Source organism: Chelon labrosus, assembly GCF_963514085.1.
Source record: "Chelon labrosus genome assembly, chromosome: 9".
Classification (NCBI taxonomy): Eukaryota; Metazoa; Chordata; class Actinopteri; order Mugiliformes; family Mugilidae; genus Chelon; species Chelon labrosus.
The window spans coordinates 24,656,046-24,794,732 of NC_140359.1; the positions used below are offsets into that span (position 1 = coordinate 24,656,046).

General features: G+C 41.7%; 4 protein-coding genes across 10 annotated transcripts; 3 read left to right on the plus strand and 1 right to left on the minus strand.

The window, feature by feature from the left end:
• The first annotated feature begins 259 nt into the window (after positions 1-259).
• mapk1 (mitogen-activated protein kinase 1) lies at positions 260-24,169 on the plus strand. Of its 2 annotated transcripts, none has more exons than XM_084551217.1 (9): positions 260-688; positions 17,661-17,843; positions 19,002-19,191; positions 19,303-19,419; positions 19,623-19,737; positions 20,309-20,440; positions 21,376-21,485; positions 21,627-21,755; positions 22,890-24,169. In XM_084551217.1, exons 1-8 carry the CDS (start codon positions 543-545, stop codon positions 21,741-21,743), a joined length of 1,110 nt encoding a protein of 369 aa, XP_084407343.1. In that variant the 5' UTR covers positions 260-542; the 3' UTR covers positions 21,744-21,755; positions 22,890-24,169. The 2 variants fall into 2 exon arrangements, with proteins under 2 accessions (XP_084407343.1, XP_084407344.1); XM_084551218.1 differs by having other exon boundaries at positions 22,993-24,169.
• Positions 24,170-29,307: 5,138 nt separating this feature from the next.
• Positions 29,308-33,345, plus strand: grsf1 (G-rich RNA sequence binding factor 1). The gene is made up of 10 exons (XM_084550793.1): positions 29,308-29,689; positions 30,042-30,180; positions 30,670-30,825; positions 31,168-31,302; positions 31,378-31,516; positions 31,636-31,754; positions 31,833-31,915; positions 32,007-32,142; positions 32,845-32,947; positions 33,231-33,345. Exons 1-9 carry the CDS (start codon positions 29,474-29,476, stop codon positions 32,898-32,900), a joined length of 1,179 nt encoding a protein of 392 aa, XP_084406919.1. The 5' UTR covers positions 29,308-29,473; the 3' UTR covers positions 32,901-32,947; positions 33,231-33,345.
• A 526-nt stretch (positions 33,346-33,871) lies between these two features.
• Positions 33,872-53,751, minus strand: rufy3 (RUN and FYVE domain containing 3). 4 transcript variants are annotated; one of them, XM_084551672.1, is made up of 18 exons: positions 52,918-53,751; positions 46,125-46,298; positions 45,513-45,630; positions 45,329-45,430; positions 45,113-45,236; positions 44,122-44,186; positions 43,543-43,608; positions 43,391-43,460; positions 43,208-43,297; positions 42,988-43,071; positions 41,476-41,643; positions 39,645-39,742; positions 38,487-38,606; positions 37,790-37,919; positions 36,710-36,783; positions 36,581-36,608; positions 36,386-36,463; positions 33,872-35,939 (listed from the first exon to the last, which is right to left on the minus strand). In XM_084551672.1, exons 1-18 carry the CDS (start codon positions 53,078-53,080, stop codon positions 35,796-35,798), a joined length of 1,896 nt encoding a protein of 631 aa, XP_084407798.1. In that variant the 5' UTR covers positions 53,081-53,751; the 3' UTR covers positions 33,872-35,795. The 4 variants fall into 4 exon arrangements, with proteins under 4 accessions (XP_084407798.1, XP_084407796.1, XP_084407795.1 ...); XM_084551670.1 differs by lacking the exon at positions 52,918-53,751 and adding an exon at positions 51,569-52,341 and having other exon boundaries at positions 36,710-36,780; XM_084551669.1 differs by lacking the exon at positions 52,918-53,751 and adding an exon at positions 51,569-52,341.
• A 7,469-nt stretch (positions 53,752-61,220) lies between these two features.
• On the plus strand, positions 61,221-107,513 carry slc4a4a (solute carrier family 4 member 4a; the record flags this gene model as incomplete). Of its 3 annotated transcripts, XM_084551666.1 has the most annotated exons (26): positions 61,221-61,286; positions 65,724-65,797; positions 70,678-70,851; positions 79,309-79,444; positions 81,256-81,416; positions 82,490-82,669; positions 85,617-85,693; positions 89,103-89,260; positions 90,519-90,606; positions 91,083-91,237; positions 92,140-92,250; positions 92,930-93,104; positions 93,196-93,329; positions 93,562-93,836; positions 95,240-95,310; positions 95,709-95,894; positions 96,005-96,118; positions 96,875-97,036; positions 97,484-97,662; positions 98,619-98,691; positions 98,842-98,910; positions 99,067-99,240; positions 100,160-100,321; positions 100,694-100,787; positions 101,579-101,658; positions 104,530-104,654. In XM_084551666.1, the coding sequence occupies 25 exons, from the start codon at positions 61,270-61,272 to the stop codon at positions 101,620-101,622; spliced, it is 3,243 nt and encodes a 1,080-aa protein (XP_084407792.1). In that variant the 3' UTR covers positions 101,623-101,658; positions 104,530-104,654. The 3 variants fall into 3 exon arrangements, with proteins under 3 accessions (XP_084407792.1, XP_084407793.1, XP_084407791.1); XM_084551667.1 differs by lacking the exon at positions 100,694-100,787 and having other exon boundaries at positions 104,530-107,513; XM_084551665.1 differs by lacking the exon at positions 61,221-61,286 and having other exon boundaries at positions 65,590-65,797.
• Positions 107,514-138,687: the final 31,174 nt, after the last annotated feature.

The following is a 138,687-nucleotide window of genomic DNA, read 5'->3' on the forward strand; positions in this document are numbered from 1 at the left end:
CGAACTGTAATGGAAATCTCTGTGATGAGCACAGGTAAATAAAAAATAAAAAAAAAAATAAAAAAAAATAAATAAAATAAAAGTGAAATAAAAACTGAATTAAAATAAAGTTACATTACATAATATAAAATAAAAATGAAAGAAAATGAAAAAAAAAAAAAAAAAAAAAAAAAGCAAAACATGGCATCACATGACCGCCTCCGCTATTTCCTGCAGCAGCAGCATCCTCCCTCTCCGCTGCTCGCTCGCGCCTGCCTGCCTGCCTGCCTGCGACAGCACAGCAACGGTGTGTGCTCGCGCTGAACACACGTTAACGGAAAGAAAAACACTCCACACGTAGTGAAGGCCTCCGCCACACTCGGAAACTCTGTAGCAGTTACAGCGGCGACGGATATAACCACACACTTTATAGATATTTTTTCTAATCGTAGTTGCTGGGTTTTTTATATATATATATATATATATATATATAAATATATATATATAGCTTTTGTTTAAAAAAAAAAAAAAAGAAAGAAAAAGAAAAGAAGCTAGTCTTCATAATGGCGACAGCTGCGGTGTCTGCCCCTGCTGGCTGCGGCCCCAGCCCCGGGCCGGGAACGGAGCTTGTCCGCGGGCAGGCCTTTGACGTCGGGCCTCGGTACAGCAATCTCTCCTACATCGGGGAGGGCGCCTACGGGATGGTGTGGTAAGTTACACCCGAAGTGTTTTTTTTTTATTTATTTCGCCCAGTGTTTTACCAACTGCTCTCCCTTTCTTCCTTTTTAACCCGACGTAACGTTAGCTAACTGACATCTTTTCCGTTTCAAACTACTAACTACTTGTCACGTACAGCTAGCGAGCAACAGTGTGTTTCCCAGAAAGAAACCAGAGCAGCAAAAAAAAAAAAAAAGATTAAATCACGGCTGAATAGCACAGCTCATGCTACTGGCCTGGAAACCCATTTGGTGTAGCTACTTTGAGTTTCAATCCCATTTCTACACAAGCTTTTTTTACTGATTTCTCTACTTCATCGATGCATTAAAATGTAAAAAGTAATATCTCCTCAACACGTACGCTGCTGTGTGTTTGTGTATTCTAATCAACTATATAAATATATATATATATGGCATTTGTATCCTTCACTGGCTTCTAGTTAACCATTGATTGTGACACTACTTTTTTTTTTTTTTTTTTTCATGCACCGTATCAACACCATAAGATTTCCATGAATGCTCACTCACGCTAGCTGTGCACTGTTGTTTGAGTTTCGGTGGTTATATTTGCCTAACATGCCTTGAAAATGCATTGCGATAGTGTTTCGGGAGTTTTTTTTTAATCCCCTGGCTATGTGATTTGCTGTTTGCACTATATGAAGGAGTTTTTTTTATAGGAAAGAAGCTGATTTCCTCTTTGTAGCATACATTCTTCTAGTTGAACTGTCTTTCAGGTAGCATTTAGTCAAATCCTATTCTCCCCTTTGCATAAGCACAGTATCCTTAGAGCTTGTGGTACTGTAGTTGACCTAAAATGTGCTCGCTGTACTGTATTACATAATATAATGTCCTTGTGTCAACCAGCAGCACTTGTAGTTCTTTCGTCTTGTGCGGAGAGAGGAGCTGAGGAGTTTTCTCAGAAACATGATTTGATGCACCGTTTGCCCAAACTGTAGAGGCACGGCAAGGTTTGTTTAGCGTCTTGCAAACTAGAGAAAAAACCCATCACACAAGCACACAGTTGGTTGGTCGTTGCACGGCCCCCTAAAGATGACTAATGCATGCTAAAGATATGGAGGCAAGCAGACCAAAAATGCAAATCGCATAAAAAAAAAAAAAAAAAAGCCCCCCCTGTGGCTTAGAAGTACGTTTGTTGAAGTGTTTAAATTGAGTGTTGGCTAAGAGCTGGGCCGCATAACTTGACATCAAGTTGAAATTCATGTTTTCTTAATATGAATCAATTTGAAAAGCATTATGTGTAATCATGACAGCCGATCAGTCATTTGTTTTCACTCTTTCACATCACTCTAAACGTAATAACTCTTGAGGTCTGACGTGCCAAATGATGATATCTTATCGCAATCTGGTTTTGAAATAATTGAAATGAAGGGTTATCCAACATTATATGCAATTTTGCCGAACTATTAATTTTAGAATTGGACGTAAGAAGAGTTTTGCATTGGGTTAAAAAATTAGCTGTTATGTGGCTCACTTTAAACACACAAATAAATACACAAACTACCTCACAGAACAGCTAGTCAGAAAGAATTTGTTCTAATTATCATCACGGCATAATAATTTGTTATGGTTACAAGATTATTTGGGGGGGGAAAAGTTGATGGAAACATACAAAATAACTGAAGGCTTCCAGGTAGTTGGATTTTTATGGGGAAAATTTATTACTCGGGAGCCAGAACGCCAAATCCTCATTTAGAAAATACTCACAGCAACCAATGAAGTATGGTTTTTAGGGCACACCTGAAGAGTGAACATTTATTATTTTTTTTTGTTCGAACACGTGTCCTTCCTGAAACTGTGCTCACACAAAGAGCAACAGTCTGCACGCCATCATCTTAGTCCACCAGTTAAAGTCGATATGAAGTGATAACTTGTGGGAATTTTTGGTTTTGGATCCGATCTCGTTCGTCCGACCTTACCTTACCTTGCCTTGCTGCTGCGCTCCTTTCAGAGATCCACCTGTCTGTTAAAGCTTTTGTAGGCTGCACTGGTACGTTTTATTTCTTGAGAATTTCCTCTAATGAACTTTCACTTTTGGTCAGACCCGCCGTCATTTCTCCTGATCGCTACTCAGAGCTTTATTCTTGTGGTCATTGCTGTTGCTGCTTTGACATTTGCCTTCATCTTGTTGTAGGTGAAGTAATTGCTGCGAGGTGCTGTACGTACGTACGTAGTATTAGCGCGGTATGATTTCTGAAGCTCAAATACTTCTCGTTTTAAGAGTACTTTCGCAAAAAAGCATGTTGTGATTCGCTTCTTTCGGCGTAGGAATGTATTAAATCCATTTGTAGGATGCTGCTGGGCAGGTGTGAACAAAGTCTTTGAGATCCTAAAACTAAAAGGAGGAATTGTGTTTATTTTATGTCCCTGTGACGCCAAAATCTCAAACCTGGCAGTGACATTTTAATGCAAACTACCTAGCCATTAAATGTCTTTATTTCAGTTTTATTCTCCCCATCTTTGTAATAACTTCAGTGACACATTATACTAGCAGGACGGCATCTTTTTAAAATTCAGATTTGCCACATAATTCACTCCCGTTCACGTTAAAGCCTCGTTTATCTACTTCGCTCTTGTTTCTGTGTTATCGCTGCTGGTAATAGGGGAGGGATGCATCTGCCGTACCCCTCCTTGCGCTTGGGTCTTTTTGAGGCCTGTGGTTCCCAGTCACTTGGTCATGTGTGTGTGTGTGTGTGTGTTTGATGTGCACCAGCCAATGAAAGTAGTGCAGCGTGCGCTTTGCAGACATCACCTGGTTTGCATCTTAACTATTTATAAAATCCCATCAGTACATTCTTTGTCGGCCTACTCTTCTATACACAGGGCTTACCATCTTGTAAATGCCTTCTCCTGTCCTGGACTACATCCAGCCAAGCATTATGAATCAGGGGAAGCTACCTGAACATTTGTCATATATATATATAGATATATATATATATCTATATATATATATATATTCTTTCTTGAAGTACATTTCACACAAGTAAAGTTTACAAATACCTGTCGCTGACGACTAAAAATCACACGTTTCAAATTTTTTTTGGCCCGAGAAGAAGCAGAAGGAACGCAGCATGGTAATTCTAGTACAAGTCCTAAAATCGAGTAGAATCCAAGTTCCTGAAGGACATTTACCTCAAAAGGTTCACGTTTATGCTTCGCGACAATCTTAACAAATCCCAATTGAATCCTCGAGCAGAGTGTGCCGTGTACGGTTACCATGACGGCAGCAGCAATGTGTGCGGTCCCAAAGTATTTGTATAACTTACTCGTATGACACACACACACAAAAAAAAAAAAAAAATAAAAATGTGCCAGGATATTGAGTGTTAAAGATGCAAACTAAATATTATTAAACCGACTGCTTTGTTGGGAAATTTAAGCCTCGCAGAGACTTGGGCTCGCGTTCAACGTTATTTATTTGTTGGCGGTAACGCGCGCCGCCAATTTGCTCTACAACCGTTTTGTCTTAACGGTCTTTTTCTAAATTTGATAATACACCAATCAACGTTTTAATAAGGTAATTATCACAGCTCCTGCTCTGCTTTTTGGGGTACAAGTTTGTGTAATTTCTTATAAAGTCTTTTTTTATTTGTCTTTCCGAGAAACAGAAACACAATGTCTTTGTTTGTTGGATTTTTATTTATTTATTTTTTGACTAAATTTGCTTGCCTGTTGACTTGTGAGGTATGTCTGTGTCGTTTTTCAAAGTAGGCCTATTTTGGTCTTCAATAGCCTCTTGTCGATGGTAAAGGCAGCTCGTGTCAGGGCTTTCCAGTGGGTGACGCTGCACAGAAATGGCACCGAGGCTCTTCAACACAAGGCTTCAGTTCGTGTGCGCGCTGTATCCTTTACACAACCACAAGAATACTGTATCACCCTCTGGGATGATATTCAGAAGCTGCCACGGCATACTCTGCCTTTTTCAACCGCCCACATGAACACTTAGATCATGGGGGAATGCTGGTGAAGTGGCCGGTGTTTATAAAAGGTTTTCCATCTAAATAGACGGGTGGTAGTTGGTCAGATTCCACCCTTTGTCCTTGTCAGATTGGAAGAAAGAAACTAAACAGTGGAAATGGAGTAATAGGTTTTCGGGGAATTGTGACAGGAATTTCCTTGGAGATGCCCACAAGTGTAAGCTCTTTGCCCATCAAACACACTTTTGAGTAATGGAAGCAGGAGCTGGTGTGGATGAAGCAAGATCGTAGAAACGCTGGCGATGTGGAACTGGTTTGACGTCAAGCAGGCTGCCTGCCACGCTGTGTAAAGTGAAAACTCTCAACTGAAAGTTTCTGTGTGACCAAATCAACACCTAAGATGAAAGCAGCAGTGAAATGGTTTGCCCCCTATCTCAGTTTTAAGATTCCAACAAACACTGGCCGCCTCAGTGAAATAGGATGGAAGGAAATTACATAAGCGTCTGTTTGGGAACCCACGGTACCCACCGTTATAGTGAGCGTCTTTTGTTATTGCAAAATTTCTTTACAGTGTTTTTACAGTACACAAAATGATTGAGTATTTCTCAATCATCATTGTCTCATCTTTTAGTTTATGTAAATAGAAAAGAAATATCGATTTAGCTCCAGGTTCTTGGGACTGAATTCTCATGGGCAGATGCTTATTTTCAGGGAATCTCTAAAATAATGTCAGATTATATCAAAAGACAGTAACAGCCAAGGTTAAATGGTGACTTGCTGTCTCTAACTAACGGTTAAAAACCTTGAAAGGTTGCAAATAATCACATTTTAGAAGCTATAACAGTGAAGGTTTAACCGTTATCTTTGATTAACTGTGTTTATATAATCATGTAACTGCCAGAGTCTTTCAGGCCTTCTCTAATGTAAGTATGTTATTGTAAAATTATGTAAGACGTAAGCTTTTATGCTATATTTCATTTTATTATATATAAATAAAAGGTTCTTTTAAAAAAACACTATAAGTCTAAGCCACAAAGTACCATAAAGCAGCAACAGTTTATGTCGGGTAAACGTTTAATTCCAAATTAAACGCATTTATCATCCACGTCCTTCTCCTGGTGATTATGACTCCTCCCTCTAATCTTCATCTCGAGTCCCTGACCTCCCCCTGCCTGAGTCTTCGCGAATCGTCCGCTGACGCGCCGCTCCGCTCCATTCCTGCCGTGAGGCCGTCCTCTCTTGAAATGCCACTGTGGCGCCCGTCTCCATGGCAACCCCTCTGCCTCTGACATCAGTGCCACCACTCCGCAGCCAATGGGAGAGGTGGAGAGAGAGAGAGAGGGAACGAGAGAGAGCCTTGACACGCCGAAAAAAATCCTGTTGTGAATTCAGAAGGAGATGTAATTTGTGTAATTTGGGCGGTCGCGCCTGCCGAGGGGAAGCGTGCACAATATGTCTTCTGGTTCAACGTGGACATGAAACGTTCACAACGTGTTCGTCGTCAGTGTCTAGTAAATGGCCTTGCACCATCTAACCCTCCTGTTTCACCATCCCTCCGTCTGGGTTTTATGACTGAAACACTAAAACACACACAAAAACAAAACTAGTAAACGTTATACTCGTAAAGAAATGCATTGGGGGCTGTCGTGTTCATTTGCATTTTACTTTGTTTAACAATTTCCTATAAAAAAATGGTCCTTTTTCAGCTCTTGTGTTAATTGGTTATCCTCATTCAGGGATACTAAGAGAGCGCTTCATTTAATTGGCAGAATTTTAATCTATGCAAAACGACACCATTTAGCGACACGGGCTCTGTTCAGGCCTTGCATTAACATCCAACCTGGGCAATCTCAAATGCAAGTGGCCAGCTTTAAGTACCTGAGTTCACACTGCCTTTTAAAATGCATCTCCCCCCCGAGCCAGCCGGCCAGCACTTGAGAACAGATCTTAGTTCTGCGTGCAGACGTCGTTTGTGGCACAGTGGAATATTATTACAGTTGCTGTCGCTAATGGATCGCCACCGCTGTATGCGTCAATACATGGGGGGGAAAATGATGCATATTCTGTTTCTCACTCACTGAAATCACCCCTGCAAGTTATTATTTATTTATTTATTTATTATCTCTGCCCAGACGTTATTATAAGATCCGCACAAAGCTCAGGTTATAACTCAAACCTTGAAAACTTCCATATTCCTGAAGCAGTGAAGGAAAAATCTCTGGTAACAGGCTTATGTCTCACTTCCTGCTTCCGGAACGCGGAGTAGGGAAATAGAACTTCCGGTCGTTGCTAGCGACGCTACTGTAACGATAACAACAATGGCAGCCTCCACCCGCAGTTGTTCTTGTAGTGTAATAATAATAATAATAATTCTCAACTAACGTACAACTAACTCAACTAACAACTAACGTAACAACTTCACGTAGTGACCTGGAGCTTCTCTGACATGCTAGCGACATTTACATGTACAGCTGCTACCTAACTATGCTACCAATCTTGGGGCTCGTCAGGCAAGGTTTCGGAGCCACTGAGAAACTAAATATATATGTATTCCCACCAATGATTGTAAATAAAACAAAATTCGATTAATTAAAAAGGATGTTTTATCTGACACATGTATAACACTTATCTCTGCTATATAAATACACCTGACTTTGACATTCAAGCTAGCTAACGTTAACGAAGGTGAGTCAGTGGAATTGAAAATGAATTTCTCCCAAAAGAACTTGTATCCCTTCCTAAGTTTGGACGTTTCTACTTGAGAGTGTTCATTTACAATCCGAACCTCCGCCATTGTAAAAAAGCTAACCGGAAGTGTCGTCTCCCCACTCAGAGACGTTCTTTGATATTCAATTGTTGCGTGACATAGGCCTATGCACTGGTCATTACAGACATCCTCTTGCACATCTTTTCTCAGGCTATTATCTATAATACTGGTTGCTTGTTTTGTTTTCTGAATGTGACCCAGGACGCGCTGTGTGCTTACTCTGTCAAGGGAATGAAGTCGGATACATCCCAGACCACCTTCAAAAGTGGTTTGCTGTGCCCCCCCCAGCTGGTGCTTTAAGCTGGCCTTTTGTGATCCGATCGGTCAGGACTCAGTGTTAATGTTAATGCAAGGTCTGAATGGGACCTCAGTCAGCAGTGGAATCTACAACCTTGCTGATAACGGAGATAACAAGGTTCAAGTGTAATGTCAGCACCTGGGATCAGAATATTATGGGCAGCAGTTACATGTGGGTGCAGCGACCTGCTTACAGAAAGAGAAATGCTTTGCTTTAAGCTATACATTACTGTATTTTCAGTATTTTTGTTTGTGTGGGTTATATTTGTGTGACTAAAAGACGTATTTTTTTAAAGCTGCAGGTTAAAGTCTTTATAAATGTTTATTTTGGTGGGTTTCTTTACATTCTGCATGTAGTTCACTCAACTGTGTCGCCAAGTTAAATGAATTGCATGCGTTTAATCCGATGTCACTCAAACTGCAGTGATTAAAGAAATTCTAATCTAAAAAAGGAAGAAGCGAGTCAAGAGCGCAAATGCATTTAGTCCGAATGAGCTTTTAATATAGTTTGTATTTTTTTGTGGATTGTGTGTAGATTCTGCCGAGTCTGTTGTGTAATCCAGTTGCTGTCTGAAGAAGTTTGAAGAATGCAAAGGCTTTAGTTTTAACGATGAGAATGATAAAATAACTTTTCATTTGGAAAGAAATCTTGCCTGTTGTTAAATGAGGATGTTACTGACTCGTACTTCCCACCTAGACCAGACCAGACACCCCCACCCCATAGCAATGACACTCCTTAATGACAGCAGCCATCCCCAGCAGGATGCAGCCTGACACAGACACACACACACACACACACACACACACAAAAACACTTTAGGAACAACTAAAAAAACCATAAAGAACAGCACAAGGTGTTGACCTAGCTTCCAAATTCACTAGATCCCAAACTCATCAAGTATCTGTGGGATGATCCACAGAGGTCCCTCCCCTCAACCCATAGAACCCAAAGGCCCCAACTATCAACGTTCTGTTGCCAGACACCACAGCACACCCTCAGAAGGCCCAGATCCTACGCAATAGTAGACATGAGGTCATAATGTTGTGCCTAATCAGTGTATATCTTGTGTATGCGTACTAAGGTGTGACACAGTAAAACGCCACTTGGCCTTTTTCCCAGCGCCGGGCCCTAGTTTTGGTGGTGTGTCACACCTTTGTCGCTAGTTGGACCCATAGACATATATAGATAGACGCGTCATTGAGCGCTGCCGTCTACTAGAGCGGCGTGCCAACAGGGCGGCCATCTTGGAACAGGGCCACTCGCTCCTACAGTGCATTACATCTATGGAGGAATGGGGTTTCTACACAATAAAAGTGATCATAAATCGCTCAGTTGAAGTCCGGCATCTTTTCTTTACAATCCTCTGTCAGAAGCTCGTCTGCTGATAACATTAAGTAAAAATTGTATTTGGGTAGTAAAACCATATTTTTATCATAGCTACATGTGTGACGTTTTTAACAGTTCAATACGTTTTGAAATCGGTCCAAAATTCAGCGAATAATTCTACTTTGAGATTGAGGAGTACCTCTTTCCTTCGTTTGTTCATGCACCGCTGCCTCTGCGAGCCCCGTACCAAGATGGCGGCGCTTTAGGCACGTCCCTCCACAGTCAATGACGCGCCTATCCATATATGTCTACGGTTGGACCCCTAGCAGCAGTTTTTAAGGTAATTCAGCAGGTTGTTTTAGCGGCGGTGTCCATTTTTGAGAGACAGATCACTCTTGAGTTTAGAGAACCAGTACAAGAGAAGAGAAATGAAAGTGACAAAAGTAAAGGAACCCAACAAAAGCTTGTCATCATCATCTTGTAGCTCTTCCTAGCTTCCTAGCGTTCCACCTAATAGTAGTTCTTCCAGTTTCCACTTTCACACAGGTGAAGAAGGTCTATGCCACCTGGTTGTTGGCTGTAGTCTTCGCTGTGTGGCAATGTCACAGTCAGGCCTTTGTAGTCAGCAGTTCTTAGATAGGTGTCGTCCATACCTTTTTAAATCTGTAAATGGTTAGATGAGGCTTACCCAAAAAAAATCATACACCTAAACTGTTAAAGCTACCTGGACCTTGTCATTTATGATCAATTTCATATCAGCTGGCAGCCTAAATGTCCATTAAATATATCCAATATTTAGTGTGAGGCAGCACTTCTGTTTTCTTTTTCTTTTATGGTTAATAATTTATTTCATAAAGGCATTAACTTTTTTTATATGATACCTGAAGAGGAGGTAGTTTTTATTACAGGTGTGGTTCATATCTGTAAGGGTAAACTAGGAAACGTAAAGCTGGACCGTAACCTGTTGCAAAACACTGCGCATGACAGTGAGGATCTATACTATCTATATAGATTAATATCAAATCTCAGTGTCTGCTGTGTGCACAGTGTAAAAGGAGGGGAAGGTTTCTTCCTCTGTGTCACTTCCTCAAAGTTTATGTTTTATATATATATGGAGTTAAAAACACGTCCATGTGTGGTGCGTTCGTCATTTTCCTCGTTTCTGCTAAAAAAGTAAAAAATAAAATGCTACTCAGCGAAGTGAGACAGTAAAGTGGTAGTTCGCATTTTTCTTTAGCAAAAAAACATTTATTTTTGCATTTCTGTGTTTTTATTTTGGCCTTTTTTATTTGGTCTGATGAGCTAGAGCGTATTAATATACATTGCAGAAGTTACAGAAGCATAGTCTATAACACAACTGGTTAATCACCTAGAGCTCGTTTTACCATACAGTCGTGCAAACTTGAATGGAAAAGTCTTGTCTTGCAAACACCTTACAGTCATTTTGCTATAAACCCGGTTATTGTGGTTGGTTACGCAGAGACAGGAAGTTTAGTTTGATAAGCAAAAAGACAGATGGACAAATTCGTGATCATTGTTGTGTGGGTTAATCCTCGAGTGACCAAAATGTAAAATACACACAAATATTTCTCTTTTCTGTTTTGTCTTTTCATGTTATAACCAAAAAGTAAGAAGGGACGTGGTGTTGTGTGTTGTTTTGGTGTGTGAGTGAATCGGGCTGTGAAGCCTGAAGATATGCTACTGAAACTACTGGCTCTGCAGGTGATGTACAGGCATGCCACTTCTCAGAAGAGGACTCATTGCTCCCTGCAGAAGTAAAATGTTTTTTTTTTTTTTGACACGAGGAATAATTAAAATATGGGCTCACACAACTCAAAAGTGGAATCATTTTAATTATGTTATTGGTATATCGTAATCTGATGCCATAAAAGTATATGAATATCCTATCTCTTAAAGAATAACTTATAATAATGCATTAAATATATTTGGAATTCATTTTGATAATTAGATCTCCTGGATAATCTATCCCATGCCATGCTGGTGATATAACCGTGTGACTTGACGTTGCTCTAGATGAGCAAACGTGGACCACTAGTGCAAATACCAAACACCAACTAATCCCACAGTAGTACCACTCCTTAATGCAACAGTCAGTCAGTGCACATTGTTGTGAGTGTTATTTGAAGCCCGGCCATTAAAGCCTTTCTTTGACTCTCTCTCTGTGATGTTTGCCTACTTCGTGCTGGAGGTTCATATCTGCGCTCGGCTTTTCTCCCCCCCCACCCCCACCCCCTTCTTCTTCTTCTTCTTCTTCTTCCTTCAAACCCTACCCCTCGAACATCGTCATGGTTACAGTCCTGTTGCATAACCCGGCAGCTGCAGTGAAAAGCCTTGTATTCCCGTCTCCGTGGAAACGGACCCCCCCCAACCGTACAACATGCAACACACACACACACACAGTGCTCCTTCCTTGTAAAACGGAGCATGCTCAGAGAAAAAAAAAAATAATTACAGAATAAGAAAGAAACAGGAAAGGCATGTCCAGAACAGAAGAGCCTCTTTTAATTCAGAGTGCAGGGTTACATGCATGTAGGATACAGCAGAGCAGCTCTTATCGTCTTGTCGGAGCGTTTTTTTATCAAGATAAGCAAAAGAAGTGTAGTTACGAGAAAATGCGTTACATTTATTATAGGTATTAAGGATCAGTATGCTGCTCAATGGGCTTACAAGCCAGCAGCTTTTACTTAGTTTATGTAGATTATAGGTTAATTGTCATATTATATGACCATAGGTTTTGTAGGGTCTCTTAGCTGAACAGGGCCTCTAAATGTGTTTTGCCTGGGATTTTGGCACAAGGGATTATAACATCTTATCCTGTGTATTACTGAATATTAATACGTTTTTGCAGAATTCAACAGAAAATATTCACAATTCATAAAGCGGATATTGATTTATCAGATCTGCCTCCAGACAGTCGTCGTTAATATACAAACCTTGAGCCAATCCCACAATCTCAACGTTAATGACGGTGGAATTAATTGTCAGCGTTAATCAAGGTCTGTTCTACACCCCCCAACCACCATATGTGGAAAATCAGTTGAAATCCAAAACATACACACACGGTTATTATTATTATAAGTTATTATAAAAGTCATGGCTGCCTTCTCACAATATGAAGTCCACAATCTGTTGAGCAGCTCAAGACTCCCTGAGACAGCCATATTGAAACTACACGCTCAACTCGGTGTACTTTGTACTTCCTCTTAAAGTTCCTTCTGCTGCTGCATGCCTGTACAAACTCTACAAGGAACTGAAGGGCTTGCCTCAGTAAACATGACGAAATGTGGTATGGACTAAGACTGAGCTCTCACAACAGCAGCAGCGTGCACTAAAAATGGCCGCTGTGTTGTGAATATATATCTGCCGTTATCCATTATATGTTCGTTGTTTGTCTTGGGATGCTTGTGTACGGCAGCGTATATATAGTCGGTCTCCAATTATAAAATAATTCCAGCACAGTTGACGATCAGATTTGGGCTTTTCAGAAATATCTAACGCAGCAAACAGTTGCCAAACTACACATATTTATCTTTGGTCTTCTGTGTTGGTTGGTGTTTGTACCATTGACGGTTTTAAATAATGAGTGCCAAAAAAAACAAAAAAAAAAGCTTTGCACCTTTTGATAGATCAGGTCTCGTAGCTTCCTGCGCCTCCGTACACGAGGATCTCTAGTGGCGTGGAACAGTTACATGGAGAACTATTTACTGTCTTCCCACACACACACACACACACACACACACACACACACACACACACATTCCTCTCAGAAGTGGAAAGGAAGGTCACTCATATTTCCCTCACAGAAGGCTGGCACATTTGTGTTTACATTTCAGTCCCTACACTCCCATCACTATAGCAACTCGTTTTCTTATTTTGTCCTACTACGTGGGTGTTTTTCAGTCGTTTTTTTTTTTTTTTTTTTTTTTGTTTGTATTGTGCGGAAATTAAAGCACTCTTGGCTAGATGTAACGACTAAGCTCAAAAAACAAACAAAAAACATAAGGAAACTGTGAATGTTGGACGTTTTCTCAATTTATCATTCTGAAGAACAGCTGTGTTGTGCAATTTTGGGTTTGTGGCGGCCTGAATGGCAGCAAGTTGCAACAGTTTGACATCAGATGAGTTGGCTGCAGTCATTTGCAGCATTTCTTGGCGATACTAGGTCAACGGGACTTGGTTTGAATGTGTGCAGCTGGGCATTTTGCATGCACAAACTTTAATAGTTATGAACCAAATTAAATTTAGGTTAAAAATAAGTAAAAACTGTCTGATTGAATGTTTGTAAGGGGGAGCACTTGAAGGCAACACCTACTCCCACCTACTTTTAAACCTGCTTATAAATACTGAGGTTTTTGTAGACATGCAAGCTTGGGAGTTTACACCCAAGCTTGGGAATTCAGACTAGCGCCGAGTGAGTGAACATGTAGAAGGTGAAGCCTCCATTACGCCAGCGAAACGAGTCAGATACTCAGCCGTGAACAAGTCTGTACCTGGGGTGATGTGGAGGAGGTGTCTCATCATCGCGCGGCAGGGGCCAAGACATTAAAACTGAACAATGGACTACACGTTGACTTGAAAGCACATGTATATTAAAGATGGCTTAAATTAATTACGTTTCCCAGAAACCCACGACAGTGAACCGCCATGTACACAACACTCCTCTATGTGGAATGCGGCCATCATTAATTAACCAAGTCAAAATGTCATGATGTAGGCACACTCAAATAAATAGCCACATTTTCGTTGATTTTCATTTAATTGAATTGCGAGTTAGCGCTACACCTGATCTTGCTCTTTCTGCACAATAATTAGGCGGAATAATTATTACCAGTATCTGGAAAGATACTAGGAATCTGGGAACGTGCTATTACTTGTTGGTGGAAATTAGTCAATAGTGAGAAAAGAGATGGGAGAAAAAAAAAAGCTGCAGGCAAAAATGCGAATTTAATTTCTCTTTACCGCTTTATGTCAAGTGTTAACCTTTGATCACAAACAAGTGTTCGGTCCGTATTCTTTTCATCACGTTGGCGAACATGAAAGGATTAGTGAGGAGTGTTGGCACATGTGTGTTTTTTTTCGTATCTGGATCTTGTTGGTAACTGATCCACTTTTTCCCCTTTTGTTTATCAGACGCATGTTTGCTTAACAAGCCAAGCCCTTTTTCTTTTTTTTTTTTTTGTGGCTGTTCATTTAACTTCAGCCTCAGCTTTGCAAAGCAGTGATTGACCTGCGCTGTGAATATGTGACATAGACGGCACATACTGTATAGCCTTAAAGCTTTATGGAGTAACTTATTGCCCCCTTCTCTGAATCTGGCTTTAACGTGAATGTTGGTTTCTTATAGCCTGACGAGCCAGACCCACATTAAATGTAGGGTCTGGGCACTCTCCATAGACAGGGCTCAACCGGAGGGGGTGGGATAAACAAACGGTTGTCTTTCAAACTCCCTCTCCACGCAATAGGATAGCGCTACAACCAATCAGAGCAACGAAGAAGGTGACGTAGTCAGAGCGACGAAAAAGAGAGTTCCTTTCTCAGAGAAAAGCTTAACTTCAAGTCTTTCAGAGTGGCGGCCAAAGCCGATTCGAAAGAAAGTTGTTCGCTAGCAGCAGCCATCGCTCTGGTAGTTCTAGCAGGATGGGGAACTCACGCGTAATTCACGGAACTTATAGCGAGCCGAAGTCCCGCCCCTCTACTTCCGGGCCATGGGACCTATCTTTCGAAAAAATATGAACGGCAGTCTATGGCGAAAGATAAATTATTTTCTGGTCCCGATCGACTTGTGCCTTGGATTATACATATGTTGTTTTTCAGAATAAAAAATGATTTTACATGTCAAGAATGTCACAGTTTGTCGCAAGGTAGTTAAAGGTGCAGTAGGCAAGTTTTATAAAACTAACTTTCTGTCATATTTGCTGAAACTGACCCTATGTTCAAGTATAATTGCATAAAGCAGGTCATTTAAAAAAAAAAATTCGTCTCCTCTGGCCCCTCCTAGAGTCTGTAGCGCGATTTGCAAGACATCCACCGCTCCACATCCAGATGCACCAATCAAGACCAGGGGTGTATCTAACAGAGTGTCAATCACTGCTCATGGACACGCGTTTCATAGTGACCTCCCCTCCCTCCACCACCTCGCACCACTTGTCCGTGGGCGTGTAGAAGGAGCCGGGACGTAATCCTCGTCTGAGGCCTGGGCCTCAGCTTCACTCTCAAACGTCTAACCACATCAACAGGTAGCGGTCATATATCTACCACATAGCAAACTGATAAGTCTAAACTGTGGAATAAAACGCCACAATGAATGCTTCTAACTGTTACTGATAGCAAACATCACCGATGTAGGCTACTTTCAGAAACATCCTAACCTTGGTTTTGTCCTAAAGTTGACTATTGCTAAATATTTTGACCTAAAATTATTTAACAATAACGAAGGGTATTATAAAAACTATTTTGTTGTTGTTACGTCGGTGTGTTCCATGCTAGTTTGTTTACTCGCTCTCTCTCGGTTCTCTGCTCGTGCACAGTATTCCAGGGCCAATATGCACGCGCTCTATCGTGCACAGCTCTCCCTTGTGGGGGGAGGGGCTTGGGAGACCTTTTTGGGCTTTAGCGGAAAGTGGGGGAGGGACTGAGAAGTTGTCGATGTTCAAATTTTTTGGCTAAGTCCTGGATCTTCGCAATCCTGCCTACTGCACCTTTAAGTAAAACGCTATGGAAAATACGTAATTAAACGAACTACAAGTCCAAGTCGCTTACCGCTTACCCGCATGCTGGCGCGTACAGAACCGACCAAAACTCCCTTCGTGTAACTACAGCTCTCGACATGACCCGATTTATAATGATTTTCACCTCGTTTGATGCTTCTGCCTTCGTCCTGGAAGAAGACGGTAAAGCTCAACAAGGAGACGGCCATAGTTCTCTCGCAGGTCAGTCGTCATCATGTTAAGCCCGCCCACCGACTCGTGATTGGCCCGGTACATCTTGGATTTTTTCGAAATCTCAAGTCAACGGAGAGTAACTAGACTGACCCTGGAAGCAAATGTAATCTGCTGCCGCTAGGGGCGCGTCTAGATTCTAGGCTAGGTTTCTTATGTACTGTACGCTCTCCTTCAAAAACATTAGGTAGGCTAGTTAAATCAAATGCATTATAATATAACTGTTCTGCATTAAATCTTGGCTTATATGACTTTTCTTATGTTCAAGTTTATGTTGAAACGGGACCAGAAAGGCGGTAATTGAACTGAATGACTGTTTTGGAGGATGTATGTAGTTTGTGGCGCTGTTGAATTATTGTTATGTAGCCCACCACGCTGACTAAAATGGGATTGGCAAAATAATTGGAAAGCATATGTTGGTACAACAGAATACGATTCAAGGAATAAAAACTAATGCTGGGTGCCATAACCTTCATGAAGGATGAGATTTAGTGCAGGACTCTGAATCTATTGGCGTACGACTGCATTTTGTGGTTTCTTTATATGAATTTCACATACGCCAAGATGGAGCTTAGTTGCTGCTGAGTCCATTACGTAAATGATTAAAACAGGGACATTGTTAAAAGGAGTATTTGTGAAGAAACTAATGTTTTTGAGGCAGCTGGATTATCAGACACAGTAGTCAGCGATTCAGGTTTCTGATTTACATTTCACTCTTTGCATTTTTTTTTTTTGGTGTATAAAGCAAATAAAGCATGTCGCCTTCTAAAAATAATGTCAAAGCCGATCTGAGCTCAAACAGGTGTCCGTGTCTCAGCTGTTTTTTGTTTTTTTTGTGTGACGTCGCTGCACAGTCATGAAACTTGTGAGAAGCAGCGCAGGCTGAGGTTAGCTTATCTTGATCAGGACGCACAGACGCCGCTGCTTGTTCCCCTTTGTGTTACACACTTGTGATGTAGTGTTTAGAGCAGGGACGTGGCATGAGCATATACCGCATCCTCTTAGCTGGGCATCACAACACCCACCTGCTGGATGAGTTTAATTACTGGATCAAACGGGGACAGCCTCTAAACTGAGCTTCTTGTCAGTGTTTTAGCTGCTGCTGCTGTGCGAAGTAAAATTTAGGGTTTTTGTTCCAATTCTTGCTCAGATGTTGTTAAAATTTTTGCTCCTCAATTTTGAGCTTAGCTTGATTACTATGTTAAGATAGTGACTGATGCTGAACCCAACATTTCCTGCTGTTACTACTTCACATCAAAAGTTTTCCACTGGCAAACCACGGAAAGGAAGTGGCATTTCTCACAGAGCTTAGTCGCCTGGCTGCGGCTGCGCGTAACGCACAGAAAGATATCGTTTAATTGTCCTCATCTTTTGTGTCGGTCGGTCATTTTTAAATGATTTCGAGGAGGAAAGGTGGACATTTGGACACTTGACATTAACTGCTGGTTTTGTATGTATTGGTGAGGTTGGTGCTTCATCGCTAGTAAGCTCTAAATGTTGGTGTGTGGCTAATGCTGTTCATGCTTCCTTAAATACACAAGAGTCTGTGCAAACGTGTGTTTATGCTTAATAACTTTCGCTGTGCCTTTTTGTTTCGTGGAGTTGTGTTTGTTTCTATAACTTAGTGTGAAAGTGTTGACTTAAGTGTTTTTTTTTTTTGTTTTTTTTTTAATAATGCAGCTCCGCTTACGACCGAGACAACAAGATCCGCGTGGCCATTAAGAAGATCAGCCCTTTTGAGCACCAGACGTACTGCCAACGCACCCTGAGAGAGATTAAAATCCTCCTGCGCTTCAAGCACGAGAACATTATTGGAATCAATGACATCATCCGCACGCCAACAATCGACCAGATGAAGGATGTGTATCCTGAATGAAGTGTTGTTTGTCTTTTGTGCGTCTGCTCTTTCCCTTAAAGCCCTTGCATTGAGGTTTAATGACATTAATAACTGTTGTTAGTATGTTAAGTAGTTAAAAGCTGTCTGCATTTGATGGTTTACCTTAGCTACTAGCGAGGCCGGTCTTAAACTCACAGCTTTAGTGGATGAGTAGTGGCTTTAATTTGTATTTTATTACATAATAGCCACCTGTCATGATACATTTGCCAGAGATGCTCTTCGCTGTAGTCAACAGTAGCAAACTGGATGAGTCCACAGTCACTGTGTGTCTTTGTTTTACACAGTTTCTTTACCCAAAAGAGCGCAAGAGCATTCACCCAAACTAAAACGATAAACTCTAGAGATTGAGGATCTCTCCTACTCCTAGAATTCAGTTTCTGTTATTCAACGCTGTTAAGGGACAGCAATAGCTGCTTACACCACGACACCTCAGGGACTTTGGTACACTGGGCAACGATTCTCAGCCAGGAGTTATTTAAGCACACGATAAATGTCTGTAATAAATGGTGTATGGTTTCACCGCCACCGAATGTTTGGATACTCAGAGGTTGGGCAGTATTATGATACGTCTTTATAAGGATTAATTATAAGTGCTGTGTAAAACTGCATCATTTCAGCGGATGACTGCATTATTATAAACCGTGTGCTTGAGGAGACCTTCCTGCAGCAAATGCTGTATTACATTACTGTTAATTTAATCTCTATAAACTGATATGTGGATATGCAGGAATCCAGAATGCAAAGTCATCATCCGATGCGGCGTGCAGCATAAAATCAGTTCACAGTTGCTCATAGAACGATGGCGAAAGACAAATTATTGTCTTAGCTCCTTTTATTAAAAGAATAATATCTGGTTGCCTGTAGTATTAATGTGCTACCAGGACTGAAATGTTCAAGATTGCCACTTTAAGTCTTTGTTGAAAAAAAAATAAACATATCGTGTTTCAGTTCATTAATGATGAGCATCCTGCACGAAAGAAGGAACATATTGAAACGACTGATTAGATTTCAGGTCATTGTCGCAGGTTGCAATAACAATTTGACTCATGGAGACGGGACAGGACACAAACGGTGTGTTTTCCAGAGTGTAAAAAGTGCATTGCCTTTAACCTGGAACTGTGCAGATATATTGTCCAGGATCTCATGGAGACGGACCTGTACAAGCTCCTGAAGACTCAACACCTGAGCAACGACCACATCTGCTACTTCCTCTACCAGATCCTACGAGGCCTCAAGTACATCCACTCTGCCAACGTCCTACACCGCGACCTGAAGCCTTCCAACCTCCTGCTCAACACCACCTGCGATCTTAAGGTAGTGTGTCTCAAACACAAGTTGACTAATTTGAACATGCTATAGGCTGCTTTTAACTGCTTCTATTCAGTCTGTTAATGTCTTTAAAACTGATTTATTATTTTGCTGCAGATCTGTGATTTTGGGTTGGCTCGTGTTGCTGATCCTGACCACGATCACACTGGTTTCCTCACAGAGTACGTAGCCACTCGCTGGTACCGAGCTCCCGAGATCATGCTCAACTCCAAGGTGAGTGTCCTCAAAGTTCCTGAATTTTATTTTGTGAAGATATAATTATGTTGGGAAAAGATATTGACTGGGTTCTCTAGTGCATTTCTTTCTTTTATTTATTTTTTTCCCAGGGTCTAGGTGCTAACTTTACACTCTCCACCTTTGTTGTTGCACAAAACGGATCATTTTATGCATTTGTGTCTGTCCACCTATTTTTTCAGGGATATACCAAGTCCATAGATATCTGGTCAGTTGGTTGCATCCTGGCTGAGATGCTGTCCAACAGGCCAATCTTTCCCGGGAAGCACTACTTGGATCAGCTCAACCACATTTTGGGTAACAAGTCCCTTTCATATGCCCTTTCTATGCTTTATGTGACTTTATAGAGTTAGAAGAATTAGTATTTCTATCAGCAAACCCAACAAATTCCTTCAATATTAATAATTTATGGCGTCAGTTTGATGAGGTACATAGGTTATTTATTTAGTTTGAAAGGTATTACAGTCAGGCTTCATAACGCCGGGAGCATTATATCAGTAACTTCTAAGCTTTCCTGTAAAGTGAGACAAAGTCTGAGCCTGTTATGAAATAAAATGTCAATTGAGTCTTTGACAACTTTAGACTTGAGCTAAACTTTCACACTCTGCCAGTAGCAACAGCTTCCTGGTGCCAGCCCCTAGATACTGTAGCTGTTAATATGCCTTTATCAAGTCACACGTTTTGTGTCTTGGAGCTAGACCACATATTGCTTCTCCCATCTGTCGGATTTGTTGTTCATTCAGACTTTTTTTTTTTTCTTTTCTTTTGGTCCAGAAAACTTTTAACCTTGTTTAACTGAAAACTTGATGATGACTGTCTCATAAAAGAACAAAAAGTGATTGTTTTTTTTATGATTTTTGTCCTTCAGGGATCCTGGGTTCTCCCTCCCAGGAGGATCTCAACTGCATCATCAACATTAAGGCCAGGAACTATCTTTTGTCACTGCCTTTGCGCTGCAAAGTCCCGTGGAACCGCCTCTTCCCCAACGCTGATCCAAAAGGTTAGAAGCCAGAGCCGGGACAGTCTCTGCATTAACAACTGTTTCCTCTGATCATAGAATTTTTCTTAAACGTTAGGAATATTTTTAAGGGTTGCGCTGAAGACACGGAAACAGAATATGATCTTTATGATTTTAAAAATGCACAACATTCGAGAAAAACGTTGCGGTACAGTTCTAAAGCTGAAACTGCACAGCTGGTTTTATCTGATAGTTTAAGTTAAATGTGAATATGTTGCATTTAATGGGCACATTTTGTCTATATTAGGTTTTATTTATTGGATTGTGATCAAGATTTTATTAGATCCATCTCACACATAGTTAACTTACGCTCTAACTTGTTGTCATGGAGGGCAGGGCAACTTGGAACGGAGGATTTCTGTCATTACTTTTATTTCAATTAGGGCTTTCAAAGTTGACTTAAATAAATAAATAAATAAATAAGAATTGTTAATAACGCATTACAAATTCTTTTTCACACTTATTTTTTGTCATACATGATAAATATGCACACGTTCTGTGATTTGACCTTCAAAATCAGGAAGTGATGCAGAAGCAGCGCCGTAGATGACAAGTAGAAAAACAAACTTCCTCAAGCCAAAATGATTCAACTCAAGGGTCCTCTGACTCGACAGCTATCACCACAAATCCACATGCATGTACTGTCAGTACAAACCAAGGCCCCACCACAGCACTTAAGTCCCAAACACCACTGACTAGCACACAACTGATTCAGAGAGCCCTCCTCTCAGACTACACCACCAGCCCACAACGCAGTAGCGGCATATTCCCTGAGCAAGCAGTACTTTTAAATGTTATCCTGGACAATAATCTGGACAGTATTTGTGTATTTTGTGTTTTCAGCATGTAAAACTACATCATATTAAGGTTTTAAACACACTTGGCAAATAGCAAATCTTTTCATCCTTGTGCTGCAGCACTGGACCTTCTGGACAAGATGCTGACCTTTAACCCTCACAAGAGGATCGAGGTGGAGCAGGCCCTGGCGCACCCCTACCTGGAACAATATTACGACCCTACAGATGAGGTGGGTCTTCTCGTGCTTTAAGATCCTGCTGTCATTAACTCAACCGTAACGTTTTCAACCAACACACTCCTCACATTTGAAGCTGCTCCGTTGGATGCTACACATTTCACTAAACACTTCCTCTCTGCTTGCCTCGTGTAGCCTGTTGCAGAGGCCCCGTTCAAATTTGAAATGGAGCTGGATGATCTACCCAAAGAGACACTGAAGGAGCTCATCTTTGAAGAAACTGCACGTTTCCAGACCATCTTTAGGTCCTAACATCTCACACAGGTACAACCACGGAAAATTAGCCCACAAGGGCTGTGTTTAGACCAAAAGACAAGTTGGTAGGTACTCTGAAGTCTTGAAATAGCCTTTAAATCAACTATATTTTGTACAAGTAGTGTCTTAAGAGCTGCACAGTAAGTTTAAATTTATCTTTTGTCGAGTATGAAGCAGGGATACTTTAAACACCATCAATCTGCACTGGCACCGGCAAAAAGCAGCTTTGTGATTTATCACTGTCAGTTTGCATACAAAGCTAAACCGCTCTGAATTTGTGCTTTATATTTATATATTATATAAGTTGTAGCTCAGCCTCTAGTGGATCTAAGTTTGAAATGAACATATTCAAACATTAACATAATAATTAGGTTACTGTCAGTCTTTCCGAAATTTAAAAAAAGGTATTATATGCCGTCTTTTCGAAGGAGTCCGTGTCGTTATTGTCACGTGATCAGTGACTAGTCGACATGATGCTTAGAGTTAAGTCGATAAACTGACTGTTTGACTAGTCTGTACAACCCTTACCATCGTTTAAAGTACGTACACAGAGAAACTCAACACTACGGCATCATTACAAAAACACAATGACGTAGGTCTCTTGCGTAGCCGTTAGCTCTGAGTAGATCTGATTCATTAACTGTAAGGTGACACAATTCATCAGGATCCTCTGACATTTACGTCATGTTGCACTTCTGTTGTATATTGTATCACCATATCGATGCCTTCGTGTTAAATGGCCTTTCAGAATTAAAAGGGGTATAAACCATTTTGGAAGCCAACTGCACCATAAAAAGGTCAAACAGCAAAGAGAGCTAGAAGATATTTTTATGGTTCCCCATACCAATGACACTCTTCTTATGAGGTGTCCTCTCCCCCCCGTGATCTCCTCTAACCACCAGCTGCTCCCCAGCAGGCCGCTTGTTGTGATAATAGCAATCCACGTTTTATAGCCTATCATCCGCTCCATGCATACGATGGGCTGCGTGTAATTACTGTGATCCCTCTGTGCAGCCGCTCCGAAGCGGAACACGTGTGCAGTGAAAAGAAACGGAGTGTGTCATATCCCCGGATTAGATCAGCATCTAAAAGCGGCTCTAACGTGTGTTTTCACATTTTACTTCCTTATTTCATTATCTGCAGAAACTACTGTTAATGTGTCTCTGCTCTGCGCTCGTCTCCCGGAGGTGAGCGCTGTTCACCACGTGACACCACCTCACGCTCTCACCGTCTCCTTCTCCTCCAGATGATTCTGTGGACTGGCTTCTGCGTTGCCACTGCTCCTCTCCGCCTCCACACTGTCGCTGTGATCATTTTGGTTTATTTTTTTTTTTATATATATCATCCTCTCCCGTGTCGACATCACCCGGATTCCTTGGGTCTCACTCGTCAAGTCCACTTTGCTCAGGAATGGCGTCAGGAATCACTCAATCAGTCATTCTCGGTTTCCTTTTTCTTTCTCTTGTTCTCTCTCTCTCTTTCTCTCTTTTTCTCTCTCTTGGAGATGAGGTGAGGAGGGAGGGGGTCCCATCACAGCTTACAGTTTGGGGGTGGGTTTGGGGTGTCTTTGTGTTTTAAGCCAAGATAAACAATTTTGTGTGCGTCTCAAAGGTGTTTGGCTCTGGCTATTAATATTCAAGACCTTCAGTGTCCAGTGGATTGACAGTGATAGACTAGCTGTTGTTGTTTTTTTTTGTTTTCTTTAGTTTTTTGTGCAGCTGTCGTGGTTCTAACTCTGCCTACATTGCACAAAACAACGGTAGATAACTCATAAAGAATCATCCGTCATTTAAAATAAAATTAAAAAAAAAAAGGTCTTTTGAATTTTCTAACCTTTGACACACACTGTTACAAGGGATGCAGTGATCGGTCTGTTTTTTTTTTTTGTTTTTTTGTTCTCTTTTGGAAAAAGCCCAAATTAAATCGCCTGATTTATGCAATGAAACCACAGAAGCAGCCAGAGACGATGTGCTAGCCGTCACTACTTGATGTGTTGGTCCGCATTTATATTTTATCAAACCTGTTTTAATTCTTTAACACACTCGCACGGAAGGCCCCACTGCAAATATATACATATAAATATTTATATATATTATATATAAAACCTAAAGAGTCTTAAGATGTTTTAATGGAAAGAGTGGCGACAGGTGAAATCTGATGAATTTCTAATAACCGATTTCTTTTTCTTAAAAACATTTAAAAAAAGAAGAAAATACGCCCGTTCTCATTTCGGCTTCATTTAAAAAAATAAAAATAAATAAAAAATAAAAAATACCTGAAATGTTTCATCATCAATTTCTGCCTTAGTCATGAGAAAGTAGTTTATTTCACACAAGTCTGTATGTACAGGATGATATTTTTCATAATTGCGGGGAAGTTTACTGCGTCAGGAAAAAAAATAAATAAATCATTATCACCGAGAACTTTTTTTTTTTTTTCCTGGAGGAGATTTGTTGTGTCTCCCTTTTCTTCCCGTTTTATGTTTCTGTTCTTCAGTCTGTGTTGATCTCTCTCTCTTTCTCTCTTTCTCTCTCTCTCTCGCCTTTGTAGAATAATACTGTGCCCTTTGCATGACTGTTATAAGCTCTGTATACAAAGATGACGATGTTAAGTGCCACACAAGCCGGGCAGATCCTTCCTGGAGAGCGCCCAGGCTCTATCTGTTCTACCGTTTCGTGGTATATCACTCTCTCCAAACACATGGTGCTTATTGTCTTTCTTTTGCTTTAGCCTCCGTCTCCGTCGTTCATTTCTACAGATTCTTTTTCATCTGCATGCTAACACATCTGGTCGTGCAAATAGGAGAATAACCATATATCTGTACTTAATACGAAAAAAAATATAAAATAAAACGCAAAACACTTTTCCTGACCCCTGAGAAACGGGATCGAGGCGAGATAAATAAAACTCCGATGTAAAAGATTTTTATTTTATTTTTTTTTTTGCTTTAAATTGCACATTTTAACGCTGATTAACGTCAGCACCAGCTGAAAACCACATTGCTGATTGAAGACTGTTGAATCCGATGTTCATATTTCAAAGTGAAATGAATTTAAAGATTATGTAGTTTGGATTTGGAAACAAGCAACCAAACATGTCCTTCTGTTTGTTTACAAGAGGGCCTCAAATATATTTAGTTTCATGGTACACCTTGGTTGGGTTGGGAGTACTGCATCTTCAAATTGTTTGCTGAAGTTTGCATCTGAGCGTAAACTGAAATCAAATTCCATTTCACCTGAGTGGATTCTTCAAGAATCCTGTTCTGTTGGCACTTAAAGTAATAAAGATGAAGACATTTAAATCTAAATTAAGACCGTTTCAGAGGTCTGGGTTTCTTTTTTCTTTTCTTTTCTTTTCGACGACAACATTGCTTGTGTTCTGTTCTCCCTAAAGTAAATTCATGAGTTTTGTGTAATGACGAGCAACGATCGAGTCTCGGGCTCTGGTCGATTTTTTTTTAAATCACAGAGCCAAAGACAAAAAAAAAAGACGGTTTTACTTTGTGTTTTTCTGACTTAAATGATCTTGGACTGAAACTAAGAGAGGACGCTAGAGCTCTGCTGAGATGCACTCAAGCCATAAACGGTCAGTCAGTCTTGTCTGTGGCACCTCTGACTGCGCCGCGCCCGACTGTGATGTCTCGGTGTACCGACACACACGAGTACACTTCTACATCACTGCAGCCACGTGAGGTCTTAGTTTTTTTGGGGGGGGTTTTGCGCTTTAAGATTAATGTGCTGATTGGAAAAACATGTGTCTGTCCAATCTTGAGATAATTAGGAAGTTCTTTAGAGGGAACATTTTATTTGAACTAATTATAGGTTAATAAGAGTCACAATGACAATGAAATTAACTTTCTAGTACTCAATTAATGTTCTTTAAACATAAACGGCCTGTATGAATAAAAACATACATCTATTTTTGTTGTTTTCTAGACATTTATGGCATTTAAAAGAAGAATGATCTTGTGATTTGGCTCTGGCTGTAGGTTAATTAGAGAGTTTTCCCTAAAAGCTATTTATCATTTGATCTGCAACTGGTGAAAAACACTTCCCAGATCTTTTAGATAACTTTTATTTCATGCCACCAGTCCAAACCTGCAACTTAACCCGAGATAACTGAGGCGACACCGAATGTAAAATGCAGCATGCAGGAAAAAAATAAAGCTTCAAATGATGAATAGTCTTCAGTTTAAATGATGGCTGAACTCTCTATTTTCCATATAATTAGTGCAAACATAATGTTCTTCCAAAAAGTAAATAGACCTGTAAAAGTAAAGACAAACCTGTATATCACAAATTTATATTTTAAAAGGAAACTCCCCCTTCGATGACATATTAAAAGTCGCGGTTCCATCTGAAGATTTAACTCGTCTGACGACGTTTATGACCAAAACTCTTTTGCATAAACAACCGTTTTCTTTTTGCACTCAAATTAAAAAGTCGGCGTTGGTCTGTGCCAGCGCTCCTCACGCTCGCTGAAACGCGCCCGTCTGTCACATTTATAAAATGCACTTGCTTCTACAGTAGTTGGGATTTGGATCTAGTAATCTGAGGTGCCTGCCGGGACTTGACTTGCCTGTAGATAATTTTTTTTTTTTTTTTTTGTGGGGAGGGAGGGAGGGCAGGGGGATCTAGTGAGAACATCATGGGCACTGGAAACTTTACTGGGATCCGTTGTATTAAAAAAAAAAAAAAAGATATATATAAATAATAAAAAAAAAAAGAAGCTTCTGCTGAGTTCTTTGTGCAACCTGTCTGTTTGTGCCTTTTTTGATAGTCTTGATATCCAAGATTTGATGTGCAGCTTTCGTTTAGTCGGGAATCCGTTGTAATCGCAGTATACGCTCTAAAATGAACACAATCATGTCTTAGGGGTGGGGGGCGGGGGGTGGGGGGTCGGGGATCACGGGTCGGGTATCCTTATAATTCAGTTATGTAAATTTTAAAGAGATTTGTTGCCACAGCTCTGTGATTTGTGACTCGTATTGAAAAGATGAAAAGCAAACATTTATATTTTTTGCGTTACCCTTTTTTCCTTGAGCCTCTTTTTTTTTTTTGTTGGGGATGTTTTTGTGCATATATTTTTATTGTAAAATGAATGTTATGTTTCTATCAGACACTAATCTTGTTTAAGTTGTCTCCAGTGGAACTTCTTCACTCTGTATGTTTTGATCAGTATAAACCTTTAATTGTGTAGTTAACATTTCAGAAAGAGGAAAAAAAAACAAAAAACAAAACCACAAAAACAAGATCCTTGGTTGTGTTTCAGAGGTTTCTGTTTGACCTGCCATTGCATTGAACACGTGTTGAATTGATTGGTCAGTTTTATTTCGCTGTCGTGTGAAGGATTTGACTTGAACGAAGCATTTGCTATTATTAAAGACTGGCTACTTTGAAAAAAAAACCCTGTTTTTAATTATTATTCTTTGCTTTTGCAGCTCATTACATTTAAATAGACGTTCATTAAAACACTGTACCTTCATTAACACGTCTGTGCAGTCTCTTTGTACGCAAGAAAACATGAAGGTGATCAGCCACAACATTAAAACCACTGACAAGAGAAGTGAATAACATTGACCGTCTTGTGACAATTCAGTGATCTGCTGGGAAACTTCTGGACCTGGCATTCATTGGTGTGGATGTTACTTAGACATGTAGCACCCACCTAGACCAGACCAGACACAGGATGCAGCCTGACACAGACACACACACCAAAACACTTTAGGAACAACTAAAAAAAACATGAAGAACAGCACAAGGTGTTGACCTGGCCTCCAAATTCACTAGATCCCAAACTGATCAAGTATCTGTGGGATGATCCGCAGAGGACCCTCCCCTAGAAGGCCCCCACTAACAACATGCAACATGTTGAAAAGGCCATCATTCAAATGGCGAATGAGATAATATATTTTGGAAAGAGACGTTCACAAGTCAGGTAATGTCCTTGGTGACTTCATATTATACTGTAAAACTGATTTCTTTCCAGCCACAGTCTAAAATATCACAGGATTTCCAGTGACTGGTTATAAACTCTTCAAAAGTGAGGAAAGTTTTCACTTTGTTTTGAACACGTTTTCCGAATAAGGGGCCCTGCACTTTTTCCCTCTGCATGTTTTAACCTCAAGAGTGTCAACTTTATGCAGTAGTGGAAAAATGTCACAGACATGATTTGGATTTTAAACATCTTATATTCCTAATCAAATTTCCATCCCCCCGAGAAATGAAGCCATAACTTAATAACATGATACTAAAGTTTACAGAGATACCAAATACGATGATGGAAAGTTTTGTCAAATATTTAAAACTACACAATAATAAAAGTGATAGGGCCTCTGGTTTAAATCCAAAAAGAAAACTGTGTTTCTGATAAAGTGCAGAAAATAGAAATCGGTTATCGTGTGATAAAACACTGGCACTCCCCTCGTGTTTGAGTGTTTCTCTCAGTGTAAATATTTATATTTAACAAATAGTTGGAACAAGAGATCACTGTCAGGCAGCAGGGAAACAACATATTTGATGATTTTGATGTCATCCACTCCTCTAGATGGCAGTGAGCGTTAACCTCAACAGGAGCAGAGTTGGATAAACGTTGTCAAGTACGCAGTTGTTCACAGAAACAGAACTTCCTTTACAGCTAAATCAGACTCAATTTTAAAAGTGTAATAAGAGAACTTCAAGGGGTAGATTAGCTTTGCTCAACTTTATGTTTACAGCACTTTATATACACAACTAAAAAGACTAAAGAGAACATATAAGTCTGCTTCTATAGTTTATTGTGTTTTATTTTTGTTAACATTTGGCTATTTGCCTGTAATTTATTCATATATTTGTGTGTATTTGTATATAGAGAGACAGCTGGGATAGGCTCCAGCAGACCCCCGTGACCCTTAACAGGACTAAACGGGTATAGAAGATGAATGAGTGAATGAATGAACGTATATAGACATATATTTTTTTTTTTTCTGATCTTAATTTTATTTATTTTAAGGTTTCCAATCTGTCTCCATGGCAGCTGAGCAACACAACAACCAAAACCGTGGAAATTGCACTTATTTTTTAATAGAAAATTCAGGTTGTTCATAAATTGCTTTGCAAAAGGATGGTTCATTAAATGTAAATATTTTTATAACACAACAGGAAAAATCCAACGTTGTCATTATTTATAGGTTATTCTAGTTATTCTTTTATGTTACTGATCCGGCCTGGTTTATATAAAGCTGGGCTGAACTAAAATAAATGGGACACACCTGCCATAATACTAAACCATGCAAAAGAAATGATAATTAAACATACTACCTGGTATCATGTGGTCAAAAGGCTGCAAAACTATACCCGCCCTCACCCCTTAGAAACTTAATTCAGAAAAGTTGTTAATGTAGAATGAATTAATTGTTGTAGCAGTTACATATTCTCCGAAAATAATAACACATTTATTCCGGATGCTAAATTAATGCGTCTGCTTTTATTATGAAAACCCAAACCGGATACAGGAAGTGTGCTGACTTCTTCACTTCAATCGCTCGAGCGTTCGCTGCCCTTGACTGTAACTGCCGCACGTGAACGCCTCAGCTTCTCAACGGCAACGGTGATGTTGAGCCGCTAGCTAGCTAGCTATACTAGCTACAGAGGAAAACAGCCTGAAACGGCTCAGACATCTATATATTTAGTAAAAACGGTCTATTAGTTATTATTATTTTTCTACTTCCGCCTCGTTTCGGGTTAAAAATGTCTTGTAAATCCCTGCTATGTTTAGCGCGGCGCTGTGTCGCAGTCGGACAGCTAACGTTACCAGCAGCTATCAAAACAAGAGGCGGCTCGTTGTCGGGCAGGTTCATTCAGCAGAGAGCTTGGACTTCAGCGACCAGGACGGTGTGTCTGCAGAGACTCAGTCCGCTCCAGGCCGCAGTGGGAAGCGGCCGGCACCGCTTCTTCTGTACCAAGGTTAGTTACACACCAGCAGCTGAGGTTTTAAGTGTTGGCATGCGGTAAGGCCACAGAGGCGTCTGGAGATGTTTGGGGGGGAAAACCCCTGTTGAGGTCATTTAAAACTGATGTGAAGGTTAATCCAGAATAGTTTACCCTCAGCTTTATTATTGATATGTGTCTGTGCTCTTATTCCACCATTAATCACACCTAAACAACTACACATTCAGTAAAGTTTTGTGGTACTTTAAAACTTGAGTGTTCCCACTGTTGTTCTGCTGCTTAACACTATAGTATCAGGAAATTTAAAGAGTAAAGTACCCTGAAGTTTATGATGTATAAAATATCTTGTCGTATCTTTGTCTTCCAGGAGGGAGCCTCTCATGAAGATGAATACCCACCACTGCCTCCCTATGAGCCCGAATCAGACTCCAAGGATGTCCACATCGTGCAGGTGAAAGGTTTCTCTTGGTCGTGCAAGGCTGAGGATCTCCTGCAGTTCTTCTCCGGTGAGTAGTCAAAGCGTGCAAGAGTAAATAAAAAAACATATAAACACACAGCTGACACAAAGGCAGTGAAGAGAAATAAACGTACTAGATTGAAACACAATTAAAAAGATCAGCTTTCTATCTGAATGTGCCTAATGTGCAGAGGTAAACTGTTCAAGAGCTTGGCAGCTGCAGCGGAGAAAGCACAATCTCCCTCTCTGTTTCAAACTTGCTCCAAGGACAACCAGAAGACAGGGGTCTGCACTAGTCCCTGAGGGACCTCAATGGGACTTGTTGGAGTATAGGGAGATGTTTAAGCAAACACTAAACTCTTAAAATCAATCCTAAAACTGTACCAGGAGGCTAGGATGAGGGAGATCTGCACAAGCTACAAGCGTGGCAGAGAGCCTTGACCAATAACACTACAGAGGAGGTTGCGATTAAAAACATGGATAACCCTTCTTAACCAATAAATCAATAATAATGATAAAAACACCACTTGTTCTTCAGATTGTAGGATTCACGGCGGGCTGAATGGGATCCACATGGAAACGGACAGGCAGGGGAGAGCTTCGGGACGAGCCTTCATCGAGATGGAGCACGAGGAGGATGTCCGCAAAGCTCTGGAGAAGCACCGGTGCTACCTGGGCCCGCGATACGTTGAAGGTTTGATGAAAACGTGTGCCGTTATGAGCTTTACTTATTGGGGAATATTTCTCTCTAGGCAGACGGGCGTAAAGTATGTCAGATGGAAGAATTAAAAAATGTTGTGTGTCGCAAATCTTGCTCCAGTTTTCAGGACTGAATGTTCTAATAGATTTAGGAATATCAGGGTTCAGGATTAAGGGAGATCTAATAAAGATGGCTATAGCAATTTTCAGATATTTTCTCATGTCGATTAAGACTAGTAATGCATTATAAACAAGCGTATGGAAGTTACTGATAAAAGGGAGAGAACTGAACAGTATTTAAATCCTAAAAACCAAAATGTCCATGTCCTGGTCTCAGTGTATGAAGTGACGAACAGCGATGCCGAAGCCGTCCTAAAGGAATCCGCCCAGCCTTCAGGCGATGACGGGGTGGTGATGCTCAGAGGGCTCCCCTTCAGCTGCACCGAGGACGACATCGCTCACTTCTTCTCAGGTAAACCGCCAAACTTGAGCGAAGCCGACCTCGGCCACCACGATTACCAGTGACTCACTGTCTGCGCTTTTGCAGGTTTGGATATAGCAGAGAATGGAATCACCATCGTCACCGACAGCAGAGGCAGGAGGTCAGGGAAGGGCTTCGTTCAGTTTTCCTCTCAGGAAGAGGCTGAAAAGGCTCTGCAGAGAGACAGAGAGCTCATAGGAAGCAGGTAGGAGGAGGAAGAGTTAGACCTGAACATCAACAACTCTTTGGAATACTTTCCCGCTCTCAGTCTCTTCTGTTTGTGATCGTGCCAGTGAGTTCTTGTGTTGTTTGTAATCTCTGTAGATACATCGAGGTGTTTCCCAGCAGAAGCGAAGATATTCATTCTACTTGGGGGAGGAGGGAGCGTTCAGATCCTTCTCAGAGCAGTCCTGTTTCAACCTCACGGTCCACTTACAGAAATGGTGAGTGGAATCATTAAATATTTATTATATATTTTCTAAAATATCTTAAACTGAAACAGTTCTGATCTGCTCCATCAGTTCCCCCACAGGGATCGTCCCTAAAACATTACGTCCATATGAGAGGACTTCCTTACCAGGTTTCTGTAGAAGACATCGTGACGGTGAGGAAAATAAAAAAAAAACAGAAACGGTACGAGACGCAGAAGCTGATGCAGTCGGGACCTGATGCCAGTGTTTGTTTGTCTCCTGCAGTTCTTCTCTCCTCTAGTCGTGTCTAAGATCGTGATCACTTGCAGTCCGAAAGGGAAGCTGAACGGAGAGGCGGACGTTTTCTTCCACTCTCACCGGGACGCGATGGCCGCCATGTCCAGAGACAGAATGAACATAGGTGAGAACTTTGGAAGCTTGAGCAGCTTCTAACAGCAGCCAGCAGGGGGCAGCAGCTTCACTGTGGTGTCTTAGACCAGTCTACGTTCTGCCTTTAGATTAAAACCTAAAGCGTCGCCGGTGGTACATATGTGCGCTTTGGATTACCGTAATTACGTCACAGTTCGCGCTATCAGAATAAATCAAACGGTTTTGTAAAAGCTGAGACATTAATTTCACTTGCGCCCCTCCCTGAAGGTTATTTGAGGAGCTACAGTTTATGGGTAGCCTCAGAGGTTGCTGCTTGGTTGGCAGCAGTTAAATTCTTCCCTACATCTGGAGTGAACACAGCTGAGATGTTTAATGTGGTCGCATCCTCAGACAAGGGTTTTTTTATATATATTTTTCAGATATTCCATCTGTAAATACATACTTGTGTTATCTCCAGATAAAAGTTTCAGTTTTCACTTCTGCTTGTTTGTTTTTTTGCAGCCAGCTCAGTGACACAATGACACGACAAAAATAAATACAAGTAAAACTAATTTAAAAGACGACCCATAAGCCATAATAACAACATGGTTATGTGTTTTTTTAATTGTTTTAAGCAGCTTGAACACCTGCAGGGTGTTTCCAGTCTTTTCTGGTCTGTTGTGATAAAGTTTATTAAGCAAAAAAAAGAAAAATACAAAATAATCTTTTGTGTTCATTTTGTGTTTTGTTTTAGGACAAAGATACATCGAGTTATTCCTGAACTCTGTTCAAGACTCTGACGAAAGGTGAAAAAGACCAAATCGGATGCAGAGGATCGTTAAGAGGATTGTAAAATTGTAAGTTTAGTGAATTATAAGAAAACTAAATTCTGCATCTGTTAAAAGACCATTTAGTGGGAGACTTGGATCATCATCAGTGAAACACAGAAGTTGTAATTACTACACAGCTGCTGGAAATTTCAAGCTTTTTATAGAACAAAGAATAACACGCTGCACTCTGTGTGCTGCTTTCATATTGTAGAAAGATAATTCTGTTTTAAAATCACGCTCTTTAAACAGAAAAGTGTGAATTTACTGGTTCTGTCTTGTACAAACTTTTGTGTGTTTGTCTCTTCTGCAGGTGAAAGCTAATGCACAGACGCCAAAACACATAATGGGATTATCATATTTATTTTACAGCCTGATGTGGACAGTAATCAAAGAAACTCTCAGAAATAAACATTCCTGATGTCGAAGGAACAAACTCTTGTTGTCTTCATTTAATGGGATTTATTATTTAGGAGAAAATTAATGCTGGCAGTATATAGGTTGTCTAATTAAATGCCCAATTTGATCTCAAGTGGGCCGGACCAGTAACATAAGAGCATAATAACCTAGAAATAATGACTACTACTAATTTTCTCTTTGTTTTAGTGCTAATAAGTACATTAGGAAAATGTTTACATTTAATGAACTATGCTTTTATGCAACTCCCGTTAAAACAGTGCGACCTCTAGTGGATAGATTCGGAATAGCAGTTACTTTTATATTGGAAAAATTGCATTTGAACGTCTTCTATGTAATTTACACACTTTGCAATGCACAATGCAATATGATTTAACTTTAATGTGTAAAATATGAAGGCCCAGAGATGTTCCTATTTAAACACCAACTCCTCAACACAAGTTCTATATAATTTCTTTAACAATCTGGTGGAAATATAAAAGGTTAAACTCTGGACTTAGAGGGAAAAGAGAAAAGACTGCAAATCACACGCTGGTAAAATCTGCTAGAAGTTTATTACTGATCTAAGAAGCAGTTTCATCTCATGTGTTATTTGGCTGCATACACCCACATACAGCACATATAAATATAAAGCAGTCATCAAGGTGATATGTCCACTTCAAACCAGCCAGGCAGAGCGCCGTGCATTTAAATGTGCAGCAATATTATGTTCTCCAGAGCAAAGACCAGAGTCTGGATGAAATGAACCTGATGGGACTAATTAGCACTAATTACAGTTAGTATGAGATGACTTTAGGTTTTTGTTAATGCCACTTCTAATACAAAAACAAAAAAAAGAAAATATATGACACCCAGAACATTCAGCTTTATAAACCATAAATAGTTTGATAATTAATTAGTAAAAACGTGTTTGTTTTGCTTTTCTCAGATGGTCATGTGTGTTTGCTAAATTAGCTTAGCTTAGCACAATTACTGGAGACGAGAGGAGGCGGTTTGCTTGGCACGGTCAATATATATATATATTTTTTAAATATATTAAAATAATAATAACATTGTACTTCACGCACACTGGTTTGTGTGTCGATAAAAGCAAGTCAAAACATATTTATTATTATTATTATTTACCCTTTAAATCCGAAAGTGTCGCCGGCGGCACGTTTGCGCAAGCGCTCTTTGGATTACCGTACAATATAACCGTTGGTATATTACGTAATATTTCCAACGGTTATAGTAGCGCTATATATATATTTCCAACGGTTATTGTAGCGCTTTATATATTCCAACGGTTATAGTAGCGCTATAACCGTTGGAATATTCCAACGGTTGCTGAAAGCTGAGACGTTGCGCTTTACAGCCAATAACCTGTCATTACGGTAATTTCACCTGCGCCTCTCCCGGAAGTTTATTACACACGCAGTGAAATTGTAAATAATCAGGTATTCTGGGGGGAAAAAAATAGCAAAAGACAATTTTATAATCGTAATATAACATTTTGAGACTTTGGTGTTAAGCGGGTAAAGCTTTAAACGTCGCGTAGCCAGAGCCAATGTTCCCAGTGTGTATGCTAAACTATGCTAAGCTAACCACCTCCTGCCTGTTACCATTATATATATTAAAGCGCACAAAGACATAAGAGTGTTGAACTATTAATTTCTACAGCGTGTAAACCATGTGACCACAGAGCCGAATGACACGTGCATCAAATATGAATCAATACTGTGATAAGAGGTTAAGGTATAGAGCACATGCATCCTTGTAGGATTTGATACAGGTTTAAATATTTGTCTTTTAAATTCTCTTTTGTGCAATTCTTCTGAAGTCAGACTGAGAGAAATGTTTATATACTGTATGCTGCAGTAAAAGCTGTGAGTCTCTTCATATATATGTGCATGATGGTGTTTTGGTCAAAAGTGTTGATCAGTTTGATGTGATTAAAATAATTAATACATACAGATCTATCATATCCAGACCTGTGCAAGAGAACAGCTGAGGCTCCACGTGCTGACGTTCATCTTTTAAAACTGAGGTTAAAAACGTGTCAGCTCAACTCATAAGGACTATTTTTTAAACGAATGAGATGATTAAAGTTATTTCCCTACATCCAGCCTGGTGGCTTTTTGTTGTTCCCCCCCCCCAGGTGTGCAGGTTTTCACTTTAACATGACCACAGCAGCCAAATTCACCAACAAACTGAACCAGAAAAGAGAGATAAACGGCTTCAGTGGCTTTTAATTGGAATGAAAACCTGCATACACACGGCTTTCTATGGCACGTATATATATATAAATATATGGGCTCTGCTGGCTAAATATTAATGATTAAAACATTCCACGGAGCTCATGACATGTAGGACATGTTTCATGATTGAGCCTTAAGTCAAGAAAAGTGCCTTTTTTTTTTTGGTCTGCGGTTACAGATCAATGCCTCTGGTTTCAGTGTGCGTGCGTGAACGCGGCGTCCGTTCATGTCGGCGTTGAAGCGTACTGCTGGAGTAGCTGCGAGTAGCAGGCCGTGCACACCGTCTCCGGGAGAATGGAGGAAGGCAGCGGCAGCTCGTTGGACACGCAGCTCTCGCAGAAAACGCCGCTGCAGTTCTTACACTGTATCTGGACACAGAGGAGAAGAGGATCTGAGACAGAGAACCTCAGCCGGTTCGACTCAAAGCGCTCGGCTGTGTCTTCATTTAATACATTTCTCAAGCAAAATGCGTGGGATTGCATTGTGTATTTTGGGTCGCGCTAACTTTACACCTCCATTGTAGACTTTCAGAGATATCAACGTTTATCTCTGTGCAACTTCCTGCAGCTTTATAAACACACATGATTAATGCGTGAAGTCTGACTGAACGTAAATAATTAGCCGCCTGGAGCTCGACAACTCCATCTGGAGATACTACTTACCTGGCGACCTAACCCCTCTGAATATTCATCCTGCTTTATGTAAACACACAGGTGACGCTCTTCCCTGCTGAGATCCCTATTAATAATAAACTATTCAAACCTTTAGGGCTTCAGGATGGTTCAAGTCCAGAGTTATCCTCCTTATTTTGTACCTTTGTCTTCAGGAGGGAGTCGTTCTGCTCACACATTGTGCACATGGAAGGCTGGCTGATCTCCAAGAATGACTCATCCTAAAGTACATAAATAAATAAATAAATGAATAAATCAAACAGGGATGTGACATTTAATAAATAATAAATAAATTAATAAATCTCTGGTTTCTGTGTGTGAAGAAAGTAAAATCTCACCTGCTCATCCTCGTGATGAGACAAAGACCTTCAAAAAAAGAAAGAAGGAGAGACATAAAAAAAAAAAAATCAACATTTTTTACCACAACTTCCAGCAATTTTGCTAAATCTGCAGATTAAATAACTTACAAGCTGGAGCTCAGACTGCTTTTGTCGTCCTGTTCGCTCTCTCTTCTGACTGACGGAGATTCTGGGAGATGCTGCTGGAGGAGGGATAGAGACGAGACAACACATGAAATGAAGTTCGCCTTTACTCTTCACCTGAGCGTAGCACTGTTACGCCCCGCTGCACCTCCACTGGCCTTGCAGCACCTATGCTTAATTACCTTAACAAGCCACACCTGAGAAGATGTGGATAAAGGGAGTTGTTGAAGAGATTTCTGTAACTCTGTCGTGTGTCGCCACTTTAAGTTGCGGCCTTTGAGCTCGTCGTAGCATAAAACATTTTTTTGGGAGGTGATCTGAAGTTTAATCTGCAGTAGATGTCGCTCTTTCTTAGATGTTTGTCTGGTCGAGCTGACGTTGCCACATGTTTCAGAAGTTGCCTGGTGTAGAAAGCCTCCGGGTGTTGGCGTGACCATCACCACTTTTTTATTTTTTTGTGCGGTAACCCTGGGGTGGCCCCTGGCGTGCCCGGGAAAGCCGACGAAGACTAGCTGAGGACTAGTTAAGTTAGATTTTCAGTCTCGTAGGTAGAGAGGAAACAGGGCAAGTTCTGGAATAATTTAACTGGAGAAACCTCTAATTCTGGGGCGGCATTCACTGGCCTTTGTTTTTACAGGGTCCTTTGTTAAAATGGGGATATGTTGAATGAGACTGACAAGAGGCATTATGTTTGAACATGAGCAATTACAGGTGCTTTGTGTGTTTGTGACCCACATCTTGGAAGATCGGGCATGATCATAGAGGGGCTCTGTTTGTTTGTTTGTTCGTAGTGCTCCTGTAGGATCCCTTTTGAGGGGGGAGGTGTTACGCCCCTCTGCACCTCCACTGGCCTCGCATTGGCAGTGCTTGTGCTTAATTACCTTAACCAGCCTCACCTGACAGGTTGTGGATAAAAGCAGGTTGTTGAAGAGGCCTAAGATGACCTCTCTTCAGCTGCAGAAGCTCAAGCTTTTATTTATTTCATTAATGAACTGAACCCTTATTTTTGGAACCCCGTCATGTGTTTCCACTTTATGAGTCGGGTCGTGACAAGCTCAGACTTACTTTAGGCGTACTCTCCGGCGGCCCCGTCTCCTTGTGCGGGGTACTGGGTTGTCTGGGTGCAGCGCTGAGGGGTTGGACGTGCTGGCGCTCGCTCCTTCGCTCTCTTCTCAGCTCCTGCTCCAGATGAGACCTGATAAACGACAAAATAAACCAACAAATGATTCAAGACTGCCTGTACGTGTAGCTTCCAAAATTTACAACCATATCAATTTATTCTGTTTTTATTAATGCTGCAGCATGAAAGTAGGAAGTATTTTATATCTGGGGACAAACTAGCTTAGTAGTAAAATGTGTAATTTTGCTTTCCTCAGATGTTCAGAAATAAATTAGCTTAGAGTAATGACTGAAGATGATATATATCAAATTAACCGCTCATTTGAAGAGCACTAAACACAAAAAGAAGGAAGGAGAGGAGGAATATTGCTCATGTGGGTCAAGCTACGGGAATGGTTGGCTAATTTAATCATTTTACATCAGGTTTTTGATATGGTTAATAATGGTGTTTGCTGTCTTTTAATTGTCATTAATGAAAATAGCGTAACAAAAGATTTCCAAGAGCAGAAATCAGCAATATTTTGGTTCATCTTTCAATAGTGTGATTTCCCTATCCTGTCTATGGTTTGTGCAGAGCAGCAGAGCGGCTCACTGATGTCTGGAGCTCTGTGACATAGCACTAAGGCGTATATTTGATTTTTACCTGTGCCTCCTCAGCTGCTCCACCTCCTCCTGCAGACTCTCGATCTTGTCTCCAAACTCCTGTTTGAAGAGCCGGTTGGCCTCCAGCGCCAGGTCCCTCCCTCTCTCAGCCTGTTTGCATCTGGTTTGGGGTGAGCGGGTTAACACAAACTTATGGCAAAAAGGAAAAACTTGATGAAGAGGAACACGGCTGGGGGGGGGGGGGGAGAGATGCGAACTGAAGCTAAATAAGAAATGAGGAAAAACCGTGAAGCCAAAGAAGATGAAGCAGGGCTGCGTTTGTTTATCGTTTTATTAGCCTAATGTTTACTACAGTTTACACCAATGTTATGTTCACGTACAATTCAAAATTAATAAATTAATTTTGCCCTTCTCTTCTTACTGTACCCTGCTCCTGTCCTGGCCTTCGACACTTAAAATGTGGACCACCGAACGACAACAAACCTCTAGGATAATACCCCTGAACATCAGCTCCGATCTGTTTATTTTAAGTCTCTGTTGCTTTAAAACATCCTCCCACCACATATCCAGGTTTGTCGGTGCATTAACCACCAGCCCGTTACATCTTCAAACTGCGTACAGTGGAATTTTAAACACCACCCCATCTATACATTTGCCAAAAAAATAAAAAGCATCAATGGGGGAAGTTTTAAGAAACGCCTACGAAATCAGAGTAGAAACCTGTCGGAGAACACAAGGGTCAAGAGCTGCTAAAGGGTCGAGTCAGTCCACACTAAAAGCTGATGCTGGAGCGCCCCTGCAGGAGGAGGAGGCGGTGGGAAAACAGTTTTTTTTTAGTTTTTCAACAACAAAGGAGCGTCGTACAGAAAAGATAACATCCTAGTTTGGTTATTTGTATATTAGGCAGGGGTCGTATGTTTGCATTCAGGGTGGTGAACGCGTGGGGGGGAGGGGGGCGGGAGCTACTGCTGCAGCTGCAGCAGCTTCCCTGCGGCTGAGTTCAGGTTCCTGGCCTGCTTCACCAAATGTTTCTCACTGATTGAGAGATTTTAAAAATCAAAAAGTAGATAAAATGATATAAAAAAAATAATGATAATGGAGGTGGAGAGAGAAAAAAATAGTGACATGACAGTAAGAGGTGCGTTTCTGTGAATATTAAAAAAAATACACATCGTTGCTGAGTTAAAAGGGTCCTCACCTGCTCTCCAGGTGCTTCACAGTCCCTGACATCTGGTTTATCTTGTCCTCCAGGCGAGTGATGACTTCGCTCTTCTGTTTGGAGCTGGTGTCTGCGCTCTGAGGAGGAAGAGCCGAGATTATATGTTACCTGGTGTGGCAGGTACACATCAGTCCTACATTTACAGCAATTACAAAAAAAAAGTGCTTTGTATGGAAGTTACTTTAGGGGAAAATGTAATGTAGGAAACCAGTCTCATTCTCTTTGTTAACTTGACCAGCATCTATCAATTCAATTTTATTGTTATACCGTCAATAACAATATAAATTGTCTCAAGATGCTTTACAGAAGCCTCGCTCTTTTAAAAGGGAGAAACCTTGAGCAGAACCCAGCTCATATAAGACGACCCATCTGCTTGACGCCAGAATTTTTATCCTCACATGGAGCGCAACTCAATAAAGTTGGAGGGATACTAGAGCAGCTGTAGATAAAATGTTGACAGTTGTTGATAGTCGTCTCCTCAGCGTGAAGACTCTGATTGATTTGATCCGTGTTTAGATTTATATGTGAAGCAGCTTCTGTCAAGGTCGTGACTCAACAACAACAACCCAGATTCAAGCTTTCCACTTTTGGCCGCTACACTGATCTACACAACATCTGGCCATGAGATGATATATTAACTAGGGATGCACCGAAATGAAAATTCTTGGCCGAAACCAAAATCCGAAAATGAGGAACCAAAGTCCGAAAACCGAAACATCGAAAGAAATTATTGCGGCAACTAGGGATGTGCGATATTTCATCGTTTACGATATATCGTCAAAAACATTCCCCACGGTAAGAATATGTCATCCCGTGATAAAAACGATAACTTCCCATTGAGGACGCGACACACTCGCAGCCCAACACATATGGAATATTGACAAATTGACAATGGCGGAAGGCGAGGAGCTCGTTCCTAAACGAGGCTCCACCTCCATTATCTGGTTTGGTTTTAACCCCTTAACGCCTGAATTGATTTTTCAATTATATAAAGAAATTAAATATTTGTATTTTTGCTTACCACTCCGGCCGGTCCTACGAGAAACTAGTGCTTTCAAAAGGTTCCTAGGAATTTTTTGAATGTGCACAAACCGACATTGGAGTATTACATGCGTTATTTCGGCTGCAGTCTGAACGGAAACAGTGCGTCGCAAATTCGCGACACTAGGCATGAAGGGGTTAAAAAGTCTAGTGCGGCGCAGCAAATTACAACATGCAAGGTTTGCTAACAAATAGTGCATAAAAAGGACAATAACACCACTAATTTGTTCCACCACCTCAAACACAAGCACAAACCAGAAAATGAAGAAAGCCAGAAAATGCGCGAAGATGCAGAAGCAGCGTCGACAACTCAGATAAAACTTGCCGATGCATTATAGTCACAAAGATTAGGCTGAATTAGTGTTTATTTATCGTCATTTTTATCGTTACCGTGATAAATACCAGTAATTATCGGGATAAAATTTCTAGTCCATATCGCCCATCCCTAGCGGCAACGAAATCCCACATCTTCTACGACAGAGAACAGCTGATCACCTAAGGCAGGGATTCCCAAAGTGTGGTCGGGGTTCGCGAGCTGCCGCATCCCTCTTATATTCTTCTTCGTGTTGTTTCGGTGATAATAGTCTTTTGGCCGAAAACCGAAAATGCACTTTTGGACGAAAATTTTCGGTGGCCGAATATTTGGTGCGTCCCTAATATTAACATTTCACACAGAGGCAGTACTGGCCTGTGACAAGATCGATGTCCTGGACGCTTGTGTCACAAATCACTGGTCACAAACAGGTGAGAGGAGGAAACGCAGCCTCACCTGTGACTTGTGGCTGAGCTGCTGGTTGATGGTGCGGAGGTCTTCGAGCTGCTGTCTGAGCTCCACCAGAGCGTCCTGCTTCTCACAGATGTCCTTCTCCAGCATCTTCATGGACAGCTCCATCTCCTGCTTCATGCCAATCTGCACCTCCAGCTCCTTCTCCACATCCTGCAGAGAGACCGGATTTATAACTTTAGGTACACAGGGATGTCGGTTGCAGCTGCTAGAAAGTCCAGATTAAATGCCTCAGCTGTGACACTATCAGCAGTGGCTGCGTTTACATGGACAACGTTTCTTCTACCTAATCCAACTTAACTGTTTACATGGACGATAGATAAAAATGATCTGATAATTTAGTTTATACAGAATAGAATTTATTGACACGCAAAGTGCTTCTGCCGACTGTGGAGCATCGACTCTGCTGCAAACTCTCATGCAACAGAAGAAGATGACTGAAGTGCGGTTTATACTTCTGCGTCATTTTTACGGCGTAGCTATGGCGATAGCTCAGACCCTACACAGACCCTAACGCTGTGATTGGTCCGCTTCGTAGTAGCGTGGTTTAATATTTCCAGCTGCTTCTCCATCTACGCAACTTTTAAATTGATTGTTTAAATGCCTAGAGGAAAGGTTAACTGAAGAGGTTCGGAGATATAAATATTTGTACGACTCGTTTCCGGTGAAATTTCGGCAAAAGTTTCAGTCGCCATTGCTGAAAGTGAAGCAGGAAGTAGAAACAAAAATTAACCCGACTGGCAAAAAAGACAGTGCCGACTAGCGTTTGGGTGGCGTTGTTACAGAGCGAGCCAGACTGACGAGCGCACAAGTATAAATGTCTCGGCTACATACGTAGGTTACAGCGTCCGTAATTAAGATGAAGCCACCGTTTCAGCTTCCTTAATCTTTTCAAACAGTTGCTTCAACAAGTCATTGTTGCCATGGTTCTGTATCTTGACATGTCACTTTATTATATTTCTAGTGCTCATATAAGTGCTGCTAATGTTAACAATGAATAAAGGCTCTTTTAGAGTACTGCGGGACATAGACGCCGTAAAATGCTTCACTTTCAACAATGGCGACTGAAACTTTCGCTGAAATTTCGCAGAACACGAGTCGTACAAATGTTTGTATCTCTGAACCTCCTCAGTCAACCTTTCATCGACGTGTTCCATCTTTATTGATACAAAACAGTCAATTTGAAAATTGCGGAGATGGAGAAGCAGCCGGAAATAGTAAAAAGGAAACACGCTACTACCAAGCGGACCAATCACAGCTCTTGTGGTCTACGTCGCTGCGGCGCTTAGTTGCATTTCTGGGGAGGTGCACAAGCTACGGCGCTAGGGTTAGCGTAGGGTCTGCACTGTCGCCATGGCTTCTGCGTCAATTTAATTCAGCTACAACATGGCCGTGTCATCTGCACACACAGGATGCTTGGTTCCTTAAAACCAGACAGTTGTTTTGTCAAGCAAATATAAACCAATGGGATCTAGCGTAAAGGAACCTGAAACGCACCAATCGAAGTAAAGTTTCCTCTTTGAGCTGCTTGCGTGTTTCACCCAGCACTTGTCCGTCTGCTGCCGAGTCATTTCTTGATGTCTGAGGAAAACACAAAAAAATAATTTCCTTTCATTATTTAATATTTAATAATACACTGGTCTGAGAGTATCTCAACCATGTCCAGTCATTTAGTTGTTTTGCTCTGATTCGATTAATAAACTGATGATGTGTTCACCTTCCTGGACTCCAGCTGATATGAGCTCTCCTCCTTTACTCTCTCCACGTCTTCTTGTAAAGTAATGATCCTGTTATTTGCCACCGCGAGCTGTGGAGACAAGAAGCACATCTCCGTAAACAAAACGAATAAAAAGGACCTGCAACTGTCCCAAGAGTCGGGAAGAGGAAGTGAAACGCTCACCTCTTCTGTCAGCTTTGTGTTGGACTTTTCCAGGGCATCCACTTTGGCCTGGAGGTTATTTACCGACGCGCTGTAAACAGATAAACAGAAATGAGTCACCACCAGGCTCAGCAAGATGACGAGAAGGGAGCAAGAGGATGACCCTGACCGACCTTAAATGTCTGTTCAGCTCCTCCACGTAGTTCTTCTGATCGAGGATCGCCGTGATCTGACCGTCACTGAAAGAGCAGAAACAGAAACATGTAGCTGTTAAGACACCTGCGCTTGAACCGTTTAATATTTACGGCAGCTCCTGTGCCATTTCCATGAAGCACAGAACATGGATTCCACTAAATATTGAGTTTTTAGCTTTGTACAGATTTCAGACTAAAGATTTTAAACAGAAAGCTGCAGAGGACGACGGTGGTGGAGAAATCCAACAGCTGATTAAATCTCTAATCAAATTTGTGACATATCTGAAATACCAGCTTGTCTCAGACTGGTAAACAAGCTGGTGCAATGATTAGAGAATGAATCATTTTGTCAAGAGACAACATCTATCTTTTGTGTCTGCTGCCAAATAACTTACAGCAATTATCGTAAAGAACGTGTAATTTAGTGGCCAACCTATGGAAGCATATGTGTCTTATTCTGCTAAAATCAGAGCTGGAAATATATATATATATATATATATATATAGGGGCGTGATGTCTTAAAAATGAGCCATAAACAGATCGAGGGACGGCACTCACCCCTCTGCACTCTTGCTACTGTGTCCGCCGTCTTTGAGGTACATGGAGAAATCGATCACCCCGACCTGCAGAAGGAATTTAAGGACAATCAATGACGACAGTAGCAAAAACAACAAATAACAAGATAACATGGTGTCCAAAACAGTTGTGACTCATCAGAGAATGGACATGGGCCTTCTGAGGGTGTCCTGTGGTGTCTGGTAACAGAATGTTGTTAGTGGGGGTCTTTGAGGGGAGGGGCCTCTGTGGATCATCCCACAGATACTTGATCAGTTTGGGATCTAGTGAATTTGGAGGCCAGGTCAAAACCTTGTGCTGTTCTTCATGTTTTTTTTTTTAGTTGTTCCTAAAGCGTTTTTGTGTGTGTCTGTGCCATCAAGGAGTGTCATTGCTGTGGGGTGGGGGTGCCTGGTCTGGTCTAGGTGGGTGCTACATGTCTAAGTAACATCCACATCAATAAATGAATGCCAGGTCCAAAAGTTTCAGAGCAGAACATTGTATTGTCACAAGATGGCCAATGTTATTTACTTCTCCTGTCAGTGGTCATAATGTTATGGCTGTTCGGTGTATCTGAATATTAGAGCAGCCATTGTGGCCTCAAATGAACTGGTATGACTGGCACCTTTCCCAGCCGCTCTGGCGTCATTCCCAGTTTGAGAAATGAGGAAGAGATTCCCGAGCAGTTTAGAAAACTACCACTGACTGTTTGTGGAATTACTGAAAGAAGGATATTTAAAACTGAATATGTGGAAAAACCAATATAACTGTCCAGTTGTCAACATGAAAAATCCATTTCTTATTTTTAAAAATGTCAAATCAATTTTAGTCTTTTTCTGCAGACGGGCAAAAGTTAAACATCAGAAAACAACGTCAGATCATTATTTATCTCCCTCCCTTCCTTCCTGCAGCTTCCTGAACGCCCTGTTTGACTCGAGGCTTTCATGTGCTTCAGCAGCCGTGAGTGGAAGTGAAAGTGAAAAACAGGATCAACCTGTGAGTCCAGGTCCTCTCCCTTCATGCACAGATTGGCGTCGATGACATTCAGTCCGACGAGCAGCCCGGCGATGACGGCGCCCTCCTCCTCCATCATCAGCGCGTTGGGCTCGTAGAATTCACTGCAGAGTCGAGACAAGAGGTACAATCACGCACTTTCCTTCATACGCATCTGAGAAACTTACGGCCTCAACGCAGTGTGTTACAAACACACCTGAGCAGGTCCTTTCTGTTGATGATGGTCTTCATGTAATCAGAGAGCTTCTTCTGCATCAAGGCCAGTCGTAACCAGGCACGCCCTCTTCCTAGAGGAGTTCTGGCGTCGGACACAGAAGCACTTTTAATCACAGCAATAATAATAATAATATCAATGGAATATTATTGACAAACGGACTCACTTGAGGCCTGGCAGGTCTTTTACACTAGCAGTGATCTCTCCAGCCTCAGGCGTCAGCTTCTCCACCAGCTCCAACGCCCCCCAGAACGACTTGTTCTGCCCCAGGAAGGTCTTCTTAGCTGATGATGATTGACAGAGCATTTGTTTATACGGTTCATTTTGCAGAATTATGTTCACAGCCTACGTTTGCACGGGCACCAGTATTCTATAATCGAAATGCTTCTTGTGGAGGTAGATAAACAACAAGTTTGGGGAATGTAAACACATATCTTATTACAGTTAAGTTGGCATGATTTCAAACGTGTTGAGGGAATATTGTCCATGTAAACATAGTCACTGAGTCATCACACGTGTACAATAAGGAAGTACTATCGCTCCACCAGCCAAGGAATGTGTCATCCTATAAATATGTGTTTGGTTTGATTATGATAGAAGGTATTAATGACTGCAAATAATATTTATCTGTGTAAATATGTCTTATAGGCGTGATTTTAGACGAATTCCGGGACCGAATCGACGTGGCTAAGATCTCAAGTTTCATTTTCAAACACTGCAGACGTGTAAGAGGCGGTAAAAGTGCAGTTTTAACCGTGCAGAAGCGTCGCGTACGCACTTTTCAATCCGTGCTTCAGGCAGTGCTCCATCACAACAAAGAACTGCTGCAGAGGTGCATAGTCGGAGTCGAGCGTGCGCCCGAGGTTGAGAGCAGACTCTATCAGGCCCTTGATGCTCAGCTTGGCCATGTTCATCAAGTTCAGCCTTTCGATCGCAATCGGATCCTTAGGATCTAAAGGAGGAAAAGAAACAGGATGGTTTTAGTCCTGACACAGGCAAGAATGACTCAGGAGCTAAAACTGTCAGTAAACAGGAACAAATCCAGTGTTTCTGGGAAGTAGAACTTTTTATAAGAAAGAAATCAATTAGTCACCATTAAAACTGAGAAAAACGGTTCAACTCTGAAACGTCGCCAAAGCTAATAAATTTAATCCTCGCTGTGATCCTTCTATACGTCTGAGTCTAATCTATTATTTATGGCAGCATTTAACACAGAGAGGCTTTTAGTGGAGGAGCTCTCTGAGGCGATTCTGTCCGGCTGCAGCGTTCGTTTACATTATTAACACATTTACACGTCGGGTCTGAAGTTTGCATTTGCGTGGACTTTAATCCCAGACTGTGGACGCAAAATGCTTATTAGTGCTAAAATAGTGTAAACCTGCATCAGGATTATCTGATTTAATAGCGGTGATGTATTTATTTAAAAGGGGAAGGTAACACTGGTATTAAACACTGGTAGAAGAGGAACGTACCAGCTTGTGTTCTGTTGAATTATCTCATCCTTACCACTAATAACTGACAAGTTTACACTCTTAGCAAAGTACGCAGCAATAGATTAATGTCAATCTGCAAGTTCAGATACAAATCAAACAAATCAGACGAGATTAAATATAAACAGAGGAAAGAAAAAGATTTAGATGAAGCATTTAATAGTAGTAGTTAATCCATCTCATGTAGTCAGTCAGCTTAAACTGCTAAAAACATTATGACCACCTTCCTAATATTGTGCAGGTCTCCCTTGTGGTGACTCATCAGAGAATGGACATGGGCCTTCTGAGGGTGTCCTGTGGTGTCTGGTAACAGAATGACGTTAGCGGGGGGGGGGGCCTCTGTGGATCATCCCACAGATACTTGATCAGTTTGGGATCTAGTGAATTTGGAGGCCAGGTCAACACCTTGTGCTGTTCTTCATGTTTTTTTGGGGGGATGGGGGATGCTGCCATCAAGGAGTGTCATTGCTATGGGGTGGGGGTGCCTGGTCTGGTCTAGGTGGGTGCTACATGTCTAAGTAACATCCACACGAATTAATGAATGCCAGGTCCAAAAGCTTCCCAGCAGAACACTGAATTGTCACAAGATGGTCAATGTTGTCACTTCTCCTGTCAGGAGTCATAATGTTGTGGCTGATCGGTGTAAAATACTTGCGCAGGAAGCCTTACAGGTTACCAGGTTACCTCCACTAGTAGAAACTAATCATGTGGCATTATTGGAGTCACCAAACTCACAACACTGACCGTTGGCTTCATGACGAAACACGTTTTCGGTCATTATCTGTTAACGTGCTTCTCTAATATCATTGCAGTGGACGTTAAAGTGCTGCGGTGTGTTTTATTATTTGCCGACAGGATGGAGAAAACACTCTCTTCTCCAGCGAGGCTGTGGACCTGCCAGTCGGTCTCGCTCTGAACCGAGAGAAGGCGTGGCAAGAGAGGAGGAAGATGTTTTTTGTTTTGTCCTCACATTCAAAACCATAAAAACCATTTAAATCAAGGTGTTTGTTCTCTGCTAGATTTAAATATCCACATTCATCTGCATCTTGTCTTGTTTGGTGTCGGTGGGAGTAAAATACAATTTGTAAATCATCAGTTTATAAACCTATATTTGCCGAGTAGCTGAGCTAGTTAAACAATAACCACCAAACATTATTATCCGTCAAATGATTCGATTCACAAGCTCTTATATTCCCGACAAACAAGCCCGGCACTTCCTGGTTGCTTTGTTGCCAGTCTCCGGTTTATTTACAAGCAACGTCATTCCTGCTGTGCAACTCTCAGGGACATCACAACGGCCGTGTTCCCTCAAATGCACCATGACAAAGCTCGTTCCCTCAGTTCACCGGGGGTTGAAAACACGTAGCATCCGTGGAGCTTGTGCCACCACCACGCCCTAAAACATGAGCCCACGGAGCACGCAGAGCTAATAATCCGTCACATTACCTTCATGGGCCGGCTCTGGGTCCGGGGTGAGGGAGATGTCGTTGAGCTCGCGGAGGCAGAGCCACTCGCCGTCGACGGACACGCGAAAGTTGCAGAGATAAATGGTCTCCCGGGCGGCCTGGGTGATCTTGTCTGTGGTGGGGGTCGGGGTTTCGCTCTGAGGCATCAGATCAGACATGATGACTCAGCTCGTGCGAGGCAAAAAGCAACACCACCGAGGGGGAAAAATAAAAAAAAGGCGTAGCGCGCTCGTTGTTTTCCGGTAGCCGGCGGAGGCCAGAGAGCATCAAAACAAGAGGGACAACAAAAGGCCAAGACGTGGCAGGCCCACGGCAGCTTCCAGCAGGTGTTAGAAAGGGTGCTGCTCTTCCTCCTCCTCCTCTTTATGCCTGCATCCTCCTATCCTCTTTGCTACTACTGAGGGAAATACGCTGCTGTCTTTGAGAAGGGCTGCCCTCCCTTCTCCTCCTCCTCCTCCTCCTCCTCCTCCTGCTGCTGCTCTTCAGCCTCTTTTGTGCAGGCTGGGAATTTGAAATGCAACACAGCACCGTGCTGGAAAAACAAAATCACAGCCCTCCTCTGGTCAGCTTAGCACCGGTTCACTCTGATTGGGCTGCCTGTGAAGCCGCAGTGAATGCACTGGGTGGGTGTTGACCAAGATGGCTGACGGTAGTGCTGGGTACAGCAACACATTGTCACGTGAGCAGATGGTGCATGCGTAAAAAAAAGAAAAAAAGAAGAAGAAGAAGAAGTGGGGGGAGGGGGGTCCCCAGAGCAACCAACCGATGCTAATGATGCAGCAGAGAGAGAGGACTCATCTGTCTCTCAAGCATCAACAGCTTCCCCCCCCCCTGGCCTGAAACAGAGGCCTGTTATGTGACAACGCAGTGAGCAGCGAGAGGAGGGAAGGATAGCCGGGCCAGAGGTCCGTGCACGTAAGTGGCTACGACGTTATTTTAATTTAGGAAAAGCACGTCATCAAGAGTCAGCCATGATCCGATTCAGCGTCCACAAGCACGGCACATATTGACCCGATTAAAACCCAAACTTGAGACTGTAACGGAGATGTTCTGTGCTAATAAACCCGCATGACAACATCTATAACTGTGGTCAAAATGAGCAGCCAAAGACAGAGCGTTCACCGTTCACTTGACATGCTACAACAAGTTAAGACATTAAACTCCGATCATTGCAAAAACCACGTATCATATAAAGCAAATGTTAGTTCACTCTGTTACTGCTTCACACAACATATTACCATGTTCTGGCTGTATTTATAATAGGGTATCTTGTATTTTTATACTGCAAACACTTAAGATCTGTTTGGTAACTTTAACATTTCTCTTGTGGGATCAATAAACTATATCCATCCATCCATTCATCCATCTAAAGGTCTCACACGGGTTGTAAACACAGCAGTAAAACAGAATTAGTGTTCTGTCACAGATTTATTCTAGGATTATGCAAATTCTGGAAGAATTTCTTGAATTTGCATGCTCATCGTTGCCACCGTTTCCTGTTTATTTCACTGCCAAACAACTTATTTAACAATAATGAGCAGACTGATTTATTTTTTCCTGATTTACAAAGTGAATAGCAATAAAGAAATATCAAATACAGGTTTAAAATTATGTAGAAATAGTCCTTTGTCCACCACATAGTCGTAGTGATTTGTTTATTTTTACAGTATAAGGTAATAACTATGCTACTATATGCAGTAACAGCTAAAAACACAAACTGGGCTATATTATTTTATCAATTAATCAAATAATAATTGATCCTACTAAATTGTCCAAACATTATAACAGCACAAATTCCTGAAAAGCATAAAAAAAACCTTAGTTGCCCCGAGCAACAGCCCAAAACATGGATACATAAAGGAGAAAAGCATTTGAGGAGCATATATTATAATAAATGATTACTTACAATTAATGGTATTCAACTAAACTTGCAGGGCAACATGCAAAAGTAAAGGACTAATCCAAAAAACTAAATCTTAATTCAGTTAAAAGGAGGTAGTGCAGATAGTTTCATATTGTTATATTATGGACACGGGTCAAGATTACTTTACTTTTACTATTTAGATTTGTATCTATGGCCTCAAACTCATTCTGCAGATGGAAATATATATATTTTTTTATAGATTTTATTTAATTAGAAGCACTTTGCACGAGGTAAATTTACAACTGCATACCCTTTTTAGTGCTTCCTCACTTTATTTTAGCGCCAAAAACCTCTGCGGGGAGCTCCACTGCAAATGCACACATCCTCTTCTGATAAAGATATGTAGATGTGAAAGCAGACGAGTGCCCGCTTTGACAGAGCAGTGATTATCTGTGTGAACAACATCTACTATCTTGCAAGCTTTGAACTAAACAGAAGCGTTACAACAACAACAACAACAACACACAGGGCCGCTGCAAAGCATGACACGCTGGGAACCTGTCTTCACAACAGTATAACTACTGAATTACACAGCTGATTTACACAAGGTGACAAGTAGTTGGTAAACATGTGGCAGTCGTATATCTATATATACTGTACACAACATCTACATATCTATATGACCACATATCTCCATATTGTTGCATAGTATTATTCTTTCTTTAAATGTACTTTGTGTTTTGTGTATAAACTTGTATACTGCTTTTATACGTTTGTATATTTTATATATTGTACCTCATTTTTAGTTTATTTTTGACCATTTTGCTGACTGTAATTCTTCCTGTTTCTGTGTAAATGATGCTACTTGATACTGGATTTCCCACGGGATAAATAAAATATCTAACTATCTATCTATCTAATTTGAAATAGAAATATAAATAACTAAAGGGAAAAATAATACAGATACACTCCAGTTTCTAGTTCTTTTTGTTTTGATGGTTTAAAACCCAGAGGAAACGAAAAAAATGAAGTAATCCAACGTGGGACAAGTTTGTTTTCAAGAAGTTTTGAAACATATGTTAACTGTCCGAGATAGCACGCAGGATTACATGCTTTTATTATTACTATTACTATTATTATTATGGCAGTTTTGCTAATAAATCAGAGCATGAGGATTAAGTGAGGTGATATTATTTCCACAACATTAGCCACATTAGCTTTTAACAGTGTTGTTGTTGTGTCCAGGTGGTGGGACGTTGCTGTGTTTAGGGACAGTCCGAAGTTAGCTAACAGTGCTAGCTACTGTAGCTACTTTTACAGTTGGGAAGCTAACGTTTAGCCAGTTGGGAAAAAGAAAACTGGACTTGGGTCAACTAACTTGGTTAAGTTTGTTGGCACTTACTTCTCCGTCTCGACTCGATCCTCTCAATCTGGAAGTCATACTGTCGAAGCGGGGTGGGTGACAGCGACCCAGCCTTCCCAAACCTCAAGTTGGACGAGTTTAAAGCCTCCTTGAAATATATCACCGAGGTCGGGGAGAGAGTCTCGTCCGGGCTGTCAACGTGTCCGTTTTCGTCGGAGGAATTTTGTCTCCCAGAACTTTCCGAAACCTCAGGAGACGACTGCAGAGGAGGAGGAGGAACAACTCCCGTCGCCGTATCCCGCTCAGCCATCATCCTCCGTCCAGGTCCGAGTCACTACTTCATGTGACCAGCAGCGCGGTGGGCTGTCAGTTAGCGGTGAGCTAGCTAGCTAGGTGCCGCTAGCTACTGCGGCCAATGCACCGCTTAGCAAAAACAATGACAGCGTAGTCAGTGTGTCAGCTCCAAAAAAAAAAAAATTCTCCGGTAATCACTCCGCCTTTCGCCCTGTCCTCCTCAGCCTCCTCCTGACCCGGAAATAGCTAGGTGTTAGCATTTTGGTCTGATCTAATTTCGCGAGAGTTTACGCTCTGATCCAGACACAATCCCTGCACCTGCTCAGAGATAATACGCATGAGGGAGATGAGACAACAGTAACAGATCCAAGCACGGGAACAGGCCCACGAATGCTCCCATGATGCATAGCGATATTGAACGAATTTCCGGGGCACTAGTACCTCTTCTGTCTGTAAGAGTCTCTGATTTACTATTTATGTATGTATATTTGTATGTATATTTCTGCTAATAGAACTCTTTTAGTATAGAAAAGGGAAACATCTAAATTAATTAAACACATTTTTACAAGTTATTTTACAAGACAGCCTCTAAGATAAAAAATATAAATCATAAAGAATATATAAAATATAAGAAAAATATATATATTTTGCGTTTGACACATTTCTTATTTTTTTCGTATTCATAGCATAGGCTACAATATATATATAGTTCTATATCTTGGATTAATGTCCAAAGACTAATAGCAGTTATAACAGATTTATGACATAAATGGAGGGGAAAGGATTTGTCCCATAATTAAATAATAGTAATTTGATGTTAAAGAAGGGGAGGTGTAGGTCTATAGCTGCTTTTTATACATATATATATACTCACATCTTTGAAAATCTTGTGAGGTTCAGGATAAAAAACAATATCAGCGACTAATATTTTGTGTAAAAGAGATGCAGAAAAGACACTATACACATGAGCTGTTACACCTAATGTGTAGGTGAACAACCTTCTTTAATCATTAGAAGTCATCTTCATATAGATTAGATGTATTTTTAAAGGGATAGTTCACCCTAGAATGATATTTCGCTCATTATCTACTCACCCTCATGTTGACTAAGGGCTGGAAGAAGTTTCAGAGTCCTCCGTCCCTTCTCTGAGTTACAGGGGGTCTTGGTGTAGCAGTGCATTTCAATGCAACGGTTGTAAAGGGACACCAGAGCTCTTCGTAAAAAAACACACACAAAAAAACATCCAAATACCTCCATGATGCTCGTATGTAATGTCCGTCTTGTGCTGAAGCCCCAAATTGCGTAATTGTCCCGAAAAAAATTAAATAAGTCCACATTCCAAGCATGTTTGTAGCATTAGCTCCGAGTGTTGTTGTCCCGGCTCTTCCGCTGCCAGCGCGCATGCGCAAGGTTCGCACTGAGACTCGCTTCCTTGTTTACCCCGGCGAAGGACTAGAAGCAGCCCGTAATAGCCTGCCTTGCACCGGGACAACACTTTTTCGTGCAATTTTAGCCATGGCTCAATTCGCCGGGGTAAACAAGGAAGCGAGTCTCAGTGCGAACCTTGCGCATGCGCGCTGGCAGCGGAAGAGCCGGGACAACAACACTCGGAGCTAATGCTACAAACATGCTTGGAATGTGGACTTATTTAATTTTTTTCGGGACAATTACGCAATTTGGGGCTTCAGCACAAGACGGACATTACATACGAGCATCATGGAGGTATTTGGATGTTTTTTTGTGTGTGTTTTTTTACGAAGAGCTCTGGTGTCCCTTTACAACCGTTGCATTGAAATGCACTGCTACACCAAGACCCCCTGTAACTCAGAGAAGGGACGGAGGACTCTGAAACTTCTTCCAGCCCTTAGTCAACATGAGGGTGAGTAGATAATGAGCGAAATATCATTCTAGGGTGAACTATCCCTTTAAGATAACCAGGAGCGCTGCTGCACAGGTAATACTCAAAATGGACAATAGGAGGAGATGTAGGACTAATGAAACAGACTAACATGGTAGGAGTAAGATTGGTCCATAGATATTAACACCAATTTGAAATAATATACCCTTTATACACACTTTTGTTCAAGATATGTTGCTAGATATTATGCTTCAAATTTCCCAACAGGTGAAAAATAACTTTAAATCATATTTAACTTCCTGACCCCGGACAGACTTTGCATGAAAGCACAGAAAACTAAACACATTATGGATTACATTCAATAGTTTAGAGGAGTAACATGAAAGTACATGATGTCTTGAAAGGAAAAATGCATCTGAAATGATAAACCAGCCATTCAGGTGTACCTGAGGGTGAGGCCTGAAAACCATAACATGACCTCAGTTAGTCGGTCCATAGATTGAGAGGAATGCAGACAGCTGGTGCTTCTGCACGTATGTCACTGTACCTACACTTTTATTAACACGGGATAGCTCAGGGCAACGAGGACGAAACGTAAATGTCTGAACTACTGAACAGACTTTGGTTAATTCTTGACTTTTCTTTTGACGTCTCTGTCAGGGTAATATTTCAGTAAAATGTCTCAACAACTATTTGATGTATTACCGTGACGTTTGCTACAGATATCCAGGGTGCATTGATGATTCCTCATCAAATTATAGCATGAAACACACAACATTAAGATGCTGAACATGATTAACACCGCACCTGTTAAACATCCACCAAGGATTTAAGGATTCTCACTGCTCATTGTCATTTAGCTCAGTGCGCTGCTCATAGACTTTTTCAGACCACCTAGCATTAGCCATTAGCTCAATTATAACATACATTGTCTCTTACTGTGCCTCCTAAATATAATGTACAACACAACTATGAAACATCTTTTAATTGAAGCTATCTTCCTCAAGAGATGTTTAAAAATATGGTTTTATGATATAAGGCTTGGAAATACAGTAGGTATTTTCTGAGTTTTGGGAAATCTGTCCACATTGGGGCCTGCGAGGGCCTAAGGTCACTGCATGCCACAGCTGGAGCCTCAGGAAAGGCTTTTCTGTTTCCCCCCTCACAGAGCCCTGCTACATAGCTCACATCAAAAACTCACAGATGTACGAGAACATCTGCCAAACCATTCAAATTGCTCTTCCTACAATATATTATATACTATGTGCATGTATAATACACCTAACCAGGACAATACTGTGTCCATGACCACTGTTTTTTTCAATCACCAACATAAAGCTGTTGTTTTCCACCTTTACAGTAATATACAGACAAAGGATTAGCAGTTAATTAAGGTTAGTTTGCATGATATTTCAAAAGAGATGAGGTATATTTGTAAGAGCTAACTGTACACTGTATATATAAAATATATAGTGAATTCAAGTTTTAGGACAAATAATACACTTCTATAAAGTGACCATGTGTCTCTTTATTAACAAATTACAAGCTTTTAAAAGATTAACTTTTCTCAGAGAACAAATTAGAGCCTGAAAATGTAATATATTTTCCGGCGCCACTCTTTGGTGTCGCAGGTAGCTTACCACCTAAACAAGTGTGGAAAAAAATACTTTACTATTCGAATGTCAAACGACTTTTCAACATTAGAAGAGAAGGAACATCATGCATCCCTGTATTAAGCTTAAAATTAATAACTGATCTGTGTATTTTAAAGTAGACCAGTTCTCATTAGCTGAATACACTGAGTCCAGGCTCTAATATTAAATCTGTTAACATTAATCCAAGTCCAATAAGAAATACAGACAACAGTCCAGTTAAAGAAAACAAATGTCGCTACGCTAACTAGAAAAGCAATAATGGTAGTCACCCATTAGTTCACAAAACAGAGATGGATGAGTAATCACCGCTTGAACATGTGTGCACTCACACGCTCAGTTTATTTTCCCACAATGCAGTGGAAATATACAGTTAAACTACTGTTTCTTTCCTTTAGCACACAGGTGTCAAACATACGGCCTGCGGGCCAAAAGCGGCCCACCAGAGGGGCTAATCTGGTCTGTGGCATGGAAAGTGCGATAATTACATAGGAGACTGCAATTTTTAAATGAAAATAACTGCTATCCCTAATTTGTCCACAGTTTTAGAAAGGAAAGTGGACAGAACACAACACTGAGCAACGTGTTCATTCATTTATTCATTCATTCATCTTCTGTAACCGCTCGTCCTGTGAAGGGTCGTGGGCGGGCTGGAGCCTATCCCAGCTGTCATAGGACAAGAGACGAGGTCCACCCTGGACAGGTCTCCAGTCTATCACAGGGCTAACACAGAGAGACAGACAACCATTCACACTCACACCTACGGCCAATTTAGAATCACAAATGAACGTATCGAGCATGTCTTTGGACGGTGGGAGGAAGCTAGTACCTGGAGAGAACCCACGCAGACACAGGGAGAACATGCAAATTCCACACAGAAAGGCCCCAGAACCCAGAACTTTCTTGCTGTGAGGCATCAGTGCTAACCAGCACGGATAGTTTATTAAATGTTGTTCTTCTTTGCACTTTGCACTGGGGCTGCTGTGGCTCAGTAGGTAGAGCGGGTGGCCCACGAACCAGAGGGTTAGCGGTTTGATCCCCAGAGTGTGCCGCTGAAGTGTCCTCGAGCAAGACACTGATCCCCGGTTGCTGCTGTGTGCTTGTGTGAACGAATGGTTAGATGCGTCTGTGACTGTAACGTGCTTTGAGTACAAATAGGAGATAAAAACAAGGCCATTTATCATTTACCACTAAAAAAAAAATGGGAGTTGTTGTTATTTTGCTATAATCTTACTCCGGCCCGCTTGAGATCAAATTGAGCTGTATGTGGCTCCTGGACTAAAATGAGTTTGACACCCCTGCTTTAAACTATCACTACTGTAAAACACTGTTAAATTTCATCTCCCTGATATCCTGCATTTAATTAGAACAGTTTTATACTGTTATTTCAACGCAAATTTACAGCAATTTCAATTGACAAGTCTTATCTTTTTTTATTATTATTATTGTCATGGTGTGGTTTGAAGAAAAAGAGGAGGATATACAGTTCCTGGAAGAACTTCAAAGACACAAGTGGGCACAGAATTAAAGTCCCGTGGAAAGAGAACGGGGATCAACCCAGCAGCATCAGATAGTCAGCTACTGTCAAACTACAAAGCATCGATGAGCCGACGCAAAGACCCCTCAAAGCCTCCTTTAAAGGGAAAAACCAAGAGAAATGCTTAAGAGAAATGCTGTTTTCTGGGATGTAATTTGAAACAAAGCTGAGGAGTTGTGAAACTGAGACGCCCGTGGGTTCAACTTTGCTGTATTTTCTTTTCTGTCGCCAATAAAACTGGTCGAACATGCGGGAAAATATGAAAATGCTGACATGCTTTGCATTGGAAATGTGTAAAACAGCAGCTGTTTTGCTTTATACACTCGTGCATGAGGGACTATCCCGCCTCACGCCGACTCGTATACGTCGCGCTGATGTTAGCCGTGACAATATTTTGTGTTATGAATAAAAACATCAAATGTTGTTTTGAGAACAAATTTCGAGTTGTGGATTGTGTAAGTACCTAAAAGCACGCGACAACGTCCGCTTCCCTTTGGCAAAAGCAGGTTCAGCTGAAACTTTGATTTATGTTGACTGCTGACTGACCATGCAGTTATATTAATGTTTGTGCAGTGTAATGAAAACTACTTTTTTGTCTTGCTGCTGCAGGGAAACAACCTGCATGCATTATATCATGAATGTAATCAATGGAAATATTTGCTTAAATGCAGATTAATGTTGTATTTGTTATAGATACACTTGCATACTTTATATTTTAAGAAACTGTTTATTCAGATGTTTCCATATTAAAACAGAAATGATGAATTACTGATCACGTAATGTGCAGAAATGAAACCGATGAAACCGTCTCTTGAGGTCCAGACATGTGACGTTAGAAATCCCTCTCCTGGCTTTGTTGTGGCAACTTTGCCAGAAAGCGTCAGGGATCTGAGTCTGACTTTGATGACTCCTGGAACATCCCCAGCTAGTAATGTTTAAACTTGATCTTCCAAGTTAAACATTAGTCTGGCGTTAGCACGTGTCTTTGTGAGCTCCGTGCAGAATCAGAGGTTACACAGCAACCAGGGTTAGGGTGCAGACGTTCAAAAAGCGGTCAAGTACAAAAAATAAGAAAGAAAGAAGGAAAGAAAGAAAGTTGATAAGCTCGTGTCACATTGGTAAGCAGGTTTGTTTACAGGGAAGGGTTTGTCTGTATCTCTGTGTGACTTCTTGGCCTCTTATTGTTCATTGTTTAGGGTTTTATGGCTCATTTACTGGATGGCTTTAATCTCATCAGCCCCGATCCAGCAGCAGCAGGCAGACGTTTTCACCAAACAAGAGCTGATAAACCCAATGAACCTTTGGCTCAGGTATTTACCAACAAAAGTGGAGTCGGTGCAGATTAGAAACAGGGAAACACAACTCAAGCAGGATGATAGCGTAGCCTCTGTGGCCTATTGTTGGACGACATGCTAATAACAATCAGGACAGCGTGTCAGTCAGCTGGAGACTGCAAATAATGGACAACAACAGTGCGAATGTGTCACGTTTTATTTGACTTCATTTCATTTTTCACTCTACTGCATAGTTTGCCTTGAAGGTGATGCTGCATTCAGCCAACACCTGTAAATCCAATTTACGAGGGTTTGTTTCAAGGCTGTTAGCCCAGGTGCTAGCACCAATAGTCTAAATCGGGCTATTCATGTATTACTTTGGAGATTGTTACCAAGTAACATACCAAGTGACATGTCTGTAGTTTGTCTAAAATATATATACTTTATGTATCACACATTTACAATTTCCCGACTGGGAACTACAAGATCGTGTTTATCCACTCAGATGCTCTAATTTACGGTTTAAGCAATATACATCATGAACGCAGCTGGCGGTTTGATAATTATTGAAGTGCGCATGCGTGAACTGTCAAACCCGCGGTTTTTGTTTTCCAAGAAACACATTTCGATAAATATATTAAATAATATTGCCGTTTTTGTACCATTTGGCTAACGTTTCTGTTCAACAAAGTCCGTTTTGGTTTTTGTTATTTTATTTTAGTAGCCTACAGAAAGTTTTTTTTAACTGTAGAAATTAACTAGCTAGCTTACATCAGTTATAGCATTGCTAACATTACTGTAGCTCTGTTATTGTTTATGGTCAACAAATTAACTGAAATACAAAAAAAAAATGTATAGAAGTAAGTGTAATTAATTTTTTGGACAATATTACATAAAAAAATTATTATTAGTATTTTAACATTTAAAGTTAGTTACACTGTGTCTGCAAACTGTTTTGGGCACATATGACCTCTGTTTGACTGAGGGTAAACCACCATGCTTAAATTAGCATTAGGTTTAAATTAGAGTAAGTTTTTCTATTTCCAAGGAAAGTAAACATTTAACTTCTTCCTTGTAGGTGCCTGGAAGAAAAAAAAATGGCTCCTCACATTTGGCCAACAGGTAAAAAAAAAAAAAAAAAAAGTATTACTTTTTTCTTTTGCAGCGAACCGTGACAGGTGTGTGCTGAAAAACACAGTGCTTGTCGTAGGGGTGGATTCTCCTATTTTACACTTTATGAGTCATTTACTTTATGAGTGGTCTTTTGCAAGAGTTTGGAACCAATAACTTCATGGCAGGTGGACAAACAAAGCTTGATTTTTGCAGGTTCAGCAATTCAAAACTTGGCAAAAAAAGCAAAATATCCAAGGGTGCATTCATGTCTGTACTCTTCTACGTCTTATTCATCAGAAAAAGACAGAATCTACAAATTACTGGGTTGACCGTGGGTGAGTAAAAAAGGTTAGTGGATTAAAAAAGATGTCCCAGTCTGTATTAAATAATGAAACACACTATATTAGTCATCAGTATTAACAATTAGTCATTTGGGACTGATGATGCATTTGGGACGGATTTACAAAATGTGGTGTGAAGAAGGCAGATGAGCTAATCCTGTTTCTTGCGACAGATGGCGCTGTATCTCTAAAACACACTTTTCACAGCTGAACGAAGTGAACAGCCCCAGCAAATGCCCCATGAGGAATCTGTAGTAATCCTGAAATTCTCTGCAGGGAGATGAGCCACAGATAAAGATATTAAGTTATTTATTTAGGAAGTATTGCTGTGGTACTTTATTGTTATTGTTTGGGAATTACAAGACACAGTGACATTAATGATATCACATTACTTGACCAATGACATGAAGAGCCACATCAAAAATATAGTATTATCTTGTCTCACTTTTATTTTCAAGCTCCCAGTAGCTTCTTGTTTGATATTATTTATTTATATCATTTTATTATCCTTTATTATTTTATGTGAACTTTACCTAAATACTAACTTCTGTTTTCACAAATGTCTACCTTCATGTTAAAGTGTGTGTTGACTGGCATGCTTGGTGCAGTTGGAAGCGTTGCAAGCAGCTGAGAGAGAAATGAATTGGATGGTGCAGCAGCAGTGGAGCAGTCTGACCTCCCACCGGAGGAGTGGCGTTGACAGAAGGATGGTCCAGGAGCAGATAGAGGCGGCAGCAGCAGCACGCTGAGAGCGCAGCCGTCGCACAATGCCACATACAAACTTACCCGAGCGGTGGAAGTAGTCTTCTTTACCTTCATGCCACCGCAGCGGTGACAACAAGAGCCAAAGCACTCTGAGCCAAAGATCATTACTACTGCGGTAAGTCATTTACTCTGGCTGCACATTGGAGCTGTTGACAGTTTAAACACATTTGGTTCAGGCCTCATGTGGCACGCGTGAAGAGGCGGCTGGATCACAAATCATATAATATACATTTTATTTTATTTTTTTAATCATTTATTGTTTTACATAGTTTTACAGGTCCCTTTTAAGACTTTGTTATTCTTTCTGTCGCTTTAAACGCGTGCTCTCCTCTCCTCTCCTCTGAGGTTTAGTTGAAACACTTAATGGACGATTAAAGAGGGATTTGCGCGTAAATGCGCAGCTGGCATGCGTTTTGTTTTGGTCTTTTTCAAGTGTGCGTTAAACTTGATTTATCTTGCCTTCTCCAACTCCCAGCGCCACGACTACATTTTTGGAGCCATCGCAGCAGCTGCATGATATTATGAAGTCAGCTAATGTTATGAGATTAATCTTACCAAAGCTCTTGTCTCAGCATCATGTTTGTCAGAGATTTTTTTTTATTATTTTTATTATTATTATTATTTTTTTGCAGCTGGATAGTAGATCTTACCACGACACGTGTGTGTAATATCACGCTGAGCTTTCATGAAACAACTGCAGGTTAAGAGGCTTTGTGTTTAGTCACTTTGAGTTCCGAAAGTGAGATTTCAGAGCAGAGAAATCACCTTTCTCTCTCTCTCTCTCTCTCTCTCTCTGTGTCTGCTGTATGTGTTACTTTTTGTCAGGTCAAACATCAGCAGCTGCTCTGGTGATCCGCTCCGCTCACCACATTCACAAAGGAGATTTATCACACGCGACCTGAAGACATGAGTGGCAACAAGAAGTAAGTGACTTCATCAAGCGTTACGAGAACGATTTACAATCTGTGCACACCTCAAATGATTTAAACGTGTCGCAATGTACAGTCAGGTGCCGGTGATTAATGTGAAGTAAAAAAGAAATGCCTATAAAGCAGGTGAACTCCAGGAACAGGTGTTTTCGACGGCAAGGCTGACAAACTGCAAGACACTGATCTCTACTTCAAGTTCACATAAAAAGTAAATCATTTCCAGCTACAAAACCGATGCCGTCTACAAGGAACTCAGAATTAACATACTCCTTAAAGGTCATTTTAAGGTTTGAACATGTTAAAGTTTAAGCTTTAATGCATCAATAGCCATGTAATTGCTTTGTAAGGATTCTAGCCTCAAAGAAAAACTTACCTCAGATTAAACTAGAGTGACTGTAATGCTGAACAAATGTCCTTTAGAAGCATTGAGTTAGTATTTATTGGATCTTAAAGTTAAATAGTAGTTGCATTGATTTTTGTTTTAAGCTTGAAGGCAATCAGCAAACCCAGGTCACACAGTCTCATTGAGTCTCAGACTAATATGATATCCAGTGACCTTTTGTCTTCATTGCATTAGGATTTTTTTTTTGGCTTCACAAACTTGATTGCGACACAGGGCCACTAGATACATGACATGGGCACATATCGTCGTAGGTCATGTGTTGGCTACAGAAGACACTGTATACCACAACACAGCCCAGATGCCTTCAAGCTGTTTGACGCTTGCATGGTCTGAACACAAGAGTTAGCGGTTCGGGTACAGAGAGCACTCTCTACTCTCCAAGCAGATAAGTACAGTAGGCTACTTGCAGATTACAAGGACAGAGACACTGATACGGTATCGGTGAAGTGACCGACTGATAGCAGCCAATATGCAATGATGAGTGCAAAGTAACAGTCTGCCAACTTCAGATTTTCTTGTACAGTGTGTAATAAGGCTGTTGAAGGTTTAGCTAGTAATCTCCAATACGTGCACATCTTGAAATATTGATTAAAGAAAAAAAAATCACACCTAAGATACTTTTATGCTCTTAAATCCATGGGTTTATAATGTCACCGTAATGTTTCTGTCATTAATTTTTCTAAGTTACAAGCAAATCTATACGTTAAACAGGAGTGAAGTCCTGAACTTTGGTGCTAAATATGATATAAACTATCTAGTTTTCTAGTTAGTTGCAGTCTAACCTGATTAAAGTGAAGAGCATTAAGCATGCGAGGAGTGTTACACATAAAATGTCTCAAAAATTTGAAGGAATACTTTACTATATTTCATTTTTTGTTACACGCTTTGTGCTGGTATTTATTTTGTCTAACAAAAAGACCACACACCTTCGTGAAAAGACAAGAACTATATTTTTTTTAATGTGATTTCTTACTGCAGTTGTGATTTACACCACCCTGATCCTCAGATGCTTGCTTGTCTTAACTGCATGCCTCTGAGCTGTAAGGAGCAACAGTCACTGTCACCCCATGCCGGGTTTCACATGCATTCAAAGATGAGATTTTACAGTGTTAGTAGTGGTGTTTAACGTGCAGCTTTGGTGTTAGAGCCGTCGCACACTTGGATTATCACAACAAGGAATTAATCGATAATTTGTAGTAGCTTATCTTTCATCGTGGTGTTTACATTAAGCAGGGAGTTTATTACTTCACTCAGTGATATCCCTTTTTCTTGATTACGGCATAATCTTAAACGATAAAGCTGATTGGATTTGGCCGCGCCGCCAACTGCTATTACGTTACTCTTTTTAGGTTTTATTCTGACTGGCGCTTTTTGACTCAGATAAATCGCATTAGAGGAGAAGGGTACAGTCAGGGAAACCTGATAAACTGAAGGTCAAGGTAATTTGGAAAAGATAGGCTTTGCGTTTGTTACATATACTGTATTATATAGCAGATGAAATGAATTCTGGGAAATCAAGGGAATTACTCTCAAATAGAAGCAGACAGATCATGGCAAAGGAGGACAAAGTACCCTATAAAATTACCCTGTAAAGACCGTTTTCTTTTTTTCTTTTTACAAAATAACTCCTGCACATAACGGCACATTGTTGTTAAACATTATTGTCTTTGCCTTCTTTAATGTTAAATTGAGGAGGAGGGGGGGACTCGTGTGGGCTGGCAGCTCAGACTGAGTGGAGTTTGACCTGTTATGTCCATGTTTGTTCCATAGGTGGCAATGGAGGAAGTAGGAACTCTGTCTGGTCTTAGTAAGAAAGTCTTTCAGTTCTGTTTGAATCAGCTCTTTACAAGTTGATCCACAGAGAACAGACAGAGTTACACATGAAATCTGGATAAGTTGGTTTCTTGTTGAGATGCTGTTATCCATGTTTGACTTTTAGATAATGTAATTAAACTTCCAAATGGTTTGCCTTTTTACTTTTATGAAATGCTTCTCAGTCATAGAAGTAAATGATACTTAAGTAGAAGCAGTCATTTTCTACCTTAGTGATACTCAAAGCACTTTACAGTGTTTCTAATTCATACACACACACACTCACGCACCAGTGGTAGTAGAGCTGCCACCAGGAGAAACTTCAGGTTCAGTGTCTTGCCCAAGGACACTTCAACCCTTCACCATTATTGTCATTATTATTATTATTATTATTTTATCTCCTCAAGTGTTGCCTGGAGAATTGTCTGTCCACACATAGAGCTGGAGTGGTCACAGCTTTTTTACTGAGCGAGAAAATCAATTTCAGTTTATCAGTTTTTCAATATAAGACACTAACAAAATAAATACACTATATCGTTATATATGACATGACAATAATGTGGATTAATGCAGTGAGTGTGTCTTTTAACTACATCCCCTCATCCTGAAACCAGTCTTCCACCAGCTGGTCTGGAGCTGCCCTTTGACCTCTGAGCTCCTTCTGCCCTCCCCCCTTTTTGGCTCGCGGTGTCTCTTCCACTGGATTGTATTTCTAGAAATGTCATCATTATAACAAATGTATATTTACTCGCTATACATGATTATTGAATACAGGTCATTATTTTACTGCCTCTTTTTAAAAATAGTAATATATGAGGGGATAAAAGATAACAGCTGACCCAAACTTTGGAAATGTGGCCAAGCATGTGACGAAAAATAAAAATAAAATCTCCCATTTTAGAAGCTTAAGTCTGAAAAGATTTTTCATCTTTGCATATAAAATGTATGAAACGATTCGTCAGATTTTCTGGCGTTCGGCTGAATAAAAGTCAATTTAATGATGATAATAATAATAATCATGACAACAATAATACAAAAATATATTTATTGTATTTTAAAAAAACAGTTATGAGGCTTTTTCAAAGGCAAATGTGATGAAGAAAATATTTTCAATTCTTCTTTCTGCAAAACATCAATTTGTCTGTGGCACTGTAAGTTTAAAACTCAATTCTTAAGCAGTTCATGTCGTTGTAGTTGTGTTATTTTGATGTACGAGTGGGTCACAAATGAGCCTTTTTATAGATTGATCTCAATATAAATGATAAAATCTGAAGTTTAAGTTGAGCTTTTATTTTATTCTTTTAACGCACATGGCTAGCAGAATACATAATACAAAGCCCCCCCCTTAACAGAACCTCAAAAGCAACTTCTCTTTATTGTCACAACCCGTATGAAACATTTTTAATCCCTTTTTAATGTCTGTGTTTGTTGGGAAACAGTACGGCCTGTTTGAAGTGGGGATGAATGTGTGTGTGGAGACTTCTTGAACAGCAGCAGAGGCACCGACGCGCCGTCTTGTTACGGGCTTGTATATGTGTATATGTGTATGTGTGTGTGTGTGTTGTCACTTAAAGTAAAGCCGGCGTAATCCTGTAAGGGCGGATGAGTAGACAGACATGTGATGCCCCACTTGTTTCTTAGGTAGAGAGGGGGACTGGCAGGCATTACCAAGCAGATGGAGAGGCTTTGTAGTGAGTGTGTGCGTGGGCGTGCGACTGATTAGACACAACATTAACTAATGCTTCTTTTTTACTTGTAAAACATCTTGTGTCTAATGGAGTTCACTAAATTCAAGTCATAGTCAGTGGGACTTTTTTTTTTTTGTGTGCATGACCAGCACCAATCACTCTAGCCATCACACTCAATTAGTGGACTTCCTGTCCTCTCCCTCACCCCCCTCAGCCAGATTAAAGCCATTACACCATACCTATCGACTGCGCACTTTGCCCTCCTCAAGGACGACACACATTCTCACAGTTGGGGTAGTTTTACTCACGGACAATCTGATTCTTAAGCCGCTATCTCAGAGCTCCGAGGTGGTCGCGTCAGGTTTGTCCGTCAATGAGTCTTTGATGGGCGGAGATGAGCGCTACCAGCAGCACCAGACTGAACCCCAGTCCGAACTTACTGCAGGTGAACGAGCCCAAGCGCTATGGCTCCACGTTGTCGTTGGAGGAGAAGTGTGAACAGTCTTTCTTCCTCTTCTACTACTACAGGATGGAGGATGAGGCGGTGCTGGACCGGGGAGCGTCCCTACTGAAGCACATTTGTGATGAGGAGGAGGTAGAGGGTAAGTTTACCAATTCTGCTACACCTTAATTTCTCTGATCATGACCAGAAATGTCGTATTTAACCCTCCATGTGATGCAGTGTAAACACAAATGTCAGGAAACCTCAAATGTTGTGACCTGTCCAAATTTTATTTTGAATTTTTTTAAATAATTAAGTTTCTAAAACCTCAGAAAATTTCCACAGAAGTCAAAAAAATCTCCATCTTGAGGGTAATTTGTCTTACAACTTTGCAACCTAAAACTAAAAACACTTTAAAATCTGTAATTTCTTTAACCTTAAAATGTATATACTTCTTAATGACTTTCTTCAAAGTGAGGGCACTCATTGAGAGAAACAGGAAGGATGAGAGACTGCCAAATTTGTGCACTTCCTGCACGTATACGCTGATGCTCACCTATTTAGCGAGTTGGCACAGGAAAGATGTAGAACACAGAGCCTGTGACGCCGTGTTTACCTCACTAATCTCCTCAAAGACCTACCGGACAACAAAGCGAAGGAAGAAAACCTCGCTTGCTACCGTGTCCAGCGTGTTCCACTTTAAACTAATAGATGTATGCAAACAAAATTGCTCATCGCTCAAATTTTAGATTCTGTTTTCATTTGACAATCAAATTCGTATGGGGTTGATTTCAAGTTTTGAGCTTAAATTTGATTCATTTCAATTTCTTTATAAATCTTTTTTGGTAACTCAGTCTCTCCTTGTTGCCCAGGAATGAGGTTACGCTCACATGATGGTGACATTAGCCCGCGACTAGTATCCCAAGTTTGTTGGTTCTAGTCCAGCAGATTAAAGGATCTGTCATGGAGCCTGTTTGTAACATCCAAGAACCTTAGTGTTTTTATTTGTTGGCTAAAGTATTCAAAGTGGATCTAGCAGTGGTCTTTTGTCTGCTAATTGATTTCTAATAAGAAATGAATGTGAAACAGTGCCTTTGTTTGTTAACTGTAACGAACGGTTTATTCGGTTTTGACTAAAACCACCAGAATGATACCAAGTTACTTAATAAGAGTAACATAACAGAGTCTGGGCTTGAATCTGCACGGCGTCCTCCCTCATGCCAGGGGTCAACATTTTGTCAGGTGTTACCTCAGCTTGGATTCTGCTTCAGTATCTCTAACTTCCTGTGCGTTCACCGGCGTCTCGTCTGTGCCCGGTGTGTGGCCTCGTCTGCCGGCTACGTCTCATGTTGGACTTGAGCTCACTGAACTCGGTGTCCTCCTCGCTCGCTCCTCTCTCTGAGCCGACAGCCTGACTCAAAGACCTCGACTGAGCAGAGGAACACAAAGAGGAGAGGGAGCTTGACACTTATCATATTGTACAAGATTATTGTGTAAGAGGAGCTTTGGCCCAACAGCCAAATAATCTTTACTGTTAGTCTGTGTTTTCACTCCAGCATCATATTTGTTATCTAACCTTGCGTCACAGACTGCGCTAATGCTCAAGATAAATAGTTTAGTTCGTCGGCTTACGTCCTTTTTGACCTTTGGCTACATATTATAACGATCAACTTAACAAATCATGTATGGTAAAAACAGCTTTTGCAGTTATTTAACTTGTAATAATACATAGTAGAGAGTCTCTGACATAAGCTCAACACTTTAATAGGGGTTTAGTATTCTGTCAGTGCTTGGTGGCGTGTTGCCATCCTTCCCACTGGTCTGGGCAGGTCCCAGCACCACAGTTACTGGGGAAACTAGCGGCTGCGTTGCCTCTCCTCAGAAATCTAGTGAACTAAACAAACCTCCCAGCACAGACACACACACACACACAACGATTTCATTTAATTCAGTGTGTGTGTGCGCACTTACGGGTAACTCCAAAAGAAGTTCCTCTTGAACACCCGAAAAAAAGAAGAGGAAGTCGTTTCACAAAGCTGCTCTGGCAGTGTGCAAATCTTCCTTTCCAGCTCCTTGACTTGACTATTTTTTATTCCTTCTCCTCCATCACTCGCCTCCCATTCGCCGACCTCCTTCTTTCGGCGTTGTGCAGCCTCTGCAAATGTCTTCACGCTCTTCTTTTATTGCTCATCGATCAAGTTGAACAGCACTGCGGTCTTTATTAGCTTTTATTGTCACTGTCCAGCCGTCTGCTTCTGGGTCTTGTGCCATGTCCACTAGTTGTTTGGGACTTCTTGTTTCTTCTTTTGCCAACTTAAATATTACTAAGCAGGCCTATATTTCAAGATCTGGCATTGCTTAAAATCTCTTCCCCCTTTCTGGTGGAATAAAAAATGAGAGTTTAGTCTTTTTTTATCAACTATTATGAACTAGTAACGTAGCAGTTGTAATCGAGTCATTTAGCTGACAACCATTACATAAAAACTTAAAGTTCACTTTGAATCGCAGCAACAAGAAATCATTTTAGTCTTTAATCCAATTTTTTTGTATGATTTTCTAATTAAATGACGTTTTAGATCCTTTGTCTGCCAAGATTATTATTGGTCTCTTGTTACCCGGTGCAGCTCCAAGTGTCCAGAGCTGGTGAAAGTTGTAATGTGTCAAACATACCCAGAAATATATCTATATTCAGCACAAAAAAAAAAAAAAACTAGAACCGATTTGGACGTCTGGACCGTTTTGGACGTCTTGGAAAAAGCAGTGGAATAAACATTTACAGATCGGAGCTCTGACACGTACAGGTTCGATAGGCCACTAATTCACTTATCCAGTCTTCCGTTTAATCTGCTGTGGTCACCTGACTCTACATGCCCCGAAAATTTTTTATCTTTCTTAGAAATCGTTTTTGTTTGCTTTTTCTCATCACTTTTCGGTGGAGGGTATAAGCAGGCCTTTGCCGTGAACGATTGATCTTGTGTTGTTATGTTGTCCCATAAACATGGGACAGGTGCCATCTTTGTTGAACCAAAAGCGCAGCGGGGGAACAGCTCTGGTGTGGGCGATGCTGGTTCTGTCTCCATTTGCCGATCTCCTTCCTCTGTCTCCGTTTCATGTCCGTCCACTTCTTGTTTCTTTCTTCCTCTCATGCGTTTCATAATTGTCGTACATCCTTTGTCTCGGGAGAGGGTCCGTCTCCAAAACCGACTGATTGACTGAGGGAATCTGTTTCAGTTAATCAGTATTCTGTACGGTATATTGTACATTTTAAACATTTAAAGTTTTAATCTGTTTCTGTGTCCAGTCCAGTCACAATAGCAACAGTTTAACCAGGCCAGTATAGAAGTTTAACCTCAGCACATAGAGCAGAATCCAGAGTCTGACCAAGTAGAATATTTAACAGTGTCCCTAAACATCAGCTAAAACGGTTTAAACCTTTTTGGTACCTCTTCCTCTTTGACACTCAGTATTAGCTTGGTATGGTGAACCCATGGTGTCAGTGAATTTAGATGAACCCCTAAAAAAAAAAAAAAAAAAAAGGCATTGTGGTGCTAGCGAATAATGAACGGTTTTGTTCTTCAAGAGAGATCATTGTTTGTTGTGTTGAGGGGTTCAGTCACTTCCTGGTTCCTGGTCATGAACAGTGCTTGGCTCAGCTGTACCCGACCTGCTCCAAAAGGAGACGTTTGACAATGATGGCATAGAGCCGTTTGTTTCAGGGGCCAGTTTTGATGTTCGCCCTGCAGCTTTTGCTTTTTATGGTGTTCTTCTGTTCATTGTACCAAAAGTGGGGTTAAGGTGAAGGTTGCATTTTAAGTTCAGGGTGAGAATAAGAATTATTTCTGCTTCTTCTGGTTCTCCTTCTTCTTATGGATAGTCATACTTTTCTTTTTCTGCTTCCTCATCTTCTTCTCCTCCTTTTTCTTATTGATATTACATGGTTTGGCACATGATATATTCATTCACTCAATTGCAATTTCATCTATCTTCTTCTGCATCTTCTTCTTGATGTTCTTCAGGTTCTACTTCTACCTCTTCTTTTTCTGCTTCTTCTTCTGCTTCTTTTTTTTCTTCTTCATGTTTTTATCATGTAGCGTGCTTTGCATTGATTAACAGCACTGATTCATTCGATGCATAGAGCTTTATTCACTCAGCCAGTGTTGTTTCATGCACCCAAGTGCTTCTAATGCTATAATCCGCTTCTTCTTAATAAGTGTTGAGAAGTTAGTCAAACTCTTTCTTCGGAATATTCTTCAAAGTCCAACATACTGCATGTGTGTTCCAATTAACACAAAATCCAGAAGCACTAGATCAGCAGAACTTAGAATAACATCTGTTATTGTTGTAAAAGAAGATGTTTTACCATAAGCTTCAGTGCTTTGTGTAAACTAATTAACGCCCTAACACCTCGATATGTGTGAATTGAATTTCATCTGGAAATAAACCTATGTTAGTGAAGTAAATCTGTTAAGAACGGATTCCCTGAAGCAGTTATTTTACCTAAAGCGTACTACATATCATAAAAATGAACAACGTTTCTGATCGTGGACATATAGCATGCTTGCAACAAGTTCACATCCATCCAAATGGCATGTTATCAGCAAACACTCTGGTCTGCTTGTCATTAATGACCCTAAACCACCCAGCTATGTAAAAACTGCATGTCCTGCTGGTACTGAGCCAACATGTATAAGAGGGATGTAGTCATGCAGACAGCCATGGCGTCTTCACTGCTATGTGCTACTTCTTTTTCTGTCTAAATATTTGTTTTGACAGCGTTCTGCAACCTCTGTTATGCTGTCTGTGGTCTGTTGTGGGCCACGTGAGAATGTTCCCTCTTGAACTGAGTTGAGAAGTGGTCAAGAATAGGTTATTTACAGCATTTTTAGTGCTCGCATAACCACCATTTTTTGCACTTTTAATTTCCTGATAGAAATTCTGTTTGAGAATTGACTGTCAGATTCAGGAAGCCATCTTAGCAATCAGAATATGTCAGGATGTTACGTGTCAGGGTTGATCCTTCGTTGTGCTTTTTTTTTACAGGTCACCACACCATTTACATCGGTGTGCATGTGCCCAAGAGCTATCGACGGCGGCGGCGTCACCGTCGGAAAGCCAGCCACAAGGACAGAAAGGAGAAGTTGACGGAGAACGCCTCTGACAAGTCGGACACAGAAAACAACGATGAGGCCAGCAACAGCATCCTCAAACCTCTCAGTAAGTTCTGATGGACTCCATGTCAACCCCAATTAGGTCTCGTGTCTGTCCTCGCTGAAGGCTGCTGTCTTTTACAGAAAAAAAAAAGCCACTGTAACTTCTCGTGACCCCGACAAAGTCGCTGAGTCTACTTGGTGGCCAGAAATAGCTATGCGTGTTCTGCCGAGTGACAAGTGTGTTTCGACAGAGCAGAGTGAATTTTTTATTGGAAGTAATGGCTACTCGGATGCAATTGTGCTAGAGCGGATGAGTTTTTTTTTTTTTGGAGTACAGTGTGTAAGTGTGTGTCTTCCTGTGGGTTTTGTCCTTCATTGTGGATGAAGTGTACACGCCGAGTGTGGTAGCATCTACAGTAAATGAGTTAGTGCTTGTATTTTTGGTTGGCTGGACCTTCCTCTGCCCTGTAGAGTGTAAAGTACGACAAGTCCCCGGGCTGCTTGGACAAAGAGTTCCGGCTAGTTAAGGGGAAACTTGGAGAAAACAAAAAAAGGCAAGAGCGAAAGGTTATACTGGGGGACAGTGAAGATTCAAGTGTGAGAATAACTTAAAACGATGTCAGTATTTCTTCCTCTGTCACTTCTGCGTTCAAGTCCTTAAAGCATTAATAAAGGACTTAGACATCCACTGATTTATAGTCATGATGATTTTAAACCTTTGTAAATATGCCTTTTTTTTTTTTTTTAAATGAAGCATCAGTTCAATTTATCATCTGGCCTTAATATAAATCATGCTCATAGACATGAAGTGCCATAAGCCAAAACAGAATGCAGCGATCGTAGGTGTACACCGATCAGCCACAACATTAAAACCACTGACAGGAGAAGTAAGTAACATTGACCATCTTGTGACAATTGACCATCTTCTGCTGGGAAACGTTTGGACCTGGAATCCATTGGTGTGGATGTTACTTAGACATGTAGCACCCACCTAGACCAGACCAGGCACCCCCCACCCCATAGCAATGACACTCCTTGATGGCAGCAGACATCCCCAGCAGGATGCAGTCTGACATCCGAAACTGATCAAGTAACTGTGGGATGCACTAGAACAAGCCTGATCCACAGAGGACCCTCCCCTCAACCCATAGGACCCAACAACATTCTGTTGCCAGATACCACAGGACACCCTCAGAAGGACCATGTCCATTCTCTGATGAGTCACAACTGTTTTGGAGGCACAAGGGAGAGCTACACAATATTAGGAAGGTGGTCACAATGTTACACCTGATCAGCGTATACATAAAAAATATATATGTGTCAAAAGGGAAGACGACAATCTTTTATTCCTACAAAACTCTGGCTGTGATGAGGTAACATCTTGAAACACTACACACCTCTGTTTGTTTCTAACAACAGTAATTCTCCATTCAAGGAAAATGCGACTATGTTAGCAAGAAAACGTGAGCATTGACGTATTGTTAGCAGTCAACACCAGGACGGTCTGCTGGTTCCTATGGGTGGAATAGTCTACACGCTGTTGTTGTTATGGAAAATCTGTCATGGAATGAAGGCGTCAATGAAGCGCACGCTTGAATGGCACCGCACCACAAACAGAGAGCATCAAGTACAGTTGGTATTGTTGTACAGCCAAGTGTTCCTTTGTTTTATTTTATGTAAACAGACTTTTTGTACATTTTGCATTCAGTTTGATATGACCCATTAGGAACACTGCTCCAAAAGGTTTGACCATTTCATAGGTCAGTACCATTAGTCCTCTCAAGCAAGGTTTATGTCAGATGCATTGAATAGTAGACTCCTGGTATGTTTGTGTAAGCAAAAAACTGGATATGGTAAAAGCACTGCACACATCACATTAATAATTCGTACTGTATTGATCCCACATGATTTGACCCATCCACTCGTGTGTACACTTGGAGCAGTGGGATCGTGTTAGTGCATGTCAGCGTCACTTTTTTGCAGCGCCTGGAAAGCAGTTTGGGGCTGGACATAGGGGGGCTCTGACCCTTTGGACCCAAGGCTGCTTCTCTAACTACTACTCAACAGCTCCCCTTTAACATTGATTGATTGATTGATTGATTAAGTTTATTTAAGTGTCAAACACCATGGTGCCCAGCCCACATGGGCTTATTAGACACTGAAGCAATAATTTACACAATAGTCTCCAGATAGCCACGTACACAGAGATACCCAACATAACACCACTAAAAATAAATACAAAAATAAAAAAGCTTGTTAAACTGGATACAGAATACTTTGTCTTAAATACCAGGCCTTTTCTATAAATTTGGCCAAAGCAAAAACATCATTTTCAAACAGCCAGCACAAAATCTCTCCTTCATATTGCCAAAATATATCAGGGTTTTTTAACTGAATTGATTCAAAAAGTGAGATCCTTAGGTCGCAGTATAAGGGACAGTAAAAAACAAAATGAAATTCATATTATTTAACAAATACAAAAAAATAAACCACTGTTTCTAAGTGCAGATCCTCAACAAAAGGGATATTTTCTGTCCTTTCAGTTTAAAATAATTTAAGTAACTGATCTAACTGATCAGTCTTGATTTGAGTTTCAGTTAAGAAAATGATTTCTCAAAAGAAGAGGTTGAATTTTTTAACTTCTATAAATCTAAGTGGGTGGACGATTAACAAGACTCAGTATACTTTATAGCATAGAGCTGCCTTCATCTTCATGTACGATGATAAAGGTCATCCTTTTTTATTAACTGATAAACCTGCAAGTATTTAAACCAACAGACTGTTAAAAAGCATATTTGTTACTGAGCTGTCATTAAAGGAGTTCCGCCTTTAAAAAAAAATGTTCATACAGCTAAAAATTAAATCTGCAGGCATCTGTTAAGCATGGCAGAAATTGACTGGCATGCAGTGTACCTAATGTCCTACTGTTATTCACTCCCCTGCTCTGTTTTACTCTGTCTGGAAACATGGCCGCCCTCAGGGGAAGGCCCTTGTCTGTCTGGGTTGAAATCCTCTTGTTTGGTCAGATGGACGCTGCAGGGACTCTGAGTTTATCCTCCATGCCTGTTCACTGCACAGCTATTTGACCCCTGCTCATTTTGATTGAGTTTTACTTATTTTTTTATTTCTTATTTTTTTTTTGGTTGGACGGGCATTTTATTCTACTGGGATCTAATGGTCTCTAAAAGTGGATTTGGAGATTACTCGGAAACTTTGCTTATGCACAAATGGGTTTAATTTCCCAAAGTCACAGTGCACGGATCTAATCTTGTTTAGGTTTATGAAGACTTTAATAATTGAAATGCAAAGGTCGAGGTACAAACCAGGCTTCTGTCTTCTGTTTCCTGAAAAGCCAACATGAAAATGACCTTTTTTATGTACTGGTGTGTCATCTGAGGTCTGCCCTGAACGATTATGGTATGGCGTGCTGAAAATTGTAGAAATAGCCAGAGCATTGTTAGAAAACAATACTATCCATACTATTCAATCTAGTTTAACAGCACCACCGACTACATCCTCCAGAATGATCAGACTGTTGAATTACCACCAATCTGGTTGATGTTAAAACATCAACTGAACATTAAAACAGTCATGAAGTGAGTATTTAATGCAGGATGCAAGACTGTTGTATTACATTGCATTAATTTTTTGAGAGTGCAAGTGAGCATATATCTTATTTAAATTAGCTGTCATTGTTGCCATCAGCTAGCCTAGAATCTAGACGCGCCCCTAGCGGCAGCAAATTACATTTGCTTCCAGGGTCAGTCTAGTTACTCTCCGTTGACTTGAGATTTCGAAAAATCCAAGATGGACCGGGCCAATCACGAGTCGGTGGGCGGGCTTAACATGATGACGACTGACCTGCGACCATAAGTTCCGTGAATTACGCGTGAATTCCCCATCCTGCTAGAACTACCAGAGCGATGGCTGCTGCTAGCGAAGAACTTTCTTTCGAATCGGCTTTGGCCGCCACTCTGAAAGACTTGAAGTTAAGCTTTTCTCTGAGAAAGGAACTCTCTTTTCCGTCGCTCTGACTACGTCACCTTCTTCGTTGCTCTGATTGGTTGTAGCGCTATCCTATTGCGTGGAGAGGGAGTTTGAAAGACAACCGTTTGTTTATCCCACCGCCTCCGGTTGAGCCCTGTCTATGGAGAGTGCCCAGACCCTACATTTAATGTGGGTCTGGCTCGTCAGGCTAGCCATCAGCTGGTTTTATGGTAAACCTTGTACATGAACAATTGACAAATTTGATCTCATGCAAATTAAACCCAGCTGAGATAGTTAGTGAGATAATGGCCTTGAATCAAACCTAAATATGACTACACAGAGAGAGTGTGGTTATGCTTTACATCCAGTATACCTGCAGCTAGCACAGTGTTCATTTCCTCCCAGCTGCTATTTGTTACATTCTCATCAGAAGTTGCCCACCTCAGCTTATACAACAAAATACCAAAGCTGGATGGTCTGGGTATAAATACTGTGCTCTCAATGAATCACCCTCGGGGTGACACTCTGCATTCAACCCAATCCCCGTTTGTTGCCTCTGCACTCGCTGCCGTGCATACTGAATGTCAGACTTTGTGGAATGGACAACATTTCCTCCACTTTTTTTTTCGCTATGAATGAGGTGACACGGGAGCTGCGTTATCATTGCATGTACGGTCACAAACAATGAATTTCGCTATTACGTCCCGTGTAGCATATTTTACTGTGCTGGGAATTTCAAAAAGGTCAGAGGAGATGGAAGGTATTTGTGTAGGATGCATGTCAAGAGTGGGACTAAACAGGCCTTTGGTGGCAGTCACACTAAGCTTTCTGCCGGGCAGCGGGCATTCTTCCTCCATCCCCGATCCCATGAGCCTCTGCTGCTGGGACAAAGTCCTCTTTGTATGCCCATGGCTCTTGGCGAGAGCACACACAGCTTTGAAATTGCGTTTGAACGATGGGATTTTCATCTCTATCCCTCCTTTTCGTGCTTGCTCTCACCCCTCTTTGCTTTCACTCTGCACTGAGCCTCACCCCACTAACCTCCCCTCACCCACACCACCCCCCCCCACCTTTCTCTTAGCAACTGGTCGAGTGGGACAGTGTTGCATTGACACTAACACTGTGCTAGTTGGTTTCCAGCTTGGTTTGTAAGTTGCATATATTGGTGGCATCAGTTTCTATCTGTTTGGGGTGCCTACTTTGTTTTAACTGTATGAACGTCCTATTTACACCGATCAGGCATAACATTATGACCACCTCCCTAATATTGTGTAGGTCTCCCTTGCGTCTCCAAAACAGTTGTGACTCATCAGAGAATGGACATGTGCCTTCTGAGGGTGTCCTGTGGTGTCTGGCAACAGGATGTCGTTAGTGGGGGGGCTTTTGGGTCCTATGGGTTGAGGGGAGGGGCCTCTGTGGATCATCCCACAGATACTTGATTAGTTTGGGATCTAGTGAATTTGGAGGGAAGGTCAACACCTTGTGCTGCTCTTCATGTTTTTGTTTTTTTTAGTTGTTCCTAAAGCATTTTTGTGTGTGTGTCTGTGGCTGCTGGGATCAAGGAGTGTCATTGCTATGGGGTGGGGGTCCCTGGTCTGGTCTAGGTGGGTGCTACATGTGTAAGTAACATCCACACCAATGAATGCCAGGTCCAAAAGCTTCCCAGCAGAACACTGAACTGTCACAAGATGGTCAATGTTATTTACTTCTCCTGTCAGTGGTCATAATGTTATGCCTGATCGGTGTATATATATATTTTAGTCGTCCAATGACAAGAGCTCCCTTCCGCTTAAAATATTGCGAATGTTAAAAATAAATTGATTTATTTCAGCTACTTGTTTCATTAAGCAGGATTACATAAAAATAACATTTTATTGTTTTATTACAATTAAATTGTTTTGGATGATTTGGACAGAAATCCCTACTCTTACTGTGTTTCCACTGCTTCTTTTTTCATCAACTATTTGCACATTGAAGGACAACAGCAGTGAGTGCTATATCATCAAGTCTCTCCCTTCACCTTGCCATGATTTTCATTGTCTCCATGTAATTTTCACCATATGTATTTAAAGCTTGTCTTAACTGTTTACTGTAATCAACGTAAATCGCTGTTAGCTGAATGTGTGAAACGCACATGTAAATTATTCTTGCTGGGATGTTATTAAACAGGATCTGGTGACTTAAGCTAGTTGCAGCTTGTGGAAATGTGTGTGTGTGTGTGTGTATGGGGGGGTGTGTGTGTGTGTGTGTGTGTGTGTGTGTGACGGCAGACAGTTTATCCCTCGACTAGTAATCTTACAGCGGCTTGTCTGGCTCGTACCTGTTGTTGTACAGCAGACAACACAGTGAGGGTAAAACTGCAAACCTTCTCCTTAATTACTGTTTGACCCCCATACAACTGACTGTATGAATGAATGAATGAATGATGGTGGATAAGGTGATGTTCAGTTCTGAGTGTAGATTTCACCTGCAGTACGCCTCCAGTTAAAGACTCTTAGGCTTCAGTGGATTCTTGTCGTACCTCTGTGATGCAGGTATTTTTACATCCTCCTACATACTCTGATCAGGCATAACATTATGACCACCTTCCTAATATTGTGTAGGTCTCCCTTGTGCCTCCCAAACAGTTGTGACTCATCAGAGAATGGACCTTCTGAGGGTGTCCTGTGGTGTCTGGTAACAGAGTATTGTTAGTGGGGGGGCCTTTGAGGGGAGGGGCCTCTGTGGATCATCCCACAGATACTTGATCAGTTTGGGATCTAGTGAATTTGGAGGCCAGGTCAACACCTTGTGCTGTTCTTCATGTTTTTTTTAGTTGTTCCTGAAGTGTTTTTGTGTGTGTCAGGCTGCATCCTGCTGGGGATGGCTGCTGCCATCAAGGAGTGTCATTGCTATGGGGTGGGGGTGCCTGGTCTGGTCTAGGTGGGTGCTACATCTCTCACTAACATCCACATGAATGCCAAGTTTCCCAGCAGAACATTGAGTTGTCAGAAGATGGTCAATATTATTTACTTCCCCTGTCAGTGGTCATAATGTTATGTCTGATTGGTGTAAATAAAATATCTGTAGACCCAGAGATGGAACCACGTGGCTAAAGCCTGGTCTCCATTTCTGTTTGTCCAAGGCCATTTCCTTATTTAGACTGACAGGAAACATGATAATTCCAGCTTTGGAAATAAAATGGTCAGTTTTAAACATATTGAATCTCTGTTGCCAGTTCTTTGGTTCTTCTGTGTTAGCAAGCTGTTATGTAATCGGGTCACCCAGCTTTGTTATGATTACACACACACGCGTGTGGACACATACTGTACATGTTTATGTGGTTAGTGGTCATGAGGACCCTCACTGACATAATGCATTCCTTAAACCTGACCCCGAATCATTCCAGTCTTAACCTTCAAAGACGCCTCGTGAAGACATGTGCACAAGACAAAATGTTCTTGCTTTCTTGCTAAGATATTCCTTATAAAAACAAACACAGACACCTCATTGGTGCGTTCATAGCCAATCAGTTTCAACAAATAAAAGATCTGTTTATATGTTTTCTGTGCAATGAAACATAATTAAACATAAATCTCAAAATGAAGAAACATGGTCAGTGTTGGAGGTACAATAAACTCTGTTGATGCCTGTTTGCGTCTTTTACACAGAAGCAGTCTGATTCCATGAACAGAGATGCCATAATTTACACAAATATCCTCTAATGCACTGGTCTTGTGTGTTTGTTTGCTGATGACAACACTCTCTCTCTGTACAAATGTGTACTTTCACGGGTCCACTTCAGTCAGTATTTGCGGGCTGTTGTTCAAGTTCAAATATTGTTTGCACTTGTTGGAACAAGCTATAGTTGTGTCCACTATTTACGATATGTTTGAACAGGACTGAAAAGTGTTATTTATATATCACCCGTTGTGTTTTGTGTCACTCTCTAAATATTCAAATGAGAAGGAAAGCCAAGCCACAGCTAAAGAATAGGCCAGTTTGTGAACCATTTCCTAATTGTTAATGAGGGGCTCTAGGGCAGCTTGCCAAGGCTGGAGAGCCAATGGCGAAGGCCTGTTTGCACAGTGAAGGGGGGGGGGGGGAGAAGAGAGGGAGAAGGGGCTAGCTGTGGGGACACTGTCACCAAGGGGACCCCTAAAGTCCATCGGTCCCCTCCTACCTGGTTCACAAAGTGCTGGGGCAGGCAGCTGAGAGTGACTGTCACTTCCACCCAAGACTTTAATGAGGGTCTAGCTGCTACTTTACAGACTGCCGTCGATTAGAAAACCCTGGGTCATCTGACTTGGACAGTAAAGTGGGGTCACTGAGATTTTAAAGATGTCCAACAACAACAATAATCAAGAAGAGAAGGAGGAAAAGGAAGAGGACACAGAGGAGAAAGGAGAGGTCATGGTGAAAATCCCACCACCACCACCTCCTCCTGAGGTCAATGGGAAGGTTCCAGTCGAGGATGAAAAGCCGGTGAACAAACCCTTGCCCAACGGGCACCATTGCCAGTCTGTGAACCGCAGCATTTTTCCTGTTTCCACAGTTTCACCAGCAGCCGAGAGGATCCGCTTCATCCTTGGGGAGGAAGATGATGGCCCGGCGCCCCCACAGCTCTTTACTGAGTTGGATGAGTTGCTGTCAGTGGATGGACAAGAGATGGAGTGGAAAGAGACGGCCAGGTGAGATCCAACGACCCTAACTTCCTCTCAAAGTTCCTGTGTGCACCTTCCATCTAAATCAGTCACAAGTTTTTTCAGTCTTGTAGAACAGTCTTGTTAACTCTGAATATTGAACAAAGAGTTTCTTCAAGTTTACCTCAATGATTAAATTAAAGAGCGAAAGAATTTATGAACTTGAGCCAGTTTTCAGTCTGAAATGGAGCCCACAGGGTTTCACAGGTCTCTTCTGTGTGGCCCACTAGTGAGATCAGATGGGAAAGAGATGGGATGAATGTTTATACATCATTAGCATTGGATGAGTGAAGCTCTCTCAGGGGGAAACGGAATCTCCGGGCTGCTGTTTGAGGCACCAAATGAGCTCATTCCTTTTTTTTTTTATTCTAACTCCTGACCAATTGTACTGCAGGTAGAAGCTTTGGTTCACCATGGGTTGAATTATTTGCAGAGACACTCTACAGAAGAACTTTCATTACGCTCATTATACCTTGAAATGTAAAAGTTTTAAGGAGAAGTTCATGATTGATTTGTCCAAACGTCACAGAAATTAAATCGACTTTAACTGAATATGCATATCAGAATTTAAACTATTGCAACTGTAGTTTTTCATGCCTGGAGAAAGTTGAACCTTAATTTAACCTGGATTCAACTGAATACCTGTGAATTAAAAAATGCTAACTATATTTGACAGTGTGAATGTGGGAATAATATGAAAATAAGGATTAAAACAGACAAAAGTTGACCAAAATCAAAACTCACGGTAGCTTTGAATGTCTCTAAATACTGTATTTACTGAAATCACGTGCTGGTGGAAGTATTTCTTCTCATGAGGCCGTATTTATCTCCAATTAATTATTTAAAGACGGCCACAAAAAACTTTATGAGTAAGAAATCAATCTGGTATATTGATACGAGGTCAAATGTTAAGAGTACTGCAGTTCCAGGTTAAAAAAAAAAAGAGTTACTTGCATTGTTTAAAAATGAAAAAGGAAAAAAAGAATCAATCCTGCATCTTTAATTGATGCCCGCTTATTATTCCGCAAATAACTACAGAGATTAAGAGCCACTGCAGTACCGCTCCAAGTGCAGTCAGGGAGACTCAAAATGAATAAAAGGTCTCAAAAGTGCCGGGTAGTGCTGCTGGTGGTCCGCCAAGTGTCATTCTGGCAGCCAACTTGGCCAAATAAAAGCCCCGGTATAGAAACAGCTGCTCGGTACCAGCTCAGTTTCTCCTCCCTCTGACTGTAGAGGAGGAAAGAGGGAGGAGTAATTAAAAACATACATTAAGAAAATAGAAACTATAATACTGTGACTGAATTTAAGAAGCTGTCATTTTGTCGCATTTACACACAAAGTTATAGACCTTCATCATATAATTTCCTGTGAAGCTGCATGCCACCTGTGCATTAGACGGCTGTTAGTTTGGCTTTAAGAATAAACAGTATTATATAATAATAATTTTTGCAGGCTAACTGCAGCATTATTTTAATTTGCCCCACATGATAATTATATTATTAAGCTTTGGCTTTTTTGTCTTTGAGATTGCTGTTTTTTATTCTGACAATATCTTGTACAGCCTTTATAAAACAGATGGAGTCATCATGAAATGTGTGATGCAGTTGCAAAACCTTTAATATATATTAACAGCCATGATACATACATACTGTAAATGCATTGCATTTATCTCTTCATATCCCTCAAGGGCAGCAATTAAATGTCAGTATATTTCTTCAGTGTTTGCATGTACTGCGTGGGTTTCTTAGTCCCCAGTTTAATCCAGTGCTCTTTTTGTCTCGCTTATTTAATTCCTCCAGGTGGATCAAGTTTGAGGAGAAGGTAGAGAAAGGAGGCGAACGCTGGAGTAAACCGCACGTGGCCACACTGTCCTTACACAGCCTGTTCGAACTGCGGACATGCATAGAGAAAGGCACCATCATGCTGGATATGGAAGCTTCCACTCTGCCTCAGGTTGTTGGTAAGTTTGCATATATATAAGCCTAACATATAGTACCTTGATTAAATCCCATATAAACAACTATAAAGTAAAATATAAAATATTTGAATTGATGGTATTTGCTATGGTTGATCATTCAGTCACTCTCCATCACACATCAATCTACTTCTCTACTGCCATGTATTGCCCGATAAAGGTCAGCATCTTTCTGCTTGTGAAAGAAGACCCTGTCTGTCTGTTTGATTTTATCTTCTGTGTGATGTGCGCTGTACGCAGAGCTGGTGTGCAGTGTAGCGTGCAGGTTCATGGATTGACGTACATCACAAGACTGTGAGGTTTCTTTCCATCCACTCTTTGGTTTTAAGAGTAACAAGAGGCCAGGGCAGAGGTCCACACTGTGCTTTATATGCTGGACAAGTAGTTTGTAAATGGCCACAAAAACTTCCTAATTTGAGGACAGCCAAGCCTCCCCAGATCCTCTGAGATGATTATGTCCCTGTGCCGTCCCTATCTCATGCACCACCCCAACGCTTTTTGTCTGCATGAAGGAGCAGGGGGAAGAGTTACCACTAGGAGTGATTAATGTGAAGTAATTGACTGTGCTGCTTGAAACGCACAGGCCGAGAGGAGCTGGGCCTCTTGCTTTGAGGCCTGCCGACTTGACTGATGGGCCATTACCGGCACTACCCCTCCACAAGAAGAGGAACTCCCCGAGGCTGCTTTCTGTCTGCATTCAGGCTTCTGACCCTCTTTTTAAAAATAGGCCAGACCTTTTGATTGAGCTATTTCACGATGCCACGAAGACTATTATATTGGAGCATTAGAGTCTGGGAGGGACTAATTGAGTCTGAGGAGAATATCTTTGGTGACTTGGTTATTTGCTTTCAGTGATAATGTTGCTAAATTAAGGCTTCATAGGGAGGAAAAAATAGAACCAAAGTGAAAACATGATTTCTAAAAGTCCATATATTCACAAAATAGTGTATATTAATTATTATTTTAAATTGTTGCTCCTGACTTGGAAAAAAAATAAAACGCCTCAATTATCTTTCCTCATCGTCTTTCATTGTCTCTCCTCTCTCCTGCGTCTTCAGAAATGATCACTGACAACCAGATAGAGATCGGGCAGCTGAAAGCAGACCTGAAGGACAAGGTGATGTACACGTTGCTACGGAAACATCGCCACCAGACCAAGAAGTCCAACCTGCGCTCCCTGGCTGACATCGGCAAGACGGTCTCCAGTGCAAGTAGGCTGTTTTCCAACCAGGAAAACGGTAATACTGATGCCAGTTTGGTGCAGTCTTTTGTTTTTAATTTGTTTAAGATAAACAATATATATATTTGCTGTTTTTGAGGAAAACATACCCGCTTAACTGGGTTGAATTCAGATTATTAGTTTGGTTTCCCTAAGCTAGAGCCTCGGAGTTATAGTGAGTTTTGAGAAAAGGGACACACTGCTGCCCTCCTCTGCATGAACCCACTAATGTGGCACTAAATACTAAGTAAAACATTTATTATTAGTGCCCATATATGACGATTTAAATGTCCACAACCTACTCACTAAACCTATCAACATATCAAGTTAATAGTTGTCCTCTGCTAATTCATCACAAACGTTTGTTCTAACAACACTATAAACGCTCTCACTGTGGAACACTGTACTAACCGCAGCCACAAATAATTAACTCAAGTGTATCAGCAGCTGTAAGTGCAGGTGGAGTCACTTTTAAATTGTCTTTGATTGCGAGCGACACAGAAGAAAAGAATAAGTGCATGATTTTTATGACTCTGGTGAAAAGTCCAAGGGCTACGAGAACCCATAAATCTGACCCAAGATTTTTCACGTGAAGTTTAATCACCACAATTACACCAGTTTTAATTCTCTGTATTTCATGATTTATGTTCACAGTAATGTTGCACTTCATTGATTTTGATTAAGTCTGTTGTAATGCACATTTGATTTACAGAATAATGTCACCCCTCTTTTCCTTAAACAGTACGGGCTGTCACTTTGTTTCACTGAAAGTTTCCAGCTTTCTACACACATTACAGTAAAGAAAAAAAAAGAAATGTGTGAAATTGACTTAATTCACCATGTTTAATTGGATTATAGCTGCTGCTGCTGTGTGAAAATGGACTTAACCGTCTGAATAGCCAGCTCAAATTTCATTCTGTCACCAAATCCCTAGTTAATGAAATATAATTAAACGGCTCAGTTTTCTCAGATAATGAATATTTTTTTCTGTAAACATATTCAATTAAACGGCAGAAAACCATAATTCATTTCCTGAAACTGTGGCGTAAAAAGTGTGGAAAGTGACAGCCCTACTGCACAGGTCTGACATTAACCACATGTCTATGAGTGCTTTGACTGTAACACACTGAGTAACTAGATGTGTCACTATGTAATTAATCTGTCACCAGACATGGGCCTTTGGAAAGTGAAGTTATTTATTACCCGCTATCAGATTTTTAGAAACTTTCTGACAATCAAATGAAAGGAGCCCGCGTTTTTTGTAGTGATCTGACGGAAACTGGGTCTGTTATCGTGACCACAGTAAAGATAAAGAGGGATAAAGTGTTAAAATACAGTGCTTCTATCCAAAGACCCATGCTCACCTTTATTTAATGAGACCTTTCCTCTTGCCTTCTCTGCACAGCTTGTGAAATACAGATAAATTATGTTTTCTTTTCCAGATCTTTTAACAGCTACTTGATTTTTATTCACTTAACAGATCTATTGCTTTGGCTCAGTGGGCTTGTCTGTCAACTCTCCCTTCCGTCTCTCTTTCCTCCTTTTTGCTTCCCCCGGACTGGGTTCGATATAACCTGCTGCTGCTACTAAAAGCCCGCAGTCCTCTTGAGAACTCAGTGACTTGCCTGTCAGGTCGCATCTCAATGGAGGACTTGCAGACCCAAAGGAGTACCAGTATGGACTGGCTTAGTAAGTTCACCAAATCCCAGTTTATGTTCACACTGCTGTCCACTGATCAGTTCTGAGTTGTAGGCACAGGAACAAGCCTCGTGTATCTGGGTTTAGGTCTAGTCAGCGACTCGGCCAATCTGTCAAGACACTAAAAATTATATTTTTGATATTAATTGAAAGCCCAGTTTACATCGAGTGCCTCACTTCTTATAGCATTTATAATCCGCAATGTGACCCAGAACTGAATTACAGCTGCAGTGTCAACATGAAAATCCTATTTAGACCCCATGTAGGCAAGAAAATAGTATCAGTGGATAGCTTTTTCAGAAAGTGAAACCTTCCCCGACAGTTTAGGTTGTTATCTTGATAGCTATATTTGATCCTTATCCAATTTATCTCCTAAAAATAGTTCATGATTTTCATTATGTACCTATATATAATACACTGGCTGCATCATACTGACACGCATGTTATTACCCACAATGCTGAGGGGGCAGATGTACAAGAGGCTACAGTGGCACCAGATTTTGCACTCGCCGAGGTTTTTACCCCTCTCCGGATACCTTTTCCGATCTGTGGCAGCAGCTCTGGGAGTGATATAAGGTCACGTTCCGCTGTCAGATCTCTGATGCTGGCGTTGACGAGACGAAAGTAAAATGTCAGCAGAGCATCAAGCGGAGTGCGATGTGTGATTCACCTGCTTTAGATGAAGAAAGCACTTAGTGGAAGACTTTGATGTGAGAGAAAGGACACTAAAATGACCGGATATTCTCGGCGGATTATTTTTACGGTGTGGACGAAAGAGCGGATGCCTCGTTGGCGCAATCCAGGTTTATTCTGCGCAAGATGGACAAAGCTTGAGAAAGATAGTGGATCATTTTAGACCGATTGTCATTTGAAAGGAAGATCATAATAAAGAAGTCAGCATTACGCAAACATGACAACAAAGTAAACTTTAATGTCTTTTAATGCATTCAAGTTTAATATTTTATTCTTTGAAAAAAAGAGATTGAACTATAGTCTCATTATTACCCTGCTAATATCTTTTAGCTAGCTGTAGAGGTTTGCTGGATGAGTGACGGGCTCCTCATCCTAGGTGACGGCCTTTGTATGGGCTGCGGTTTGCATGAGTATAAGCTGCTGTGCGTTTCTTTTTGGCGCTGCATGTGGAGCAAACTGTCTGGGCCACTGTCATTTCCTGGGTCTCTGCCATCCTCTTCCACTCAGTTCATACAGTAGCTCCTGGTTGTAGGTGAAGCTGCTCTAACTACTCTAGCGTTGCCATGTCTTAACAGATAGTCCCACCACAACTCACCGGAACCTGACGTCCAGTAGCCTCAACGACATTTCTGACAAACCGGAAAAAGAACAGGTGAGCCAACCTCATCATCTACAGAATCTTTTTGAAGTGTTTCTGCACTGATGTGTACAAGAATTGAACTGAATTCCATCAAGTAGACTCATTAAAAAAAGAATTAAACCGATGTTGTAGATGCAAAACTTAATGGCAGTCTATTCTGAAACAGATTTTTAGGGATCATTTGGGCAGTAGAGGTGAGTAATGTCAAATATTGAAATACCTTTTATCAACAGCAAATGTCTTTCAAATCTGATATTGACAGAAATGTTGAGTGTAGCTTCACGCCCCGCAGAGCTGAAGAAAACGGTCGAAAGAGACTGTGGTGCCGCTGGTGCAGAGCAGAGATAATAACGGCTCCAATGCATTGTTTCCAACAACCGTTGTCTATAATCATTCATGTTGCTGCAGCTGCATTGAACCTGTGTTTATATAATTCCTCCACATGGCTAATAAACTTGTAGTTCATTGCAAGTCCGTAGAAAATCTTAAAAAAACCTTACAGTCGGTTTAGATTATCTGTCACAGTGATATAGCAGTGACTTCATTTAGGGAATCTTTGCCCTCTGATATTTGTATTACTCACACTCTCTTATCCTACTGGAACGTGTTTGAAGTAGAAAAGGCTGCAAGTGTCACAAGTGGCGAAGTGGTACGATATTCCTTATTCAGACGTATTTGAGTCAAGGTCAAAAACTTGATATTGAAACCAAGCGACCAGCCAACATGAAGTCCCAAAAACGTCAGTTCTTCAAATAGCCTCTTGAGGCTGGCTCCGTGTCAGTTATCACAGATGTTCCAGTGACCAACTTTACAGCAGAAATAAACATGTTTACATCCTGGTACAGCCTGCGAATATATGGGTTGATTCATTCAATTAAATGACATCAAAGCTGAAGGTTATAAATTATGAAGGGCCTCTACTCTTTATATTTAGTCACTTCTAGTAGGCTAAATGCAAAAAAAAAAGGGTGCACACAAAGTAAGAGTCTAGCAATGTGTGGCAACAAGAAACCATGGAGCTGAAATAATTATTGGAAACGCAAAGTGGACGGTACCAAGATGAACCAATCTCAGCTTTTAGGCGACGACCATGTTGACTGCGGTGATAAAGATCACTCTGTTTTACTGTACTGTGTTCTGACAGTTCAATTTGCTCGATGATCAGATTTCACGGCAGACATTTGTTCATATGCTCTCCGGGCCTCCAGGAGAACAGAATTAGGTCAGAGCCTCAACATTAAGTGCTCCTGTGGGACAGATACAGTAGGAGAGAGACAACTGGACAGGAAGCACATTGCATAAACCGAAGCTCTTCCACACCCAGTCACCCGCCTATTAATACCATTCAGAAGTTTCCGCATGCCTTGATCATTTCCATATACTAGCTGCGGGGCTTATAAATAGGCGCTAAAATAAGAGATAAGAGATGATGACTGAGACGAGAGCTGTGCAGATCCATATTCAAAGGTTTAGATAAGATTAGGTGAACACATAAATTTAATCTTGACATATTACATCATATTACACCTGTTCTCAGATCCCTACAGGTCCTTGTGTCATAGTAACTCCCTTAAAAGAATCCATCAGACTCCTTAAACCAGATTAGATCGGATTAGAAAATGATTTTGGTTTTATTAGCAGTTAAAGAAACACAATCAAGCAAAGCCTAATGGAAAAAAACAAAAAACAAACAAGATTTTATGTTTCCAAGAACAGGCTGGGGTGTATTTGGTTAAGGAAGGCTGTGTGGTGTGGATTAGCGGTGATCAAACACAGGTCAGGGTGTGCAGTTATGCAGGTTTAACCTCTAAACTCAATCATTTACAGACAAACTCTTTGCCAAGGAGGCTCAACAGTCCCTGATTGGATCTGTTTGGATCTTACCTAGGAGAAGGTCAGGAGTTTATGAGATTTCTGTCCTCGGATGTTGAGGACAGCCGGGTCGTGAACTGGATACAGCTTCATTTTGATTCATGCCACTTGTACTTTTATTCTCTTCCCCTCTGTTGGTTGGTACAGGATATAAAAATAGGTCTCTCTGTTTGAATTCAGTTATCATTTAACTTCATACCAAATATATTTCATAATGACAGAACTGCTCTCATACTATACACTGATCAGCCACATCATTATGACCACTGACAGGAGAAGTGAATAATATTGACCATCTTGTGACAATTCAGTGTTCTTCTGGGAAACTTTTGGACCTGGCATTCATTGGTGTGGATGTTACTTAGACATGTAGCACCCACCTAGACCAGACCAGGCACCCCCCACCCCATAGCAATGACACTCCTTGATGGCAGCAGCCATCCCCAGCAGGATGCAGCCTGACACACACACAAAAACACTTCAGGAACAACTCAAAAAAAAAAACATGAAGAACAGCACAAGGTGTTGACCTGGCCTCCAGATTCACTAGATCCCAAACTGATCAAGTATCTGTGGGATGATCTACAGAGGACCCTCCCCTCAAAGGCCCCCTACTAACACAACCTGTTGCCAGACACCACAGGACACCCTCAGACGGACCATGTCAATTCTCTGATGAGTCACAACTGTTTTGGAGGCACAAGGGAGACCTACACAATATTAGGAAGGTAGTCATAATGTTATGCCTGATCTGTGTAATTCCTAGTTGGCAACTAATTAAGATAACTGGCACTGGTGTAAAATACACAGCTTCTACAAATTACCACTGGTTGTGTCTTAGTTAATATTTCCTGCCCTCTATCAGCTGATTTGATGTTAATGTATAACACAGAAGTTTTCCACGACGGCCTTATCTAGATATTTATGACTAGAGTCGGGACTATGCATTAATATAATCAAACAGATGCTACAGATAGTCATAAAAGCTACCTGTAGGAAGTTAGTTATCTCACCGACTCTCAGGTTTTCTTTATTTTACTGCTCATTTTTGCTGAAGGAATACTTTTCATATCACAATCCTGCAAAAACCGTGAATACAGTAAGTCGGTCAGTAACATAGGTCTTATAATAATGTTGGAATTTAATACAGTCTGCACCGTAGATAGATAGGGTTGACACAAAGCTGTTGCATCGCATTTAAGGCAGATTGTCAAAAAAGAAGAAGCACAGTGGAAGATAAAGAAAGTGGCCAAGTCTTCATGAAAGACGCATCCCAGTGTACAATGTTGAACCTGTGGAGCACAGCAGGTATCTGACCTCCATTATTGTACACTTCACCAACACCATGTGAGGAAGAAATACAGACCTCGTGATACTACTTGTTTCTTATTTAGATACCACGGGAGACTCTCAGTTTGGTATTTAAACTGAAAGGGATTGTCCTGTTTGATATAGGACGTTTAATTCAGAGCGCAGTGTTTGAGACAGCTTGCTGGTGTGAACGTAACATTTAATGCCGGCTCTCGTTGTTCTCTTTTGTACCGTTTAGCTAAGGAACAAGTTCATGAAGAAGTTGCCGAGAGACGCGGAGGCCTCCAACGTTCTGGTGGGGGAGGTGGACTTCCTGGACGCACCCTTTGTGGCGTTTGTTCGTCTGCAGCAAGCTGTGATGCTGGGAGCCCTAACAGAGGTTCCTGTTCCCACAAGGTGATTTAGAAAGATGAATCGGTCCAGGATGTTCGTGGAAACTGTTGTAGTTGTCTGGATGCAACTGCTGTTCATAAAAGTTGATTACATAATATTACCAGGTACAGGTGATAATGTGTTTTGCCTCCAACGATGAAACACAGCAACAAATATTTTACAACGCAACATAAATCTAGGATTTATTGCAGCGCTAATATAAAAAAAAATTTTTGTACATGCTGTTTCTTTTATTGCATTGACCTGCTTTTTGTGCTCTAGCTGAGTGAGCTGAGTATCATGCAGCGACACTGAACTGGTTCCTGTCTGTTGTTTTTGTTGTTACCAAGGAGCCATAAAGCAATTTCATGTACCGTAGTACTCATTGGGAACGTTCACAGTTCTGATGAACTGGTAAATGTTTTATATATCTGTCACATCTCCATTGGAGCTTCTAGTAAAAAATATGGTTTTATTGCTGTAATATAAATGAAAGTAATTGTTGGGTAATTGAACAGATGGATGCTACACACCGATCAGGCATAACATTATGACCACTGACAGGAGAAGTGAATAACATTGACCATCTTGTGACAATTCAGTGTTCTGCTGGGAAACTTTTGGACCTGCCATTCATTGGTGTGGATGTTACTTAGAGATGTAGCACCCACCTAGACCAGACCAGGCACCCCCACCCCATAGCATTGACACTCCTTGATGTCAGCAGCCATCCCAAGTAGGTTCCTAAAAACGCTTTAGGAACAACTCAAAAAAACATGAAGAACAGGACAAGGTGTTGACCTGGCCTCCAAATTCACTAGATCCCAAACTGATCAAGTATCTGTGGGATGATCCACAGAGGCCCCTCCCCTCAAAGCCCCCCCCCACTAACAACATTCTGTTCCCAGACACCACAGGACACCCTCAGAAGGCCCATGCCCATTCTCTGATGAGTCACAGCTTTTGTAGCAGCCTTTCTGCAGTCAAACACGATTTTATGCTTGAAGAGATTAGTAGTTCTTTGGTGCTTCCTCATGAAAGTAAACCATTTACACATAGTTAAATACAGAAAAGAGGCTGTTAAAACTTAATTTGTATCACACTTTACTAAACCAGACACCTGAACACATATAAAAGTGAAAGTAATGCTAATCACTGAAGAAATAACATGGGCATTTAATGCTGTATGCTTTAAACACATGACATATTGTTCCTTAGAATAACACGTTAAATTCTGGCAGTTTTGTTATGATTACTCTCTTGTTCCTTATTCATTTTGCAGATTTTTATTCATCTTGCTTGGACCCAAAGGCAAAGCCAAGTCGTACCATGAGATTGGCAGAGCGATCGCCACGCTGATGTCAGATGAGGTTAGACTGCCATTAACACACACCATCTGTGTATTTTATTAATTCTGAAAGTGAAGCTCTGCTGCATGGACAACAAATATATTTTTTATATAATGAAATTGAAATTGGCTTCTTCCCTATCAGCAAATGTGTGTTTCAGCAGAATACTTAAGCTGCAAACACCACGTTTGTGTACCTGTTATTATTTGTTTATGGTACTGTAATGGATTATGTTCCTTCCAGTTAGATGGGCACTTTTAAAAAAGGGGTTCGAACATTTGCTTACATACTAATATTGTAAAGATAATTCAGAAATTTCTAAAGAAGTTAGTGAGTACGAATGTATGTGTTTTTACTGTTTTGTGTTATGTTTATATTGTTTGCATGCTGCACTCTGAGTCTACATGAGTGCGATTAAAAAGACTGCTTCCTGGTGACACTGCATGCTTTAACAGGCGTCTTTTGCGCTATAATGCCTCGTCCCTCGCTATGTTCAGGTCTTTCATGACATTGCGTACAAAGCCAAGGACAGACAAGACCTGCTGGCCGGCATTGATGAGTTCCTGGACGAGGTGATCGTGCTTCCTCCTGGGGAGTGGGACCCGGCCATCAGGATAGAGCCTCCAAAATCTCTCCCCTCCTCTGATAAAAGGTCTGTAGCCTAGTTTATTTTCACTCCAGTTTATTTGACGGTGCTTAAAGGGAAAGATGCAATATCACTACACACTTTAGTGCATCTGTAGATAAGACATAGGCAAACATCAGTTTCATATCAAACACTTTAGAGGATTATAAATAAATAAGGTAACAAACACCATTAGAGATTTCTTATCATAAGCCACAAGTGTTCACTGATTCATCAAGGAGCTCAGGCTGTATATTAGTCTGCTCGTCATTTATTAACCACACGCACGCACACAGAAAATACATTAAATGAAGACTTGCATACTTTAGCTGACACATATTCTGGCTTATATGAAAGACAAGGGATGAGGGACTTAAATGAAACTTTAACTGTGGCACGATTCAGTAATAGATGGTGAAAAGGTGCATTTAGAAGGTCGTTTTAAAAAAGAGAAGACTGAGAAAATAAGTGCCAGACCGTCTTTATGAATCATGTAAGGAGCCACAGATCTGTGCCCGCTCTGGATGCTGTGTGAGCAGTTACTGCATCATGTTATAGAACAGCAGTAGTTGCAGAATTACTGGAGTGCATTCAGGTGAAGAGCACAGTGTTGAATTATAAAAGAGCAGCAGTTGTTTCTCATATATGCGGCTGCAGAGTTTTATGCAGTAAAGCAGGAGTGACTCAGGTATTTATGCTGCCACTGATCAGTTAGGATCTTTAATCACCTAACAGATATCATAAAAACCAATGATCCACCTAAAGCTTCATTTCTATAGCAACCTAAATAATAGATAAATGCAGGATGTGTCAGTATAAGAGTATAAATATAACCTGGATCGGGTATTTTCAAGTGATCAAAATGTTCATTAGAGGTCAAATGTAGCCTGTGCAGACTGAACCAAACTGTGCATTTATACGTATTTTAGGAAAAACATGTACGCTGGTGGAGACTCTCAGATGAACGGAGATATGCCTCATGATGGAGGTCATGGAGGAGGTGGGCACGCTGCAGGGGAAGAACTGAAGAAGACTGGAAGGTACGAAAATTGTGAACAAAAGCCATACATACGATCAGCTACAACATTATGACAGGAGAAGTAAATAACATCGACCATCTTGTGACAATTCAGTGTTCTGCTGGGAAACTTTTGGACCTGGCATTCATTGTTGTGGATGTTACTTAGACATGTAGCACCCACCTAGACCAGACCAGACACCCCAACCCCATAGCAATGACACTCCTTGATGGCAGCAGACATCCACAGCAGGATACAGCCTGACACAGACACACACACAAAAACACTTTAGGAACAACTAAAAAAAAACATGAAGAACAGCACAAGGTGTTGACCTGGCCTCCAAATTCACTAGATCCCAAACTGATTAAGTATCTGTTGGATGATCCACAGAGGCCCCTACCATCAACACGAAGGACCCAAAGGGATAATAGTAATCACAGGCTAAAGTGGAAAGTACACATATGAACAATCAACCAAATTGCAGCGTGACTGACAAATTATCAGCATTTTAACAGGTATCCAGAATCCAGAGAAAAATGTAAAAAGTGTGAAAAGACTCAGAGGATGTTGTCTTTTCATTTGCTGTCAGTGTTGTTTATGTCTTGAATAAATTGCAGTTCTTTATGTCTTCATGCTAGTCTTGTGCAGATTCTAATTATTGTTCCACTAATATTGACATACTTCTTTCTGTCTTCAGGTTTTGTGGAGGTCTCTTACTTGACATAAAAAGAAAAGCGCCTTTCTTTGTCAGCGACTTCACCGATGCATTCCACATTCAGGCCCTGTCGGCCATAATGTTTATTTACCTGGGAACTGTGACAAACGCCATCACCTTCGGGGGTCTGCTTGGGGATGCTACAGAAAACATGCAGGTCAGACGTTTGACCTTTAAACAGTTCGCCAAGTGTTAGCTATTTCTGTTCTGAATTATTCCCCATTAATTTATTACCCCTTCGCGTGCAGGGCGTGTTGGAGAGCTTTTTGGGGACGGCCATTGCAGGTGGTGTTTTCTGTCTGCTGGCTGGACAGCCTCTCACCATCCTCAGCAGCACTGGTCCTGTTCTGGTGTTTGAACGGCTGCTCTTCAACTTCAGCAGGTATGCATTTTCTCAGGTGTGACCAGTTACTAAAGGTTACTAGAGGTTTTGTGTTTTAAAAGTCAACCAGCCATCATAGCAAGCACTTTAATAAGAAGAAAATTACATTTAACAAAAATTATTAGGACATTTTGAGGATGAAAATGTGTACTTTTGTCAAAAATGACATTTTATTCCTCAAAACTACCTCTGAATATTTGTTGTCTTTTTTTTTTTTTCATTCTCCACTCAGAGAGAATCACTTCGACTACCTGGAGTTCCGTCTGTGGATCGGCTTGTGGTCGGCGTTCTTCTGTCTGGTGCTCGTGGCCACAGACGCCAGCTTCTTGGTTCAGTACTTTACCCGGTTCACTGAGGAGGGCTTCTCTTGCCTAATTAGCTTCATCTTCATCTATGATGCCTTCAAGAAGATGATCAAGTTGATTCACCAGTATCCCATCAACGAAGACTTCAGGATGGAATACGTCACGCAATATGACTGCCTCTGTATGGCTCCTACTGTCTTAGGTGAGATCTTTGAGACGCTGTCTGGTATCTAGACCTTGGATCAGGTTTGCTTTACACTGGGATGAGATCAAGACACATTGCTCTTGATTGTTGCAGGTTCTTTTTTTCGTGCACATTGAATGAAATATTCCCATCTTGCCTCCATGAAGGGAACATTTTGTAAACCGATGCAATGTCAGTTAGAAAGAAACAACTGGTGTGATTTATTGGAACGAGTTACATGTTTAAGTAAAATATGTTGTTCCACGTTCATATACACCGATCAGCCACAACATTAGAACCAAAGACAGGAGAATTGACCGTCTTGTGACAGTTCATTGTACTGCTGGGAAACTTCTGAACCTGGCATTCATTGGTGTGGATGTTACTTAGACATGTAGCACCCACCTAGACCAGACCAGGCACCCCCCCACCCCCACCCCACCCCACCCCATAGCAATGACCCTCCTTGATGGCAGCAGCCATCCCCAGCAGGATGCAGCCTGACACAGGAACACACACAAAAACGCTTTAGGAACAACTAGAAAAAAAACATGAAGAACAGCACAAAGCATTGACCTGGCCTCCAAATTCACTAGATCCCAAACTGATCAAGTATCTGTGGGATGATCCACAGAGGCCCCTCCCCTCAAAGGCCCCGTACTAACGACATTCTGTTGCCAGACACCACAGGACACCCTCAGAAGGCCCATGTCCGTTCTCCGATAAGTCGCAACTAGTTTGGAGGCACGAGGGAGACCAGCACAATATTAGGAAGGTGGTCATAATGTTATGCCTGATTGGTGTATATATCCACTGACAAAAGCATGTGGATTTAAGGAGATGAAGCGGCCTCTCGCTTGGTTCAAATTACTGTCTGGTTGGAGAATGGAGTTGAAGAGGGGACAGCCGTGAATTAGTGGTAATCCCCTGCTGCCTTCTCTGTCGGACACACACACACACACACACACACACACACACACACACACACAGAAATATCCCCCCCCCCCCCCCCCCCACGCCTCTCCACAAAACAGTAGAGTACACTGTTTACCAGAACAGGTGCTTACTCCAGATGAGTAAGCAGCTGACATATCAACGGTGTTGGACAGGCGGTGAGTCAGGGAAACTCCTGGCACTGCAGCCAAGCAACTGGTCTAATTCCACGGAGGGAAGAGTTGGTCAGAGTCTGTCGGCTGATCCTTTGGCTCTAATTCCTTTCTGAGGTATTTTTTACACGGCAACAGTAGCGAGGCGACGGGAAATGGGGGATAAAGATTTGGCTAAGATAAGATTAACCCCCTTAATTTGTCTCTACTTGAACCTGTATATTACCTTTAACTTGATAGCAGTGAACTCAAAGCAGAGTACAGACTAATTAAAGCTGAGTTTCAAATCACATATTTATTTGTTTGTTTTTACAGAAAACAGTACAGAAATCATTGATGATCCTTTAAGTGGCACTGCAGTCTGGTACTGGAACAACACCAATCTGGTAAGTCTGGTAACTATGAAATGAATAGTTTATGTGATTTGCCGTCTATTCTACAGTAAACTGTCTCACCTGAACTTATAATATTCTGCACTGTAGCATCTATTTTCATCTACTGTTTACTGCAATCAAAGAAAACTGGGTCACAAATCTCATGTCAGCCACAAGTGGCTAGATATAATCTGACAAGGTCGACTGCAGTGTGTTTGTTAGCTCAACAACATTACAAGGAAAAAGTGAACATTCAGATAAGATGAGCCGAGTGCTTGAGGTTACGGTGACTCTCTTTGCCGTCTTATCTTAGTCTTAAGCCCAAAACCCTGAAAGTCTGACAAAGCACTTCTTGAGTAGAAGTTTCAGTGAATATGTTTCTGTATAATCACAATGCTCTTTGTTTAAAGCCCATGAACGCCACGTGGTCGTCCCTCACAAAGACGGAGTGCTTAAAGTACAAAGGAGAGCTGGTGGGGAAGGCCTGCGAGTTCGTCCCGGACATCGCCCTCATGTCCTTCATCCTGTTCTTTGGCACTTACACCTGCTCCATGTGTCTGAAGAAGTTCAAGATGAGCCCCTTCTTCCCCACCACTGTGAGTAGCTGAAGATGACAGCGTGTGCTGAGATGTGTAAACCAAACATAAATCTGTGTTTCTACCTGCAGAAGATTATAAATGGTGTATTTGTGTGTCCCGTGACCCAGGTGAGGAAACTCATCAGTGACTTTGCAATCATCCTGGCCATCCTCATCTTCTGTGGAGTGGATATGCTTGTAGGAGTAGATACTCCTAAACTCATTGTGCCAAGTGAATTCAAGGTGAGTGTCTTCCTTCCCTTTTTGTTTTCTGTATTACATTTTTTTGTTTTGTCATGTATGGCTTCACATGAAGTAATTTAACACATTGCACAATTACAATGTGACATGTTTATATGTGTCTGTTTGTGCCACTAAGGCCGGGCATACACTGTAAGATATTTTAAATCCTTTGACTCAGCTCCATCTCAAACTCTACGACTAGATCGCTGAGTTCAAAAGTTCACAGCCTACGAATCATGTTCTCACACTATACGGCCCGATGCTCTGATGCGACTTGACTCCTCACACTGTGCGTCCATATACCACACGTCGGCCTTTTGCATCCGGAACTGCAACGGCAAAAAGAAGTAGAAGAAGAAGAGGAACCCGGAAGTGGGAGACGCACATCGAAGTTGTTTTGACGTAACTTCAGCGATCGCACATGCTCTGTGCGAGAGGTTGAGGCAAATCGGCTCGTGGCGCTGCTTCTACTGTGCGATACCTTCACGAGGAGCGACCAGGATTTCAAACAAGTTTGATTTTCTTGCGAGCACACGATTTGTGATCGGGAGGTCGTCGTGAGGTGTTAATCTCTCCTCGTTACCCCACGTATACTGCACGAAGCACGACACGCGATTGAGCCGAAATTCGGCCCGATTCAAAAAATAGTCGCACGAGTGGCAAATCGTCTCAAAATGAGCCGACAATCGCACAGTGTATGCCCGGCTTAAGTGTAGTTGACCCACATGTTGAAGTTTCTGTCTTCTTCCCTCGTAGCCAACCAGTCCAGCCCGAGGCTGGTTTGTGCCCCCATTCGGAGGGAACCCCTGGTGGGTTTACTTGGCGTCTGCTCTTCCTGCCCTTCTCGTCACTATACTGGTCTTTATGGACCAACAGATTACTGCTGTGATCGTCAACAGGAAGGAGCACAAGCTAAAGGTACTGGATAATTACATAAAAATAGAAATCATGGCTTTTATTGAGGTACAAGAGCGGCCTTTTCTGCTTCAAGTTTCTCTTACCTGATTTATGGGACGTGAGGATTTTCATGCATTTGCCACAATAGCGTGCAGCCGGTGGAGAACACGGTCTGCCTTCACACTGTAGTTAAATGTCATTCTTCCCATGTGAGTGAGAGATGTTTCATGACTGTGACTGTGCCTTTTTGAAGCAGCTACAATAATTTTCTTTGATATCAACGGGGTGTCATGTTCCTTTATGGCGACACACAGATAACTTTGATTATCTTTGTCTATATTAATCTATATATTATGAGACTGAACCATGCAAGAGCAGTTTGCAGGGTTTTAGTTTTGCGTGTATCTGCAGCTGTTACTGAGCATGGACATACGCTGCCTCTGACCTCGTGTTTGTTGTCTGTACCAGAAAGGGGCAGGTTACCATCTGGATCTGTTCTGGGTGGCTGTTCTGCTCGTGATCTGCTCCTTCATGGGCCTGCCGTGGTACGTGGCCGCCACCGTGATCTCCATCGCACACATCGACAGTCTGAAGATGGAAACTGAGACGTCGGCTCCCGGAGAGCAGCCCAAGTTCCTGGGTGTGAGGTAAGAACCGTGTGTTAGCCGACACTAGCCAAGATAATGGTTTTTACATTTTTTATCCCCCATCTGGATCCGTGTCAGAACACACATATGGACAGACAATCACGCTGATGGCAGCTTTAATTATTAGAGAATACCAAAATCCTACTTGGGAATATTAGAGCATTATGTTAACAGAGTGGCAGCAAGCTAGAGCTGCTGCAACTGCTGTGGTGCCATCTATAGGTGAGAGGCTTACAAGAAGAACATTGAGTGGTACATACGTAGAGTACAGTAGCAGATCAAAAACATAACTTTTGGAACAATAAATATGGAAATAAATGCATCTAAATGAACTCTTCTTAGGCAGAATTGTGCTTTTACAGCTCATAGTTTTGAAATTTCCAACTATGAACACACAAATCACTTATAGGACTAAAAACACGAAGTGCCTTTCCGGTTGGAAGTAGTGAACTGAACGTGATTTGAGTAAATAAGCTGGTTTGGTTTGTTGGTTAAGCCAAAATGTCTGCTAGTCGTCGAGAAACACAAAAGCAGTGCAGGAAAATGACTTTCAGAATAATTCTCTCTTTTATCATTAGTCATTCTGTGTTGTCCCCTAATAACCAGTGTTAAAACTTTACGTTTCTGTGTGTTCGCCTGGTTTTGCCTCGTCCATTAATAGCTAATATTGTTTTCTGTTTTTCCGAGGGTTTCTGTTTTGTTTTCTCGCCTGTTTGTTGTCCTCCGCTGCCTCCTGATGTGTCAGCTGTAAGCTGAGCTAACAAACAACTGAAACATCCGCACCAGCTCTGAACTTCTTACAGACACTGGTGGCGTTTTATTGTTTTTTTTTTTTGCTTTGGCTACACTTAAATTGAGAACAGGGAAATGTGTCAGGAGCTTTAACAAATCTTGTAATTTTGCAAAAAGCAAGTTTTACGAGAATTGGTGCCTGAGAGTTTCCTCTTCTTTTACAGAGAGCAGAGAGCCACTGGTGTGTGTGTGTTCATCCTGACAGGACTGTCTGTATTTATGTCTCCAATTTTAAAGGTAACTTAGTGTTCTAGATAATCTACCTTCTCCATCAGACTGTAATTCAGAACCAGTCAGATAAAATAATGCATCGCTCATTTTGTGAAAGCTCTAGTGTCTCAGTGTATTTTTTTTGTCTAAGTGCATTTTTCTTCCTATTTCACCAAGTTCATCCCCATGCCTGTGCTGTATGGAGTCTTCCTATACATGGGAGTCGCCTCTCTCAATGGCGTACAGGTAAGTTTTTCAGTTTTTATTATCATAAAATGAAAATATGGTGTGTTTTTTTTCAGGTTTTCAGGTTTTGCACGGATTTAAATATGTTTTAACATTATTTATCAAATGCCTACGGAGCTCCCTGTCATGTGTGTTTGTGCTTCCGTCCGTGTGTAGTTCATGGATCGCCTCAAACTGCTTCTGATGCCGGCAAAGCATCAGCCGGACCTGGTTTACCTGCGACACGTTCCCCTCAGGAAGGTCCACCTCTTCACCTTCATCCAGATCCTTTGCTTGGCTCTGCTCTGGGTCCTCAAGTCCACTGTGGCTGCCATCGTGTTCCCCGTCATGGTAAGAGATGTTTACAGTGAGGTCAACTTCACAAAGACAAAAGCTGGAAATGGATTGATAATTGATGTCTGTCATTGTTTTAAGTTTTATCTTTCACAGTGAAGAAGTAAAAGCTCAGTCTAGTCAGCTCTGAATTATACTGAAGCTTATTGATTGTTTGGAGAGGGTTGGTAAACTACTATGAGAGTGTTTTAAAATACAGTAATAATGGTTCAGGGTTACTCATGCAGCACTGAATACTGTGATAGAGTGTGGTAGGACATGCTCCATTTACCAGTTTGTTATTTTAACTAAAACTAGCATTTTAAATGTACAAAGAATAATTAATGAAGTTCTTATTTTCAATGCAGTTTTTTTTTAAGATAAGATAAGATAAGATAAGACTTTATTCATCCCCGTGGGGAAATTAGGGCGTTACAGCGGCAGGAAACAACAGTGCAAGATGCAGAAGATACAAAAAAAATAGAACAGAATAAGAATAGAATACGGCAGACCGTTTATGACCTGACCTTTACTCTAACTTCACTGTACGGTATTTAAACTCTATTTAATGTGAGGGACTTCTTTCACCTGACTTGTATTAGAAATATATATTATATATTGTATATATTACATAGTGTATATTTACTTCTAATTCTATTTCTTGTAGATTTGTACAAATGCAAATCTTTTATATATTGTTTCGCTATATTATTGCATTTTATTTACTTTTTTTTATCTTAAATTAAATTTTTGTTTATTTTTACTAGCAGTTTTCAAGAGTATTTTTTTTAAAATGTGCAACTCAGCTACTGTGACCAAGCAATTTCCCTTGTGGATCGGTAAAGTCTGTCTAAGTCTAAGTCTAAAACCAATCCATCGACTAAATGTCAACAATTGTCTCGCGGTCCGCTCTAACCATGCGTCCTGCTGCTTTCAGATCCTCGCTCTGGTCGCTGTGCGGAAAGCGATGGACTACATGTTCTCCCAGCATGACCTCAGCTTCCTGGACGACATTATTCCGGAGAAGGACAAGAAGAAGAAGGAGGACGAGAAGAAGAAGAAGAAAAAACAGAGCAGCTTAGACAGCGACGCTGAAGACGTAAGGATTTAAATTTTTTAGTTTTAAACCTTCACCTGAATGCATCGATCCCTTACCTTTAAAGTTTTTTTCCCCCTTGCAGCTGCATGAATCAGCTGAGGATTTTTCCACTTGTTAACCAATGTCCAGGTTTTTCATCTTGTGGAGTCATCTATCTCTAGTTTTTCTAATTAGTGAAGCTGAGAAGGTTTTAATCCAGAAATCAGTTTGGGTTTTGGCCACTGGAAGTCAGTTACGACATATCTTCTAAAAGCATTGAGTTTGAGGGTTCTCCCACAGGTTTAGCAATATGAACGCATGTGTGATTGTTACTGGTAACTCGCTGACACACCTAGAGGTCCCATCTCAGGATGTGCTTCCTCTCTCCAACAGTCCGACTATCCTTACAATGAGAATGTCCCCAGCATTAAAATCCCCATGGACATGATGGAGCAGGAGCCCTTCTTAGGTGATAAGGCCTCTGACAGTGAGTAGACCCCGACGACCTGCAGCTCCGGAGGAAAAAAATGATCCTTCCTCCTCTTCTTCAGCCTGCCTCTGCGTATTTTCCTCGTCCTCTGTCACTAAAGAGTTGTTTTCCTTTTTTGTCTTTCACTCGCTGCTTAGACTTTCACTGCATGCCATTAACGTCGTTTCCTTATTTGACTTCCTCCTTTGCCTGTTTCGTGTTCTAAAACATGCATGAAATCTTTTCACTCTCTGTCTTTGATTTCCTTTTGAATGCTTGAACTAACTTCTTTTTTTTCCCCATCAGTTTACTGTTCCTGTGTGGCTCTGTTTTAAAATATCCATTGTGGATTTCCTGATTATTTTCTTCTTCATTTTTGTTGTAGATGATGCTTGTTGAGCTTAATTGTTATTTCAGCTTTATGTACATACCACTGACTATTAGCCCACAACGCTAAGAGGACAAAGTCTCATTTACAACATTAAATCAACTCACTAGATATTCTACTTTATTAGTAACCACTATACTGAAATCCAGAGTTATACTACAAGGAGTGCTAGAAGTATGTTTGGAATCAAGATTTACTTTTGTCGAAAGAGTTCAGCAGCTACACAGGCATTTTAGCTCCTTAGTTTGGGATTCGACTTTGGTTTTCTTAATGCATTCCTTTCTTATGAAGCTTTACATCTTCCTTTTTAACGCTTCTTACTAATCCTTCGCATTTGCACTTACTATTGCTTTACTCAAAAACAAACATAAAATACTATCGGACGCACGAGCGCTAACGTCCGTTTCTTTTCCTTCCACAGGAGAGAAGTCCCTGTCATTCCTTGACCGACACACATCGTGCTGAACAGCTTCGCTACTACAAGGCCAACTACTTATCCAGGTGAGAAGTCTGTGTGTGAGAGAGAGAGAGAGAGAGAGAGAGAGAGAGAGAGAGGGTGTGTGATGTGCCGACAGGAATCAGACAACCACAGACTCTTGTCTTTGTACCAAACAAAATGGTAAAGAGAGAGAGACAAAAACAAAATACAACTAATTTCTTTTGCATTTAGTCATGCCCGGTGTCTTCAAAGGTTGTAAAAGGTCAGAAGGCGAGCTAGCTCACTAGCTAACATATAATGCTAGTCTGAACTTTAAAGGTCAGCGAGGGTAATTAGCTTATCTATGGCTAAACTGTATTTTTTCAATAGGAAGCAGAGCGCTGGCCGCCATATGTCAGCTCAGCTGTCTCCTCGCTCTCGTCTTGCTTTTGTCTGTGGACTTGTTCCGTCAAATCACTGTAGAGCTTTGGCTCCACCACGTTGCTAACCATTGGAAATGAAATTACTACTGATTAAGGATTACCTTGAGGGCAGTTCTACCCATTGCGTGCACATTATTGGTGCTACTTTTGTCATTTTTAATGCCGTAGTGAAGTTATCCTGGAATCAGTGTTTTCTCTGTTAAGGTGATTTTTCTCCAAATTGATTGTTTAAGCTCAGAATGTGTTGTTTGCTGTGCAGATTGTAAAAAGTACAAAAAAATGAAGGGGGTCTGAACACTTTCTGAAGTGACTGGAAATTAAGGAACTAAGTGGAAGAGTATCTCACCACGAGGACAAACAGGACTTACAATTCTACCTTTTTCTTACTTTTTTTTACGAGTTTTTAAGCAACAGGTTCATTTTTTAATATCAAAACTTCCCTTAAATTACCTTAAAAGAAAAACAGTTCCAATGAGGTTGGGACGTTTTGTACAAATAACATAAATAAAAACAGAGTACAATGATTTGCAAATCTTTTTCAACCTATATTCAACTGAATACACTACAAAGACAAGATATTTAACGCACAAACTGATAAACTTTATTGTTTTTTTTTGCAAGTATTCACTCATTTTGAATTTGATTCATGCAACACGTTCTAAAGAAGCTGGGATAGGGGCAACAAAAGACTGGGAAAGTTGAGGAAAGCTCAAAACGGAACAGTCCACAGGTGAACAGGTTAATTGCAAACAGGTGAGTGTCATGATTGTGTATAAAAGGAGACTCCCAGAAAGGCCCTCTCCTTGCTTCTTTGGAACGTGTTACAGACATTAAAATTGAAAATGAGTGAATATTTAATTTGGACATTAAATATCTCAATCATTGTATTCTGCTTTATTTTACGTTTTTACACAACGTCCCAACTTCATTGGAATTGGGGTTTGCAGATGTTAGATGTTATTTATGGAACAGTGAGTAATAATGGTCTGCGTGTCAGTATTGACCTGCATGTATGCTGTGGGGTAAATGCTGAGCTTTTAGAGGACAACAATCAGTCTTAAAAAGACAGAACAAGCCGACCGAAGATTATGAGGAGATTATATTTCTCTATCCATCAACAATCGTGTCCACGGGCTCACGTTTTCTTCTTGTGTGACCCCGTCTGCTCGGCGATTGTCTCTAACAGTGCTCGCGAAAGAGGATTAGCGTTTGGGACAATGTGTGAAAAGCAGCTGTGATCACGGGACAACAAACAAATTATTTTTTAACTTTTTTTTTTTTTTTTTTAACCGGTCTTTAACCGTGGAAATCAGACGGACAGGTTTATGGTCAAATGACTGGGGACTGATTGAAAAACGTATTTCTCTGACTGTATTGCAGGCGATGTGCACGTCACCAGAACTGCTTCATTGCTAATTTCCTTTTGGGTTTAATTGGCTGCTTGTAAAACAAGACTGTTGAATACTTCAATCTCATGTTATTTTAAAAACTGATGACATTACGACTGTTCCACCAAGAAGCCGCCTTAGGGACATGCCACATGCATGCAATAGTTTTGATAAGTATTCATTCATTCAGTAATTTTCTGTAGCCGCTTGTCCTCTGGAGAGTTGCAGGGAGACTGGAGCCTGTCCCAGCTGTCATTAGGTGAGAGGCGGGGTACACCCTGGACAGGTCTCCAGTCCATAGAGAGCCGAAGTCCCGCCCATTCTACTTCCGGGCCATGGGACCTATCTTTCGAAAAAATATGAACGGCAGTCTATGGAGAGATCATAATTATTTTCTGGTCCCGATCGACTTGTGCCTTGGATTATACATATGTTGTTTTTCAGAATAAAAAATGATTTTACATGTCAAGAATGTCACAGTTTGTCGCAAGATAGTTAAGTGGAAAGCTATGGAAAATACGTAATTAAACGAACTACAAGTCCCGCATGCTGGCGCGTACAGGACCGACCAAAACTCCCTTGGTGTAACTACAGCTCTCGACATGACCCGATTTATAATGATTTTCACCTCGTTTGATGCTTCTGCCTTCGTCCTGGAAGAAGACGGTAAAGCTCAACAAGGAGACAGCCGTAGTTCTCTAGGGATCTCTAGAGAGATGTAGTTCACTAAGCGATCTCATACAAAACCTAATGTTGTTCAGCTTATTTACGTCAATTTATCTCTTGACGTGAAAAATTATCTTTTAAATTCACACACATATGTGAAACACGATTCGAACGGGACCAAAAAATAATTATGATCTCCCCATAGACTGCCGTTCATATTTTTTCGAAAGATAGGTCCCATGACCCGGAAGTAGAGGGGCGGGACTTCGGCTCTCTATTGCAGGGCTAACACAGAGAGACAGACACTCACACTCACACCTACGGCCAATTTAGAATCACCAATGAACCTAACCAGCATGTCTTTGGACGGTGGGAGGAAGCATTCAAGAAAGAATTCAAACCCAGAACCTTCTTGCTGTGTTTGCTCAGATTTAAGATGAATGTCTTTGTGTTTCAGCCCCGAGATGAGTCCGCTGAAGTCTGCCGTGCCTCAGATCATAATAGACATGGACCCGGACGAGGATAATTCCTTCTACTGGAGGGGCAGAGGATCTGAAACGTCCCTGTAGAGCAACGAACCACCACCACCACCAGGCAACTTGCAGCACCCCGCAACACAACTCTTACTTATGCTGACTTCAGTTTAGTCTTATCTAACTCGCCTCCATCCTTTCTAGACTTAGTGATGCTGGAAAAAAAGGGAATGCATTAGAAAAAAACACACACACACAACCTGCATTTTTAATTAATGAAGCTATTTTTTTTCCTCATCATCTTCACAGTAGACCGTATCAGACTGATTCATTTAACTCCTCACTGCTCTTCTATGCAACTCCCGACGTACAGTATATCGCTGCAGCTCTCTCTGACCACGCATGGAGTGCCCTCCCTGCTCTTTTATATAAATATATATATATAAATATCATATGTCTGAATTTTTATATAAACTGAATTACTCTAATAAGATTTTTCCTGTAGCAGGAAAATGATGTTTCTTTATTTTCTTTTTTTTTTTTTTTATAGATCTACCTCCTGTTTTAGATTCAATGCTTATTATGAACAAATGCAACATGTTGATTTTTGACGCAGCATGGGGTTTTGATATTTCCTCCGTCTTCTCGTAGAGTTGGAATGATTCAAGAGATTCACTGTACTATAGCGTGCGAAGAAATGCAACTAGATATTTAAATGAATTAACAGTTAATTAACCACACACACACACAGACACACACATTTGTATGTGCAGATGAAGTCAATATTTTTATGATCACTTTTTGATGCTGTTTTGATTGCTTCACCTTCTCTTTCTAATTTTCTTTCACACGTTCACGTCAAAGCTTTTGTTACTCGTTTAAATTAAATCGTATGTTCCTTTTTGCTTTTTTTTAATGATTATGTCGTGTGTGTATATTGGTAACTTTTATCTCTTTTTTTTTTGTGCTTAGAAAACAGTTCAGCGATACATTAAAAAATAAAAAATCATCCGATTTTCCTCAGCCAAACTTAAACTCTAACTAGGGATACATATCATGTAATAGTTTGTGCTGCACAAACGACTTTTACCTAAGTGGCTTATGAAAGATCCAGACTGAAATTCTTACAGAAACGATATGAGACTAAGATTAAAAGACGGGAATCAGATTCATGTAAGCTCCGTGCGGTGGGTCAAGCTTAAGTTCACAGCAGGTTTATTTCTGTTTCTGATATGAAAACGGTTTCCTCCATACGTGACACTCACATGCCACGATGTTCGTACAGAACTGCCGGCCGCTGTTTGGCAATCCCTCCAGAAGAGCAACTAAATGTGAAATGTGTCTCAGATGATAAAGATGAACCTTTCTTGAGCCCATGTGTAGTTGGCCAGTCTGAATCTCTGAGTGTATTTAAAGAAGGACGAACCTATCGGGCACTTTTGAAGCTCGGTGTGGTGGCTCTGGCCGCGGCCATCTTGGCAATGCCTGACTCCGCCTACCTGATGACTAATTACAAAATGGGCAGCCACCTGTTGCTCAAATGAGACTTATTAAACGCATAACTTTAAGCCGGAAACAAAACAAACACACATATATATATAGTACCAGGCATATGTTTTATTTCTGTTGTAACATTGGACGTTTTAACATGGAGTTTCTATTGGAATTGACTTTTGAAGCCAGCCCCAAGTGGTCATTTGAGGAACTGCACTTTTTGGCACTACTGGTTGCTGCTTGGGCTGTATATGTGAACAAAGTAAGTTTCAGCTTCCAGAATACATGCAGACAAGTAAAGAAACAGTGTTTTATAGTGCAGTCATATTAGTACGGTGTAGTAGTTCTTCTTCTTCTACTGTACATAATATGGCATGTGAGTGTTACGTTATAAATCCAAACACATCCTTTAATAACCACTGTAACTGTCTTCTTCAGTAATTTTGCATCCTCTAACACGAGGCAGACAGTTACAAATTACTACAGAGCGACTAACGAGTCCACACTCCAAAACTCCACTTTAACCAGTGTTAAAGGTTAATTCCTGTTTATTCCAATGTCTTGTTTTTCCCATGTGAGTCGTGCTGACTTCCTGACGCTCCAGCCTGTAGAAATTCAAGAAACCATGGAGTTACACGTAAACAACAAGGCCAAAAAAAAAATGTGATTTTTACATGAGTCAGTTTTGTTTTTTCAGGCCTGTGAGTGTAACAGCGGCAACTAGAAGCCAGACGTGCATTGGCTGTTGATGAAAACTCTTATTCTTACAGTCAGTAACTTGAAACCAAAATCTATCCACAGACTCGCACATGGAAACAAAACAAACCGATGCAGGCAAGTTGCCCACAAAGTTTGACTCCTTGGTTCCTTGAATCTCTGCAACCGAGTCTTCATGATCTGTAGAGACACATGTTAAGGGAGATATGGGTGAGGAAGTATCCTTTAAGTACACTACTACTGCAACTACCCAAAATGTCTCCTCACTGAATCACTTGTAGAGACGAGCATGATTAAAGAGCCGCCTTGTTTCTTTGTAAATCATGTACATAAAGGCCCGGTGGCTCCAACAAAAATGTTAACGGCTCACTTTGTACCATCACGGCCATCGTGTTCAATTCGTCTTTTGTCTGTTTCAATTCGAAATGTAACTTTATACTCCACATCAGTGTTTGTCGACGGCGACTGTGACTCGTGCGTCCAGGGCATTTAAACGCGAGGGTGATGAAAGTGTGTCACGTGGAAGCGTGTCGGACAAGAAACCTGCAACATGAAATGAAAATGTAATGTTAATTTAACCGTAAAGGAATACTGATACTTTTATCTTTTATCTTTCTTTTTTTTTTTTTTTTGATTAACTTTTTGTGACTTTTTAGAGCAGGTGAAATGGTTTATTTTAGAATTTATATTTTTGAAATGAAATGTATATTGAAAATAAACAGAGTTGTCAAACAGTCATGCCTGCGTGCCTCTCTTCAATTTTCTTCGTGTGAATTTCATTATATTTTCTTGAGTGGAAATTTATGTTTTTAAAAAGCATAAATTCTTAAAACATTTGTTAACTTATTATTATTATTATTATAGTTGCAGTCAGCAGTTTGTTCCTGGTGTCCGTTAATGCTAAAGTGCAGTGGCTCCCTCTAGTGTCAGTCAAACAGAATTACAGATGCTGACCAGACTTGCAGCCACATCAGATTTAAAGACTAAATTAATTTCTCTCGTTGAGTCCCAGGATCTGATCTGATATGACACCAAACTACAAACTAGACGCTCACTGGAAGCTGCTTGTTTCAATCATCCAGCGACATTTACATTACATTCGTGTTTATGAGTTTAAATTCCTCAGCAACTAATGGAAGAACTGTCATGAAATGTGACGCACATGCACGTCCTGCTCCTACCACTTTTCATCTAATGCCATTAAAAGTTGAATACGTTTATTCCTTTTGATACCCAAAGAAATATCCGTCAAAAGTCAAGTGTCCCGGGATGGAGATGCAAATCCTGCCACCACCACCACTGCTACTACTGGCACAGTTTCCACCACATTCTTTTACCACCAGAACAACAAGTACAAGTAATGTTCGTTGCAGTACTTCATTTTCATTTTGTATATTCATTAGTTTTCTGTTCGTCCTCTGGACGGTCGTGGAAGGGGTTGGAGCCCAACTCAGCTGGTACTGGGCAAGAGGCGGGGTACACCCTGAATCAGAATCAGAATCAGCTTTAATGGCCAAGTATGTACAAATACAAGGAATTTGACTCCGGCAACTTTGCTCTCTAGCACAGAAACAACTTAAATAAGTGAAAGAAAAATAAAATAATTTGATAATCTGTACACATAATCTGTACACATAAAATATAGGATAAGAGCAGATATATACACCAAACCAGGGTTTTGTACAGTGAGTACATACAACAGTGCAGAGTTATTGTTTATTGTGGATGGTCTCACACTTTGTGACTGCTCAGAGTTCATCAGAGCGACAGCCCCGTGGGAAGAAACTGTCCTTGTGGCGGGTGGTTTCGGCGTACAGTGCTCTGTAACGCCGGCCTGAGGGGAGGAGTCTAAACAGACTGTGACCAGGGTGTGAGGGGTCTGAGGAGATTTTCCTGTCCTGCTTCCTGACCCCTGGACCAGGTCTAACACAGACTCACACCTACGGCCAATTGAGAATCACCAATGAACCTGACCAGCATGTCTCTGGAAGGTGGGAGGAAGCTGGAGAGAACCCACGCAGACACAGGGAGAACATGCAAACTCCACACAGAAAGGAACCAGTCGACCAGGATTCAAACCCAGAACCTTCTTGCTGTGAGGCGTCAGTGCTAACCACCACGCCACTGTGCCTTCATTTTGTATGTGACCATTATAAATCACTTTTACATTGCATCTGATACGTGAGCATGCAATAATTTCCTTCTAACGAGGTTGAAAAAGTTAAATTAAATCCCTTAATAGAGCCAAAAGGCCCTGCAGAGCTGACTGTAGTAGAATACAACCACTGCAAACACTACTACTTTACACTACCAGCCCTTACTACCAGCATGTAGAGCAGTAGTCGATGGATTGATTGTTTTTGTAATTTTTCAAGCAAATATTCCCAAAGATCTTTTACGACTTGTGTGAAAGTAAATCAGGATTTGATTGGACAAAAACAAGTTGAATTCCCCCAAAAATCCATTTGCATTTCTACTGATTATTAATGAACAGTCGAGATAAACTAAGAGATTAAACTGAGGAGAGAGAGATAGCAGAGGAAACAACACAAAGAAATCGAAGCTGTTTATTTTCTCTCTCTGTCTAATGATGGAGTTGCACTTAATCATCGCATCAGATAATTACAGAACAATCAATAAAGACGAAAACCGCAATCTCATGGCAAAACGAGTGAGCTGCATTCAGAGGGTGCCAGACGTGAGGAGGCGACTGCTCCACGTTTCCACTAGAGGACTAACAAGAGCCGCGGAAGGTCAGGAGACGGAGGGCTGATACAGAGCAGGGACTGTTCTTGTATTTGTCTTTGCGAGGGCCAGGTTGCGTTCAGGTGACGTCAGCAGAACAGAAATAACACCCATTAGTCTGACTTGACTTGTAGACGCATGGGATTTATCGTCCAAATTGGTTCCTTTTGTTGTGTTACGCGAGCTGGACGGACTAATCAGAGGCTATCGCGAACATTTTCTTTCTTTTCTTCCACCTCGCCTGCTTTTTCAAATCAATTCACTTCCTCCAAGTCCGCGCAAATGCCTCGGTATTTAATATAAGCGTTGACGTTCGACTTAAGCTTAAGGAAGTCAGGAGGTCAGAATAAAGCACCTCAACATCTGAGGTCCACACACAGTATGTGGTTAAAATTCCTTCCTCACCTTTGGAATTTGCTCCTCCTCGCTTTTTATCTAGTCTCACTGCAGGTTCAGGCCTTTAACTGCCCCTTCCTCCTCCTATCTGCAATAAACTCCATTTATTACCGCAGTTATCTCAGGATGGAGATCCCAAATGCACCACGCGTAACCCGTTCCCGATCCCGGCAGCCCATGTGTGTGTTGGCTTTGAATCATAAACGTCAGGCAACTTGTGCTTTCTGGTCTGAGGTGAAAACTGCAAAGATGGCACAGCCTACAGAGCGGCAACAGTCTGTTTAAAGACGGGCGTCAAACCTGTGGACAAACATTCAGTTAGATATAGTTCTAAATAACAAGTATTGTTATTATTATTAATAATCATAGAGTGGGATAGACCGGTGACCCTCCAGGGGACAAGCGGTTACAGAAAATTAATCAGTGAATGTAGGACATGAGAAAACTGTGATGGACTGGCGACCTGTCCAGGGTGTACCCCCGCCTATCGTCCGATGACAGCCGGGACAGGCTCCAGCGCCCACCCAGCAACCCAGAAAACTAATTAATTCATCTCCTGTACCCGCTTATTCCTGTAAAGGGTCGTGGGGGTCTGCTGGAGCCTATCCCAGCTGTCATCGGACGAGAGGCAGGGGTACACCCTGGACAGGTCTCCAGTCTATTGCAGGGCCAACACAGAGAGACAGGCAACCATTCACACTCACATGCACACCTACGGCCAATTTAGAATCACGACCCAGAAAATGAATGAATGAATTATTATTAATCATCAACCTTCTACCTCAGAGGGACGACTTGTTGTTAATTTGAATTGGCAAACTTAAAAACTTATAATGGGATAGAGTGTGCAGAGTTGTGTTCAGGTGGGGCGTGGGGCCTTAATGAGGTCTCCAACTGTCTCTGAACACTTCCCACTGCTGGAGTTAAAAGTTTGTCAGCCCTTGGGCGACCCTCTTACTTACCTCTGGCCTGAGGGCTGAAATAAACCAGAACTATCTTTTAAGTAAGAGACCTGAGACTGCACCTTCACAGGCTATAGAATAATAATAATAAAAATAAATAAATAAAGGAACACAGATCTCATTGGAGAAGAAAAATCAAGCCGGATATCAAAACCGATGCAACCAGACCAAACCGGACCATCACTGACCCACCAACAAACTCTTATCTGTTAAAAAAGCACAGGGCGCCAGTTTCGGACCTACCTGCTGATTCTGGTGTTCTACCGTATCATCCACGGTACCAGGCAGCGAGCACAGGACCCACTAGAGGACGTCAGGCCCTCAGGGTACTTTCACAATGTCTGTTTCTAACTGTTTGGTCATAGACATTCACACCACTGTCCTGCAGGAGGTCATGTTGTAGGCCTCTGACGGTGCTCATCCTGTTCCTCCTTACACAAAGTTGCAGATACCGGTCCTGCTGATGGGTTGAGGACCTTCCACGGTCCTGCCCAGCTCTCCCAGAGTAGCTGCCCATCTCCTGGAATCTCCTCCATGCTCTTGAGACCGTGCTGGGAGACAAAGCAAACCTCGGGGCAATGGCTCGTACTGATGTTGACGTTCCAATGTGGAGGAGTTGGACTGTCTGTGCAACCTCTGTAGGGTCCAGGTGTCTCCTCATGCTATGAGTTCGGACACAGACCCTAGAAAAGGGAGAGGGAGAAAACATCAGTGGCCTCCACCTGTAAAACCATTCCTGATTTTGGGGGAGTCGTCTCATTGTCGTCCTTCTACTGCACTCGGTTTAATTAACACCAAAGCTGCTGAATATTTAGCAGCTTATTTTCTCAATGAACTAAACAATTACAAGGAATAAACCGTAAGAGTGATGGTAGAGAAGTGGCCCCTGGACGAATGAAACAGCAGACAGCCGTACGACATAGCACCTCCCCGTACGGGATAAATATAAACTCCACAAATATGAACCGTATCATTAAGCTGCAGTGTCTCTGCTCAGGAAGAGCGTGAATAATCACAGTGCAGCTGGGATCTGTCACGTCCTAAAGAGTACGTGTTGGCTCGCTGGCGTCACGAGACAGAGCTAGTGTAAGAGCTCCGTCGCTCAGTGGCAGGAGGAAGGTTTTTTCGGTGTGACACATTCACAGAAAGATCACATATTATTCTCGCAGAATAATAATCTGCGGATTCTTCAAGGTTTCGTTGTTATTTATTTGCAGGAGCGGGACACACACGGGAAAACGAGTAAGTGTTTCCTTCACACAGATTGCCTTAGATTCCCCTTCAGTGACGCGGGGGTGTGTGGTCTGAAGAACACAAAGGACTGAGCTGACGTGTTCCTCCCTTTTCTATACGTGCAAGATTATTTCAGTTATCTCACCACTAACAGTGCTACATCTGTTGACCCCTCTCACCCTGGACGCAAAGCTTTTGAGCCACTCCTCTCGCCACAGAAAAAGTTTCTCTCCAGCTGCAACTGAACGTCACTAACCCCCCCACACACATGCACAAGGACGTCCATTTTACACCTTTTCCATACACAATCTGTACGGTTCCTCCTCTATTTATATATTTTGCACCACTTCATTTCTGTCTGGGGCGGCACAGTTCTGGGTTCTAATCCATGGGCCGACTGGTTCCTTTCTGTGTGGAGTTTGCATGTTCTCCCTGTGTCTGCGTGGGTTCTCTCCAGGTTCTCCAGCTTCCTCCCACCGTCCAAAGACATGCTGGTTAGGTTAATTGGTGATTCTGAATTGGCCGTAGTTGTGAGTGTGAATGGTTGTCTGTCTCTCTGTGTTAGTCCTGAGATAGACTGGAGACCTGTCCAGGGTGTACCCCGCCTCCACCCAACTGTCATGGTTTTCAATTTCCAGTATTTTCTGTGACCCTGTTTGTTTTTTCTTGTGTTTCCTGTTTTTATTTTGTAAAGTTCTTCTTCCTTGTTGTGTTTCTTGTCTCATTTTACTTCCTGTGTTTCCCCCCCTCTCTGATTGTTGGATTGGTTTCTCCTTGTGTTGCTCCGCCCTCATTAGTTTCACCTGTGTCTCTCTGTCCAGGTGTGTGTATATTTATAGCCCTGCCATTTCCTTTGTCCTCTGTCTTCTGTCTAGTTGTCTGTGATGTTACCCCTGTTTGTCCTGCAGTCATGCTTTCTTGTGTTCCTGAGTTCGTGTATTGGTTTTGGTCCTTGCCTATTTTTGGAGTTTTTGTATAATCTCCTTTCCCCTGCAGGGCCTTAAGTTCTAGATTTTGAGTTTGTATTAAAATAATTTTGCTTCTCTGTTTTGCCTCCCTCTGTGTGCTGCATTTGGGTCGTACTCAACCAGAAGCATGACAGCTTCAGTTTCTGACTGACTGTTTCTCACACCAGTGTCCCGCTAGAGGTCATGTTGTAGGGCTCTGACGGTGCTCATCCTGTTCTTCCTCGCACAAAGTTGCAGATAGTCCTGCTGATGGGCTGAGGACCTTCCGCAGTCCTGTCCAGCTCTCCTAGAGTCGCTGCCTGTCTCTTGGAATCTCCTCCAGTCTCTTGAGACCGTGCTGGGAGACAAAGCAAAGCCTGGAGGAGTTGGACTGCCTGTGCCTCCCTCTGTGTGCTGCATTTGGGTCGTACTCAGCCAGAAGCATGACAGCTTCAGAAAAAAACAAACACATTTTTCTTTTTAACCCTTCTACACTATCCCATCTTCCAACCTGCTGTTGGAACACGCTGTAACCGCTTGTTACAGCTAACCCTAACCCAATCAAACAAATGAAACAGAAATATTATACTTGTTTTCTTCAGGAGAATGAGACAGTATTACACATGGGTGAGCTGTGAGTTAATTTGAGGCCAAATTAGAGCCCATCTGTTCAGGAGTGTTTCCAATCAATGTAATGAGACTCAGGTGTTGTTCAGTGCCCCGTTTTGTTAAAAAAATAAATAAAAAAGTCGCATTTGTCACAGTCTGATCTTTGCAACACATGATGGTGTATGACCCCACGGATAAAGGAGCTTTATGAGGACCTCAGAAAAAAAAAAAATGCTCATCAGGCTGGAAAACGTTACAAAACTATCTGTAAAGAGTTTTAAATCAACAAATAATCCACAGTCAGACAGATTGACAACAAATGGAGGAGATTTAAGACGACTGTTCCCCTCCACAGGACAACAAAGATCACTCCATAACAGTCTGAGAGGTCACAAAGGAACCTAGGGGAACTTCTAAGCAGCTAAAGGCCTCTCTCACATTGGCTAGTGTTAATGTTCATGAATCCACTGAGGACAAAGACACTGCTCTCCGAAAAGAACATTTCTACCAGTCTGCAGTTTGATCAACATCATGTGGACAAGCCAGAAGACTATTGGGACAATGTTTAGTGGACAGATGAGACCAAAGTAGAATAGTTTGGTTTAAATGAGGAGGTGTCATGTTTGGAGATGAAACAACATTCAGAACCTCATCCCGTCCATGAAACATGGGGGTGGTAATGTCCTTGTTTGGGCCTGTTTTGCTGCATCTGGACCAGGACGGCTTAAACATCATTGATGGACCAATGAATTCTGAATTATATCAGTGAACTCTAAAAGAAAATATCAGGATATCTGTCCATGAGCTGAATCTGAAGAGAAACTGAGTCACGAAGCGCAAAGTTGTTCAACAAAAGGACGGTTAAAGAAGAACAACATTGATGTTTTGGAACAGCCAGATCAAAGTCCTGACCTTAATCCAATAGAAATGTTGTGGAAGGACCTGAAGCAAACAGTTCATGTGAGGAAACCCACCAACATCTCAGAACTGAAGTGGTTCTGTACTAAGAAATTGGCTAAAATCCATCCAAGCTGCTGTAGACGACTGATCAGCAGTTACCGGAAATGTTTCATTGCTGTTAATGCTGCACAAGGAGGTCACAGCAGATACTGGTTTCATATAAGTTTGCAGCTCACAGGTATGTACAAATGATTGCTTTTGTTGAGTATATTTCTGTTTGATTTGTTGGATTGGGTTCTCTTGTGTGAAAATCTGTTGATGTTTTGAGTCATTTTTATGCAGAAATGTCGCAAAAGCATTTAAACTGCTGCACGTTGTTACTGTGCACACCAGCTACACACCTGCAGCTAAAATCTAATCCCTAACACCTTCATGCGCCCTTAAAGGTGTTAATTATAAACAGATTCTGCTGATACTAAACCATTACACTTCGTCAGTTCCCAGAAATATTCAGCCCCGCTAATCAGATCTGAGCAGCTCGGCCCGAGAGAAGCGTTACATAACCACCTGAGTGCTGAGCAGATGGTGAAAGGATGTTGAGCCGTTTGTGTGCTCACCTGTAAAGAAACCTCTCAGCTTCTGATCCCTCCATGTATCTGCCTCCACGGATACCTTTGTCCTGCTTAAACCCTTCACAGCCGTGACGGTGTGGCGCATGTTTTTGCAGAATTCGAGCCCGGCTGGGTGCACAGATATCCAGCCCGTCCAGTGAACCCAGATGGGGCCCTGAGGAAGAGGGGAAACGGGAGCGACACAATGCTTTCTCAACAGTCCCTGTGCTCTGATATGCTCTGATATGCTCTGATAAGCTGCCTGTTGTTATTCTAGGTCATTGTTAAAACGGCAAAACACAATAACCGCTTGCTCCTTGTCTACCGTACACACGTGATTCGCCTTCATCCTCCTCCTCCAGTCTGCTCTTTCCTCTTTCTCAGTTCGCTGTTAAGTCTACAGCAGCAGAATGAGCCGAGAAGCCGAACCGAGAATAAATGATACTTATATCTCCACAGAGGAATCGGATGGAAAGTCAAAGAGACAAACAGAATGAACTAAAGGCCAAAGGTTCAGTGTATCACATAGATGTTTACAGCCTCAGGATATGTATCTCCACTGATTTATGGCTCCATTGACCAACAAAAGAATGAAGCGTTTTCTTGTCTCCACACGTTCCCGACTTTACTGCTCTAACCTTAAGCTTTTATTAGTCTGTTCTTTTTATTGATTGCACTGTCTTGGCATTCTGCACGGAGGTAAAAGGAAAGACCGTGGGCACGTGAGCAACACTGTTTTGGTCCAGAGTCATATCTGAGCTGGGAGAAAGTCATAAAGTCTCGGTTTTGTTTATTTATAAGAACGAGAAACTGCAATGTGTCTATGTAGGAAATGTGAGCAGCAGCAACATATTAGCATAGTAGCAGCAGTTTCATCGCAGCCTGTTTGAGTGAGTGCTCTTGTGACAATTTAATGTTCTGCTGGGAAACTTTTGGACCTGGCATTCATTGGTGTGGATGTTACTTAGACATGTAGCACCCACCTAGACCAGACCAGGCACCCCCACAACATAGCAATGACACTCCTTGATGGCAGCAGCCATCCCCAGCAGGATGCAGCCTGACACAGACGCACACACAAAAACACTTTAGGAACAACTAAAAAAAAAACATGACGAACAACACAAGGTGTTGACCTGGCCTCCAAATTCACTAGATCCCAAACTGATCCAAGTATCTGTGAGATGATCCACAGAGGCCCCTCCCCTCAAAGGCCCCCCCACTGACACCATTCTGTTGCCAGACACCACAGGACACCCTCAAAAGGCCCATGTCCATTCTCTGATGAGTCACCACAAGGGAGACCTGCACAATATTAGGAAGGCGGTCATAATGTTATGCCTGATCATCATGTAATAGACCGTCTGCAGTTGCAGTGAAAGCAAACCAACAGGAGGTAAAGGCAGAAGAATAATGTGTAAGTATCACTCCTAATCCTAATCCTCTTTACTCGCATGAATCAGAGGAAGCTGGAGTGTGTCGCTGCAGTCACTCTGGTCTTATGACCCTTCACACGCTTGGAGATATCTTAACCTCACCCTCCTCCTGGGAAGCATATTATTTATAGATAAGAAGATGGCAGTCTCAATGCATGCATCGGGGTCTCATACAAAGTCTGTTTTTTTTTTTTCTGCCCAACAGTTGCTTCTCTCTAAATGCAAAAATGTTTTGCAAGGTCATCTGATCATATAAAAGCCAATAAAAAAAGGCTTCCGAAGATATCTCAAGTGCTGAATGTGCCATTGGTGGAAACTCGCCAGGCAATAACATATTGGCTTTTAGAAAATGTGTCCTCTCATATATGAAATGAAACATGCCCCTGAACTGCTTGCTCTTTCAATTCCACTCAGATTAAGATTTCATTGCTGTGTGCCATTTGCTGCCGTAAGACCCATTTAATCTTAATTTTACCTTGAAATGTGTTTTTCTTGTGTTTCCTTCTAACGTGTGTCACTGCCATCATCACCAATTTGATCAAATTTAGGGTAAAGTCTTTTGGTGAAGGCGAGCATCACCCCGCGTGTTGTCTTCATCATCTTGGTCGGGGGGAAGATATTAAAATTCCTGCCGCTCAGACACGCCCGCCCCTTTCTGAAGGGAGAAAATAAATACGCTCAGCAGCAATTTAAATCAAATGGAATTTAGGAAAGGTCACCGAAGCTTTTTCTGGATTACTTTGTCTCGCTTGCCTCGCAGTGTTGGAAGTGTTGGATTCTGTCAGACTCATGACAGCCGCGGCACAGCGGTAGACCCGGCCACAGTGACAGCTGTGTCATCCCAGGGCTGAGGCCGTAATCAGAGCTACAGACTGTCTCAAACCTGGCTTTTATATTGTTCTTTTAAATGCACCGATGCATATTTGTGCTTGTGCATACGCAGCTGAAGGTGCCCTGGCCCTCTATGGTCAGAATTAATACCACGTATGGGAAGATCACGACAGATGTGAACACTCGCTGCATGCAGTGTCATTACTAATCAATGAACAAAACCCAAATAAATTAAACTGTGTTGAACAATGTGCTCCTATGCACTTAGCTGTGATCATGTATATACACTGCCTGGCCAAAAAACAAGTCGCCACCTGGATTTAACTAAGCAAATAGGTACGAGCCTCCTATTTGATAATTAGTTGGACAACTGATGCAATGAGTAGCTTCTCATTTCTTAAACCACCATGTCTAAAGACACATCCTGTGGTTGTGAAAAAGATGTTAGTCTGTTTGAGAAGGGTCAAATCATTGGCATGCATCAAGCAGAGAAAACATCTAAGGAGATTGTAGAAACTACTAAAACTGGGTTAAGAACTGTCCAACGCATTATTAAAAACTGGAAGGATAGTGGGGAACCATCGTCTTCCAGGAAGAAATGTGGTCGGAGAAAAATCCTGATTGATTCTGATCAATGATCACTTAAACGTTTGGTGAAATCAAATGGAAGAAAAACAACAGTAGAACTCAGGGCTATGTTTAATAGTGAAAGTAAGAGCATTTCCACACGTACAATGTGAAGGGAACTCAAGGGATTGGGACTGAACAGCTGTGTAGCCTTAAGAAAACCACTAATCAGTGAGGCTAAACCAGAAAAAAGGCTTCAATTTGCTAGGGAGCATAAAGATTGGACTCTGGAGCAATGGAAGAAGGTCATGTGGTCTGATGAGTCAAGATTTACCCTGTTCCAGAGTGATGGGGGCATCAGGGTAAGAAGAGAGGCAGATGAAGTGATGCACCCATCATGCCTAGTGTCTACTGTACAAGCCTGTGGGGGCAGTGCTATGATCTGGGGTTGCTGCAGTTGCTCAGGTCTGGGTTCAGCAACATTATGTGTCCAAAGAATGAGGTCAGCTGACTACCTGAATATATTGAATGACCAGGTCATTCCATCAATGGATCATATTCCAAGATGACAATGTCAGGATTCATGGGGCTCAGATTGTGAAAGAGTGGTTCAGGCAGCATGAGACATCATTTTCACACATGGACTGGCCACCACAGAGTCCAGACCTTAACCCCATTGAGAATCTGTGGGATGTGCTGGAGAAGGCTTTGTGCAGTGGTCAGACTCTCCCATCATCAATACAAGATCTTGGTGAAAAATAAATGAAACACTGGATGGAAATAAATCTGGTGACATTGGAGAAGCTTATCGAAACAATGTCACAGAGAATGTGTGCTGTAATCAAAGCTAAAGGTGGTCCAACGAAATATTAGAGTGTGTGACCTTTTTTTTTTTTGGCCAGGCAGTGTAAGCAATAAACACTTTGGCAATGCAACGTTGGCAGGCACTAGATTGATCTAATCTCAACTTTGAGTTCCTGAAAGTGTTGCTGACTGTATTTTCTTCTCCGACACAATGATGACTGCTAGGGCCGTCCGTACACTAGCACACTCATCTTTCAGCAGGACAACGACCCTGAGCACACAGACAAGATATCAAAGGAGCGGCTTCGGGACAACTCCATGAATGTCCTTGAGTGGCCCAGACCTGAATCCGATTGAACATCTCTGGAGAGATCTGAAAATGGCTGCGCACCGACGCTTCCCATCCAACCTGGAAGAGCTTTAGAGGAGCTGCAAAGAGGAATGGGCAAAGATGGATGCCCAAAGATGGGTGTGCCAAGCTTGTGGCATCGTATTCAAAAAGACTTGAGGCTGTAATTGCTGCCAGAAGTGCATTAACAAAGTATTGCGCAGAGGCGATTATTATGGGGTGTTGTGTGTAGAATTTTGGGGGCAAACAATGAATTCCCTAACCCTAACCCTAATCCATCTTGGAATAAGGCTGTAACATAACATAATGTGGAAAAACTGAAGCACTGTGAATACTTCCCGGATGCACTGTGTGTACGGGAAGATCACGGCACATCTGAACACTCGCAGCAAGCAGTATTATTACTAATCAATGAACAAAGCTCAAATAAAGAGAGTTAAACAATGTGCTCCTATGCGCTTAGCTGCAATCCAGAGTGACAATGACACCTGTGCACGTGTTTATTTTTAGATAAAGAAATTTAGAGTACTCTGATCCGTCCGCATCAGCTTGTTGATCAACCGGTTCATTCTCCTGAATCCGGCAGGACGTCATCCGCTCTAATTTATTCAAATGTTGAATTTCCTCTCTCCCGCTAATCATGCATTGTGTGCTACTGCCGTATAGCTTGGCGTCCCTCTCTCCAGCTCCCTCTCCATGCATGTATGTATGTATGATTATCTCGCTCCTCCTGCTGCTCTCGTCTCCTCTCTCTCCTTTTTCTGTCTCCACGCTGCCGGCCTCAATCAGATGTGTCCCTCCATATGAGCTGGGTTCTGATCAAGGTTTCTTCCTGTTAAAAGGGAAGGTTTTTTTTCCTTGCAAACGTCGCCTTAGTGCTTGTCTGTAAAGCATATTGAGACAATTTGGATTGCTACTGAACAGAATATGAGGGGAAATGCACAAATTCGAGTACAATTCAAGCTCTGTTATCTTTACTTTTATTGTTTTCCATGTTCTTAATGAAGGAGCAGAAGAATCCAACACACCAGTGATCGCTGTTCTCTCTTTCTTAAGATGCAAGCTGCAGTCCTCAGTCTTCATCAGTGATCAACATATTTGTTATGTCGCTTTGCTCTGAAATGCTGGATTTGAAAATAGCATTGACATATAGATAAAAATTTATTTTGACACGGTGGGAAAATTGTGAGTCACCGTGTGCATTGGAAACTGATTGAATAAATATGACGTACGTTACGTACATGGAGTGTGCACAATAGACGGTGACGGTGTCACACAGAGACGGCTGACGTGTGGACTGTGAGGTTTTTAATCTTTCATTGGTTCCACAGTGGGGGAATTTGTTCTCTGCATTTAGCCCATCCATTAAGGGGCAGTGTGGACGCAGCCAGGTGCACCGATACTCACATTTTGTTAGTCCAGATATTCAAACCGGTCGCCCTTATGGTCTTGTTCCCAAAAAAAAGAAAAAAGAAACGCGAATGTCATTTTTCCATCATGTTTCCTCATTTCAGCACTTTTTCTCCTTGTTGCACCGTCTCTCTGCAACCCAGCTGAGAATTTGCACCACACTTGACAGAGTTTATTGGAAACGCGGTGAGACTAGAATACGCGGTGAGTTCCTGAATAGAAATGTGAAGACAGTTTCAGACTAGAGTGTTTTCCCCCACTGCTCTGGTGAAGGTTCACTGCCATGCGATGGTTGAAGTATTTACAACAAAGCAGAAGCCGGGAATTCTATACCTCTTCATAGAAAATGGTCCTGCATTTGTGTAGTGCTTTTCTACCTGTTTGGTACTCGAGGCGTTTTACACAACGACATGTCTGCCCATGTCAAGGACACTTCGGCGTTTGGTCGGCCGGCGTTCGAACCACTAGCTAGGAGACTGGGACTGGCGAGACTAAAGTCTGCACACTGGCCCTCCAGGTTGGGGGTTGGGCGTGGCGCTAACAACACTACCCCGCAAAAAACCTTATTGTTACAGAAACTACAACGAGCAATCAAGTTGACACCAGGCCCATAGCAGACCCTGCCCTCCCCAACCTTTTGGGTGACCGTATGACTACTCCTGATGAAAGCCAAAAGGAAGCCAGGAGTGTGAAGGAGGGTCTACTAGGGCCTAAAATCAAGATCCGCATTGGGGCATGGAACGTCCGAACCATGTTTGAAACAACCAAGACAGCACAAGTCCTCAGTGAGATGAAGAAGTACCATCTGGACATCCTAGGGATAAGTGAAAGTCACTGGACCGGCTACGGACGTCAAGTTCTGCATGATGGGTCTGTCATCCTCCTCCAGAGTGTTTTCCTCCACTGCTCTGGTGAAAGGTTTACTGCAATGTGATGGCTGAAGTATCTACCACAAAGCAGAAGCCGGGAAATCTATACCTCTTCATAGAAAATGGTCTTGCATTTGTGTAGCGCTTTTCTACCTGTACACGTGGCACATCTGCCCGTGTCAAGGACACTTCGGTGTGTGGTCGGCCGGCGATCGAACCACTAATCGTTTGGCACCTCGTGGACGCCTACTCTCTACCTACTGAGCCACAACCACTAACAAATTTATCAGTCAGGACTGGGCAAGCAAATGATCAGGTCTGGGATTAAGACGGCTGCTGTAACTGCTCGCCGTCTTAATAAGACTTTTCAAGGACTTGTTCAGAAAAGCAACTCTATCAATCATCTTTTATCAACTACAACCTTTGTGCCAAAGTAAAACAGAATAGTTGAGCAGTGCAACAAGGTTAGATTATGATTTAGATTAAGTGAATTGTCCAGGCAATGGTTGTCTGTCTCTCTGTGTTAGCCCTGTGATAGACTGGAGACCTGTCCAGGGTGTGCCCCACCTCTTGTCCAATGACAGCAGGGATAGCTGAAGCTTCCTTGATCAATCGTCAGTTACACTAAAGTAAGCTTAGTCCAACCTTTATCCCAAATAGCTCTGATGCTTCTCATTCAAAAACACCACACACCGCTGGAACTGTTGCACCATGAGACTTTTTCAAGGACTTTTGATAGAAATTTATCAAAGACACTGCACCAGCTAAGCCCTGCGGTAGACTGGCGACCTGTCCAGGGTGTACCCCGCCTCTTGCCCAATGACAGCTGGAATAGGCTCCAGCCTACGCCCTCCACGACCTTCCAGAGGAGGGTGATGCTTTACCAACCACCGCTCTGACACAACAATGCTAAAAACTACTGTGTCCCTCAGAAACATCATCCAACCGCAGCAGCAGGGAATGTTTTTTCTTGGACTCTAGCATCACATAGAGACAGACTGGCCAGATCAAAAGGGAATTTCGTTCAGGCTGAAGTGGTGGTGTGGAGCTTTCAGTGGGGGAAATATAAGCTCCGAATAACCATGTAAACACTGGAGCAGAGAGAGACGCCTAACTGTTTCTCTCTGGTTGGAATAAATCCATTCCTTCTGCACATGTTTACTCTACGTGGAGCGACGTGATGAGATATCAGCAGGTACGGAAACTCTGAGGTAGATGAACAACAAGTGTGTGAAAAGATGAATGGAGCTGGAATTTTAAACGCATCCATCTTATCGGATAATTTTTAGTTAGCGTCCATGTTGGGAATGTCTGATGAAAATGCAGCCTTAATGACTAAACGCTCAGTAGTTTACTTTGAAGGTTGAAGCGATCATCAGGGGGCCTTGTTACCTAAAAATATATTCTGGCAGAGTCTGGCCAGGACTGAAAAACATTAAACAGCTGTGCTTTGATTAAAGTGACATCAGTAATCAGCATTGCCGATCGTGCTTTGCAGCTGGAACATTATAAAATGTAGTGAGAGAATGAAGGGGCAGGAAGGAGGAGCGCCTCTGAATATTCATTATCTATCAATAGCAGCAACATAACGCGGTTGAACACTTATAATAGCACATAAACAGCTGCTGAGCAATAAGTAAACAACATAAACACTCAAACGAATGAAATGAGAGAAGGAAAATTAACAGCTGACGACCCTTCCATGAGAGCTTCTGCCCATGCTGCTTTTAATGGAGCCATGTTTGAAACCTTGGTGCGAACAATTGTTCAATGAAAAACACCGCGGGGGATCCAGGGAAAATGGATTGTTTGAAATAGGCTGGTCTCTCCCAGTGGTATGACAAACACTATATAATAAAACACAAAACCCATCAAAGCTGTTATCTGCAAGACACAAGGATGGAAAGGTTCGCTTTGAAGCGTGAAGATGGTTCTTGGATGGTTTTGCTGGTGTTAGCTGAACACAAGACATGGGGAATATTCTCCATTTTAAATCATTAATTAGCCTCATCTAAACACGAAAGGTTTTCTGCAGACACTTTGTGCAGCATTGCATTAGTTTCCTAATGTTTGGGAAATGTTTGTGGCTAAGACCAATGGGAGCATCTGATACAGCTGATTGACATATGGCGCAAACACAGAGGTCCCTAAACGTTTTGCACACCGACAAACCGTCCATGACTTTAGTTCCTACTATCAAATCACCATGCTAATAGCGACCTTGGACCGCCTGCAAGAAGAGCTAGCGCCGTCCATACACTAACAGCATTTTATAACAACATCTGGGATGGGAAATATAAGGGATTAATCCTGCGGGCAACCAAAACCCAAGGAGATGAGGGACAATCAACTTGCTGTGTGTGTGTGCGTGTGTGTGAGCGGTATGGGTTGCAGTATTTTTCTGAAGCCTACTCACGGTAGTATGGGCTTCATCTTTAGTGAAGTATTTCCACACAGTTGATGAACCGCTGCTAGTTTGCTGCAACGACCCACTGGACTCATCTACTGTCTTCTAGGAGCCGTCAGTGTTGTCATGTCAGGTCGACATGATGCATGGAACAGTTGCTCTTTTGATGATTCATGTTACTTCTCTAAATAACACAACACTTGAAGAAAACCTTTAGGACCTCTAACCTAGTATTTTCTAGCACACTATTTTGAAGCAATCACCGCAATCAAACCCTCTTTGTAGCATTTCTGCACCTCTCAGTTGGCACTTTTGCCCACTCTTTTAATGCGTGACCTGCGAATTTCAGCTCTTTCCTTTGACACAAAGTTGGATTAAGATCAGAAGTCTTAGCAGGACACTTCAGAATGTTCTAATCATTTCTCCTCATCCATTCTTGGCGTTTTTAGATGCATGATTTTTTCTCATTTTCTTGTTGGAGGAGCCATGACGGAGTTTTCAGACTGAACGCCAAATAATTTCAAGGAACCGTGTACATTCCTAAAATAATAACTGAGCCTCCTCCATATTTCTGGAGGCTGTAGTTAGTTGTTTATTTTTGTGTGTGTGTGCTCTAAATTACTTTCATCTATGCCACAATTTAATTTAGCGAACTGTTAGGTATTTCATGTATTTCCTCTCAAAAGCTTCCTGCCTCTTCCAATTTTACTTAGTATTCAATCTGAGACCTGATTTCCAAGTCCAAAGAGGATGGCTATGATGCCAATACCGACTACCACTAATATCACATCATGAGAATACTGCTGCTTCATTCAAATACTCTGCTGAGAACAAACAATGCAACAAATCTAAAGCTAATTTAATAAATATAAGGGACAATAAAGGAAAAAACAGAACAGAGTGTGAAGCTCCAAAAAGATGCATTTTAAAGAGGAGCTACTTTTTTACTTTACTTTTTTACAACCTGGACCTTATTTCTAGCATAAAATACAATCGTTTACTCACCCATATAACTTTTGTGTAATTTGTTTTCCTTCAGGAGATAATTAGAACAGTGTGTATCCATATAGTGGGAGTGAATGGGGCACCGAAACGCAGCCTCTAAATAATGCATTATCTGCAGCAAAACTCGTTCATTTCACCAATATTTTGTTATGATACGCTAGTGCTATGTCTGGAGTTACCTGTTATCATCATCCGATGTTGATAATGATGTCTTCTGACCTGGATGATGTCATCTCTGAGCGACGGTCGGCTTGTTTACCTGTAATTTGCTACTGCTAGTTTTTTACAACATGGCTGAATATTTTTCTGATTCTGAGGTTGTGGACGAACGGCAGATAATGCGTTATTTAGAGGCTCGATGCCTCAGTCAGTCCCGCTAAATGGATATATGCTGATCTAATTATCTCCTGAAGGAGTGGAAATAATACAAAAGTTATATGGGTGAGTGAACGACTGTATTTTATGCTAGAAATAAGGTCCAGGGTTGTAAAAAACAGTAGTTCCCCTTTAAGTGTGAATTTGAAGGTTTTCAGAGAGTCTGTGTTTCAGATGTCAAGTGGGAGAATGTCGCTGAGGCAGCAGGAAGGGATCCTCTAAAACCCACGGTGGACAGTCGAGCAGATGGTGCAATAAGCTGAACGGCAGAGGAGGATCTGAGGGTGCGCGAAGGTGTGCATAATTGGAGGAGATCAGACAGATATGAGGGTTCTTGGCTGTGAAGAGCCTTAAAGGTGAGGATCAATGCGAGCTTTCACAGGAAGCCGGTGGACTATCTGAAGAAATGTGGAAGGGGATTTGGGTGAAGATGCGAGCTGCAGCGTTTTGGACTGGTTGAAGTCTCTCGAGACGCTTGGAAGGTAGATCAAAAAGGAGACAATTACAATAATCGAAGCGCGATGCGGACGAGAATAGAAGTGGTAATCTGTGTTGATGGGCAGAGTAGATTCATGTTGTGGATGTTGGTTTGGTAGGCTTTTACCCCGACTGTGCATGGCATGGTAGTTATTTTCATCTCCTTCCACAGCTCTCTTCTCCGCTTTGTCTGATCTATGTTCATTCACTGTAAAACATTACAGCCCCGTTAAGTTATGTGAACGTGTTTCTGCTCTTTAACGCCAATAGTCACAACAAGTTTCTAATACTGGACTCAATTTTATACGTTTTAAAATGTTGCCGTGGTAGTTAGCACTGATGCCTCACAGCAAGAAGGTTCCAGGTTCGAATCCAGGCCAACTGGGGCCTTTCTGTGTGGAGTTTGCATGTTCTCCCTTTGTCTGCGTGGGTTCTCTCCAGGTACTCCAGTTCCTCCCACCATCCAAAGACACAAGGGAGTAGGTTTGATTTTGAGATTGGTGGGGACACAAAAGTGCTCCAAGGCAGCACTCCTGAAAGTTGACGTTTTTTTACATTAGCAATCATAATTTCACATCATGCAGATGTTATAGGTTAAAGCAAATAATGAAAGACAAGGGGGGCAACTTCGAAGAGTTCTCATCTTTACTTTATTTGAAAGAGCCAAACACATGCCTACGCCGGTCTGTGGCAGAAATGAACTGCTGGCAGATTTCTGTCAGGTCAGTATTGTCCAGTTTTCCCTGATGGACATGGCACACAGCAAGATTGTTCAGTCTTACTTGTGTCATGGTGGTTCTGTGTAACTGGATAATCCAGTTACACACACACAGATTTTTTTTTACACATTTGCAAATTTAGTTACACACACACGGATTGAAATACACATTTGCAGATAGTTTTGCTACAATAATGGCCCCATAGACAACTTACATGACTTACACTCGCAACTGCAGATAACTGCGTCCGGTCCAACTAGCAGGTTGCATGTAGCTTTTTCAAACAGAAGGAGTGACAGCGGGGACAGCCAATCACATGTAAGTTAGCAGGAAACCGGCAGCCGATCAGGGAGCGATATTTAGGTTAGAGGCGGGACTTTTAACCGACATTTAACCCTTTGTGTGCCATAATCACTGCAGCGGTTGTATTGATAGTGACAACACAGTAGCGGCTGAATATTGGTAGGGACGTGTCCCTAGCGTCCCTACCCAATTCTACGCCCTTGCAAAGACATGCTGGTTAGGTTCCCTGGTGATTCTAGATTGGCCGTAGGTGTGAGTGTGAATGGTTGTCTGTCTCTCTGTGTTAGCCCTGAGATAGACTGGAGACCTGTCCAGGGTGTACTCCGCCTCTCGCCCAATGACAGCTGGGATAGGCTCCAGCCCCCCCGTGACCCTTCACAGGACAAGCGGTTACAAAAGATGAATGAAATTATGGGGAAATTATGTTCCTGCTGCTTGACCCATCCATTTGTTCACACAGTAGTGTGTACAGTTGGAGCAGTGGTAGGACACAATCAGATCAGGACAAAATCAGAACTCTAGGGAGGTCTCTGATTTTTAAATGCTTTCAAAAAAAAATACTTTCCCGATTGTATTTCTGTGTAATATCAGAAATAAGACATAAGCACTTCATCTAAATACAAATCACTTATCTTGTGAATCTCTTTTCAATTCGCGACAATATGCAACGTTGCCAATACGTATGGCCAGGTTGTTCCACAAAGACATTTGTCTTCAGTGAGCCACGCCACACACATCCTGTGTATTTCTCTCCATGCTCTGCGTTTATATTTGGGTCCTTTTAAATCTTCAATTCCAAGAGGTGCTATCAGTTTGTGAAAGCTCTGAACGGGAGCAAAACCTGAAGTGTACACATTGTGATGTAAATTCTTAAGAATTTTCTGCCATCAAACAAAAGTCCGAAGGACACAGTGTCCAGATCAAATAGTCCGTCATACATCTGTTAGTTTGCAAAACATCCTCAAACGTACCTTATATATTTTCTTTCTCCATTACAGCTTATAATAGTTTTTTTTGTTGTTGTTTTCAGGCGGAGTGCGGCTTGGAGGAACCTTCAGAAGAACACAGAGTGGTACGAAGACAGCATATTAATTCTGACCAGTCCTCTTCTGCCAGCAGCCTTGTTTCCTGCAAGAGAAGTTTAAGGTCCTGGGTTGGTGAACGTCAATGAAATGACTGCACTCAAATTCGCAGTGCAATCAAAATTAAATAATAAAAAAGAAGCAGCAGCTTTTGATCACTATCTTCTGTCCTCTTTTGATTTTTTTTTTTGTTTTGTTCTTGGCATGGCTGACACTGAACTTGGCCTTCCGTGTGGCACATCACAGTCTGTCCTTTCTGCAACTTCAAAGATAAATTCCACAACCGACGATCACCGCCCCCGCCGCCTGAGAGTATTTATAAACCTGCCCAGAGAGACTACTCTGTCACTTGGCTCTTAAATCCTCCCGATGTCCCAGATGTCTGGAGTGAAAAATCAGAAAATGTTGTGACTTTGAGCGCCCACACGAGTATGGACCCACGTGTTCATCTTTAAGCTCTTCAGATCTTCAAAATGACTATCCATCTTTCTTCTTCATTGGTTTATAGCAGAGATATATATGACGCGCCTTTGAAAACTTGCACTGTAAATCACATTTTCTTGTTATTATTTGGAGCACACTTCTCTAATATGAGCAAAGAAGACACGATGAATAACCCTCTTATGATCAGAGGCCAGGTTAGATATCAGATAAAAGGATGGGGCCATGCCTGTGGGACAAAGGTGCTGCATGTGCACCATGCTCTTACATATTAATTGGTCTTCTGGTATTTTTTTTTTTTTGGTGATATTTCCATTTCAAAAGGTTTCCAAAAGATATGTTGGTATATCACACGGGGCTGCAGCTGTTAAATCCAGATACTGCTGTTTCTGCTGCACACCTTCGCCGTTTGGCTGCAGGTGAAATCTGAGTCAGTTGTTGTTGCTGTTGTTGTTGTTATGTGAGTCATAGTACCCCTGACTAAGCTTATTAACATATGGTATTGCCTCAAATACATCAACAGCATCTGTCTGTTGAGTATTTTATTGCAGAAGTGCGATATATTGATCCTGCGGTTCTTCATGGTACAGATACTTTTTGAATTTTGAGTATTTTTCTCTTTTTGCGTTTCTTGCCTCCCCGTGTTTTACCACCCTGTGATTGTTGGACTGGTTTCTCCTGGTGTTGCGCCGCCCTCATCAGTTTCACCTGTGTCTCGTCAACCCCCTCGGCCCGTGTGTGTGTATATATATATATATAGTCCTGCCTTTCTCCTTTGTTCTCTGTCAAGCTGTCTGTTCTGTTCCTCCTGTCAAGCTGTCTGTTATGTTTTCTCCTGTGCTGTCACCCCTGTGCTCTTGTTCCAGCTCAGCTTCTAGTCATTCCTGGTTTCCTGAGTTTTGTCTCACTTTTTGTTCTTGGGGATTTTTGCCTGCCTGCCCTGCAGCTCCTTTTTGTTCCCGTTTTTAAAAATTCTCATTAAATTTTACTTTCAGTTGCTCAGCCTTCTTCTCTGGACTGTGTCCTGCACTTGGGTCCTGTGCAACTTTGGTACTTATGGTGACAGATGCATTAAAAGCGTTTTTTTCCCCCAGCACATACAATTCAGACATTTTGAAATCTATGTGCTCATGTCATAGATGTGGTTGGAAGATGGTGCAATGCACTTCTGATTGTGGTGACATTGTCATATAAGTGATGAGACCACGATGAGAACACCTTCCAATATAATGAGACCAGTTGCTTCTCTCTGACTGACATCCAGTCGGTTTACAGAATGTTCCCTTCTTGCTTTGTGCGAGGCGAGGCTTCATTCACTCCGGAGAACACTGAACTGTCACAAGATGGTCAATGTTATTCACGTCTTCTGTCAGTGGTCATAATGTTGTGGCTGATCGGTGTATGTAATAATCAACGGCCGTGTATATATACATCAGAACCTTCAGCTTGAGAAGCTTTTGAGAAAAACTAAAGTTGAGCTGTTAGAAATTTGCTTTCATCGAAATCATACAAATGCATGATCTTGGTAGGGAAGTCCAGGGGCCTCATGTAGAAAGACTTGCGTGGATTTCGTACTACAAGGTGGCGCACGCTTAGATCCAGAAGCACATTTCCTTTGTACATCCCAATTGAGCGCACATGTTGTACCCGATCCCTCCCTATCCACGCCCCCTTTTAAATATGCAAATTATATTTAAATTGACCCTGCACTTGAGCTTCCCCTCTCTGCACGAGCAGAAAATGAAAACATAAGAATGAGTAAGATGGAAAAAAGAAGAACTTCAAAGAAAGCGAATTGGAGACGCTACTCACAGGAGTGGAGGCGTGCAAGAATGTACTCTTTGGCACGCTGTCCTCCATGCGCCACAATGTTGGTTAATTGCATTTGCGCATCACATATGATCTGTATATTAATCGAATGAAAATGTTTCCTGTTGACATTTACAAATTCATCATGTGATGGCGCTTTTATAGCAATGTGTTTGCAGTCGATAGCTCTGATTACATTCGGAAAACCGTCTCTCGCTGCAGATTGCGCTTTAATGTTGACCTGTTCAGATGCATTGTATAATTGGCTGACATGCAGATAATTCCGGACACACCCTTTTCCTCGGCTGGGTCAGGCTAGCTAGCTCCAGGGTCGGGCGGCCTCTCCTCACAATATCCAGCTTTTCCTTCAAAGTCCGGCGTGAAAATTACTTTCTTAGAAGATCTGCAATCAAATCGATAGCCTCTCCTCCTTCCAGCATCGTGAGTTCAAAAAATAGCTATCAAAACGTTAGCTGGGACGATTTAGTTGTGCAGCTCGCAACAGATGAACATGAACCGCTAGCTTCGCTTAAAGGGAGCAGCTTTCTGACCGTCCAGTCAGAGGATGTGAAAACGCTACCGTACGCCACAGAGAAGGCCTAAGAATACGAACTTGAAATGTTATTGGTTAAAGTAACGGCATCATTCTAATGTGCTTCAAGCTTCAGCCGCCTGCAGTTTGAATTGTAAAGGCAACACGTGATGTCTGAAAAATGATTGGATAAAAGCTCTAATACAAAGTTACACTGCAGGAATCACTGCAGCTGGGAGACAGACAAGCTATAACATGAAAAGAATAGGCTATTAATTATAGGCTTCATAATTTAATAAGATTAATGGGAAAATATTAAAATGTAAGTCAGTGATTTTGATAAAGATTGGGCCAACAGAGAAGGCCTTGCTGGCCCTGACGGCCCGCCACTGATCTATCGCATACCTTAGAAGCAGTGGGAGCTGAGCTCACGTGCAAGCTTGAAAGGCACGAGCAGATATAGATAGAACCACAATTTGCGATGCTGATGAACCTTTGACCCCGAGCGAACAGCCTTTCAGGTGCTGAGAGGCTGATGTGTCAGTCACACTTTGTCCTGATGTCTGTTCCAATCTGGCTGGAGGCTTTGACTGTCTCATGCACCTGTGGTGACCCCCCCGCTGTGCATTTCACCCCCTGCTCTGCACTCTTTTGTTATAAGCGCCCATCTCTGAGTTACTTCACATGACCCTCAAGATTTAAATATTTTATCAGCTGGATTAGAGTTTCTTAGAGGGGCTGCAGTGAAAAATTAATGTAGAAGTCCATATGCAGCAGAGGGCACGATGAGACACGAATCCACGAACATCGTGTCAGACATACGACTGTTTATTCACTCTCAGGGCGTAGCCTCTGGAAAGCAAGAATATTTTAAAAGAAGCCTTTAATTTTAAACCCAAGCTGCTAAAAGTTAGAACATCTCCTGTGGTCTAGTACGTGTATTCCTTCCTCTCCTAGATCTAACAGCATAGCTTCTACAGCTTGCATGTAAAATTGGGATTTTATTTCCGGAACAAGTTGTGTTTTTCTTTTAATGACCTTTTTATCCGTGTGCTTGCTTCTGCTCAATGTCCTCAGACACTGTTTGCTCTGCTTCTCTGAGGTTCATTACTAATTGTAAAGTGTTGACACACCACCGCGAGTCATACTCTAGGGTGGGACGGCCTGCTCTGGCCACCTGAATGAAGCAGCATTCATTGGAACACTATTATTTATATAAATATATATATATATATATACAAGGAAATGCTCAGATTACTGCCTTCCTACATATGTACCTTAATTGCACAGAGAAGAGCTTCTCCTTACTCTCTCCGGGCACAAGAGCTATGGTTGCTTTCTATTCCATTTGCATATATTGAATTGGGGAGACTGAGGTATTGTATCACCGTCAGTTTATCTCATTTCTGTCTCTACCCAGCCGGCCTTAGGCAGATGGGTCCCTCCGTACGAGCTTAAGGTTCTGCTCAAGGTTTCTTCCTGTTAAAAGGTAGCTTTTCCTCGCTACCGTCGCCTTCACGCTTGCTCTGGGGGTTTCGAACCGGACTTTGTAAAGCGTCTTGAGACAATTCAGAATCAGAATCAGAATCAGAATCAGCTTTAATGGCCAAGTATGTACACATACAAGGAATTTGACTCCGGCAATTTTTTTCTCTAGTACAGAAGCAACTTAAATAAGTGAAATATAATAAAATAAAATAAGATAAAAATAAAATAAATCTCAATCTGTACACATTAAATATAGGATAAGAGCAGATATATACACCAAACCAGGGTTATTGTACAGTGAGTATATACAACAGTGCAGAGTTATTGATTATTGCTCATGTGGATGGACTCACACTCTGTGACTGCTCAGAGTTCAACAGAGCGACAGCCCGGGGGAAGAAACTGTCCTTGTGACGGGTGGTTTTGGCGTACAGTGCTCTGTAACGCCGGCCTGAGGGGAGGAGTCTAAACAGATTGTGACCAGGGTGTGAGGGGTCTGTGGTGATTATCCTGGCCCGCTTCCTGACCCCGGGACCGGTACAGGTCCTGGATGGAGGGAAGATCGGTACCAATGATCCTCTCTGCAGACCTGACTATTCTCTGCAGTCTGTCCCTGTCATGCCTGGTGGCGGATCTAAACCAGACAGTGATGGACGTGGTCAGGACAGACTGCACTATTGCAGTGTTGAAGATGATCAGCAGCTCCTGAGGCAGGTTGAACTTCCTGAGCTGACGCAGAAAGTACAGCCTCTGCTGGGCCTTCTTCCTTAGAGTGTCTATGTGGGAGGTCCACTTCAGGTCCCGTGCGATTGTGGACCGCAGGAACCTGAATGAATCCACTGTGGGGACTGTCCTGTTGAGTATGGTGAGAGGAGGGGTTGATGGGGGTCTCTTCCTGAAGTCCACTGTCATCTCCACAGTTTTGAGCGGGTTTAGCTCCAGGTGGTTCTGACTGCACCAGAGGACCAGCTGTTCCACTTCCCTTCTGTATGCAGACTCGTCGCCGTCCCGGATGAGTCCAATGACGGTGGTGTCGTCTGCAAACTTCAGGAGTTTCACAGAAGGGTCCCTTGAGGTGCAGTCAGTAGTGTAAAGGGAGAAGAGCAATTTGTATTGTTATTGGCGCTATATAAATAAAACTGAATTGAACTGTCCACATTGTGTACCCTTTGCATGGAGTATGTTGAAGAATGACTGTTATATGAGTGAATAATGAGGCTGACTCCACAATATGCACTTGTTTGTTTATCTGCTTGTAAAGTTTAATCTTTATTTATTATCTTTTTGTTTTAATTGTGTAATTTTGTAGTTGTGATCTGTATTTGCTACTACCTATCTTGGCCAGGACTCCCTTGAAAATTAGGTTCTTAATCTCAATGGGATCTTCCTGGTTAAATAAAGGTACGTTCCCCACTTGGTCAGTTTGACTCCAGATGTTTGTAGTCTGAGATAAAAGGAGTCCATTTTAGAGAATTTCAGCTGATTTTGGCCCAGAGAGAGTCACTGTTTGTATAACCACTCAAAGAGATGCACATGCGACAAGAGCTGTATCTAGGTCTTGTTACGCCCCTCTAATGTCCTTGTTTCAGTGCTTGTGCTTAATTACCTTAACCAGCCACAGCTGAGAAGACTGAATGAAGGGCCGTGCTGAAGAGGCCTAAGGGGAACACGCTCACCTGTCGCCTTTCTGTTTTCTTTCATCCATTCATCTTGTGTAAGCGCAATGCCCTTAGTGATTAGTATATATCCTGGGCTTCTAATCCTTCCACACACAATGACATTCATTATACATTACAACCGCGTCCTTCCACCTTTAAGGCCACAGCCTTAGGCTGCGTTCAGACTGCCAGCCAAAATCCGATTTTTAGCCCATTCAGATTTGAATCGGATCTCGATTTTGAAGTCTGAACAGTGACAGATCACATGAAATCCGATTTTTGCCAAACGGTTGCAAACCACATCCAGAGGTAGTTTCATATCGCATTCGTATCGGATATGGACAGATGCGTCTCAGTCTGAACAGCTCCCAACACTCAGATGGGTTTTGACTGTCCGTGACGTCACTTACGCGACGCCAGGCCAGAACCAATGCGCCAGACCGCGTGCCTATTTCCGTTGTGGAGGAGCCACGTTACGGCCACGGACAGTGATATTACAGCTATCACAATGAAGGAGGACTTTGAAAACAATTCGCCTTGGACAGAGGAAGAAACTGCATGCCTTATAAATCTTTACACTGACGTGACGTACATCCATCGTGTTGTTTGTTGGTGTTTTGCTTGTCGCTGTCGCAATTATATGACGTCTGACAAATACACGTGCTGAATGACGCTTCCGCTCGTTGCTACAGCAACCTATCAGACCGGTGAAGAATGTGGCCCAGTCTGAACAGAACCATATCCGATTTGGACACTTGCTAAAGGCAGTGTGAACAGTCAGCCCTAAAAATCGGATATGAGAAGGAATCAGATTTGAATCAGATCCGTCTGCAGTCTGAACGCAGCCTTAGTGTTTTGTTGTTCCCTTTTCTTTTTTCTTCTTTTTTTTTTCTTTAGTGTTAGAGCGGCTTCTCACACAAAAGGTACGTTAATACAGAAATGGATTTTCCAGTTTGGCGTGAAAAAAATGACCTGACCTCCCCTGGGATGAACTGGGACACAAACTGAGAGGGAAAAACCTCGTCACCCCATCAGCCGGGTTCGGAAATATCCTGGAAAGACCAACCAGAGGAGGAAAGACCAACCAGAGGAGTAGCAGATGAATGCCTGGGGTTTTTGTGATTATCTTGAGCATCAACAGACACATGTGGGTGTCTAGGTGCAGTTGACCATGGAGCACATGTTGTTTATATATATATATATATATATATATATATATATATCAGAGACATTAATATATAATTTAATGTCTCTGAACTGAAGACAATTTTCTGTGGAAAATAAATTACTTTAATGTGTAGGTCCAATTTTCAAAAGGCAATTTGTGGCCTCTGCTCACACGTACGTCACAAACCGTGGCTGCATCATATTTTACACAGGGCTACAGGTTGCAAATTAATTACTGAGGCCCACAATGGCCTTGTTTGGACATGAGTAGTATGTAAAATTGTGATTTTCTTTTTTGAAGATGAAGGAAAATGCTGAAGGAGAACGAGGAAATAATATGATGATGCAAATTTTATGTTGTAAAAAGTGTTCGTATTGATAAACCCTGATCAAAATAATGTTGAGAAATGGCCAGTGTAAGACTTGGGCGTTGGTGGGCGGTCCAGATGGTTGGTTGCACCCACCCATGTAGCACCCACCTCGACCAGACCAGACACCCCCACCCCATAGCAATGACACTACTTGATGGCAGCAGCCATCCCCAGCAGGATGCAGCCTGACACAGACACACACACAAAAACACTTTAGGAACAACTAAAAAAAACATGAAGAACAGCACAAGGTGTTGACCTGGCCTCCAAATTCACTAGATCCCAAACTGATCAAGTATCTGTGGGATGATCCACAGAGGCCCCTCCCCTCAAAGGCCCCCCTACTAACAACATTCTGTTGCCAGACACCACAGGACACCCTCAGAAGGCCCATGTCCATTCTCTTATGAGTTCCAACTGTTTTGGAGGCACAAGGGAGACCTACACAATATTAGGAAGGTGGTCATAATGTTATGCCTATGTCTTCCTGTGCACTGCATCCCAGTGAAGCCCCGCGTCAGTATGGAAAAGTTCATAACGGCAAATCAAAGTAAAAATGACAAAAATAAACCTTCCCGAATCCCTGTCGGAGTTTCATCTTTCCTGCTTGTGCACTTCTGTTGTTTGACTCTTGAGACTTTGGGGAGTCTACCAGCCACCAGCCACCGTCTTCCAGCTCAGAGGGCTTGTGCTGCCGCGTCCCATCCAGAGACTGCGGCGTTTTGATTCACTCCCCAGCCAGTTCAAAAAAACTCAGAACTCGTGAAGTGACTCCAGGGGTAAAGCCGTCACTGCGATTAGCATCCCGTCTGCACTGCCACTTGAGACAAACACCCGGCTGCATGTGCAACACTTCAGAAGGAGAAAAAAAAAATAAAATAGAGCCTCAGAAGCTGTTTTCTGACAGGAACTCTTCCTTCCTTCCTTCCATTGTTCCTGTACGATAAAACGTCTGTGGGGAGGTTTTCAGATATTGCAGCCATGCCTGGCAGGTTCTGGAAGGATGTCATTGACTTGGATGAATTTATGGTGAAGTTATTCTTTGCTTCTTTGTTTGTTTTCTCCATATTTTAGGACGATTTTCTTTTATCTTTTAGGGTAATGAATGTCAGAAATTATCTGGCGGAGCTAGAAGAATCCCTCCTGTAGTAGCCCAGTAATAGACTGGAGACCTGTCCAAGTTGTTCTTTCTTTTAAAAGAAATAACTTTGAGTGCATCTTGCTGTCTTCTCTCAGTGTAAAAGCAAATTGCTGTCAGGTAATTGACCAGCATCACTGGCTAATGGTTTAGTTTTCCTCAGAAGTTGGATTGTGTTTGGTAGTAACAAAAGGGGAAGAAGGAATAGGAGTGAAGCATGCTGCTGCGTTCAGAATTTAACAGTGGAGATCCTCTTCATGCTGTCACATTAGTACATGAAAGAAGCATTGTTATCCTTAGTGCTGTACAGGTGTAGAGGTTTTGATATAAAAATAGACCGTGGGGTGAATTATTTTTTCTTCATGCACACAGAGATGGTGGTAGTTTTATAAAGCAGACAAACAAAAACAAAACACTTGTCATTTGTCTGAAATAGCCAGATGCTAAATTCAAAAATTCAAAAGCTGATGATGCCAAGTTATCAGTCTGAAACGGATTCATCAAAATGCAAAGTGTACAAAGCAAATTGTCTCTTTGCCAGATCTTCAGACCAAAAAAAAAACATGTTCAAGACATCTGACATTTCTGTAATGAAAACTGGCGGCGTAAATGAAGCTAACACACGAAAAGTTCAGGTGTGTTCTTACAGTACTGAATCTCAATACTGTAACCTAACCTAAAGACCCTAAAGACTGAAGACTAAACATCTAAGCAACTTAAAACCAGGACAAAAAGTATATAGATATGTCTGTGGATGCGCAGGGACACATCATCAGTGATGTTTCCTGAGATCCTGAGATCATGAGATCCTCGACTGTTTCGGGTCTCACAACATCAGACCACTTTTCAGACCTTTTAATCCAAATCCACCTAGAAGGTCTCTCTGCAGCCTCTTTGGTGGACTTGATGGCTCCCCTCTGCACAGCTCCCGTGATGCCAAGAAGGCTGTAGGTCTTTGCACAGGGAGCCGGCAGCAAAACCTCAACATCCCACCTCTGTTGGCTCACAGCGGGCTTTCCAGCCTCTCCTTCGGCATTCTTCGATGATCTCCTGGTGCTTGAGCTGCTTGCGGTCATTGGCCTCTTCCATGCGGTCCTCCCAGGGGACTGTTAGCTCCAATAAGAGGACTTGCTTAGAAGAGGCAGATGTCAGCACCACGTCCAGTCTTGAGGAAGTTGGTGGAACTTGAGCTGCTTGCCCAAGTCAACCCGTAAGTTCGCAGTCTGATGCCGAAGAGAGCAGGCTGGCTGATGGTGTTGGCTGTGAGCGTGGCTCGTCTCCAGCCCTTACTAAGGGTATTGTCCTCTGGCTGCGGATGTGTTTGTTGTTAGCCACTGCAGTGGAAATGTTCTCTGCCTTCAGAGCCTGGTCGTGTCGCCAGCGGTAGCGGCCTCCTCCGAGGGATGCTGGGCAGCAGCTCATGATGTGTTCCGGTGTGCCCCTTCCTGGACGGAGAGGACATGTTGAAAGGCCACTCTTTCCCCAGACATGCAGGTCAGCTGGGCTGGGTAGCACGGACCTGGACCTGGCATTCATGGTGTGGACTTAGACATGTAGCACCCACCTAGACCAGACCAGGCACCCCCACCCCATAGCAATGGCACTCCTTGATGGCAGCAGCCATCCCCAGCAGGATGCAGCCTGACACAGACACACACACAAAAACGCTTTAGGAACAACTAAAAAAAAGACATGAAGAACAGCACAAGGTGTTGACCTGGCCTCCAAATTGTGTTTTTTTTTTCTTCTTTTTCTAATCAATCCCGGAAATAACCTGTTATTTGCAGCAACTCAACATGACAATGGGTGTTATCAAAGCCTGGGCCATTAGGTTAATTAGCACAGAAAAGCACAGAAAGAGGTAAATTGATGATTATGAAGTGTTTCCTGCTGAAGCTTAGATTGCTACTGGAAACTATTTTGACGTTAAAAATACAAAAGACGGTTAAACCTCCAGACGTTTAAGAAAAACAAGTTTGTTATTCTACTACGAATAAAAGAAAATATTAGTGGGGCTGAGTTAATGCCTGGGGTGAGCCGACTAATTATTTCGTTTATTAGTTTTGATTTTAGATAATCTTCATCATTTCATGTTATCTTGCCAGAAATCACACACCACAGGCAGTATTTATCAGGTGAGTCTCAGCAGTTGTGAAGTATTTGACACTTTTCAAACAGCCTCAGCTGCACCGGACCACCCAGCACTCCGCCGGCCTTGTGCATATAAAACGCTGCTATTCTCATGCTGTGCTCGCTCTGTGGGGGGAAACAAAGAAAGAAGCCAGAGCCG

What these genes read in the sequence shown, in the direction of transcription:
- mapk1 (XM_084551217.1), top strand. Translation starts at nt 543, where the DNA reads ATGGCGACAGCTGCGGTGTCTGCCCCTGCTGGCTGCGGCCCCAGCCCC. An exon ending in ACACCACCTGCGATCTTAAG is followed by an intron (nt 19,192 to 19,302) that starts GTAGTGTGTCTC and finishes ATTTTGCTGCAG; the next exon opens with ATCTGTGATTTTGGGTTGGC. An exon ending in ATTACGACCCTACAGATGAG is followed by an intron (nt 21,486 to 21,626) that starts GTGGGTCTTCTC and finishes TGCCTCGTGTAG; the next exon opens with CCTGTTGCAGAGGCCCCGTT.
- grsf1 (XM_084550793.1), top strand. Translation starts at nt 29,474, where the DNA reads ATGTCTTGTAAATCCCTGCTATGTTTAGCGCGGCGCTGTGTCGCAGTC. An exon ending in TCTCCTGCAGTTCTTCTCCG is followed by an intron (nt 30,181 to 30,669) that starts GTGAGTAGTCAA and finishes CTTGTTCTTCAG; the next exon opens with ATTGTAGGATTCACGGCGGG. An exon ending in AGAGAGCTCATAGGAAGCAG is followed by an intron (nt 31,517 to 31,635) that starts GTAGGAGGAGGA and finishes TAATCTCTGTAG; the next exon opens with ATACATCGAGGTGTTTCCCA.
- rufy3 (XM_084551669.1), bottom strand. Translation starts at nt 51,842, where the DNA reads ATGATGGCTGAGCGGGATACGGCGACGGGAGTTGTTCCTCCTCCTCCT. An exon ending in AGGAAACTTTACTTCGATTG is followed by an intron (nt 41,644 to 42,987) that starts GTGCGTTTCAGG and finishes GTCTCTCTGCAG; the next exon opens with GATGTGGAGAAGGAGCTGGA. An exon ending in CTCATCACGAGGATGAGCAG is followed by an intron (nt 36,464 to 36,580) that starts GTGAGATTTTAC and finishes TATGTACTTTAG; the next exon opens with GATGAGTCATTCTTGGAGAT.